This window comes from Amia ocellicauda, chromosome 17, assembly GCF_036373705.1.
Source record: "Amia ocellicauda isolate fAmiCal2 chromosome 17, fAmiCal2.hap1, whole genome shotgun sequence".
Classification (NCBI taxonomy): domain Eukaryota; kingdom Metazoa; phylum Chordata; class Actinopteri; order Amiiformes; family Amiidae; genus Amia; species Amia ocellicauda.
In genome coordinates, this window is record NC_089866.1 from 29132149 (window position 1) to 29254044 (window position 121896).

Genomic DNA, 121896 nt, shown 5'->3' on the forward strand with positions numbered 1-121896 from the left:
CAAGAAGTGCAAAACAAAAAGTGTCAACATTTTCAAATTGTGTGAAACGGGAGGCCAGGGAGGCTTAGACAAGAAGAGGGGGGAAAATAAAGCCTTTTAGACAGAAAGGGAATTCTGTGCACCTCTTGCACTTGGCTGCTTTGTGCAGCGGAGAATTCTGTGGCTTTCAAGAGTTAAAGTGGCGCTTGTGTGATGTGAAGTGTCTGTAAATGTGCCGCAGCCCATAATTCACCAATTTCATTGCTAATTACCAGACAAAGGGAGGACGCGGCGAGAGAGTGGTGCCTTTCCATGGGGGGTCTGCACCTCGGGCTCCCCTGGCTGGCACAGCTGAGAGAGACGTGGCACTACACCAGAGCAGGGAGGTGAGAGGAACACTGGTATTAAGGGGCTCTGGACTTGGCATGCGCCCAGGATGCATAGCTGGAGCTGCCCCCTTGTATCGATCTGAAGGATGGGCACAGCTGCGTGACGACAGGCCTTGGTAAATGGTTTTAGGCAGTGCGTGGGAAGCTGGGGAAGAGGGAGGTGTGTTGCCATTTATGTAGGCATCTGTGCCACCTATCACTGGAAAGGGGCAGGGACCCAGTTCTCAGTAAAACGGGAAAATGGCATAGTGCCCATGCAAGTGCTGGGCACTGTCCAAGAGCACGCTCAGCTACTGTTTTGTTTCTACCATTTTTTTGTTTGCAATTCAACTAAGAGGTTTGGAGGTAAGTATACAGACTACAACTATACAGCAAATACAGAACACTGAAGATCAAGATCGCAAAAAATACCATGTAGAAATGGAGTGATGAGGCTGGACTTTTGACTTTTGAAAATACAAAGAATAATAAGCCAGACGACACGACTGGCATTGACAAAAAAGCCTGCAAGAGAAATACAGCTCTACACTCCAGGCATTACTGGCTGTCACTGGTGCCTGTGATCAAGATTGACCAGGGTTGGATGGGCTAAAAATAATTTAGAGTCTTCTTGGCTTCACCCACAATATCTTATCAGGTGTTACCTAGCTGCGAGAGTAACATTAGTACTCCTTACAATGCTGTAGCTATGCTGTTTGTACTCTGGGCTTGCAGTGTGAAAACTAGCAGATGGCTTACTGCACACACTTGGTAGGGAGCTCCACCTAGACGTTGGTTGGTGGCTCCAAGCTGGTAAGGCATATAAAAGAGAAAAATAATAATGATCAATTTCAATATATAAAATAAATTGGAACAGTTTATTTCTTACATCTTACTAAGGACACACTTGATATAATACTGCCGCTTTGACTCTAATCCCATCAGTCTTCGAGTCTGACTCATCTGCATCGTCGAACAGTCTGTATTTGCTATTTGGACTAAAGATCCCTGGGGGCAACCAACTCAGTTCTTGGATTTTAATTCAAAACTTCCAGGTAATGCAGGTAAAATGCTAAGACATTTGGCACATACTGTGGATAAAGTCAGGTCACCATTCTTAATGTGCTGTGTTAAAATTAATACAAATTTTGTTAGATTCTTATATGGGTCCATTTATCAGAACCCTCTGTCTTCTGCTGTACTGGAACTCAGAATTCAACAAATCCTCAAACACTGTCCTTGCCATGTAATTTGAACATATCTCATAAATGTGGCAACAGTGACTGCTCATCAATTTTTAGACATTTTAGACATTTAGACTTAACACAATACTTTACCAATCTAATTTCCTCACAAGCCTTGAGGTATCTTTAGAGAAGCATTTTTGTTTCTATGGTATTGTCTTAATGTGGCAATAAAATTAATACAAACCTGCTGCAAAATGACAAGAGCGTCATTACGAGCATGCACAGCAGGATCTGAAACAGGTAACAAGTGAATGAAGATCGCAATGCAGATGACAGCACATCCTTATGAACCTTCCCGCAACAGAATTGCTTTCCACACAGAAGGGTCACCACAGCACCACACAAACACCAGTGGGTCACAAAGAGGTCAGCAGGAGGGGAAGAAATCATTATTATACAGTGCGTACTCCAGCACCTTCCCCGGCAGAGCAGTCCAGACACAGCTGAGTTTTCATAAGCTGTGGTAGGGGACTTGTCAATCTGTTCACTCTGTACCAGGTCGAGAGACTCTGCAAATTCAGCTTCCTCTACACACAAGCCTGTCTGCAGCTCTAGGCAGGCTCTCCTACAATAGCACAGCTCCATCACTAAAGTGGTCAGCTGCTTTTCATGTGCACCAAGCTTTAAGAACAAAAGAAAGACAGAAATAAATAAACAAACTCGGGGCAATGACGCAGAATGTTATCCTTGTACCTTTTTCATCAGATGCATGAAAAAATGTGTATTGCTCTGCTGTGTATGTAAGGACAAATGTGTAGGGGTTTTGATCACCATGTTACAAAAAGGATAGTGCTGTTCTGGAATCGGTCAAAAGAACAGCAACGAGGTCATTGTCAGACTAAAACAACTGCATCTCTTTAGTCTTGAGCAGAGGAGTCTATCAGGGGACTCCATACAAAGACAGTGGATGATGCTAATGATCAGCCACAGGGTTCCCTGCTGAGAGCTGCCAATGTGCAGAGTTATCTTTATGTGAAAAGCCAGTTTCAAGATGAAATGAGACAAGAGGACATCACTGAAAAATACGTGTGATGTTTTTGGTCATTTCAAAACACAAAATACAACAAATTGTTTAAAAGAACTACAAAAACATCAGAAAGCAACTGTACCCTACTCTGACATCATACTGTACTGCCAGAATCTAAAGATAAACATTACTTTTAATTATTTAGCACAGTCAGTTTTTTTGTCGTCACCAACAACTATCACTTTCAATATGAGAAGCTTCACACCTGTTTTAATAGCCATAATTCTCGCATATTGTTTCAAAGCCATGATATATAATCAGTGCTTTGCACAGGACATCAAGTGTTTGCAGTTATAATAATACAGGGATGAATTAAGTATGTTCTGATGTTATGATAACTAATACAGGGTGGTCTACAAGTGTGTGCCCTGGAGCATTACCTTTTATTCTGTACCCACAGAATCATTTGAAAAGGTTGTCAATTTAATTGGAAAAGTGCATTATCATTGAAGACAACGGGGAGGGATGGGTTCCCCCATAAGTGTTGATGAGAAGCAAAAGTCCATTGTGTTTAAAATATGAAAAGGTACCGACAAACTCAGAGATCTATTTCACGCTCAACAGTGAAACAGGGACACAAGGACTCTTAAGAGGGTCTGCTCTCAGGACTGAAAACACAATGGGCTGTGGGAAACAAGCTTCCCCGCCACGCTGTTGAAGCGGATGACTTTCAAACCACATCAAGATGAGACACTCAATTATGCACCTTGACGTGCCCCGCTATTGTGCCTTCTATGTTCTGTACTTCTCCTTGCACTCTAAATCCCTTACTGCAATTACATCTGTACTACTGGTAACTATAACGGCTCTGACATGTCATAGTAATGATGTAACCATTACCACGTTACCCCTTTTTAATCCCACCACTACCTCTTGTACTTGATTTTAGCCCAACAGGAATTGCACTTAACGTATTATATTTTGTGCAATGTGTATATTTTGTGATAACTGTTAATTCACCCTGAAGAAAATAAATACATACATACATACATACATACATACATACATACATACATACATACATACATACATACATACATAAAAAACAACCAGCATCCTTCTCTTATGTTCTTTACACACACAGAAGAACCAGCACATATTCTCCCAGTTAGCAGACTCCGGAGAACAGGACTGAGCTGAACCCAGAGACACAGATCAGGGACACGGCTTAATCACGCACTGTTGAGAACAAGTCAGCCTGCCTCCATTACAGCTGAAGTCTTAGATATTATCATTGTATTCACCTCATGTGGACTGTTTGCGCATTCAACTTGGAGTCTTCTACCTCATCTCCCGGGCAACAGAATTCTTGTTAGGCAGTAATAGAGAAGTGGGATGATTCTGGAGGTAGGGGTTGAGAGTAATCCACAGGTGCTCAACAGGGGTCATGTCCAGTCACTGACTAGGCCCGTTCTGATGATGCCCTATCTTGGAATTTACTAGTTTATTTCTGGTATTCCACAAGCTTTAACAGCAGCCTGTCTGGAATCCTTGGATGTAACTAAAAACTGCTGTTGTTGTTCCTGCAGCTCTCTGGATGGGATGTTTAAATTAACTTTATGTGAATGAAGCATCAGCAGATCTGGGGTGGGGATCTCACTCTTAATTTTTTCCCTCCCAATAGAGAAGAGCTAGGCTGGTCTTTTGTTACAACAGCAGGGTCACCAAGACACAGCAGGCAGACAGAAACTGGACTGACAGGAGGACACACAGACCGGTTAATAAAAATATAAATACAACATATGAAGAAAAAAAAGCGTTGTAAAAATTACGCTGTTCCTTTAAATGCACCCCCCACACCTCCCCTCACCACCACCTTCCCACCTCCTCTTTTTTATTCTTTAATACAACCTGAATTTAATAAATATATGCAAATGTGTGCAGCGGTACATGCCGGCTGTAAATCAGGCAGGAGATGAGCTTTGAGCGGTGTGCAGATTGAGGCGGAGAGCTGACCTGGGGTTAATCATTTTTTACTTCTCAATCACATTCAATACAGCTGCGTGTGTGCGCCGCGCTTAAACAGAATGAACTGCGTTGGAGTGTGGCTGCTCGCTCACAAGCCCACCACGCTCTCTCTCTCTTTTTCTCTCGCTCCTGATCTCTGTCACTCTCGTCTTCTCCTACCCCCCCTCCACACCACCTTCATTGCTACTTTTTTCTTCCCTGGCATATCACCCCCCCACCCCCCCCAACCCCCTACACCATCAACATTGTGTCAGGCTTTCTTATTTCTTTCCACCCGCCTCCTTCTGTACTGCACACTGTTCTCTTGACCCTTCTACCCCTCCCTAGTTCTGTAATTCCTTCTCCCTCAATTTCACTTGGCTTGATCTTCTAAAATTGAGAAACAAAACAGTAACGCTAAATACCCTAAGCATATAGCCAGATTTATTTTTGAAAAGAGTACAAAATGTATACTTTGGTAAATGTCTACCTGTGCCCCCCCTCCACCAAAGAAAAATAATGAGGACAAAAAGGAAGAAGGAAAAAATGGTATAAAGTGGATTGTTCCTGTTGGTTTGGTGGGTTGAACGTATTTTACTAGGTCATTGCTTAGCCAAGTCTCAAGAAACCATTATTACTGTATGTCTATGTGGGAAATTTCTAAATCGTAATCGTTTTTTTTGAGAGGCAAGACAAAGAGAGCATATCCCCACACCGACAGAATGCACCACACAGATAGGCCCTACCCTGTAAGAGCACACTTTTGCCTAAAACAGCCAGTATTTGAGAAAGAAAAAAGACATGTGCTTTCGGGAGGCACTGGATTCAGCCTCTGCGGTATGGGAAGGAGTGCTCAGTGACGGCACAGCAAATAAATAAATAAACCGGCGGCAAAGCCCCGGCGTTTAACTGGGAGTTTAGCCCCCTGCCAGAGTGACTGTGTCTGATTATGATCTAGCCTTTCCATTCCAGCAGATTGTGTTTACAGCCTGGCTCTGCCTGGGAGATGTGGTGTGACACTGCCTAATTCCAGGCAATCTCGCGCCCAGCAGTGTGTGAGAGAGGCACCGGCAGGAGGCAGGCAGGGAGAGGGGGAGAGTACTGAGACAAGAGAGAGAGAGACGAGGAGAGAGAGAGCAAGGGGAATAAAACTAAATGTAAAACAGGAGGCGACGAGCTGGGGTAGGGAAAAGGGGAATGAAAGGGAAGCAGAGAGAGATGGAAATAAGGACACAAGTGAGTGTGGAAAAGAGGTGGAGGAGAGAAAAGGGACAGGTGACCAAGTGGGGAGATCAGAGAAGAGGAGGGAGAGTGGGAGGATGAGGCTAGTAAGGGAGGGGTGGAGGAGAGGAGCAGGAGGGCATCCATGCAGGGCACTGGTTTAAGGGGATAGGGGAGGGGGTTGTCAGATTTTTACAAAGCATAATTTCCTACTGTTCTGCATTCATTCAACTTGAATTTACAATTGGACAGCCTCAATATCTGACAGACAACTTGATCAAGAGCTTGCCAGCATGAAATCCTACTTGTTAGAGCTGGTTAACCCCCACCCCTTCACCCTCCCCGAAGCATGCACAGACACACATGCACATGCACACACACACACACACACACACACACATGTACACGAACACACACACTCTGCTGTCCCACAAACACACATCTCAGAGAAGCAGACATTTCCCCCAAACTGTAGTGTTTGACGTCAATACATCCATATTCACAAAGACAAACAAAAAAGTCAGGGTCAAGGTTTTTGGATGGTTTAGTTTTTTTATGCTGGTCCTGTTGGCTGGCACCTCTTCCATTTTAGCAAGATTGCTTAAACAAGCTATAAGAGAGGAATTCCGTACAGGGCCTTTATGATAACAGCATAAACATGATAATGTGTGTGTGGCACTATTAAAACAATCTCAGTGAGAGCATAACACATAGCAATCACAGCATGGCCCATTAACCTAAAGATTAGGTAAAAAACAAAAGAGCCCAATATTACTACCCATGTAGCTTACAACAGCCAACATAAGTCACAACTGCATGGCAGAAAGAAGGTAAGAAGCAGGTACAGCACATGCCCTGGCAGGACTATCCATCCACCTTATTCACTAATAAGAACTACAGCACAGACACTGATAGATCATTCTATTTATTAGCCGATCAGGCAAAGGAAGGTCTGTGCATTTGCCAAAAGAATATCTCATGCGCAACCAAGGAGACTTTACATCTCTTTGCCTGTTCACAGAGCAGGGACAGCAAAAATCAATGGGGGTGCTTTCCAGCTATTTGTAGACTGAACGGTATTATGTAAACTTGACAGATAGCACCAAATCAGCAAACCTGCATATTTCTGATGCTGACTTTGCATTTTTCCCCCTCTTCAGCCCGGTAAAGCACTCTTGCCCTCGTAATTGAGTTTGACCATCGTAAATTCAAGTGCAATTCGTAGCAGGATGCGCAAGCCAAAAAAAAAAAAGGGTGAATTTATTTATGAACTGGTTCCATCAACGCAAACTAATTAAGTAAGCAGAGTAGTCTACATCATCCACATGGTTTTATTCCCTACATGAATAGTATATCATACGGTGTTCATATATTTTTTGCTGTCTTTCTCTGGCACGGTTTCTGCTTGAGATATAATTTGTTTTGCTTCCTAAGCATTCTAGTAAAACTAGCTTCTGAAACAAATAGAGAGAAAAAAAAATCATGTTGATTGCAGGAAGTGTACAGACATAGGTAAGCTCCATACAGCAGTAGGCCTATCTAAGCCAGCAGGCCATATTACAGTGGGATGAAATTTGATCCTTATATGGTTCACTAATGTACAAGTGCATAGATGTTGAAATACAGCAATATAAAAAACAGACATACATTTTAATTAAAAGTGAAATATGAATTAAATATCAATTAGTAAAGCAATACCTATTTCAACTCTTACAATAAAGTATTATAAAATTATACTTTAATTAACCCTTTGTTGGAAAAAATAAAATAAAATATAGCAAATGGGGAAATGTATTCAAAATAGAAATTACATACAAAATAACTAAAACCAACAATAGAAAATTATACTTAATAAAATAAAATTAATAAAATGAAGACTAATACCATCTACTCAACTTTAAACAGAAATACTAAAATAGCAATAACTTTATTTTCAATAATTGTTCAAACACTGTTGTACAAAATATCAGACTCTATTCATTCAATTATTTTAAATTTGTATTTATATATTCTGAATATTAACTAAGAGGTATGAATAATACATGAACAATATAGATATTAAGCACATGCTAGACACAAGCTTAAGTCAGGGAAATATTTTTTTCTTAATTCAACTTTTATTTTAAAAATATAGAACTATGTTTTGCACAAAAACTAGGTTGCTGCCATGGACTCATATAATAACAGAAAGATGCAGTTTAAAACTATCTTCCATCTGCAGCCCTTCTCAACATTGTCACTGAAAATATAAAATTAATGACACATATCACTTAATTAAATTACTTCTATGCATTTCTTGATCTGTAGATCACATAAATATGAGCCCTCTAGATGACACATACCATGCACAGCATAATTAGAAGTGATGCAAATAAGAGAGAAGTGCATTTACCTGTATATCAATGCTTTCTATTGCTCCTTTAGTAGGAGAAGCTGTGATTTTTCAAAATTAAATGAGGGTTTGTCCCATCCAGTGCTCATGTAGAGGAAACTCAACAATACAACATAATTCCTCCTGCTCATTTGGTTTTTAGAAAGCAATCAATAACATAATTGAATCCAACAATTTATTGAAGCAAACTCAGTCTTTATCTGCTGTAATGCTAATCAGACTTGTTTAAAGCTGTTTATCTGTATTTCTTATTTAATTTTCCTTGTATACTTTCATAAAAACTGTGAGATATATTGTCATATTAAGTTTTATAATGGAATACTTAAGACACTAAGGTTTACAAGGGTTCTTAGCTAGTTTATTTGTCAAGCCAGCACCTATGCTTATTTTGCAAATAAAATATTATCAAGGTTACTAAAATCCAGGAGATGTGTGAGATGCAGTGTAAACTGTAATATAGTATTATAATACATAGCCTGCATATTATAATACTATAACTACATAGTGTATAATTACAGTGTGGCCTGAATGGAAAATCTGGACTGTTCGTTATCCCTGAAGACTAGACCCCTGACTGAGAACGCTGATTTGTAATGCAGAAAGAAACATCAACAGAGATGCAGAGAGAACGTGTGCTGGCAGATCCTAATGTCAAGCATGCTACTATTGTTCTATAGTGCTGCCAATCACAATCGATTATTATACTGTGTAATACGTACAACACTACAAAAACATGTACATCTGGATGATAAACACCTTTGGGACTATATAAAATAGATTATTATTATTATTATTAGTAGTAGTAGTAGTAGTAGTAGTAGTATTACATAACAAAAAATACACCACTCCTATGAAGCACTTTTCCTAAACATGAATCTTTACTTATGTCACTTAAGTGTCACTGGCTTCAAATATTTTTACAATGCAAATATACTCATTATTGTGTTAATTGCACTGTAAGACTGTAAGGCTATACAAAATACAAATTATAGACCTTCACGGCTGGTTTAAATCAAAAATCAAAAAGATGTCATAGCACAACAAACACCGTAGTCACCATCATCCATCATTTAAATTTCATTTAAATAAACTTTAAAAGTATTATATACTTTCCACATATAATGGTTTTATAATGCAGGCCTTTAAATATGATCAATTTGGAATACATCTTCAAAAAAAAACCACAACAATATTACAAATCGAACAGTTTTGAAAGCATTTAAGCATTGTCTGCCAGCTCGGTGTTTTTCATTTAAGGCACAAATACAGAAGCTGCTGCACCATCTCACAGCTCCCCCTGTTGGCTGTGATAATTACCACATGGCCGCTGCGTCTATCTCGACCTCTGCATGCAGCCAGACTTTGGACTGTTTACTGCCTTTATACCTGTGAATTTACAGGCTCAATATAATCTGGAAGTTCATGCATTCCTATCAATGTACATTATACCTGTGAAACACCAATACTAATAAAAAAAGATCTGAAATTACAGTTTAACTGAATCTGTTGAACCCTTTCTTGCCAGTGTACTTCCATGCCATGTGACGTGAGCAGGGTGAGGCTAACAGAACTAATGTTGAAAAGAGTTCACCATCTGGGGGAGCCTGGCATTGTTGTTTTGTTGTAGTTGTTGTTGTTTTTTTTATCATTACTATTCTTATTTGAAATTCTATTTTCAGACTCACATCTTTCACAAAGTCAATTTACTTTCAACAAAGAACTGTACACCGTAACACAGTCAGATTTTATTTTATTGTATATATTGTAGAGTGATACAAAAGAAATGTGAATACAATAATGTAAAGCAGCATAAAAAATACTGCAGTACAGTAAAGAGGGGAAGGTCTATAATTTGCTTCAACAGTAAGTGTGTAGAACTAAGAATTATAAGGAGTTTGTGATCCGATGCTGTGTAGTGGGGAGCTTGAGGTAGTACTAAGCTGATGATAAGTTTATAGATCACAAAGAAAATAATTGGAGTAAACGGTTTTTCATGACTTCCATTTTGCATGATGGAATTACTGTCCAATTACACCTCTTATCACTTTAAAACCATCTAATGTCAGAGGATCTATTAAGTCCACAAAAATATAAAAAAAATAATCAAAAACATAAAATAACAGAGCTCATACAGTGTGTCCCTATTTTTTTCTATCCCTCCTTCTCTCTCTCTCTGCAGTCTTTCTTTCTCACAAACTTTCAATTTGTTCTGCTATATCAGCTATGTGGAGAAGGTAAGTCCCAGTAAGAGTTTTAATCATACGTGTGCAAAATGAGCCAGTCCCAGGGAGTGCGAGAGAATGAGGGAGATTTGCATAGAGAAAATTGGTTTCACACGAGGCCAGTGCTCCTCTCCACGCTCGACGGAGCACCGAGAATTAAAATGCAAAGCCTGCTCACTTAAGGAAATCTTCAGCAACAATTGCAGCTTTTTTGTTCTTTTTTTCCCAGTCTGGTCTTATTCCCTATCTATCACTGCTTTTACTGCTTCAACCATCCCAGAGAAGGAGATTAAAGCCCCACACCTCCACTTCAGAAATAAATAACCAATAGAAAGTTTGAGGGAATAGATTTGGTTCTCTTGGAAGACTCAGCATTTTTCCAATACATTTGAACTCCATTTAAAAATATTAATATATTGTAAGAAAGGTTAATATTATATTACCAAAAGTAATGTGACACGAGACCTTCCTGCACTAGTAATGGACTGTACCAGAGGTGCTATGGAGAGGTTTGTTCTAGTGAGGGGCACCATGACCACCAGCATGTATGATTAAGGCACACATTAATGGAATTGTACAGTTAACGCCCAACACAATAATGCACCATGTCACAAACCTGCTAGTGTAATGCACTGTTTCAAGGAGAACAGTTTTAAAAGCATATCAGTGCATGTTGAGAGTCCTGTCATCCATCCCACAGAAAACCACTTGGATGCACTGTAACAGCAAGCAAGGCAGAGACCACGGGGCCCCACTAAACTAGTGAAACTACTGGGATTGAATGAGTATCGCTTCATGTAGCCATCTTTAAGGCCAATCATGGGCCATATTGTCATTTTCATCAATATACTACATTTTTAGGGTAACTTGATTGCATCATATGTTTCGGTAGGAAGACTCAGGCTGAGATGGGGGTCTGGGAGATCTTATATCAGTTCCCCACATATAAACTGGGGGAATAACACACCTCTTACATTGTATTTAGGCGGGACAGCGAACTGGGAACGTGCAGTATTAGGTAAAAAAAAGCACGTCTGTACATTTAAAACAGACAGGACTTTGTTAGCTAAGCAGAAGACTAATCACTGTGTTACTAATTCAGCTGCTGGGGAGATCAGCGCAGAGAGGACTATGTCCCATGATTACACCCTGTTGCCACTTCCTCTCCTCCTCTCTTTACACAGTGATGGATGGGCATCCCAAAGAGCCCCAGTCTTGCAGACTTCACAGCCATCTTGAAACACTCAGGGACTAAAGAATGGTTCCGTCAATGGATTCTGAGACACCTATATACAAAAAGAATGAATAAGGATGCAGGTTGCAGAAAAATCCATCTCATTCAATGACCAGTTCAGGCTTCCGTTTAACCTTGCTGTTAGGAATAGGGTACCACAGGGTTACAAACCATAAACCTATGCTTCAGCCAATGTCTCATTAATGAATTAACAGTCATACTTTAGGGTTTATGATTAAAAGCTGTACAATACGAAAGATGTTCACAAGGGCCTTAAGATGTGACCACAAAAGCCCAAATGATGATGTTTTATTACACATGCCCTTTCTTGTAAATCAAATTCTCCACTTTGCAATTACTGTTTAACAGCAATGGCTAGGCAGAAATAAAGGCCGTTAACAGAGTTGTTTTTGGCTTCATCGCTGTAACGTCAAGCCCTCCCATTCAGATTGCGCCTCGGTAAACTGGCAATCCCTCAATCTCTCTTTAACAAATGTTCTCCGGCATGGAGAACCATCAAAAAGCACTGCACAACGTCAGCAGGAAAACAGAGTGAAATATAACCCACACGAAGCGTCTACCGGACAGGGAAATCGCTGTCGTAAACAAGCCAGCTAGGGAAGTGGAGCTATTAAATAAGACTGACAAACTGCCAAGGCTCTGTATTCTACTCCAAACTCTGGCAAACTGTATCCCAACACCTACAAAAATAAAAAGACACATATTGTACTTCAGACACAATAATCCAGCACTAATTCATTGTTTTTCTAATACAGATAAATAGCCAAATCAATCAAATTCTACCAGCACACTGTTGTTGTGTGTGCTTCCAAGCAACAGAAGTGCTCAGGGTAAAAAATAAACTATTCCTGACTCCTTACCATGTACCTTTTGCTCACAACTCCCAGGCCTTTTTTTCTGCCAAGACCTTCGAGTTGCATTTAGGCTACCTCTAAAAGACATACAGTCAGAGATTTTTTTAGAAGTTTATGAAAATCAAGACACGGGGGCTGTACAAAGCGTCTCCCTCTGGAAACATCACTCCCCCTGCATCCTTAAACCAAGAAACTGGGGGAGCAAGTGTGCCAAGCACCAGGCGAGCTGCATCTGCTGGGTCAAAGGTTAAGAATGCCCTGACGTCCCTGGTTGCTGTGCTGTTTTCTAACATGTTTCTGCAGCTGCAGTGCCATCTGTGGACCAGTGACAGAAGTGCCATCAATTGCCCAAGAAGTCTCAAGAATCTTCCTAACATTGTTCCCGACTCTCTTGGAAACACACCAGGTTACCAACACTGTGTGCTGACTTGCAGCACGAACCCCAAAGCCACATATTTTGTCATATACACCACTCCTCACAGAAAACCTTTCACTGCTACACGACAGGCCTGCAAGAAGCTTTCCCCTTACTATATCACTATAATACAGCAACTGAAAAAAGTTCAGAAGTGAAAGGGGTATAACAAGCCCATCTCACTCATCCCTGTTGCTAAGAGTATTAATCCAAGAATCTTATCGCACGGATTCCTGAAGGACCCCAAAGTTGTGCACCATTGCCCTGCTTCTCTCTTTTGCTATGTAAGTCTATTTTGCCCTTAAAGAAGAAGACAGCCCTTGTCCTGAATCAGCTCTGATATTAAGATATGCATTTAAAAGCTACAGGTTCCTTTTTTTCCATGAAAGTCATGAATTCAAACCTTTAGGCCATATGTAATTCATGCAAAGTTTAGGTTTTCATCACCGATACTTTGTCAAATGGCAGCAGCTACCTTTTCATTTTGACGAATCAGAAACATGGCTTTATTCTGAAACCACAGCACTGGTAAATTGTAAAATTGACGACAGTGAGTTGGAGCTGGTTGTGTTGGGATTCTATTGAACTGTTGGTTAGATATTGATCTGTTTTGAAGTCATTAATACAACATGTAGTAATTCAGCATGTGGTAATTCACCAACAGCTGAAGCTCCACATAGAAGATAACATAGCAGTCACCACACCAATGTCACTCACCTAGCTCGAGGATATGAATAGATTTTGAACCTAAGCTTCAATTTAAAAAAGGTGTAGCCTATATCATTTTAATTGAAGTCCATGACCAGGGTTGTCTTTTGCCAGTCTATGTCAGTCTATGGGTCTGAACAGAGAACTCAAACATTTCTACTACTAATACTGATCCTACCACTAATAAAAACAAGGTAACAGAAAAAGGCAATGAAGGCCATCAACCAGTTGGAAACTCTAGGGAAGTTTTCAAATTGAACAATGTTGTTTAATGATTCACACTCTCCATGAATCGAGTGTGAAGATGGGACTGATGGGTCTACAAAATTAGAATTTAAAAGCTTATTAGAAATGTAGAAACCTGGTGCCTCAGCAGTTCCCAAGCACTTAATGTATAAGATGTGTAAGTCCACTGGATCACTAACATGCTTCAGCTATATAAAGAAAATAATTGTTATTATTTTTAATATTAGATTGTAGGACCAAAGGTTGGACTTGGTCGGGTTCAGGTTAAAGGGGTGGTATAACATTCTTTCTGGTCCTTCAATGCTTGCATAAACAAATGACCAAAGTGGTCAGTATTGAAAACTTCTGTTCTTTACTGTCCCTTTACATTTTCCTTCTTCTGATACTGAAATACTCCCCCCACTCTCCCCCACACACACACCTTACTAATCCATTCCAGTCTCAACGCCAGTTCCCAGGTGACCAGCTCCCCCACCTCCTCCTTTCCCATCCCTCGCTGACAAAAGGCCTGCCTGTCCCCCGCCTAAATGATTTAAGTTCTAATCAAACATCATTTAGGCTCCATCTCAGAGCACTCTCCTGGGAGCCCCTCCTCCATGGCCCGTTTCCCCGGCAACCACTGTCTCATTTCAGAAGTGTCAGTTTGCATTAATGTCTTCACGCTTCTCTGTGATAACCCGGGCTTGTGCTACACCCCCTTAGAGAAACTAGCTCTATCAAACTACCACCACCGCCACCCCCGCCGCCCCCCCCGCCCCCCCCTGTACCCCAGCACAGCTTCACCACCTTTAACACACACACCTCAAACAACCCCCCCTTCCACACACACACACACAGTTTCTCTTAGGCTCTCCCTTTAGAGAAATTGGCTGTCATTTCATTTAAACTGATAGAGAAAATCACACACAGATGGCCTGAGATGTAAGCCTTACTTAGAGACTTGCCATTCTTTTTTCTTTTCTTATGTGTGTGGCTCTGATTTTTTTTTTTTTTTTGCTATCTTCTCAAAATGCTCCTGTGCTTTCTGCTAAGTTATGGGTATGATGTCCTGGAGGGAAAGTTAGGTAGTGGTTATAGCTGAGGGACTACAAGCATGAAAGAGAAAGAGAGGAAGAGAGGCAGTGTGAACTTGGGCTTGGAGCTGGGAGACTGGAAGAGAACTACAAAGAGAAGCAGAGTGAACTTGGGAATTATAAGAGAGGCAGTGAGGGACAGTGGTTAAGGCTCAGGGACTATCAAAAAGAGAGAGGGAGCCAGTGGGGGTTTGTGGTTACTGCTGGGGGACTGTGAGAGAGAGAGGCAGTGATGCTGAGTGGTTAGAACTAATACACTAGAAGAGTTACTGTGTTTGGCTATAGGGCATTTGAGATACCCTGGACCTAGGATTACAAGTAAGGGACTAGAGGATTAACCTGAGAGGCAATGTGTCATAGAGCACAAGGAACCAGAGGGAAAATGATGTATTTTTTAATGTTAAATGACTGGGACAATTAAAGTGTGAATCAGTGAGCGAAATACGGAGTTTGGACTGGCAGCAACCAGCAGAGGAATGGGTGGGACAGGCTAGGGTAGGATGAATGTAAATATACAGTCACCTCCAAAATTATTGACACCCTTGATAAAGATTAACAGAAAGGCAGTATAAAATAAACACAGGTAATGAGCTATATTATAATTTTCAAAATCAACCACTGGTGTATACAGCTCTGGAAAAAATTAAGAGATATAGATATAGATATTTAGATATGTGGAGAAAAAGTCCCATGAAACTCTGAGGAACTGACACGACAAAATGTGAAAAACGAGGGTGTAGACTTTCTATAGAAAGATCAGACTGTGTCAGCAAGAACAGTCCGTCGAGAACCACACAGAGAGGAATATTATAGTAGGGCTGCAGTGCATAAACCCCTCATTACAAAGACAAATGCATATTTGAGAGTTCAGTGGTGCAAAAACCATAGGCACTGGTCTACAGAGATGTGGAAGAGTGATATGGTCAGATGAGTCATTCTTCACCATACTCTCGACAACTGGGTGAGTGCATGTGTGGCGACAACAGAAGAACGGTACAGGCCTGACTGCTTGACCCCTACAGTGAGGGGGTCTGGAGGCTCTGTTATGCTGTGGGTGGGCATTTTCCTGACATGGTTTGGTCCACTTGTGCTCTTAGAGGGAAGGGTCACTGCAAATCATTACAAAGTTATTCTGAGTGATCACCTTTATCCTATAGTGAATCATTCTTATCCTGATGGGAGTGGTCTCTTCCAGGATGACAATGCCCCCATGCACAGGGCACGAGGGGTCACTGAATGGTTTGATGAGTATGAAAATGAAGTGAATCATATGCTATGGCCTTCGCAGTCACCAGATCTCAACCCAAATGAACACCTATGGGAGATTTTGGTGTTAGACAGCACTCTCCATCACCATCATCAAAACCCCAAATGAGGGAATATCTTTTGGAAGAATGGTGTTCCATTCCTCCAGTAGAGTTCCAGTATGCCAAGGCACATTGAAGGTGTTCTGGCGGCTTGTGGTACCCAGCACCTTACTGAGACACTTTATGTAGATTTTTCCTTTAATTTGTCACCCGTCTGTGTGTATATACACTCACCTAAAGGATTATTAGGAACACCTGTTCAATTTCTCATTAATGCAATTATCTAACCAACCAATCACATGGCAGTTGCTTCAATGCATTTAGGGGTGTGGTCCTGGTCAAGACAATCTCCTGAACTCCAAACTGAATGTCTGAATGGGAAAGAAAGGTGATTTAAGCAATTTTGAGCGTGGCATGGTTGTTGGTGCCAGACGGGCCGGTCTGAGTATTTCACAATCTGCTCAGTTACTGGGATTTTCACGCACAACCATTTCTAGGGTTTACAAAGAATGGTGTGAAAAGGGAAAAACATTCAGTATGTGGCAGTCCTGTGGGGGCGAAAATGCCTTGTTGATGCTAGAGGTCAGAGGAGAATGGGCCGACTGATTCAAGCTGATAGAAGAGCAACTTTGACTGAAATAACCACTCGTTACAACCGAGGTATGCAGCAAAGCATTTATATATATACACTCACCTAAAGGATTATTAGGAACACCATACTAATACTGTGTTTGACCCCCTTTCGCCTTCAGAACTGCCTTAATTCTACGTGGCATTGATTCAACAAGGTGCTGAAAGCATTCTTTAGAAATGTTGGCCCATATTGATAGGATAGCATCTTGCAGTTGATGGAGATTTGTGGGATGCACATCCAGGGTACGAAGCTCCCGTTCCACCACATCCCAAAGATGCTCTATTGGGTTGAGATCTGGTGACTGTGGGGGCCAGTTTAGTACAGTGAACTCATTGTCATGTTCAAGAAACCAATTTGAAATGATTCGACCTTTTGACATGGTGCATTATCCTGCTGGAAGTAGCCATCAGAGGATGGGTACATGGTGGTCATAAAGGGATGGACATGGTCAGAAACAATGCTCAGGTAGGCCGTGGCATTTAAACGATGCCCAGTTGGCACTAAGGGGCCTAAAGTGTGCCAAGAAAACATCCCCCACACCATTACACCACCACCACCAGCCTGCACAGTGGTAACAAGGCATGATGGATCCATGTCCTCATTCTGTTTACGCCAATTTCTGACTCTACCATCTGAATGTCTCAACAGAAATCGAGACTCATCAGACCAGGCAACATTTTTCCAGTCTTCAACTGTCCAATTTTGGTGAGCTTGTGCAAATTGTAGCCTCTTTTTCCTATTTGTAGTGGAGATGAGTGGTACCCGGTGGGGTCTTCTGCTGTTGTAGCCCATCCGCCTCAAGGTTGTACGTGTTGTGGCTTCACAAATGCTTTGCTGCATACCTCGGTTGTAACGAGTGGTTATTTCAGTCAAAGTTGCTCTTCTATCAGCTTGAATCAGTCGGCCCATTCTCCTCTGACCTCTAGCTTCAGAAGGCATTTTCGCCCACAGGACTGCCGCATACTGGATGTTTTTCCCTTTTCACACCATTCTTTGTAAACCCTAGAAATGGTTGTGCGTGAAAATCCCAGTAACTGAGCAGATTGTGAAATACTCAGACCGGCCCGTCTGGCACCAACAACCATGCCACGCTCAAAATTGCTTAAATCACCTTTCTTTCCCATTCAGACATTCAGTTTGGAGTTCAGGAGATTGTCTTGACCAGGACCACACCCCTAAATGCATTGAAGCAACTGCCATGCGATTGGTTGGTTAGATAATTGCATTAATGAGAAATTGAACAGGTGTTCCTAATAATCCTTTAGATGAGTGTATATATATATATATATATATATATATATATATATATATATATACGCAGACATATATGCCCAAATAAAATAAAGTGAACAACCAAAGAGTAACAGCCGCTACAAATTCTCACTTTGAAGGAAGTGTGTTCTCAGATGTGTGAAAGAAAACCGCTGTTGCCACATTTACACTAAAGTGAAATTTACCTCCTCATGAATTATGGCGAGGTTCGGTCTCATCCTGGTAACAGTGCATGTAATTTACAGGAAAGTGTACTTTTTTTTAGGCTTTTGTTGTTGTTGTCGAAACCTGGTCGAATTGAAACACATATGGCATTTACTGGACTACAGAACAGCTTTTACTTTCAACCTGGGGAAGCATTCCCCCTGAACACGACTAGACACAGCAGAGGTCACCGCTCTGTAGTTCCCCTCATCTCCTCTGAATTCAGCCAGGGAAGCTCTATATAAAAGAATGGATCATCTTGATATCGCTTATCTTGTCATTAACAGTAACCTTAAATACCCTGTAAATTAGATTTAAGCACTCTGCAGGGGGTGATTCTCTGAGATGTTTTGGATTTTAAAAGGAATCATTGCTGCCAATCCTTGCTCAAGATATTAGAAGATGTGCTCATTTGAAGCAATGGTATGTAATAACAGAAAAACTTAAAACACACATGCAATCTGAAATATCATTGTGTCCTTTATTTGTCCTTTGCTCTCTTTTAATCCAGTCCAGAAGTTGCATTACTGATCCTTTTGTACTGCAATGGGACTGGTTCAGCACTGTACTGAGGGGATCACACAAGGAGAATGGTGTTATGAACTGACATGGCCCAGTTGGAAATATCCAGGCATTTATAGATTAGGTAAGTGGGGGGGTGCCAGCATGTTGCCCGCTGCACATTAGGAGTGCCACATGTGAAGCCTCAGTCACGTGCAAGTAGGACCCCATGTGGTTTTGACAGAACGACTTGGCTAGAAATCAGAGATGTCATGAGGGGTTGGAGAAAACTCTCGATCCTGCTGCCCACTATGACGAGACCTCTGGCTCTTTCCTGAAGTCATCACCTCAAAATGATCACAGCAGGGCTGATCTAACCTACTGCCTGTTTAACCCCTTGCCCTCCAGTAATATTTTCCACCAAGCAGAACCGCTCCCATCGACATTTCTGTAGGAGATCTTCTGGAACAGAGGTGGGAGGCGCTCGGTACACTAATGAAATTCAGCTTCAATATTTCAATGAGCAGAATATTATGTTTAATCACGGTCACCTTACCATAAACTGCAGTCTGTAAACTGGAGGCAGACCTCCCTACCACACAGATGTATTACTCTAGGCATAAACTAGTGACCATTTGTGTTTGCTGATAGTGCTAGCATATTGTGCCTCTTAATTCCCTTTATTTCATTGACTCAATCCATTCAGATTCGTGTTTGACAATATGAGATGGTGCCTTTTAACATAAACCAAATAAACAACAATCAAATGTGCCAAACACATTCATATAGACATGTGTCCCATTACCAACACTTCTTCAAACCATGCTGCCAATTTGAACATGGCTATAAACCACATATCTACCTTCAATTCACCGCTGCGCGTACAATACTCATACAGTAGTATCTAAAGTGTTTTTTGCCAGTAAAATAAAATAAATGAACTACTTACGTTGGACTCTGTCCCTCAATTGACGATTAACTTTTTTTCCAGAAATATTCTCCTCTCTTCATGAAAAGTGGGCTATTCTAGAACCCATGATACCTTGCGCACCATCTTTGAAGTTTGACCAATAATTTGTGACTGTGATACTCAAAAACACACCGGGTCGGTAAACATGGCGGAGGTTGAAAATAATGTAGTTACAGCAATTAATATGACTGTTATTGATGAACGAACACATTGGTGATGTATATAATGCTGACTACTGTGACGCAAAAATATATCATGCAAAAATATATCTTCAGTATATACCTTCAGTAGCTTACACATTTATTAACCTTAACCTTTATATAGTTGAATATTTTATAGGAAACACAAAGTAAACTCAAATGCATTCTAATACAAAGGTATAAAAGAAATGTACATGTATACATGTAAATGTGCCAAACTAAATTGTCATTTTCTGTTTTCATATCATGATTACTCTGGGATGCTGAATGCTTTAGTTGTTAAAACACAGTTTGATATATATTTTAAAACCAATAATATGCTTCTTACTCCCAGTGTATTGGGCCATTGCCAGCATAGAATTTGTACAATGCCATGCTGTTGCAGCATAATCCTTACAGTGGAAATGTTATTTTAAAAAGACAATATATTTCCCCACCCCCCTAGCTGTCACCAGGTTGCCACAGCCTATCTACCCTACACTGACCTGTGAATCTGAAGATAAGGACAGGCCATCCTCTGTGGCACAGTGGTGGTCGACCGGGGCACTTCGCTCCACAGGACAACACTGGAACACAAACTGAAAAGGTCTGGTGCCACCCTGAGGAAGTCCTCTCTCTCTCACACACACACACACACACACACAATCCTTGCCCCCAGCCATCCTACCCCACACAACTCCATTGGTCTCTGGCATGCCGAGTGGACATAAAGCAAAAGCCTGGTTTTGAACCAGTGGGTCAGAGTGCTATATTATTTTCAGTTTCAAAAAATATGATGTGCTGTATTCAAACCAAAGGTCTATATATCTATCATCTTACAGGAGGACTTGTTGTTTGGAAAGTGCAGTGTGTTGTTGGACAGTTGGGATAACACTGACAGACTTGGTTAGTTGTTAGGACTCTGGACTCTGAAGCACAGGGTGGTGGATTTTGGGTTCAGTCCCTGGTGGGGGACACTGCTGTTGTACCCTTGAGCAAGGGCCTTACCTGAATGGGTAATTGTATGTACAAATAATATGATATATTGTAAGTTACCCTTGATAAGGGTGTCTGCTAAGATATACAATAATAATATCCAGCCTGGAGGAGCTGCTGTTTTTGGATGAAACAGTTAGACTGTGACATAGAATGGAAAGGTGTATACAGGAGAATGACAAAAGCGTAGAGCAATGGCAGTCATTGGCAAAGCATGGCAGGGGAGACAAGCGGAATTGTGGCACTTCAATAAAAAGAGAAACGGAAATAAATCTGCTCTGTGTCAGTTTAGAGCTACCTCCTCTTGGAAAATATGACCGCAGTGAACAGAGGGCTAATGGGGAACATCAAAATGCAACTCAGATTGGAAGTGTGTCACCTGCCTACTGAAATGGGCATCAGACCAGCCTTGTAGAGGCCCTGATAACAGAGTGGAGGAGCCCAGCAAACAGCCCACTCCCTACCCCTTCCTCCCTCGCAGCCGATCAATGAGGCTGTCCCCACTGCCGGGCTCTGATAAATTTAGCTGATATTAATGAACAGCCGCAAAACTCCCCCTGCACTCAATATAAACCTGCTGCAGCCCAGAAGGTTAATATTTGAAGGAAGGGGCCATAAATATGGAAAATGGGACTTTTAATTAAATAAGCAGCCTTTTAAAAGGGCTCCGGGGCCCTGGCGCTTTTGTTTAAAGATGATTGATTGAGTGCTATCTCTCGGCACAAGGCCATTTGTTTTCCTCTCCCTCTCCCTCGTCCCCATCTCTCTCCCACTCAGAGGAGCCCACAGCCCAGCCACTGTTTGTCAGTCTCTCTCTCTCTCTCTCTCTCTCTCTCTCTCTCTCTCTCTCTCCTCCTCTACCCACACCCCCCTTACCTCCATCCCCTCCCCACCCACAAGCTCACACCAAAACAGCCTCTCTTCAGGAGGAAATCACTCACACTCACCACTGTGCCACAGGGAAACAGATCAGTGTGCGGCACAGAAGAGCTTCCATTCCTGTGTCATTCGTATCTGTTTACATGATGCACATGTTCTGTAATACAGGACACCAGAGCATAAGTTTCAAGTTTCTTGTATCTATAGACACACATGCATGGCTAGATTTGAGTGTTTTCACAGATAAGGCTGTAAATATAGCATATGCTCGTGCTTAAATGTGACACCAATTTATTTTTAGGTAGAATATGTAGTGCCTTCACACATTCAGAAGGTGCAATGTCTGTACATATATAAATAACTACTGTAAACTATACATATGTGTATGTATATATATATATTACACACACACTAATATATCACAATGTTATACAATTTGTTAAGATCTGTTCTTAAAGATCTAAAATGAAGCAATGCAAGTTGAAAACAATATACGTGCATTATGTAGACAAGTCAACAGCAATCCAAAGTGAGGTTTATTTTTAATTCAAGCTGTCTACTCAGTGTATGCATATTGAAATATATCATAGGACATTGTTGAACACAGACCTGTACACCATCCAATGAGCATTCTGGTTTTCAAACATCCGAATCTCATGAAAGGTAATCACTTAGAACCTATCTTCTCATGTAAACTAAGCACTAGCAGAATACTTCTCTCCTGTAAACAATTCACATTGGGAAAATATCTTATGACAGCATGTGCCAATGCTCATACATTGCACGGTGCTATAAAGAGATATACTGCCACCTGCAGGACCAGTAGCCACTGGAGTCTGTGTGGGATCAGGGGCTTCGGCTGTGGCAATACACACTACCTATCCACAACATGATATATACAAGTCCTTCCCCATTTTGTCACATGGGTGAAAGCTCTAGTTCACACTTCAAGCGGTGTTGTGAAACTGTCATTGCGAAAAGTACATGTAAAACAAAATTAGACTAAACGCATCCACTTGGACACCAAGGAAAACTAAAGAAAAAGGTTAATTATGTTTTGGTGTCATTATGTTCTTATGCCATGCTTTCAAATATAATTATGGAAGAAGGCACTGTTCAAAGCATGGTAGGCTTCAATTTGCCTTATTCTGAGGCAAAAGGTAAAGGAAAAAGGTAAGGATTGTCTATGTCACATTGCTGTTGTAAATCAGCCTCATCCATTTCCATTTCACTGAAAGCCCAACATTTGCCACGACTGCTACCTGCATGAAAATGCAGCCAAAGAGAGCATTTATAAAGGGATTTTTTACCCAAAGTTTTAACTGAAGTTTGCTTGCAATGTTATTTACTGACTTGTGGAAAATTCAAATGCAACGGTATTTTGAGCAGCTGTCTGTAGTGGGCGGTAGTCACCTCCAATAATTAACAATTAACAGAGGCAAAATGCTCAAATATTGATATTTTCTGCTCTATGTAGAGTGGGCAACTATAGCTTGTGTCCTACAAAAGAATGCCCCTGCTAAATATTGTCCACTACTGAGCTACTTTGTGTAAGATGAATTAAAACAGCTGCAGGAGGGTTTAGAACCCACCTTCTCCTTCTAATCACTTCAGAATATCCACAGAATAAAAACTCTGTGTAGAGTAAAACTAACCCAATGTCCATAGCCTGGGGATAAAAGACAATGGCGATCATTGAGAGGAGACAGTGTGGACAGTCTGAGTGAGGCAGGGACAGGGAGAAGTCTGTGTGGACTGTGTGAGAGAGAGACAGAGAGAAGTGTGTGAACAGTGAGAGAGAGAGATGGAGGAGGAATCTGTGAAGACAGGAAGAGAGAGGCAGAGGAGAGGAAAGTGTGGAGACAGAGAGTTGAGTGTGTTAAGTGAGTGAGAGAGATACAAAGACAGGGAACAGTCCAGACTGTGAGAAAAAGAGAAGACAGGAGACATACTAATATGCATATTATGTAGGAAAAAAAACATTATAGTCTTAAATAAATGTCAATAAATACTGGAAAGGTCCTGTAGATGTATGTACATGTTAAACATTTGGATTAGCTTTATGCTATTGCCCACTGCACCATTGTACTGCTTCTGCACTGGTGGATTTGCAGGTGCTATATCCAGAAATATATTTATTGGTCCTGTAAGTCACGTGTACATTTTTTAGAGACACAATAAATACAAATAGCTACTATGTCATGAAAGCTACCGGTTTGTACAGAGGTGAATAGGGTACAGAGCATCCCTGACTTTAAAACAGGTGCCTTTAGCTTGAAATTGACAAGAGAAAGGAGTGCTGTTTAAAAGGGAGCTCCATTACTATGCAGGAGCAGTATCTGAAGTGCTGTGTGTGACAGCACCACCCCCTCCCAGAGCTTGCTGACAGGTGAGAACGGTCTCCCTGGTCCCCAACCCTCCCCTCATACAAACACACACACACACACGCACACACACACACACACAGCCGTCAATTCCTCGCCGTCAGCAAGACAAGCTCTGCCGATTTCTAGCTATGGAGTGAAGTTGATCAGCGCTCCAGCAGCCCCCGTCACAGCGCCACCTCGCTTGCCGCAGTCCCCAGCTGCTTCGCTTCCACAGCTGCTAGTCAGGGAATCCCAGCTGATGGCTTCAAAATGACTTTTATTTTTTCTTTCTAAATCTAATTCTTTCTTCTGTCTTTCATTGCAGGCACTGGGTCTCACTCTGTCTCTCCACCATGTGCAATGCCCATTCCAATCTGCCTCACAAGAACTGTCCCATACACTTACTCAATTGGGGCAGGGGTGGGGGGTGTACTTAGCTAAAACTGACTGTTACTCAAACACTACACTACAGGGGCTCTAATGGAGACCCTGTGAGACTCTAAACTCTCTTAAGCTGGGATCCACCATGAGCAAGGAGACCAGCCTCTGTAACGCTATAGGCCCTTCCTTTCACACAATAGCTATGGGGTTTGGGTGCCAGATTTACCGATTTACACTGCTATACATTGCAGACTACACAATCTACACTGCTATAAAATACTACCGAAATATATCACTCTGACAGAGTAAAAGACCCATATTCATAAAACTTAAGCATTATGTTTACATTTTCCATAATTTTACTAAAATACAGAAAGAAAGAAAAAAATGCCAATGATAGAAAATAAGTATTTTTTTATTGACTTCTGTTAATTTAAACTAGATTTCTAACATCTTTGTTATTTTTTTTGTCCTCAGTAGGAATAACAGGTGTTAATTTAACATCATGGGAAAAGTTTTATAAATGTAGTCCAAATCTCTCCCGATTCAGGCTATTTCAAACCCAAGAAGTAAGACTGGCTGAATCCAGGGAGTATTTCATCAGAATGGCTTGGATATTAAGGTGACCGAGACATCAACAGCAGCTAAAGTAGTCCCTCAGCAATGAATTCCAGATGTTTCATATTTCCGATTATGAAAGTCTTACAGCTGCTGCTGTTTGTGTGATGTTTGACTCCACATCAGGAAGCTTCTATGCTGTATACAACAGTTTGGCTTCAGCTAAAAGTGGCTCCCACTTACTGTCTGCACAGCTTATTGGAAACTCTGCAATACAGCAATTATCTCCATCGCTGACACACCAACAATACAAACTCAATAGAAACACAAAGTAACTCTCTTAATTTTTTTATTTTATTTTAATTTTTTTAAGTGGAGGTCAAGCGCTTGTTATTGCTATAGAATCTGCTTGTCTTTATTGTTTTTCTATGGGATTTGAGTCAGCACATTTTACTTTCAGTTATGAACGGTTAATGTTTACTTGTCTGCCTCATTGAAGAATATAGCCCCATTCACTCTGAAATGCCAGCAAAATGAAGACAACGTTTGCCCCATTCACACTGGCTTTGAAAGATGGAAAATTGCAGGCGTGTACCCTTTCACACATAAAACAGAATGCAGGCATTAGTGCTGTAGCCATGGCAACGAGACGCTCCAGAAGACTGTGGAGTCGGGAGAGCAGACACAGACCCATATTCTGGGCATGTTTGTACAAGTTCAATCATTTCCCCAATTTGCCAGTTTCCTTCCATTGTGTTTACTGGGCTATTGGTTCTAACCAGGGCACCGGTTCGGTTCGGACTAACTACCAAGAACAAATAGTCAGGATGGAAACACAAACGATACGTCAATATAGGGTGCGTTTTCATGCTATGCCCAGGTCATCAGGTTGTACGGTTGTGTGTTTTTGCGGTGTGGTCACTGGACCCAGCAATCACAGATTATTTGAACCAGTGAAGCCAGTACGAGACTCGGCTCTCAGGTCATGGTTGTGTAATTAGAGGCATTGTGTGGGGTCTTGACACACTGCAGCAAAGATAAATCAACTAAAATAAATGAGAAAAAAAGCATGACATTACATTGTGTGCATATCTATATCTCAGTCTGGGTGTGCAGTTTTTTAAGTTTGACTGCATTCAAATCAAATTAAATACCTTGAAACAAACTACCATCAGTGTCACTGTAATGCAGTCTAAAACATTTACCTAGTTATAGAGATATTATATTTTGTATGATTTATTGGTATATAACTTCTGACCTATGTGTAACAATACTTAGCCTTACATACGTTACCAACCTGTTGGTTCATCAATAACACTCAGAATTGCTGTGTCTACATTACTTTCAACCTCCACCATTTGTGCACCCCTATTCTGATTGGTTACGCACTGGTTATGTCGACATTGCAAGGATGTGATGCATCATACGCCGGCATTCGTTTTCCTGCTCCATTCACACAGACCTGTTGCCGTAAAAATGCTGGCATTGTCTGTCAGTGTCCCTCAGTATGGGGCTCCATGCAAGATCTCACCTCGTGGAGTTTCAATGATCATGAGAACCAAGAAAACAATTGGTAACAGACTATGCCGTGAAGGACTGAATTCCTGCAGCACCCGCAAGGTCCCCCTGCTCAAGAAAGCACATGCACAGGCCCGTCTGAAGTTTGCCAATGAACATCTGAATGATTCAGAGGAGAACTGGGTGAAAGTGTTGTGGTCAGATGAGACCAAAATAGAGCTCTTTGGCATCAACTCAACTCGCCGTGTTTGGAGGAGGAGGAATGCTGCTTATGACCCCAAGAACACCATCCCCACCGTCAAACATGGAGGTGGAAACATTATGCTTTGGGGGTGTTTTTCTGCTAAGGGGACAGGACAACTGCACTGCATCAAAGGGACGATGGACGGGGCCATGTACCGTCAAATCTTGGGTGAGAACCTCCTTCCCTCAGCCAGGGCATTGAAAATGGGTCGTGGATGGGTATTCCAGCATGACAATGACCCAAAACACACAGCCAAAGCAACAAAGGAGTGGCTCAAGAAGAAGCACATTAAGGTCCAGACCTTAATCTGTGGAGGGAGCTGAAGGTTCGAGTTGCCAAACGTCAGCCTCGAAACCTTAATGACTTGGAGAGGATCTGCAAAGAGGAGTGGGACAAAATCCCTCCTGAGATGTGTGCAAACCTGGTGGACAGCTACAAGAAACGTCTGACCTCTGTGATTGCCAACAAGGGTTTTGCCACCAAGTACTAAGTCGAAGGGGTCAAATACTTATTTCACTCATTAACATGCAAATCAATTTATAACTTTTTTGAAATGCGTTTTTCTGTATTTTGTTGTTGTTATTCTGTCTCTCACTGTTAAAATACACCTACCATTAAAATTATAGACTGATAATTTCTTTGTCAGTGGGCAAACGTACAAAATCAGCAGGGGATCAAATACTTTTTTCCCTCACTGTACATCCCCTGGGAGGTTTTAATATTTGCTTTGGATTTTGTTGCTTTACAAGTTGGTAGCACCTTTAAAATAAAATTAAATTAAAAAACTCAGCTGGAATTGCTTTTACATCATAATTAGTCATTTACAGAGACTGTCAGTAACTAGGGGGTGAACTTTGACATCACTAACTGTACTGCTGCTTCTAGTCACAGACCTTGTTTTAAATTTAATCTGAAATAGCAGTTACTCACTAAGGGGGACGCATAGTGAGTCGATGACAAAGCCAGGACATGAAGTGGGAACCCTTTGTTAATAAGCTCTTAACCTTAACCTCTGCATTTGGTCCTTTAAGGCCAAGTGAATTACAAAAACACCTTCATTTTGACACTGGCGAGAATTACACTTGATGATGTTTTTATTTCTCTGTTTCAGATATAAATAGAAGTACAATCTTAGTTTCTCTCTCCTCTTTTGTACTCAATTTGGAATGTCCAGATCCTGAACCTGGATCACCGCACATAACTATTCAGGAGAGAAGAGGTTGTGCTGCAGCTGAAACTCAAGAAGAATCTCAACCTGCAGGATCTCCAGAACTGCAGTGGAGAACTGAGGATTGCCCAGTGTACTTCTACCCCCTCCACCAGTTTTGGCCCAGACTGATTTTGCACTAGAAAAGGGAGTCATGGATAACAATAAAAAAACTTCCAAAGCATCACCTGTCAGATGGATTAGAGAGGGACATTGAAGTGGAGAATTGTGGTACAGTGCAGCGGTGTGTTTATTTGCCTGCCGACGTGGGCCGCTCAGCACAGAGGCAGCAAGAATCTCACCAGCGAGGTGCGACTGGCGTACACAAGTTTTCACACCAGACTAGCCACCTGCCGTGCCAAGCCCAGCCCCTCCAGCAGCAACATGCCGGCAAGACAACAGGGAAAACAAGGGGGGGGGTGGGGGGTGAACATGGTCTGGACTCATTACAATGCTGAGGTGTTCGGAGCTGAATACGCAAGAATTATGAGACAGTGAGAAAACGCAAGTACCCAGGCAACATGACAGACAGCGAGAGACGTCAACACAGAGCAGCAGGCCGAAAGAAACACACAGAGCCAGTGTACACACAAAAAAACACCACACACCCATGAACATAAACACATACACCAGATGCACATTAATACAAAAAACCTTCAACGCAGCCCACATGCACACAAACACATACAAACACAGAGAATGTGTGGATAAACCAGCAACACTGCGCACAAGGATACCTCGAGCGGCCCAGAGAAAAACAGATGAAGACACAGATGGAAAAACAGACAGACAGACAGACAGACACACAGACAGACACACAGACAGACAAGAGAGACACTAACGGCAGGGGAATAGAGGTCGGCCTCAGGAAGAAGGGGGAGGGTTCTAGTGAAGAAGAAATGAAAAAGGTTGAAAAAGACAGTAAAAAAAGAATAATGGAGATGAAGGTGCAGAGTGAGAGAATGAGAGACAGGAGAGGGAGGGAGGGAGGCAGCAGCTCTGGGTTTTTTTTCGGGCACATTATAAATTCAGCAGTGGGGAGCAGGCCAGGGATTTGCAGTAATTAGATGACAAAACGGCGCGGGCGCGGGGGCGCTGCAGAGACGAGAGAGGGGTCACACAGGCTGCCTTCACGGCTGGGTAATTTGTAAGTGTCAATCACAGCACTGCCAAGAGAGCGCCTGGGAGAGAGTGGGGGGGGTGGGGGGGGGCGCTGTTTGAGATGGAGATAGGGAGAGAGAGAGAGAGAGAGATGGAAGGAGGCAGAGAGAAAGAGCAAGGGAAGGCAAGTGGGGAAGGGGGGAGGTGGAAAGAGCTAGGGGAGGGAGGGAGATAGAGAGAGAGGGGAAGGGGAGGAGGGAAAAGAAGTTCAAGAGAGTGTGGTAGCAGGGAGGGAGAAGCAGGCTGAGGAAAGTGTCGAAGAGTGGCAGAGAGAGAGAGAGGAAAAGAAAGAGCACCGAGCAGGGAGGGTGGAAGGAAGGGAACTGAAGGAAAAGCAGAGGGAGAGAGAGAGAGTGAGAAGTGAGAACGAATACAATATACCCTCTGAACCATATGCAGGCTATGCATTAAATTCAGCAACAGACCTGGGGTAATCATTAACATGGGAGAAAAAAAAACACACAGAAATGAAGCTGCATTTATATTCCTGTACATAGTGCCATCTCTCACCAAGCATGCCATTCAGATTTCCCTGATGTCCTTCCACACACATTGCAGGTCATTCTCTCGTTTACTAACACTGCAGCTGGAGCATGTGACTGTTGGACTCGGCTGACCCAGTAAACACTGCCTTGACATCACTGGATTAGCATCCAACTGCTATCAGTCACGTCACTAAACTGATAACCATCGCCCATTACTGTCAATCGCTGTCCATCATGCCCAAGACAAAGGGAAGTATCTTAGTGGAGTATGGAGAGTAGAAAAGACTTAATTGACACTTTATAATTGAGCAGATTTTGTTTGTTTTTATAACTCCCAGCCTCAGAGTTACTGAAAGACAGTTCTGTACTTGTCCATGGCAAAGACTGGACTGGACTGGAGCTGGACTGGAGCTGCTTTGACCTCCCAAAAAGCAGTCCATTTCGTTGACCTCAAAGACAACATTACTCCCTCGAACTTCAAGTGTCTTACAGTCATTGCCTTTTCTGCTCCTCGCCGTACGATTGCTATTCTTGTCATGCATGAGTGAATTCTCCCTTACTGCTGTATCTCCTTATCTGGAAACCTAAAAAAAATCTTAACAAAAAAATACATTAAAAAAATCATTAAAAAAAATCTTATATACAGACGTGCTCAACTTTGTTGGTACCCTTACAGCTCATTGAAATAATGCTTCATTCCTCCTGAAAAGTGATTCAATTAAAAGCTATTGCATCATGTATACTTGCATGCCTTTGGTATGTCATAGAATAAAGCAAATAAGCTGTGAAAAGAGATTAATTATTGCATTTGTTTTATTATTTACAATATTATGTTGAAAAACTAAATCAAAAGCAAAGTCTGATTTCTATTAAATATGGAATAAACTATGGTGGATGCCAATTACTTTTGTCAGTTTCTAGTTATTTCAGAGGAAATTGTGTATTCTTCGTTTTTTGTGGAGGGGTACCAACACATTTGTGCACGTCTGTATACAGTTTCTGCAAACCTCTATACATTTGATATCCAAGATCTATCAGAATCCACGATTATTACCCAATCAGCATTGCATATAATTGATATTAGACACAACAATAGGCATACTCTCCACAACACTCAAGTTAAATTAAATCTAACACACATACTCTCTCTCTCTCTCTCTCTCTCTCTCTCTCTCTCTCTCTCTCTCTCTCTCTCTCTCTCTCTCTCTCTCTCTCTCTCTCTCTCTCTCTCTCTCTCTCTCTCTCTCTCTCTCTCTCTCTCTCTCTCTCTCTCTCTCTCTCCCTCCCTCCCTCCCTCCTCCAGGGTGAATAAAGCAGGAGTCCCTGATCCTCACAGCACTGGATTCCAGTCAGGAGAGTGGTTCCAAACCCTGGCCTGGAAGAGCAGCCCCACCTTAATGAATCCTGTCAGTTGCTTTCAGCTCTTAAACAGGTGGGGATCTTTCAGGTAAGTTGCTGGCTAATGGGCAAAATAAGTCAAAAACAGGTAGTCCCCCAGCAGCAGGGTTGGGATCAACTGTGTTAGGGGACAAAGCAAGTACTCTTGTGTAAGCAATCTGACTTCTGCTCATGTGTATGCAGCCCTCACTAGAGAATGCAGAATTCACAGCCCTGGTAAGAGTGCATCTGTTTCCCCCCATCCCCAAGCCCAATACCCACACACAAACATAAACACGGGCACAGCAAATGAAAAACAAGCCCCAATCATGTTGTGTAAACAGCCTTGCGCAGCTCTGCAGTGACACATACACCAGACACCCAGCCACGGCCCCCCCATCCCGTCTCACACCCTGCTGTCTGTTTGTCTCACAGCGACAGATCACCGCCCGAAATCTCAGATCAAGCAACAAGGTGCAAAAACACCCAATGCAGTGTTTTGCAATAGCAGACATCTTTGTAGAAACACTCATGGGTTTTCTCCTGCAATGGCCTACAAACTTGCTTCTATTACTTGTGTGGACAGAGGCTCATATGAGCACCCCCTCCACTCTGTTAGCAGGTTTCTTCTCCCGAATCTGATATGACTCTGCTCCTCTCTCCTCTCTTCCTCCGTTTTGTGGTGTTGACCTAGAGCTGGCACTCCAAAACCGGACAGTGACTGTGAAGCTGCTAAATGGTGCCCTCTATGAAAAGGAACACAACCAACAAAAGGAGGAAACGAGCTCATAAAAAAATTGCATATGCTACATTTTACATCTCTTTGTACTTAGTTTTTTTGTCTGCACTTTTGGTAATAAGGTCTAGTTGTTGTCCCCCATCAGAACCTGTTCAAACCACCTGCATGAAGGTGGAAATGAGGAATTGCAGTGTCTCTTAGCTGCTAATGAAACCAAACAAAACACACACCAAAAAGAAAGTAGTGTACTGTATACCCTTCATCTACTCTTAATGAAACCACACCAGAGAATACAATCCAACAGCTTTGAGTTTTTTTAAATACAGCCGAGCAGCAACAAATGTAGGGGCGAGCAGCCTCGGTCAGATCCATCTCCCCGGCGGATTAGCTAAGGCGATAGTAGCTTTTGTATTTTCCAGCAGCTGCACTATGAAACCTGCAGCCAGCCAGGTTCTGTTCTGGTCTAGTTCTTTTAGATATATGCATTTGTTCAGGAATAAAACACAAAAAAGCACATGAAGCCGGAATATCTCCACATAGCCCTGCGTTTCGTTTATTGTTTGTTTTTGAAAGCGTTGCATTCTTTCAATTCACAGCACAGCACCACCCACAGGCTCTCAGCTTCACTACTAAGTTAATGTAGCTCACGAGATCCCTTCTCAAGGCCGCCCACTTTGTTAGTCCTGCCTTTGTTAGGACATATTTCCTTAACCCCCCCCACGTCACACAAACAACAGGCGCATGTTTCATATACAAATACAGGATAGACATATAGAGATATGTGCATGGATATTAAAATTGAGACAAATAAAACATCAAAAGACATTTAAAGTCTGACTCAAGCTTTCAGAGATTTTGGGCAGGTGTGAACACAAATGCAGGCACTTTATTGTGCAGTGTTTCTGAATCATTTGTGTTCAGATTCAGTACTTATTCCTAGCACATGCTAAAGAGAAACTGGGCCCAAAATTGGGGAGGTAACAGATTCTATAGAGTTTTATGAATTACTGAAAGATAATTTTTTGACATTTTGACACTATTATGAGAATATGGTGTGGAAGTCACAGTAGCTCTAATAAACATACATACTGGTTTTACTCATTAGTAAATCCCTTACCAACATTGGAAAATCAGGCCCAGAGAGAAATTCTTGCTCTGTTGTAATCGCACAGCAAAAGGTTTTCCTTCGGAGGATAAAATAAGTATGAAAATGAACTCTGCTTTCACTTTCACTCTCTGTAGGTACCGAGTCATCTTGTGGTCATGTACCAGAACAGTGCTTCTAACTTAAAACAGAAATCAAATCAAATCAAATCAATAAATAAACTTGAAATCAGCATCTGTAAAGTGATGGGGGGGGGGGGGGGGGGGAAACACGGTGATTTTGGAGACGGTTCTTAAATATGTTTATTTTTTTATTCATAGACAAAAAAAAAAACAGATGGATTTACACTTAAAACTGCAGAGGGTCCAGTCCCAACGCAGTGTGGGTGGAGCATGGTGGATTATTGGGTTTATCAGCAGGTTGGATCAGAGGGGGTCTGTTTCTCCCCTCTCACTCTGCAGCCCATATGCTGCTCCCATGACTGCAGCATCTCCCTCCGCCCCCTGGCCAACCAGTCAGCAGCTCCTTGGTCCAGGGGCAGGCTCGTTACAGTCCGTGGAGGGGATATGGGGGGGCTGCAGCGGAGCTCTCCTGGATGGCTGTGTGTTGCTGTGGGGGGTTAATGGTTCTGCAGGATTCTCCAGCACAGTCTGGCCTGACCTGCCAAACACAATGAGAGGGGCTCAGTGAACACATGCACAGGTCTGCAGCTCCTCGTCCCCTGGCTGTGGTCTGAGGCCGCAGATTTCTACAGCTCAGATTGTTTGAAGGCCATTTCCCCCAGTGGCTGTAAACGCATGGTAAGAGGGAGCCACATACAGTTACAGTGGTGTGACTCATTTCAGAAAGGGGGGCATTCATTGCGAGTGGGATGGTAGTGGATGGCGGGGCTGCCGAGCTGTTCAGTGGATATTCTAACATCACTACACTGTCAGCCCAGTACGGCACACTCAGGAAGAGTCGAGGAGTGTTTGAATATTCAACCAGCATGTTTCTCGAAAACTCAATACATTTTTCATGAATAATGCCTGACATTACGGGAAATGTATTAACTGAATGTAATATTTGTTGCTTTGTTTGATAATGAATGTATGTGAATATATGTATTTATCACCATTAGAATATATTGATCTACTGCTGGCTGATGGCCTTCCCAAGATGTTTCCATATACATATAGCAAGGATGCATATGTATATGGATACACACAAACACATACATATAGCAATATATTTCAATATTGTTTAATCAGACAGACCTATTGACATGTTGGTGTGTGTATCAGTTTAACCTGTACTATCAGTCTCAATATCTGTTAGGTGTTCTGTATTCGTCTCTATTTGCCATTTTGCTATATTTTATCTTTATTTCTTTAGAACTTATTAAAGAGTGTTCTTTGGTATTCATTTCATGATCATGTGCACATCTAATTTCTAATACATTAAGCTCTACCAATGAAATTAACTTAAACCGTATTTTTTTTTAAAATCAACAAAACAAAGGCCAAATACTACAGACAGAAATTGTCAGGACTGGCTACCCTCCTCAATAAAATAGGCAGCGCTTGAGTTCTGGGGTGTGGAAAGGCATGATTTTGGACTTTGATTATATGCTACTTATTTTTGTGCTTGTGATTAATTATATGTTTAGGGAGGGATTTAGGTCGGCTCAACGATGTGTGTTTTTGTCTTTATTTTGAGCACAATGCACTGTGAATAACAATACATCACCACCGTGCACTAAAAATAACAGTCCTTTGTTTCCTGAGCCGTGCCATTCAGAGCCCAGTAGTGTGGGCACTACCCCCCACATACATTATATATAATCTCATCATAATACTGCCAAGAAGAACTCCATCAGATTTGTATTGACTGGCATTGTTTTACCTGTAGAGCACTCTGGTATACATCACAAGCAGAGCACAGTGAGCACAATGCAAATAACTGTCCGTGACAATAACAGCAATAAATAACAAACGAAAAAGAAAAAAATTGGCAAGGAGGGAACATTAGTGGGATGTGTTCGATGAAGCTCCACAATGACAATTAATTTAGGTGCAGACAAATTAAAGAGAAGGCAATACACTATATTTCACAACAATAATACAGTAGTAATATGTGTCAGGGACATCAATTCCTCTTTGTATTATTAATAAATCATTCAGAAGATGCCCTTTATGCAGAGCAACCTACATGTTTCATCAAATACTAAGATGCAATGTGCTACACATTCACAACATTACAAAAGATAATAGCACTATGAAAATAAGTCCACTAATTACATGAAACAACATAAAGGTTTGCAAAGATCAGGAGGGTTGACAACAACACCTGCCAGAATGATGGATGCATGAGAGGTGTCAATGGGTGGAAAAAAAGAACAATACAATAAGTGTTTAATAGGATGAAAGCAGACTAACAGTGGTGACCAAGACTTTGGTGTGAAGTATGTTAACACAGTGGCTCTGTTGCTCTTATTAACCTTGTTTGTTGTGGGAGCTTCTAGAAGTATCATTCTCATGTATGAAAAAAAAAGGATATCAGAGGTACATCTGTGCTCTCACTTGCCAGCAGTGTGAGAAATCTAGCCTTGAATTAAAGGAACCGTTCACACTGCACTCATTTGCACAAGCTGGAGGCTGTAAAGCTCAAGGGAAGCAATGTTGGAAAGCCATTTATTTGGAGAGGATTCATTCACACACAACACACACACACATGAAAAGAATCTCTTCAGAAGAACGCAACAAAATAGAATTAAAAGCCAGAGAGAAGAGAGGGTTCCACATTACACAACCCAATATTGCTCAAAATCTGCTCAAAAGCTTTCATGCAGTTATGTGAAGAACTATCTTTTAAAGTTTGTTTTTTCTCTCCATAATTAAATGCAATTAAGATTGCCCACACAATTCTCATGATTTTAGGCAGTAAAACGGATCAAAGCCAGCTTGTTTTAAATATATATTTTGTTTTGTTCCGCAGAGTCAATGATTTGTCTAAATTTCAAGTAAATTTTTAATAAACCTGCATTCTGAAGACCTTCAAATCTCACTCCATAATCAAAAAAGTATTGTAGTGCCTGCTATTAAAAATAACCTTAATTAGCAGCTCATCAAATGATGGGAGTGTGATGAATTCACTTAATTGTTTTATTTATTTATTTATTTTCGGAAACATGACTTTTAGTTGAATGAGTCTGAAACCAATGAAGTTCACTTGAAGCTTAGATTTTATTTATTTTATTTTTTATGAATATATAAATAAATAAAAATCCAGTTTGTGGAATTCACAATGGCCTTGATACTATAATTATTCACTGAAGGAATAATCAACAATCATTTGAACTATAATTATGCATCCTGATCCATCAAATTAAGTGTAAACGATGCAGTAATCGATGCACAGTGAAATTAATTAACAGAACTTTGAGGGAAGTGTTATTGACAAGTCTGCATATTCGTTTGACTGCAACCACACACAAGAGCTTCTGAGAAAACTCCATTTGTTGGAATCTCTCAACCAGCTTTCTCTGGAGCTTTCCATTCTCAGGCATTGGCTTGACCATCTCAAATCAGCGGCTGAATCTGCTTCTTCATTGACAAGATCGATTTCAGCTTTGCCTGTGAGGGCCTGTATGGACACAGATCAATGCACAGAGCAGGTACACAGTCACAAGATGGGAAACTACTCTTTCACAGTGGAAAGAAGGGATGGGTAGAGCAGTCACAGAGGGAGAGAGCGCTACCTGCTGAGCAGCTCTTCGCAGAGGCTTGGTCCTCTAGTCCTCTTGCCCTCCAGTCTCCATTTGCTCCACAATGCTCTCCATCACCTCTGACTGCTTCTTCTTCTTGGGGGTGTCTGCAAAGCACAGGGGAAAGCACACACACAGCAGGGCTGGGGTCAGCACTACATTCACCAGAGGAACACCCAACCATCTCCACATCTATGCTATTATTCTGAACTACCCCCAGTACAGAAAACTATACATCTGTGATTTAAATGACTCCAACTAGGAAAATCTATATACAATACATTAAATAATTAAGGCCCTGCATTTTACATGATCAAATTGTTTAGGCTGCACTTCCTTCTTCCTCTAGTCTGCTTAATTAAACTACTTTTGATTAAGACATTTTTATTAAGAAGTATTATTAGAATGTTTAAATACATCATTTAAATTGTTCAGTTTAATACTAGGAACACAACTGGTCAACAAAATACATTTTTTAAAGCACTGATACCCAGAACAGTTTATATAAAACACTGAAATCAACACATAAATGCTGTAACATATATATTACAAAGATAACATCATAAAAACACAAGGTTGTTCACAAGCAGCACATTAAGTGTCACTTACAGTTGCTTAATTGAAAATCTTCCATGCATTCAATTTTGCCATTAAATTTAAGCATCCTCAGTTGGTTAACCCTGCCTTCTTTCATAGATTGACACTGTTCTGCAAAAACTTGGCTATAAGAAGAATGTTTTTTCAACATCAAGACACTTGTTGTGGGTTGAATATGACATCAGCAAGTTATGAGCTGTTTGAATACAATGTGTTTTCTTTTTGCATTGATTTAATTGGTCTGTTTTTCAAAAACATCATGGAAGGTTTTTACACAGTTTATTCCTCTTGTGCAAATCAACAATTTGTCTTAGACATTCCCTGCATTTATTACATGTTTAGTACACATTTGTTCAGAAATGCACATTGTTTGGCATTATCAATTAGCACAAACAAATACCTATGTCTAATCAAAACCTACATTTCTTAGTTTTTTACTGGAAAATCTCATAGCTGTTCATCTTAGCCTTTCATTTTCTGATGATAAATAAATCAGTCTCTAAATCAGTTGACTTTTTGAGTGTGGTCCAAAGGTAAATTGCAAGTTGTGCAAAATGAATTCTACCCATTGGTGTACAGAACACCAGGTGGATACTTTTGCGTGCTCTAACTCAATATAATGATTTTTGAGGGCAATGTCTTTGACTCCATGTTTAGGTCTCTTGATGTTTCTATTAACGCATCAGTTTATTCAGTTACCATATATCCTCGTCATAATTTGTTTTTAGTTTTCTAATTAGTCAAAGTGTAATGTGTTGATTTCTTAATTGCAAATGTGATTACTATAATTGGAGTGGCTGCAGTGACAGGGCATAGCAGTTGCTGATGCAGGACCCTATATATAACATACAATGATTATATTTACAAAATGAAACTTTTTGTAGAACTGTGCTTCTGAAACAGTCAGAGTCCACAGTAACACTGACTGTGCCAACCTCCTTGCATTGCTTACCTATTAAATACCTAATTCTATCTATGAACTTTATCTTAACCTACAGTGCATGGCCTGAAATGAACTTGCACCTGCTTATTGAAGGCAATTACTGGTTGCATGCTCTCACTAATCTCTAAGGTTACTGATTCTGCAGTTATGTATTTACAGGATGGGTTATTTCCAAAAAAGCTAAAGAGAAAACAGGACGAAGGGCTGTCATCCCCTAAACTATGAAAGGAAATTCCAGAATCCAAGACTCTGAAAAACATTTTCTCTAGCAGGGCCCTTAAAGCTGGCACTGCAATTTAAGAACGTGTGCATTTTTACACATTTGCTTTACTATTTTTATTATAACTGTTTTTGCACAGTTAGAAAGTCACTGCTTACAAAATGCGTTATATATTTATTATGAATCGGACTGAGAATTCTAGTTATGGTTTGTGACCTGCGTGCATTTTAATGGTTTGATGGATTCAATATACAACAATATTTCTACTGTCTTACTATGTTATTATGAAAATTGACAAAGGTACAACGACGAAGGGGGCGATTTAACAGAATGTTGTGTGTTAATTTGTTCACACCTGTGGCCAGAACCATTTCTCGTCCATGCAGAGGAAATCAAGTTACACATCACAGTCCGCTGCACAGTTCCATTTCCAAGACTGAGGTGGTTTGTAAGATGCCACTTCTGTCCCCTCTTTGTTTTTGGATTCCATCAATTTACTGGCAGATTCCTCCAGCTGCCAAAGTCATTTCGAGGTTGTCAAGAGTAACGCGCAAGGTTTACCGTTTCATTGCATTTTGAACCAAATGACGCATTCCAAGTATCTGTGCTAAATAACCTTCAAGAAAATCACTGCAGCCTGGGAAAAACCACAACAACCACAACAACAGCAGCAGCAGCAAACAAAACAGGGGCAGCTATATTAACCACTGTCACAGCAATCTGCATCACCCACGCTGAATGACTGACTGACAAGACCTCGTTTTCACAACAGAGAAACAAAAAACTACTACTACTCTGCTACTAGATCCTGACAGCAACCACACTCCCTTTAGTTTTTGTAATTCCCAACAAAGCAATTATGAAATCTTCATGATCTTTATATATTAAGTGTATATATATATACACACACACACACACATATATATATATATATATATATGTTAAATTAAGTGATATGGAGTAATTGTGATGTGTTTCATGAATACGAAGGCAAAAAAGGCAACAATCTGGTAATTATTTATTTTGTACTTTATTTAGATATCAAGGAGTCTCCTTTTACCATTACATTTCCCTACGAAGTTTCCATATGTAAAGGGTTTATTTTTAGTCGAGTAATTGTTTCTCTAGCCTGAAAATGTGTTTCTTTTTTCTTTTAAATAATACTGTTCACCTATGAATGGTGTATGCCTAGCGGCAGGGATTAGTGGTAGCAGTCTATGGCAAAGCTATGGCTACAATAAGGAAGTTTGTGACTGTTTCTGAGCTGTCTAAAGCAATAATTACATTTTAACTTTTGCTGAAACTTCTCCGTAAAGGTTTTTAAACCAGGAGATTCAATTTGTTTCTTCTGTTCTTTCTTCTCCTATTCACTTTGGGAAATTTTGTTTGGATATTGAAACAGAATTACTAAATATCCCAACTTTGACTTTGTAGAAATGTATACAATATATATAATTTTATTTTCCACTACATTATTATTATTATTATTATTATGTTTGTTCTGATTGTTTGACCAACCTATATGGAGCTGTTCTCAATACAATAAGATGCAATTTCCACCCCCATCTTTCTGAACTGCCTTTATTCCAACCACCTTGACCACAGGTCACACGACCTAGTCTTGACAGTAATTACCTGACATTCACATAATTAGTATATATTTGGTGCACTGTGTGATGTGCCTCTTACACACTCATGAACACCCAGACTGCAACATGGAGGCAGGAGACAGAAAGATAGGGAAGTGCTTTTTCTGACACTTTGCTGCTGAAGTTTGCTGGTGTGAACGAGTTCTGCAGAGACTCTGATCAGACTGGGTTTAATCTAGACACATCTCATCTCAGTGCCGGAGTCCTCTATCGCTACTAGACATCACTCACTATGATGCACTGCCAGACTTAAGAGCGATTGGGATCTGTGTGGCGTAGGAGGACTCATGCACACACCCACACCAGGGAAACAGATCAGAGTACCCAGCTCTGAGCACTTTGACCCATTACAGATTATGTTCAGGTATGAAGGTGCGTAAGAAATGTCAAGCTGAAATCTTTTTTTCTTTATCACTCGAGCAGTTTGTAAAAATCCTTAAATGATCACACTGCTGTGAAATGGGAACCTGACTGTGCTTCCCTGCTAAGAAAACCAGACACTGACAGATTTAGAAACAGGAATCCAAACACAGCTGAAAATGTATAAATGGGGGGAGTTTAAGACATGCACTGAAAACAGTCAGACATGCTGCAGAGATACCTGGAAAAACAGACAGCCAATCACATATACCAACCACTGTATAGGGAATAACACACAATTTGTTCTTACAGCATGGACTCTTACTGCAATACAACACAAACGATGGAGAAAGAGACAAAAAAAGTGTATATTTGAAAGGTGAACAGGGTCAAAACAGAAATTAATAAAGGAGGGAGGTACAGGAAATCAATAAACAATAATTAGGTTTGATTTTTTTTTCCTTCATTGCATTCTCCCCCCCACAACACACACACCCCACCCCTACACCCCGATCTCATTTGCTGGGTGGGTAATGAATAGGCACACAGACAGCACAATAGGCCAGGGAAATTGGATTTGCACAGAGGTAATAGGCAAGCATCTCGAAATAGAGCGACAGGCAGCTAAGCATGAACCCTGAATCTCTGTCATCATTAAGAGCAACAATAGCAGGAGGGAGAGAGGGAGGGGGGGAGTACAGACAGAGAGAGAGAGAGACATACACACGTAAATGACGGTAATGGAAAAGAAATACAGATTTGCTAGGATTATTGAAGATGCCCGCCCGCCCCAACATTATCTTAATCGTCTATTTTGTAGGTCATTAATACTACCACATGGATCACGCTGATATAGTGTGTGATGAATTTAGCACTGTGCCCTGGAGGGCCCCAGTTCTACAGGTGTGGTAGGCATCCTCGGTTGATGGTTAATGGTCATGTTGATGCTCATTGTTTAAATCAATAATTGGTTAGATCGTGCACTTCAGAGCTTGCCTGGATTGAAAACCAGAAGTCCCTGCTGCTCTTCAGGACCAGGGATGGAGACCCAGGATTTAGAAGCTGCTGTTGAGCCAGATGTGATGGGGGCATGTTCAATGGCGTCATATGCCTAATATGCACTGCTGACCAGCTACACAATCTAAATTCTTTAAAACTTCTATATGCAAAGATTGGCAGTTGAATTTCTCCTCTTGTAATGTATAATGGAAAGACTGGTTACAAGATGTATCTGCATTATTTACAATAATGTGATTATATGGTAGTTTTAGAAATTACACTAAATTCAGAGAAACAAAAACTTGATTAATTGAAAGTACTGGTTTCAGGAGAACAATTTCCTTATTAAAAGTGAGTGTTTTATAGCACTAAAATGTCAGTAGGATAAATACAATTGGGGGCAGGGTGAAAGGGAGTGAAAAGGAATGGAAAAATAACAACACAAATAATGAAGCAACTAAAAGTGTAAAGTAAAAAACATCACTCCAATAGAGCTAAAAGCAACGAAACACACCAAGACAATTCTGAAGAAAACCCTGGTGTGTTTACAGGAAAACGAAGGTAAACAGCAAATATAAAAATGCTTGATACTTGATATCTTTAAACATTAAAAGTTCAAATCGTGCATTCCTTTTTTTTGGGGGGTCAAAAGCTCTTTGAATTCAGGACTGTGTCCTCAAGCTCTACATGTCCCTACAGTAACGAGTTATTGCTAACATTGAAGACAAAAATGGTCTGTCAGTGCCGTGTCAGTTCTACAAAAAACTAAGAGAGAGGTAAAAAAAGTAACAAATGGAGTGAATATGTTCTGAACTCTATTAAATAAGGAATATACATTTTAATGAAATTCTGTAGTGCGATTGAAACCAGCTTCCTTGCCAACTATCTGAACTACACTGCTCAAAAAAATTAATGGAACACTTAAATCACACATCGGATCTTGATGAACGAAATATATTAAAGATCAAAATCTTTACTGTACATTGTGTAATTCGTTGAGAGCAAAACAACGTATGGAACAAACGGTCAATGGAAACCAAAATCACCAACCGATTGAGAGCTGAATTCAAACTCACAACGAAAATTAAAGTAAACAATTGAAATCACAGGCTGTTGCAACTTGCATGAAATTCATCACGGCAACTCATAATGTAACTCAGTAGTGTGCACGGCCCCCACGTGCCTGTATGCACTCCCAACAACGTCTGGGCATGCTCCTGATGAGACGGCAGATGGTGTCCTGGGGTATCTTCTCCCAGACCTGGATCAGGGCATCAGTGAGCTCCTGGACAGTCTGTGGCGCTACTTGGTGGCGTCAGATGCACCGATACATAATGTCCCAAAGGTTCTCAATTGGATTCAGGTCTGGGGAACATGAGGGCCAGTCAATGGCATAAGTACCTTCGTCATCCAGGAACTGCCTACACACCACATGAGGCCGGGCATTGTCCTGCACCAGGAAAAACCCAGGGCCCACTGCACCAGCGTAAGGTCTGACAATGGGTCTGAGGATCCCGGTACCTAACAGTAGTCAGGGTACCGTTGGCTAGCATGTGGAGGTCTGTGCGACACTCCAAGGATATGCCTCCCCAGACCATCACTGAACCACCGCCAAACCGTTCATGCTGGATGACGTTTCAAGCAGCATAACGTTCACCACAGCATCTCCAGACTCTTTCACGTCTGTCACATGTGCTCAGTGTGAACCTGCTCTCATCTGTGAAGAGAACGGGGCGCCAATGGCGGACGGGCCAATTCTGGTGTTCTCTGGCGAATGCCAATCAAGCTGCACGGTACTGGGCTGTGAGCACAGGTCTCACTAGAGGACGTCGGGCCCTCATGCCACCCTCATGGAGTCGGTTTCTGACAGTTTGGTCAGAAACATGCACACCAGTAGCCCGCTGGAGGTCATTTTGTAGGGCTTTGGCAGTGCTCCTCCTGCTCCTCCTTGCACAAAGGACCAGATACCGGTCCTGCTGCTGGGTTGATGCCCTTCTACGGCCCTGTCCAGCTCTCCTCGTGTAATGGCCCGTCTCTTGGTATCTCGTCCATGCTCTTGAGACTGTACTGGGAGACACAGTAAACCTTCTTGTGAAAGCACGTATGGATGTGCCATCCTGGAGGAGCTGGACTACCTGTGCAACCTGAATGGGCTGCAGGTACCGCCTCATGCAACCAATACTGACTTACAAAAAGTGCACTAACAAAACGCAAAACTAGAGAAGAATCAGTAAGGAAAGATAAGGAGAGAGCAATTGTCTATGGCCAAAACCATTCCCTTTTTGGGGGTTGTCTTGCTGTTGCCTCTCCAGTGCACGTGTTGTCACTTTCATTTGCACCAAAACAGGTGACATTGATTCACAATCGCTTAGGCTTCCTAACTGGACAGATTGATATCCCTGAAGTTTGATGTGTTACAAAAAATGTTGCTCATATCTTTAAATATGTATCAAAAATGCATATTTGGTTTTCCAGTTCTTATTCAGGAAATAAACACTTGTACGACATGTTCTATCTTCAATTAACTTTTTATGAAAATTAACATTACTCAAAAGCTTCAGCAGGGATTAATGTAATGTCTATTTTCTGCAGGGCAGTACTGTTCTTCAGATTAGTTCTGTTATTCTTATTAACAAACAGAACATGTACCAGTTGGTATGTTTTTTTTTTTTTTTTAATTTAATTTGAATGATACCATTTTACTTGTCCTTTTAAGGGATATTCATGATTGAGAAGAGCTCCTAAAACAGGAACAGTAAATGGAACCATAAAAAAATAAATAAAAAAACATCCAACACAGAACCAAAATTCAAAAAGGAAATCACCACTCCGCACTCTAAACACAGATAAAACCCCTTGGCAGAATGCAAAGTTTCAGTTAATTTCTATAGGGAGTTATTGACCGACTGGGTCCAGTGGCCGGATTAATAAAAATCAGGTCTCCTACAGGGTACAGCTTATACTGGCACACACTGTGGCCTGGCAGAGAGGCAGAGTAATAACCCAAAGCATGCCTCCTGTTCCTGCAACCTACACTGCGCACCCGCCTTTTGACACACTGGCTCTTCTGCTGGGAGCGCTGGCATGACTCCAAACCAAAAGCAGCAAACAAAACGATTAGAACTGAGCCCACATATTAAAGAGGAGTGAAAGAAAGTGAAAACAAAATGACAAAAATGGACCAAAAGAATCTCCATTGATTAACTTTACAAAACAATGGCTACAGGCCTGCAAAGCAATCCTTTTATGAACCAAACACAGTTTCATTATTTATTTATCTATTTTTAAAACAGGGAATAGAAAAACAACGAGAGAGATCAATTAGAATATGCTAGATAAGTCCTAAAGCCTGAGTGTGAGATAAAGGCAGTCTGGGCTTCACCGCACTTTTAAGAGGGCTGCTGTGCCTTACTTGCCATATCTGGGTGCTTTGGGATTTTTTATATTATAAAGACATTTCAAACCAGCAATTACTTTTTTTTCTTTTCATATGCTTTCATTCAGCACTGCAGGCAGTTAATACCAGTTTGTCCTAAATGTGTGCAGCCAGGCCTTTTGCTGCTTTTCATACTGTGAGCTCCAAGTAAAAAACAGCAGCTGTAGCATTGCAGGCAGGAATGAGGCAGCTCTCCCTGATTACACTGGGGAGTTCACGTGAAGCTGCCAGTGGAGGAAACCCTGGCCGAAGGGGCCTACCCACACTTGACAAATGCTCGGCCAAATTGCGTGCCGCCCCTTGGGGAACACTGCGGACCCAGTCGGTCATGCCCAGATTTGGACGCAATTCTGTCTGGACCTCAGGGCTTAACCCATGTGTGGGAGCTTGAGCAGTAGAGACGGAGAGTACAGTCTTTCTCCACAATAGGCGCTTTCACACTTCTGATCTGGATAAAATGCATCGGTACATCTGATCAGGATCAGTGGTGTTGCGACAACACTGACATTTGATCAGGATCAAACTGTCAGCAGTCCCAGGGGGCTTCACATGCACACTAGCACGCAAGTCCAAACTTAATTGTATGCGTATATTAAATTAGTCCTATAGAACACAGTGCTATATGTCGTTTTATCACGAATTATTCTATCAAGTTAAACCAACGCACTTGCATAATTGTTTCGCAAATGTTTTTCAATGTTTGATTCAGATTAGAAATGCCAGTGCACCTAATGATTTTCAGGTAACCAGGGGGAAGCAGGAAACTGCAGCAGTTTTCCTGTGATCCTTCAATGATCTAGTAGCAACCATAAAGCAAGATGAGCTCTATAGACTCATCCGCAATCATTCATTTTTAGGAGAGGTACGAGCAAACATAAGCACACTTCGCTAAACAGTGGGTGAGTACGTGTAACATCAGCCACCATGGGTCTGCCACCTGGTGACTGCAGGGATGACTACAGATACGGCCATTCCAGTCTGGATGCTGTACGGATATGCCACAATGGTCAAAATAAAGACCCGATTCCACAGTTGGCCATGTGCTTGCATTTGGGATCAGGCCCAGTCACTACAGGCTGTGCCCTGACCCATTGATCTCCCTGCTCTAAGCTAAGGAAGTGCTGAAGAGGGAACACACAGATCAGGAGGGATTGATTGAGAAGTGCGTTCTACACCGCGTAATGATCTACAAAACAAACATGTACACAGCTGATCGATCGAGGTTTGTGCTGACAGACACCCCTCCCCCCCCCACCCCCAGCCATCCCATCATCCTCCTGACAATGACACAGCACAACCCCCAGCAGAGCTTACAACCTGGGCACCGCGCCCACGCTACATACTGCCCATACTGTGCCCACTGAGTACCTGGGACTGCTGGGCTGTAGGGGATGTTGAACAATACACTGTACTCAGGGGCGTCGCAAGGGGGTAGGCATCCCAGGCAATTGCCTGGGCCCCAGGGCTGGGGGTACCCCAAATTGGAAAAACTCTGCCGCACCGCCGCCGCCCCCCCCCCCCCTCTCACGGGAGAAAACTCTGCCGCACACCCCCCCCTGCTCTCACGGGAGAAAACTCTGCCGCACACCCCCCCCTGCTCTCACGGGAGAAAATACAGTTAGCGTCAGGAATTATTTCCCCCAGATACCCTAGAATCGCCTGTACTGTACTGGACCTACAGTGTCTTCATGTTTTCCTTCCACCCAAGCTCTTTTCTGCCTATTTTAAGTCATTAGAGGTTTATTTGGACTAATAAAATGCCTCTCCAGTTTTTAAGATGGCTTTGATTAAGATAAATCCTGCTGGACCAAGACCGGTATTTGTGCATCGCTGTAATAAAGGGTTTAACAAGAGTACACAAAAGGGATTCGGCCACTGGAGTCTGGGGCACAGTGCTTACTATTAAACACAAAAATAAAAAGCACACATCCACACAGACAAAACACTAAAGAGTTTAAACCATTTCACGGTGATTCAAAAAGAAGGTTTGGATGGATAATAAGAAGGATGGAGTTTTGCAATGCATTTTAATGAGGATAACGGTCCTTGAGTGAGGAGAAAGGCGGTGAGGACAGGGGAAGGAGAGGGGCCCACCGTGGAAGTGCTGGGCGGTCTTCCGGCGCAGGTCCTCCACAGTCTCCTCCGAGTCGGCCCACTCCAGCACCAGCCTGCGCCCATACAAGTGGGTACTGTGGCAGAGGGCATTGAAGGCATTCTGTGAGCATAGAATAAGGGACAGAGAGGGAGAGAATGAAGGGGTACAGGGGGATCATTACAATCTTAAAACTCAAAAGCAAACCTGTCCATAAATAGACGGTTGTAGTCGAAAGTATGCACACCCTGCAATGGAAATGGTGGTTTAATCAATATTGTTAATTCAACAATAATGATTCAAGAGTCTTTTCAGAGTTTGATGAGGATTGATTCGGCCTAGCCTAAACTCTGCTGGTTTTAGTGGATTGAACACCATTAAGACTGTGTGTAACCTATGGACTGTTACTCTATTCATTTCCATACAGGCAGGGAGGGACAGAACAAGAGATAAAGGAGTATAGGACAACTTCAGACAAAAAACAGATAAATATGTAAATATAAAAACCCATGAAATCAAAATTGTGCCACTTTTTTGGTTTGTTCTGAAGACACATTCCTTTCGTCTAAACTGTTAAGTACATTTAGCAGGAATGGACACCTCCAGTCTCTGAGGGCCAGATTTCTGCTGCATTTTTTTTTTTTTTTTTTTAAATGCGTCCCTTTCAATTACTAGCTAATTAAGACCTGGAAAGAAAAGGTGATTTGACTTCATATTCGGATTATTAGCACAATTAAGTGGTCAAGGGATGACAGATAATGGTACCGCGGAGGTTAACTGTCCTTCCAAGCTGGGAAACTATATATTTAGGTGTCCCCAGAGGAAGCGATGTGGAAAACAGAAGAGGGAGAGGAAGAGTGTGTGAAGAGCTACAGTCCCAGCTGGAGGGGAGGAAGGGGGCAAAGAGGCAGTACATGCCCATAAAGACCACCCGAGCAGAAGTGTAAAACAGGATCTGTTTGGTGATCAATAATCTGCACAATTATTTGTTATTATAGGGCTGGAATATTCTGCAATCCGCCCTAGTGCCCCACCACAGCACTGGCACAGCAGCACAGCAGAGCGGCCTTTTAAACAAGCAGTGCGACCAATTAGGAGCGGGCGCCTATTTAGTGAGCCTGGCAGAGGTGTCAGGTTATCAGAGAAAACAGCAATTACACATTTAAACTGCTGGCTGTTTATTTAACCTGACACTGCACCATGCTAATGGGGGTGGGCGGGGGGGGAGGGTGACAGGGGTGTGAATGTGGCGATCACAAGCAGCTGTCGCCAGCTTGTGCAGATTGAAAACTAAACAATAACGTAGTTAGTTGTTTATTCGGAAAAGCAGTGTGTTTATCTTCTGTGCTACTGTACATCGATGTGCCTTTGATCGATCGCAGCTTAGCGAGTGACGGGCCAGGACTGACAAAACTGACTGGCTTGTATGCAGAGTGGTTGCGGGAACCGCAAATACAGGAGAATGAGTGAAGGTTGAAGCAGTGCGTTCCGAATGCAAATGCATGGAGCTCCTTTGCCGGGGGGGATACCTGAAACCAAGGTTGATGTTTTTACTCAAGAAGGGCCAGTTGGCTGGGGGTGGCATTCCCACAATGCAACAATCATACATCAGGCAAACATACTGCCAACACCCAGCCCCCTTCTGGGATTAAAAACACAGTTGGAGAGCTCTGCCCGGAATGCAGGATTCATCCTAAAACCTGCTGGGTACAAACTGGTGTCCTATAATGGCTTTTCTTTGGTTAAGAGTCCCCAGGATAAGATTAATACTTGGCAGTCCTCAATTTACCACTTTAGTAGCCAGGGTTCTTATTCTTAGGGGCTTGCGGGTTCAGGTTGTACGCTTTCACAGCAGCATCAGATCCAGGGACTGGCATAACAGTGGCCTTCTGAGTTTCAACTGTGAAAACGAAAGGATGTCTTCAACAGTGTGCGTTGCATGCCTCAAGAAGAGTTGTAGTGCTGGGCTGGGTTGCGAAACTCATCAAGAACATCAAATAATAAACTGACCAACGGATTGATCAGAGGTTAAATCGCTAAAAAGACCAAATTGTGGATAAGGGAAGGAATTATAGCCAAATGCCTATTACTGAATAGTACCTCATACTGGTCAAATATAAATTGCTTACTTTCTGAAATGTCGCAGCCTGCAATAAAAGGTAATTTTCACAATGCTCAGACCAGCGTATGGTCACTTTCTTCAGGATTCGGAATCAAATTTAAGCTGGCGACATTATCTTTTCAGGAATTATAGTGCGGAACCGGGGGTTTAAGAATGAAGTCATTGGAGGTTTAAGGGACAAAATTGCGAGATAATGAGAGTCACACTTCCTGCAGGGCTCAGAGTGCCTTGGATTGTCTGGGTATAAAAAAAAAAAAAAAAGTATCAAAAAGGAAGACCGCAGATGAGTGCTACAGGCGGACAATATTGGATGCTGGAAAGTGTGATGCTTTAATGGGGAAGACTTAATGAGGGCTCTTATTGAGGAACATGAATGGAGAGCAGGAAGTCTTCACTACATTTTGTCACAATCAACCTGCCGAGGCCCAGAGAGCAGGCAGAGCCTGAGAGAAGGAAAAAGAGAAAGGAAGAGGGAAGAAGGGGTGGGCAAGACAGAGACCCAAATAGACCCAGGCTCAAAATGCACTGCACATATTAAAGCATGAGTGCCAGTTCTGCTAGACACTTCAGTATTTCCCCCTGAGGAAGTACAGATGCTATCTAAAACACAAGCACTTCAAAAATCTACCCAAATATTAAGAGCAGACTGTGTAGTATTCTGCAACAAAGACGAGCCGTCTCCCCAGAATGGTCCTGACCTTCCAGTCAGAATTGTGCAGCTCCTCAGGTTCTATCTCCATAAATCATGCTGCTAAAAGAGCGCATCTGGGGGGGGGGAATGGTAAGAAAATTGATTCAGTGTGGTGTAAGTCCATCTGGACCTATCCTTCCACATGGGGCTTCAGACCACTGTGTCACACTGACTGTCTCCGCCACCTCAACCCCCCAACCCCCTCCTTGCTCCCTTCTGAGATATCAATTCAGAAGCCAATTCTGCATTTTCAAACCCCTTGAGCAGTAAGGACATGCCAGTACATCCTGCAATTGAAAGTGATGATTCCACAGTAATTAAAACTCTGTATGAGTTCATTTCTAAAGCATTGGTTAATATAATCCCTTTTGATGGCTCTCTTACACGATATTCCAGATCTGGACCACAGTCAGTTATTTCTTAAGTGGGAAAAAATAGGGTTGTATATCAAAAATAAGTAGTTTACTGGCAACATGTTCCAAGTGATCAGAAATACACTCACCTAAAGGATTATTAGGAACACCTGTTCAATTTCTCATTAATGCAATTATCTAACCAACCAATCACATTGCTGTTGCTTCAATGCATTTAGGGGTGTGGTCCTGGTCAAGACAATCTCCTGAACTCCAAACTGAATGTCTGAATGGGAAAGAAAGGTGATTTAAGCAATTTTGAGCGTGGCATGGTTGTTGGTGCCAGACGGGCCGGTCTGAGTATTTCACAATCTGCTCAGTTACTGGGATTTTCACGCACAACCATTTCTAGGGTTTACAAAGAATGGTGTGAAAAGAGAAAAACATCCAGTATGCGGCGGTCCTGTGGGCGAAAATGCCTTGTTGATGCTAGAGGTCAGAGGAGAATGGGCCGACTGATTCAAGCTGATAGAAGAGCAACTTTGACTGAAATAACCACTCGTTACAACCGAGGTATGCAGCAAAGCATTTGTGAAGCCACAACACGTACAACCTTGAGGCGGATGGGCTACAACAGCAGAAGACCCCACCGGGTACCACTCATCTCCACTACAAATAGGAAAAAGAGGCTACAATTTGCACAAGCTCACCAAAATTGGACAGTTGAAGACTGGAAAAATGTTGCCTGGTCTGATGAGTCTCGATTTCTGTTGAGACATTCAGATGGTAGAGTCCGAATTTGGCGTAAACAGAATGAGAACATGGATCCATCATGCCTTGTTACCACTGTGCAGGCTGGTGGTGGTGGTGTAATGGTGTGGGGGATGTTTTCTTGGCACACTTTAGGCCCCTTAGTGCCAATTGGGCATCGTTTAAATGCCACAGCCTACCTGAGCATTGTTTCTGACCATGTCCATCCCTTTATGACCACCATGTACCCATCCTCTGATGGCTACTTCCAGCAGGATAATGCACCATGTCACAAAGTTCGAATCATTTCAAATTGGTTTCTTGAACATGACAATGAGTTCACTGTACTAAACTGGCCCCCACAGTCACCAGATCTCAACCCAATAGAGCATCTTTGGGATGTGGTGGAACGGGAGCTTCGTGCCCTGGATGTGCATCCCACAAATGTCCATCAACTGCAAGATGCTATCCTATCAATATGGGCCAACATTTCTAAAGAATGCTTTCAGCACCTTGTTGAATCAATGCCACGTAGAATTAAGGCAGTTCTGAAGGCGAAAGGGGGTCAAACACAGTATTAGTATGGTGTTCCTAATAATCCTTTAGGTGAGTGTATATTGCTCAGTTCATTGTTTGGTATAAACACTTACGTCTAGTTTTGAATCTATTTCAACCCAAAAGAAGTGTATGTCAGTGAATGTGTTAGTGAAGACATACATTAAGATTTCCTTTCAACAACTGAAGCGTGTCCAGCAAAGTGAGACTCAGGGAGTAGAGAGACTAGGATTAGCCTGATGGGACCCCGAAGCACAGTGACTTCACTGTGAAATACCACACTAAATAAAAGATACGTGAACATTATTATACTATGTCTTTGTGTACATAAGTCATGTGTCCGCTTCCAAGAAACTAGTAAACTTCGTGTGGTATATACGATAAATTTTGTGCTGCCAATAGAACACTTTATTTTCATTTGAATGTTAGAGAGGCAGATGGACGGATGAACAGGTGGGCAGGCAGCTGCCTCTCACCTTGGCATCCTGTTTAGTGAGGAAGTCCACAAAGCCAAAGCCTCTGTGTGCCCCTGTGCCGCTCACTTTCTTGGGAAGGCGCACTGTCTTCAACTCCCCAAACGTGCTGAGAGAGAGAGGGTAGAGAGAAAGAGGTTTAGTTCAATCAAATTAAAGTGTGAAATTCAGTTATTAAAAAACAAAAAACAGCAGCAGCAGCAGCAGTATTTCATTTCCCAAAGTGTTAGAATGACTACAGGACTGCAGTAGAAAAGATGCTGAAAGCTCATTGACAACAACTTTTACAAAGTTTTAAAAACTTCTGCAAAAATAAATCTGATACTGTATAGCCAAAATACGTTGGATTCAATTGCACATGATGGTAAAAATATCGTACATATTAAAAAGGACGTAGGAGAGAAAGAGATGAGGTAAGAGGGAGGTTTAGGGAGAAAGGGAGATAAGGACCCACAGACATTTCAGTAGGCTGTGTTCTTAGCCTCAGTACTTAATGATAACATATCATAGTACTGACTGCACTGACAGCTTAACCATCTCTGTCACACAAAAACACACATGACCTTTCATTACTGGAGATATCAAGTTCCTAGGGGTGGGAATTTCTAATAATTCAATGCCTCACTATTTTGAATATTCAAGGCTCAGTGACGAATAAGGAGTTTAAAATGGTTAAAAAAAAATACAAATTAAAGCTCTTTCTACCTTCATTAGAATGTTATGCTTATATTTCAAAAAGTTTTATTTCTGAAAATAATAATTTATACTTTTTTATTATAAATCATGATTTCTAGTATTAAAATGTCATACCAGATAACAATGATAGATTTGCAAATTATTAGACTTTAGTTTTTTGCAGCATAGAGTGGTTAATAAACGTCCTCTCAATTTCAACTGCTTTTATTTTCAGCAAACTTAACATGCGTAAATATTTGTATGAAGATAAAAATTTCAACAACTAAGACATGTGACTAACAGAAATGGAATAATGTGTCCCTGAACAAAGGGGGGGTCAAAATCAAAAGTAACAGTCAGTATCTAGTGTGACCACCAGCTGCATTAAGTACTGCAGTGCATCTCCTCCTCATGTACTGCACCAGATTTGACAGTTCTTGCTGTGAGATGTTACCCCACTCTTCCACCAAGGCACTTGCAAGTTCCCGGACATTTCTGTGGGGAATGGCCCTAGCCCTCACCCTCCGATCCAACAGGTCCCAGACGTGCTCAATAGCATTGAGATCGGGGCTCTTCGCTGGCCATGGCAGAACACTGACATTCCTGTCTCGCAGGAAATCACGTCCAGCGAAGGTGGGTTTGTGCCCATAGACAACGTTGTTGCCAGTGATGTCTGGTAAAGACCTGCCTTACAACAGGCCTACAAGCCCTCAGTCCAGCCTCTCTCAGAGTATTGCGGCCAGTCTGAGCACTGATGGAGGGATTGTGTGATTGTGTTTCTCGGGCAGTTGTTATTGCCATCCTGTACCTGTCCCGCCACTGCGAGGACGATCAGCTGTTCTTCCCGTCTCCCTGTAGCGCTGTCTTAGGCGTCTCATAGTACAGACATTGCAATTTAGTGCCCTGGCCACATCTGCAGTCCTCATGCCTCCCTGCAGCATGCCTAAGGCACATTCATGCAGATGAGCAGGGACCCTGGGCATCTTTTTTTGGTGTTTTCTTCTTTTGGTGAGTCAGTAGACAGGTCTCTTTAGTGTCCTAAGTTTTAATAACTGTGACCTTAACTGCCTACCGTCTGTAATCTGTTAGTTTCTTAAAGACCATTCCACAGGTGCATGTTCATTAATTGTTTATGGTAAAACATTGTTTAACCCCTTTACAATAAATAACTGTAAAGTTATTTGGATTTTTACAAAATTATCTTTAAAATAGAATAGAAATTCCAAATGGCTTCATGGCATAAACATACATAAAAATAAAACAATAATGACCATGTTGCCATCCCGTTTGTTATTTAAGGACATCCACAGAGATACAACTTGCAATAAAACTATATAAATAATGTTATGTTATTGTATTATTAAAACAATATGAATATGTCAATGTGATTCCTACACACTTAAAAATACTCCTAAAAACAATAAAAGTATAAGCAAGTCACTCCAGATAACGAGTGAAATTGTTGGATAACAGAAAGTTATTGTTTTCCGGTATGACAAAATACAAATTTTAACTTATGAATCAGGCAATTACTTAACCATTTAGAAAAATGTATTAATTTGACCTACAACTATTCAATGTCATCTTTTACAAAACAATATTATAAATGCTTTTTAAGTGTTGTCCAGTTTGACCAGTTTGAATTATGAATCCTAGTGCACCAGTGATCGAAAAGGTAAAATTATCAACATTTTAGGAGAGACTTACTAAACTTTCTGCACAGACTGGGGGTCCTTCATAATCTTCTGAATGATGTAATGTCCTGTCACATGGCTAGCAAAATGCATTCTGATGTAAAAATGCTCCTGAATGTCTGTTGTCCGGAATGACATTGGAAGAAATCCCAATATGGGGACAAAAGTTTTTTTCATGTAAAAATAAAATGAAATTAAGAGTCTTTGCAATATTTTTATACATTAATGCAAACACTCACAAAAGTATGCCCAACTGTGAGATCTAAGGTTTTATAGTTTTTGTAACATTTTTGAATTTTCATTTTAGGTGTGGACAGTTATCCGGTATGACATTTTGGATGATTGGAGATTAATAGCTCCTAAAATTGTAAATACTCATGAAAAATACTCCTATCAGTGAATAAAGAGAGGAGTGTTGAGACATATTATACAGTTTTAATAACAAATACATGTAATATTTGTAATATGCTTGGGACACCAAAATGCATGCATCACGTCATTGACCCTCAAATACATTCACATTGAATAACAAGGTGAATTCCACAAAACACTATAATTCAGGCAGAAAGCCAAACTCATACCAGGACTTGAAAAACACCTTTAAAACTGAACAGCATATGGAAGTGTGTGCATCAAAAAACAGTAAAAGACTAATTATCTTCCCTTTTCACAACATTATCACCTTTCAACATTAGCAGATTAAGTTTTATACTACTACACAAAGTTGTGGAATTGCAATATGCAGGCCTTAAGCTGGAGAGTTTGCATTGTACAGAGCTTTTTATTATTTGTATAACATTTCCTGGCAATCTTTTCTGTGAGGATTTCAGCATTCACGTAATGATTGACACCTTTGTAGACTTACAATAATTATAATATATTTACATCTCACAAGTGCAGTTATATTACAAGCACCAGTAGGGTACGGCAAATGAAGCTCCCTAAAAAATAAAAAAAACTGATAGACCCTATACAGTCAGAGAGGTACTCCATCAGCCAATAGCTATCAATCATCTGTGTGATGGCATTGGTAGATACAATGGATGTTGAATTGAATTTCCTTCTCTGTTAAAAAAATCCACACAATCTTTTCTAGATTTTGTTTTTGAAATTAGCGAATATTTTAATGGTAATCCAGACATTCGATCAGTTATTTTATTCATAATTAAATACTCATATTTGATCGGACCACTACATGGTCCCTAGAACTAATAAATGAAGAAGAAAAGAAAAAAAGTCATTCACAGGTAGGTTAATTCTTGAATTGGTCTAGGCAATATTGTGAAAAGAAGTAGATGGTCTGATTTTGCATTTTTAGAAGACCTGTGGGTGTTGTCTCGGCTCCCTGCTCACACAAGCCAGTAGAGAGGGGAGATGTTCAACAACCACCAAAAAAAAAATTGAAAAGCTCAATTTGAAAAGGAAGATTTGGGTATGATCATGCCTCTTCTAAGACCAGATCCTGATTGAAAAGCAGGAAAGAAAAGGTTTCTAAGGCACTAACTCTATAGACCTTCCTCTATTAAATAAAAAAAATATGTTGTACGAACTTTTGCAATAGTCTTTATTTTTGTATGCATTTCTTATAAGGCATATGTGGGGGGAGGGATGACAGCCCTATTAATTTGAAGAACTTCTTAATAGCAGAGTGGACAAATTAATGCAATATATATATATATATATAAAATATTTTAAAAAGCCCTATATGAAACCAACAGCCTTTTTCCTCACTGATATTCTGCACCTTTTTAGAAAGTTTACTGAACAAGTTGAGCGCAAAGGTCTCTGGGCCTTCCGAGTTCTTCTAAAACTAAAAAGGTGTGGGGGTGATGGAAATCTTCAAAGAGCTGAGTGATCTTTTCTTCCTCATTTAGGAGCTCCCATAATGTGCTATAATACAAATTGATAGTTATATGACTTCCTTTTCATAAGAAGCAAGACTGGAAATCTGCCAAAGGTTTATAGAAAGATCCCCTGAGAGAACGGCAGTACAGGTGGGGGGGAACAGGATTCAATAGCATTTTCATTTAATCTCTCTCCTTTGTTTTTGAGAGGAACATCAAAGAGAAGCCAAACTGCCCGCAGTCGCAGGGAGATGTGGTGTGAAGTGTGAGGTGGAATAACTTCCCTGGCCTTTACACTGTCTTACCTTCATAAAGCATTCTATCCCTCCCAAACCAAGGCGATGACAGCACAAAAAGAACCCCAGCTGACCCAGTCACCGGCCACACGTTGAGTACAATTGTGTGATACCACAGAGAGGTCCAAAAACAGATTCTCCAAGTGAAGGCTTTTAGGCTGGCCAGACTGGTCCTGTACATACTGCAAGTATGTTTAATCACTGGAATTTCAATCTAAAGATCGAGGCGATCTGCACTATTAAAGCAATGAGTGAGGTAATGGAGAACTGGAATAAAACCAACCACCATGTAGCTCTCCAAAACCTGGCCATGAAACCCAATGAGTCACACAATAGTAGAGTAGACCTGTCTTCTGCCCTGCCATCCCACATACCTTCATTGCTCTCCTTCTCGGTCTGCAGTTCACCAGGTACCTTACTCTACACAGTGATCCTCAATGTAAATATCGCCAGCTTTTGCCTTGATTGAAGACACTGAATTACACCAAAGGAAGTGGGTGTCCAGAAGCAAACTCACCCAGTAACAATGTTGAAGCTGATTCCTTGGGATCCTACAGGAAGGAGCTTATGGACATCCATGATCGAAACAAGCAAGGTGGGTGTAAGGGGCTCCTCTATTTTGCAAACCCTTTTTATTTTCTTCTGCGCTGTTAAAACAACCAATCAGGTTGTTTGAGAACTAACCCAGATTAACTGCCCTTGGGACATTTATTCCATAGAAACTGCTGGCTCCCAGAAAAATCAGGACCACCTCCAGCTGTGGGCCCCCATCCCCATCCTCCCCTTCTGAGTGGGCATGGGTCAGGATTTGGGGAATTTCATTAGCCCACAGCAGAGAGCGCTTGGCCTTTCATAAAGCCAGATAATCCGCATCTGGAAAATGGAAAGACAATGAACGAAGCAACGGAAAGCCCCAATGACCAGAGGTAGTGGGAACATGGAGACGATGTAATACCATTTAAATGAATGGGGAGCTTCCCGGAGAAGGCCGACTGTGTTCTGACTGAGTGGCGAGAAGCCTAATCCTATTAGCGCAGCAATAACATGACAAACAGGCGCCTAATGAAAGCGCTGCAAGAATGCCACTGGACCCAGCATCAGCAACTGTCTCCTTCCTCTGACTCTGGGAATTATAGGGTGGAGGGAAATACAGACATATAAAAAGGGGGGGGGAGGGAAATAAAATTGGGAGTTTACTTTCTTTTTAGGAGGAGGCTGGGGTGGGGGGAATAACCCACCAGCCACCTCCCTTCTCCTCCACACACTCACTCACACACACAAACACACTCACACAGTCCTGCTCCTATCCCAATCCCGTTAACAGGATTTCAGGGTGGAAAGAATTCCTCACAGTTTAAGCCCTGGCAGGAACATCGGACAATCTGGCTGGTTAGGTGAGGGGTAGAGGTAGAGGGTTGGGCTCCCAGAATGATCCAAGAATCCCTAAGTGGTGCTGATATGAGCACCAGAAAAGCTTTGTATCACCACAACTTCTACGATTAAGAATCGGTTCCCATGGGAACTTTATGGATAATGCACGCCAGTCACTGTAATATAGAAAAAGTCAAATCAAGTCTGATTTTTCTTTTAAAATTTCTTTAAATTGCCTATTGAGAAGCGAGAAGGAGGACTTAAAGAAATCAGGGCAGCTTTTAAGACACTGGCGATTTCATTGAACTCTCCGTGTTGGTCTAATCCAGGGGAAATGTCAGCCAAGCCACCGCTGCGTGAGAGATGGGTCAGTCAGGGTGAAAGTCAGAGACTTTCCAGGGTCTGAGTTCCAAGAGGGGAACACCCAGCCAAGTACAGTCAGGGACAGACCACCGCAGCCCGGCAGGCTCCCCCCTTCTCCTCTGAATGCTTTCATTCCCATTGTTGTGATCAACACCAAATCCAGTACATAAACATTCTTCTTCCAAAATCTGAATTACAAATGCCCAGTTTCCACTGAAGAACACGTCTAGCACCAGACATTTAAACTGGTGTTTCCACTGGCTTAAGCCGCCTGGGCGGTTTTGTGGACGGTTATCTATCAGCTGCCAGACATGGCCGTAAGCATCCGTCATGCCCACTAAGGAAATACTTTGGTTTCAGAAGCGGAGATGTGTGCTTGACTAGACAGACAGGGAAGAGATCAGCTACATTATGTCGGAAGATATAATCTAAAGTGCCGTGTGGAATCACAAAGAAATTACAGTTTTATTAGCAGCATGGAGCAAAATCCATGTACAGAAACAATAACTGCTTACAGTTAATATTTGAGTGTATTAAAGACTTGCAGAACATGGATTTCACCGTGGTGCAGTGCCGTGACTAGTTAAAAATAAACTGAAGGATAATAATCAGATTGGTAGCAATCGATTTTATGAACAACTGGACAGTGTGGTGTGCAGGTCTGTTGTATAACAGCCCCGCAGAGACAATCAGTATGAAGGTGAACACAATTTAGTTAACGTGTGCCCAGTTACAAATGCAGCAGATCTGGGTTTCCCTCTAAAACATTAAGGACTGGTTTAATAAATGTGTCCATAAGTCCATAAACGCCATGACTGAAAGAGCACAGTTTAGTTAAATTCAACTGTAACTTGCCCTGGTTAAGGACGTCTTCTAAGTAAATTAAAATAATATGGCAAAAAGTGTCATCTGCAGTTACAAATCTGTAGTAAGAGTAATACGTTAAGAGAGTCAAGTTGTGCCATTTAAAGTACATATCTACTAGCACATATCTTGATGATGATTACAATCAATATTTATTTTTATTGTTGCTCATGGAAACGTTTTCTTACAGTACATTTAGCTATTCCTAATATCTCTTAAAAGAAATGTGTATTTATTATGCTGTCTCCAATCACGTAAAGAATAAAGAATAAAATAGACACAGAAGTCCTTTCCACATCAGGTTCTATCGCTTGTAGTGTTGTTTTCTGTCTTTCTTATTAAAAAAAAACACAAACCAAACACACAACTGCTCTGCTCCTCCCGCAACAGGGACTTGCTACAATGGCCTGGTTTTACAAAAAGCGCACGGCACGGCATGGCACAGACTCTTGGAACCGAGGCAAAAGAGAGCACATAAAAATGACAAATGTATACAATACAGTCTGCAGTAGGAATTATGATTATTATGATTTATTTATCTAAAGTCTCTCTCTCCATCTCCAATTTCATATTCAGGTATGCTACACAAGCTTAGGTTAAAAGGTATGCTTAGGTTAATTAGGTCTTAGGTTGAATATTACAACCCTACCCACACAGTGTAAGGAGCAATATACACTGCCATTTCTGATCCGGATCAAATGCATCAGTACATTTAATTAGGATGAGGATCAACTGTCAGCAGCCCCAAGGGACTTCGCATGTGCACTAGCACGCATGTCCAAACATAATTATGAGTATATATTAAATTAGTAATTTAAAACTGAAAACTGACGTTTTATCTCATTACGAATTATCCTAACAAGTTAAACCAACGCACTTGCATATTTTTTCAGAACTGTAGCACTTTAAATCGTAATTGTTTGCTAATGTAAAATAAGCCATTTAGTGTTCATTTTAACAATATTTAATGTATAATAAGGAAAGTTGAGGAGTGTTTCCTTATCTGCTCCACTGATGTGAATGGTGTTTGTCTGCCATCTGCCTTCCATGCTGGAACTTGAGCTGGTCGAGCGTCCGCACTGCCAGGATCAAATGCTACCAATGCATTTGATCCGGATCTGTACCATCTCAGTGAGAGGTACTTTTGATACAATCGCTGAGTGTTTACACTGCCATTGCTGAACAAGACAGGTATCAACATAGGGAAGAAAGACACCAGAGTTCCAATAGAGAGCTTTTGGAAACACTGAGGTTTTGTAAGCACCTCAATGGTACTGATGAATGAGTCAACAAATTAAATTGCTTTGTGTGACCCACCCCCCACCATCTCTGCAAAGAACTTTCAGAACAACTCTGTGAAGTCTGCTCTAAAGATCTGGTGCAGGCAGTGAAATAGGAATTCAGAATCAAGTATGAGATGGAAAGAGGTATGCAAAGTACTGAGCCTTGCATTACAAATCACAGGCCTCTTTCAAACCATGCATACTTTTGTTTTGGAAATCTGGAAACTAATATATATTTTTTATGGCTTAATACGTCTTTGTTTCCCGCTGCGCCTGCTGTGCAAGGTTTCTGTGAGGAGGAATGCGGGTTTAAAGGTGCTGGCATGCATCACTAACACTGCCTTCACAATGAAAAATGATGCCGTACTAATACTCTTCCTGAACTCGGAGCCACATGTTCACCTGCATGTATACATCACTGCAGGCAGTTGAACAAAAAAAAAAAAACTGGTATTTTAATACATTTTCCACCTGACACTATTTTATTGTTATTATGAAATGGAAACATTACAACCGTATCTACAAAACTAGACGAGAAGTGCAAAATTGAAATCCCCCTGCAGGTCCCTCTCTCAACCCCAAACAAGTCGTTTTTCTGAACTATAAAAGACAAGCATACTATTAATAATGCATTTAAAATAAATACATACACAAATAAATAACAATAAAGCACAGAAAAGGAGCAGTATTCCAACAAACAACAATACACATTTAAAAATGTGAAATGATAGCCTGTGTACAGAGAGAAAACGATAGGAGAGGAAGGACAAAAATATGAGACAAATCAAATAAATACAAACCGGGCAAGTCAGAACAGGACCAGAGAATACAGTTCACAACGAGGCATCCGCTTTCTGTGCAAGTCCAATCTGGGCTGTCAATAAGAGGCAGCAAATAAAACTAGTAAATAGACACAGCACTATCGCCTTGTCATCCTTTAATCATGATGCTAGTGTTCATTATAAATGTAAATGTTTCGCAATAACCGGCTGAGGATTTTGTTTGTTTGTAAGCTGCACCTTCTCATGCGGTATAGCTAAGGAATTGTCTGTTTGTTGTAAATTTCTGATTTTATAATTGTTAAGTATTTTCAAGGGCAAGTCTTGCAAGTGGTGGCTGTGCTCTGGTTAGTCCTTTGCCGACCACAAATAAAGTTGTGCCCAGGAATAAGATTGTCAAAGGGCAGAAGGAGCTAGGCCAGTTTGTGGAAAGCCAGGCCTGTGCCATTTCTGCAAGCTCTCGTGCTCCACAAAAACTCTTAAACCCTAACTCTGCAGGCCATCCTGCTGCCAATGCCCACCTCACCTGCACTCACAGCCTGGCACCGAGCAGGTTAAAGCAGCATATTCGCCAAAAAGAGAGAAGCAAGAAGCCAATTAGCACTGGATTGTACAGAACAGCTGCCCCATCAACCCCCACTCCCTTGGCCCCAGCCCCCCCATCACCATCCCGCTCTCCCCTTGCTCAAGTTCTTTTCACTGTGGTTCACACCCCTGCCCTCCTTTGAAACCTAAATCCTAGCAGTGAATGGCAAGCAAATTAAAAGGATCCGATGAGAGAGACAAAAAAAGACAGGAAGCTACTTTTCACATTCACAACAGAAAGAGAGCCACAGTGCAGTGTAATTTTCACAAGCACTGGGTCCTTTTTTACTCTCTCTCTCGCTCTCTGTCTCACTTGTTTGGAAAAGCGCCACACAATTAATAAAGCTTGCAAGGGCACCTCTGTATGAAGTAGTCTGCCGACAGTGTGCCCCGGCTGGCCCATTAACCCTTCCCTGGCCGGAATAGGCTCCCACAATGCTCTGCCTCCTTGGCTCACTCAGCACGTTTGCATCAGATGTGTTGTTTTTTTAAGTTTGAAAATGCATCACAAAACTGCTCATCTGAAAATGCCCTTTATTCTCCATTTCCATAATAAACCAGTTCATGGTCTAATGGAATCCCACATAATATGTTTACATTTTTATTTATTTTTATAAATGTTTTAGGTTAAATGTAAGGCAGTGTGGCAAACAGTCAAAATGAAGGTCATTGCAGCAGAATATCAGATTACGCCATTGTATAAATTTGCTTACGCGGTAGTGTTGTCTTTGCTTTACATTACTTGTGTGACAGTTAAGCACACAGAATGCACATCTTTCAAAAATCATTATCATACAGCAGGTCTGTCGAAAAGTAACAATTAGCGTTAGAATAAAACCATTTTATTTTTATTGGGATCGATGCAAAAGCGCTGACAACAGTTAACAGTGAAAACCCAAATCCTCTCCGGCAAGCTGAATTCCCTCAATTCAATACACAGTCATTTTAAATTTAATTCCTGCCGAAATCCTATTTTACTTCATGTGTATACTGTACGCATGCAGAGACGGACAATAAAACACCTACAGTACATCTGTATCAACAAGATCGTTATTGATCAAGAGGATGCTAGATACACATACACAATAGATATCTGAAACAAAGACCCTGGAACAATGCATAGGGCAAGGTTTGCTGTTGGCTTTGAGTGACAATTCAGCATGATGCATTATTCTCCTTCTTAACACACACCTCTTTGTAAAATCTTTCAAGATCATTGTCAATTACAGTGAGACCAAATCAGGGCCCTGGGAATTCTCCACTGATTGTTTCGGTTTCTCTCTCCCTCTCCCTCTCCGAGTGAGCGACGCCTGCCCCCACTGCGGGGAGAGACACTTTTTCACTGTTTCTGCCACTGCCCTAGATTAGAGCCACTGTTCAAGCAGCTGGGCCTCCTTTTCTCTCACACTGTGTTTATTTTGGGAGTGCAGTACAAGCAGTGCCACAGACATGTTTGTCAGTTAGCAAACTTTCTAGTGGGGCAGGCTAAGCTAGCTATCCTGAGCAGTAGGAGAAGTCAGACTTAGCGCGTGCAGCAACAGTGTGCACTCTCCCTTTTCAGGTCTCTCGTACGCTCCAGAGGGCGACTGGATTACAATTTCTACAGCCTGACGGGAGACCTGGAAGCTTTTCTGCACATGTGGGGGGTCAGGGCGGCCCTCTGTGCCATTGACTTCGGACATTTAAACCAACTGGTTTTATTCATTTGAATCTTTTATTTGTAGCATGTGTGTAGTGGTTTTTATTGAGGGTTTTTATGTCGGGAGTTTTTTCATGTTTTTATGTGTTTCTAGTTTGTTTTTAATGTATTGTTAGTTTTTCTTTTGTAAAATAAAGGTGTTAAAAATCAAAAATCTCTCTCTCTCTCTCTCTCTCTATGTGCAGGACTTGAGTGGGGCTGAGATTTCTTACAGACCTTCAATTTCGTCAAATTACTCCCATTCTTATGCAATTTCCACTTTTGAAGCATTGAATTAACAAGCACAGTGTTCTTAATTGATGGTAATTCTTTCAAAATGCGATGCATGGAATTTTAGCTTCCAAAAATGGCTAAAATTGAAGTATGCATGTCTCATTTGTCTCAGATTGGATTTTCTACCTTGCTTATCATCTCGTTACCTTTATTGCGGTTCCCCATGCCAGGGAGGGCTTGGCGAGTTTAGTCAGATTCATAGGGTTTCTTCTCGGGTCCACCCTGGTATTAACCAACGTTTCCATTTGACAGACGCTGTAACAATTGTGTTCTATGTGCGATTGCCAAGGCAGGTATGCTTTCATTGGTTTCTGGAATGGAGTCATTTGTATAATAAAACACTATTGAGATTGCAGTGTATACCTCCACAGCTGTTGCAGAAAGACACTGGGTGTAAGCTGTAAAATAGGCAGCTTCTGTTGAGAAAAATTCTGAATTCAAAAGGGGGATCTACATGGATTCTCAATGCAATAGTCTAGTGCATTAATCTCAAAGCTTGGTCTTTTATAAACCCTTTGGAGCAATTATTATAGATTTCTTAGCAGCCTTACAATTGATAGAATACATCACATTACTTTTACATACAATTACGTATTTATGGGTTTGGTATACACAAACACTGCCTAGCCCTGTCTGTACTATATGGCTCAAGCGGAGTAGACAGCTTTGCATTAGACATGCTAAATAGTTTAGTCTGCACCTTTTATATACACAATTTTTTTTAGATCGATAAGTTGGGAAAATACTCCAAAACATTGTAAATAAATGAGGAGCAGGGAAGAGGTGTATCAAAGAATTTCAGTGTATCAAATGTCCCACTGGCTTTGCAACAGCACTGTCTTCTCTCTTAAAAAATAAAAAATAAAATGTAAAAAGTAAAATGTTGACCGAAAGGAGATAAATAGTAACGTCTCGTAATGCAGGCCAGTTTGTTCAGCTGCAAATTAGCGAGCAGACCTCAGAGTGGGTCTAGTGTGTTCTGGATTCTGTTGTGAAGAATGCATATTGGACAGAGGTAGAGCAAGAGAGAGAGCAGGACCGTGTGAGCAGTGTGAAGTGACAAGGTAGTTAATATAAGCTTTGGAGATAGGGCCTCGCAGACAAACATTGACAAAAATCAGCCATTTCACAAGCAAACCCGGAGCCGTCACTCACTCTGAGAGACAGCCCAACAATCGACACCCGCATCCTGATAAGAGAGGCCACTGGGCACATGCTGGAACACAGCCAATTTACAAGCACCTTCCTGCAACAGAACAACATTCCAAAGGGGAGGGAGAGGGAGAGAGAGGGGTACTGGGGGAGACAGAGTGGAAGAGAAATAGAGGGGAAAAGGAGAGAACAGGAAGGGGGGGTTCAACGTAATGATCTCCTATACTTTATACAAGCCTGCTGGTTCAATTTTAGTCTGTGTTAGAAAGAATACAAGATGCAATATAGACATAAAATAAAACTGACCATACATTTTGCAGTTGATTGTTTAGGATATAGGTGCTCGCATTAACATACACAATTACAATGCTTACATTGAAGTTTAACTCCTGATCCAGGAACTTAAGCCCTGATCTCAGCTGTGATTGAACACTGGCGAGTTTTTTTTTTTTTTTTTCTTGTCACAGAAGCGAATGTGCATTCCGACTGTAGTGGAGATCAGACTCACTTCAGTAGCAAGACAGGGCATGTGAAGTCCGGTATTACTAATCAGATTCCACTGCCAGGGGCCTGTATCCCTCTAGGGAGAAGAGGGCTGAGATTTGCAGCTGGGCTCTCTACACTACAGCAGTGAACGGCCAGTGAATGTCCTGCTCACTCTACTAGTCTGAAGAGGTCTGCTTTGCTGTGAATGCCCTGCTGTGTGTACATGAGAAATCGTTCGGCTTATAGAAGTGATTAAATAAAGCACAAGGCTGAGCGATTGAACAGTCGATTGATCCGCACCGCCTTTTGAGTCACCTATAAAGTCACGGAACAGGTTTTTATGCACAACTAAACAATGTGCAGCTCTGACAATTGCCAAACAGGGGTCTGATCTTACGTTTTTGTGCTTGGTGTTTCTCTTCAGCTCACAGATGAAATTACTGCAAGGCCCCTTCTTCGGTAAGAAACATTACATAAGTCTGCATACTCCGAGCCCACAAATGCTTTTGTCCTTAGACACATTTAGCCTCAACGCAGATTACCCAGGAACATGTGTAAAAAGTTGAATGAGGGAAGCAGATCTGTATTATAATTGCTTACCCAAAAAAGGGGCACAGAAAATGGGTCAATATTGCAGATACCGTGGCGAGAGGTGAACCGGGGTGACATTTTCAGTCGTGATAGAGGAGGGCCATGATGGAGAGGGGGGTTCTGGGATTGCTGCACACCCAGCTCCATTTTCCACTTGAGAGACACTCCAGCGGAGCAGGCAGTAAACATACTGGGTCTCTGTCTCCATCTCCCTCTCAACCTCTCTCCCTTTATATCTACCACTGTCTGCCTCTCTACCTCTCTCTCCTCTCCAGTGTCTGAGAGCCCTGGCTCAGGCTGATTGATTAGCAGTGCTGTGTGTCAGCAAAGCAGGAATGGAAATACACTGCCCATTGCACAGTCATTTGATCCATGTATGGATTTGACAAACTGCAAGCTTCTGCATGTAATCCAAAAACAAGGAGGTAGAAATGTTTGCTGCCTTCTTTTTAGTAGACAGATATAAAGGTAGCATAAACAAGAGAGATACTTCGGAATTTAAAATGTTAAATCTATTTAAGGTTTCACAAGCTGCAAGATGTTGTCCAAGTTGTACTGATCATATAGATAAAAATATTTCCAATATGTTAATGTCATGTACGACCCCACATTAAAAAATGAATATATAGAAACATCAAGTGCCTAGTGTCTGATGGTCTACAAGAGTTCTAAAAACTAAAACGGCTTAAGCTGTGTAATCGGAGTCTGATTTTCGTACATTGCTCATACATGTGAGCGTACTGAAGCACTTGGGTTAGAGTCAGGAAAGTGGAGAAAAGCAGAGAGAAAAGAGAAATAAAACAGGCAACAATTACAACCTGTGGCCAAGGCCCTTCTGACTGTGCAGCACTGACTGTGTCCTGATCATTAACCCAGTTCAGAACCAACCAGTATTGTGTTCACATCAATTTTTTCAGCTTTAGTATTGACGCGCCTTTTGCACTAATGACCACAGGCAAGACAGCTGTGACACAATGGGGGGGGAGAGGGGGGGAATCTAACAGATTTCAACTGGACACTCATCTCACAGCTGCAATGGGCACATCTGCACAGCACAGCTCCTCCAGAGGCTTCAAATAGGAGTGCTGTAAATACCACCAACTCCCGACTGACAGATGCACTGACCGACTGTTACACTGAAACACCAATATACTGATCAACTGACGCACCGATACATTTAGCCTGCCTAATGCAATTCATCACTGCCTGACGCTGCCCAATGATTGAGAGCAGACTTTGCTAAAATTAGAACTGTGCTGCTCATGTTTTTGGCTGAATCAAAGACGCACAGGGCGTTTTTTATGATTTATTTTTACAGACAAGACAAAAACAGCAAATATGAATGAGAAAGCAGCTCATTTAATCCAGTCCTCCCCCCCAGGGCATTTATGAGGAGCTCTGTGATAAAAGCAGCTGTTTACTATTTACAGAAAAACAAACACTTATTTATTTGCTTTCGAGAGGAAGTCTCGGGATTTACAATGTTTGTGTGTGTGTGTGTGTGTGTGTGTGTGTGTGTGTGTGTGTGTGTGCGCGCGGGTGAGTGCGTGTGTGTGTGTGTGTGTGTGCGCGGGTGAGTGCGTGCGTGCGTGCGTGCGTGCATGTGGGGGGGGAGTAGGGGGAAGAATTGTATCAATCGCACAGTCCCTGGCTCTGCAGGAAAGAAAGAATAGAAAGACAGAGGAGGGTAACGATGGAAAAGAGAACAGCTGCCCTGGAGGGCTGGAAAGAAAAAGAAAAAGAAATCTAGCTAAACGAAAGCAAAGTTAAAAGGAAGGCTGGTGAAACGAGCATTGCTCTGGCAGTTTAATTCTTGTAAACTGCCGCTGCGTAACAGTCATGGGATCCTGACGCACTCAGCCACAGTACGTTTTCACACTGTTTCAATGAATCGTACAGGCCTCCCTCTCACCTCCAGGGTCTCTCTACGTTCGGTTGCTCTTCCCTGATTAGTTTCCAACGGATGTAGCATTATTTTGTCTTCCAAGGTGAGCGCTCTAGAGGAGTCTCCCGTTTCAGTTTTAGATCTATCCAGGTCAGAAATTGCACAGACCTTTTTTTTCCCCCACTGGCTAGGGTTTTTGACATCAAAGAAAGGGATATTCAAAAGCATGCTTTTGGGTTTGTATGTTTTTTTAAATAGAGCTTCCAAATAAGAATACTGAATACACTGCTGTGTAAGACATGCATATGATCAAACCAGGAGGCATGGGCATTTCAGAGTACATAATCCAGCTGTACACACCAGCCCCTGGGCCTACACTTGGGTTTCACAAGAACAAGTACCCCAGCATTGAGACACCGGGACTGACAGTACATCCCTGCTACTGAATTTCACTGCCTCAAAGCTGCATAAATCACATCCTGATCCATTTTATATCCATCCTTTGATAACAGCAGTGCCTATATATATATGGTGTGTAGTACTAAACTTTGAAATGCTTACGGTTGGTATTTTTTTCTTGTTCAAAAACACAGGATAGCAACATACATTTTTTTTCAGCCATGCAATCAAACTAATACACTGCACCGCACTGTAAAACAAATATGAAAATACATTCAGAAAATTACACATTTTTGACATCATGCAGTTATGCATGCTAGCAATGAGAGACAGATACACACACACACACACACACATTTGTGTTGGGAATTTTGAAAGACCGTTGCTTTGAAAGCACACACACTCACTCTCTCTCTTGTACACACACACACACATACAATCTTACATAGTTACAGATCCACATATAACAGACACATATAAAAACATACAGACACAAAGACAAAAAGACACAAAATATAACAGACATACACACACACAAATCAAATACACCCAGAGACACATGCACACACAAACAGTGTAACAGACAGCAGAGCAGGAGATGCAGTGGGGCAGGGAGTGTGTATAAATACAGCATGGCTGCTGTTTAATCTCCACTTCCCAACGGCAGGGCGCACAGCCGCTCCAATCTAGTATTACAGTCACGCTCTGGGCTGCTGAACCAAAGCATTTCCATTCTGTCCTCTAACACACAGACAATCAAACACACACACACACACATTCTAGCATATGTACGCACTCTCAAATCAACTCACTCTCTCCAACACACACACTCACTCTCTCTCCCAGACAAGCATTCTCTCACATACACACACACACACACACACACACTCTCTCTCACACTCACCATAAATACTTTCTCTCATGCATTCACTCACTGCACACACATACACACGGGCACACACTTTTGGCAGCGGAGTCACAGCAGCTATGGAGCCACAATGCCCCCTGCTGCACCACAAAGGCACAATTTGCACCTTTGTCCAAGCAGTTGGTTTTCTTCAAAAGCTTAATCTCCCAGCACATCCCTGCCGTTGTCTCTTGGTATTCTCAGTGGCACACTGCTATTCTTTTTATAAATACATATACAATGCTGTTTTAAGGAATGATTAAACCTATAGCAACAGGACCAACCCTATGGTATCCATATGCTCAGATTCCTTGAAACTGAAATGCATCTTCTATAGAAAAAATGAAAGGTTCTGGGTTCTGTTTTGTCCTGTTCTGGGAAGCTCTGCAGGGCTGGGGTTAGTTCTCGTTTTCCTATTCCAATTCCATTTGGAATTATTTTTTGGAAAGCGTTCTACTGGAACGGAGTTTAAAAAAATGAAGTGGAATTGGAATTTGGAATTTGGAATGGGGCTGAACCAAGGAATTGGAATTGAAATAGTAGTAGAATTGTCCCTGACCCTCTGTGAATGCAAGCAGCTAGAAAAGCATTATTTTATTGCATATAAAACCACTTTAATCAGAAGACTGAGTGGAAAAGTGTATTATGAGAAAGTGTGGGATTCAAACATATGGATTAACATGCCACACAATCCCCAGGTGTATAGAGTTCTGTTATTGTAATAACATGGGGAGGGTAGGGGGCAACAATTATCACATGCTATACTAAACTAATCCACAATACCACATTTTCAAAAAATACATATCTGATTTGAGCGAGTTATTTGTTGTAGCTCTAATAAGCCCTACAAAGTCACTGAGGTCTGGTTCAGCCGAATTACCCACAGGCCGGGCTTTAACCTTGTTAAAGGCTTCCAGCAGGAGAGTGGTAATCTGTTCATGAAGGTTTCCTTGGCCTGTTCTTTTGTTGCTACTGGCCAGACAGGGGACAGAGCTGACATTATCATTCCTGCGGAGGACTTCCACTGGGGAGAGACAAGGCCTGCTTGACTAGTGTACACTGGGGCTAGGATCACTGACCACATGAAATCTGTAGCAGTGTCACCCCAGGAGGTATTACGCATTCACAGATATACACCGATCAGCCATAACATTATGACCACTGACAGGTGAAGTGAATAACACTGATATTCTCGTTATCATGGCACCTGTCCATGGGTGGGATATATTAGGCAGCAAGTGAACATTTTGTCCTCAAATTGATGTGTTAGAAGCAGGAAAAATGGGCAAGCGCAAGGATCTGAGCGACTTTGACAAGGGCCAAATTGTGATGGCTAGACAACTGGGTCAGAGCATCTCCAAAACTGCAGCTCTTGTGGGGTGTTCCCGGTCTGTAGTGGTCAGTACCTATCAAAAGTGGTCCAAGGAAGGAAAAGCAGTGAATCGGCGTCAGGGTCATGAGCAGCCAAGGCTCATTGGATGCATGTGGGGAGCGAAGGCTGGCCCATGTGGTCCGATCCAACAGACGAGCTACTGTAGCTCAAATTGCTGAAAAAGTTAATGCTGGTTGTAGAAAGGTGTCAGAACACACAGTGCATCGCAGTTTGTTGCGTATGGCGCTGCATAGCTGCAGACCAGTCAGGGTGCCCATGCTGACCCCTGTCCACTGCCGAAAGCGCCTACATTGGGCACGTGAGCATCAGAACTGGACCACAGAGCAATGCAAGAAGGTGGCCTGGTCTGATGAATCACGAGCCTCCAAACTCCCTAGATCTCAATCCAATTGAGCATCTGTGGGATGGATGTGCTGGACAAACAAGTCCGATCCATGGAGGCCCTACCTCGCAACTTACAGGACTTAAAAGATCTGCTATCTTGGTGCCAGATACCACAGCACACCTTCAGAGGTCTAGTGGAGTCCATGCCTTGACGGGACAGGGCTGTATTGGCGGCAAAAGGGGAACCTACACAATATTAGGCAGGTGGTCATAATGTTATGGCTGATCTGTGTATATTCAAGTATATTAAAACTGTATGCTGCCTGGGTCTCAACTTCAGCAGTGAATCAGGTTAGGCATTAGAATAAAGTCAACACTTTTCTTCAAATCTGGTCCTCAAATGACCATGCACTGGATAGCATTCTGCCTGAGCTCTTGATTGATTAATTAAACGAGTTATTCTCTTAAATGAGCCAGATGAACCCCCTTCTTAAATCAATGCAGATGATGATTGACAGAGACCTATAAAACTAGCAAGATGTGGAAGTGAAGACACATGACCTACGATACAAGAGGCATTTCTTAAAGCGGTACTCCACCCATGACTCTCTCGACTGTTTCATCAGAGCATGGCGGGTGCTGGTCTTGCAGAGAGGCCAACGCTGGCTCGGGGCAGAGGAGAGGGTTAAGCAGGCCACACTGCTGCCCTGCTCTCCACTGTGCTGCGGCCCATTAACCCCGCTATCTCGTAAGGCTGCAGCCCCATCAATTACACCATCAGGCATGTCGATATGGGTGCCGAGGACCGAGGCTGGCTCGCATAAATATGACAAACTACCACATAAAACTGCAGGGCTTCACTGGGCCGAGGTGGTTGCGCTCTCTCTCTCTCGCTCCCCCTCCCTCCCTCCCTCCCTCACTGACGGGTCCATAAACATCAACCTCCCCCACCATGCGCACACATACACACACAACACAAAGTTTAAGACAAGGCCTGCTTATGGTGTAAAACATCAATGGAAACAGGGGTAAACAATAACAATAATAATAACAATAATAATAACAATAATAAAAACAATAAAAAATAAGCGTAAACTGCCCACGTGCTGTGCCTCCGGTGATTTTCAAGAATGGATTTCAGCATCCATGTTTAATGGTATGAGTTCTGGACCCCTGAGAAAGTGGAAAACCACTTCCTAAATGCAACAGCTCTGAATGAAGGAGTTCTGATTGCATTTACTTTGTGGTGAAGGCACAACTTTCTTCTCCACAGTGGTTAATCACCCACACACAGGAGCATCCCCAGTTTCGAATAAATAAACAGAACGATCAAAAACACTAGCCGCTTCCCATTCTTTTTTCATAGACTATCATTCTATTTGTTTGTTGTTTTTCCTACAGACTCATTCATCCATTCAACACACTTGCATCTTACATAGACTCCACCCATCCTGTGTTTGCTTCCCTCTACAAACCTGAAGTCACGCCATTTAAACAGGTGCTCAATGACAGCCCTACCAATCATACACACCCATAAATGAATACTAATTACAAACTAATTTTCCTTTCCAAATATTAGCATACACTTAATCGACAATAATACATGGCATGTATTCTCCAGATCAATGAAAGTCTTAGAACAGGTCTAGATAGAGGCCAAGGGTCACAGACCGAATACGCCTTAATCACACTTGCCCAGAAATAGCATTTTAGACAATACCAAGATCAAGTCGGTATCTGCAACTATGGATCAGAGACTGGCCCTTCTCCTTTACATCCCAAGTTTTGACCCTACATCGCATTCAGAGTTACAATCCCCTCCTCTTTTTTCAGGGATGGAACTCTGGCGACTGGAAAGTTTAAAGCTTATTTACTATTAAAGTCCTCAAAAGAACAAAGTGCCCCCAAAAGGCTGATGTGAAAAAAAACAAGGAATCCCTATCTCTAATAACATAAAATAAAACCTCTCCTATAAGGATTTAGAAGATCAATGAAGATATATTGCTGTTATTCTTCCCCTTGCCTTTGACAAGGATCGGAAAGGGGGACTTGGTCGATGAGTGGCGTGGCTTTGGTACAAACTGGAGACTGGATCGACTAAGTGACCTCATTACTGACTGGGGAGCTTCTGACCCCCGAGGGAATAAGCCCCACTTAAAGGTCCAGCAGAGAATCCTGCCCCTCAGAGGTCGCCTGGTCTTAGCCCTGGCGGCTTTCCGCTTTTATTTGATTCTTAGATTTGAGCAAATTAAGTGGCCCAGTGAAGCTGTAAATAATTAATGGTTCCCTTCACATTTCACACACAGACTGAATTACAGGGTACAGACACTTCATTGCAGCTCGCTCTGCTGCAAACCCAGTCAATCTGCCACTGTCTCTCACGAGATAGCACAGTAACCCACACCACACACTCAGAGGATCACCAGCACCATCCAAGTCGTCAGTGCAGGGAGACGGAGATTAGGAGTGGACCGCTTAGGCACTGGCGGACATTTTTGTTGGTTTGCCAGCCCTATGTGATCTGATGCACACCCTTTTATATACAGTGACATAATTGAAGTGGCGAACAAGGTGGGATAATGTAGTGAACAATAGTGTAGGAGCAGGAGGAATGGGATAGCATGGCATGGTCTCTGGATTTCATCAGTCTCTCCTGCTTTGTCTGACACTGGACACAACTTCACCCCAGAACTGCCCTGACCCTGAACAGGCATTGTTATGGAACCATCTTGTGGCTGACTGAGGAACTACAGATACAACTTGGCCTTGCTATTTCAGAGAGCAAAACAAATCTTACCTACAATACAATATTATCCAATATCACTAAAACCTAAACAAAAGCTCTGTATATATATATGCATTACAAACTCAAGTGTGTCTAGATCTTGATAGTAGTTCTATACACTAGTTAGTAGTGTATTTTACCATTTTGGCAGCAGCTGGAAGACTGTGGGATTTAAGAAGCAGCTTCCTACGGACTCAAAACTTGCAAATGTGCAGGAAAATGTAAAATCAAGATTTTATACTGCCACTCAGAGGAGTATAGATCTTTGAAAAATATTTTAAAATATATAAATGTATTATGTGAGGCATATGGCATAGATGCAGCTGATAATCAGTATAGAGTAAAGCAAACAGAGTCTATTGTTCAACATAGCCAAAGAGGGGAATACTGCAGTCATAGGTGCCAAGTTTTGAAATCCCCGGGGAGTTACTAAGCCGAAACCCCTACAACCAGTGTCAGATAAAATAAATAGCAAGAGCAGTGGGGCTGACGGTGTCTTCTCCGGTATGAGCAGGGGGTCGGGGGGGGTGTGGGGTGGCAGCCTAACGCTGTTTTCTCTAGTAAGAACGGGTGGGGGGGGGTGGTGGTGTTTTCTCCGGTAACAGCAGGGAGGGGGCTGACATTGTGTTCTCCCGTAAAAGGGGGGGGTGACGGTGTTTTCTCTGGCATACGTAAACTTTATGTTCGGGGGGGGATTAGCCCCCAAGCCCCCGCTTGGTTGGCATCTATGACTGCAGTGCTAAAGTGTACCCGGACACAAAGTATATCTAGCTGCATCATGCTGAGATTCAAGCTGCTATTGGCCTTAAAGCACTGAGCCAGTTCACACTGATGTGATCACACAGCGTTCCTATACACGATCATTTACTGTAATCCCTCTCCGTTTATAATGCAATGGTCATGTTGATTGACAGATAGATAGAGATGGAGAGGGGGGCACAGGCAGTACCTGAAAAGCTCCCGCAGTTCCCTGTTTGTGGCCTGGAAGGGGATGTTGCGCACCAGGATCTTGGAGCTGGTCTGCTTCTTGGTGGTCTGCTTCTTGCGTGAGCTCACCACACTGGGCCTGAGGAGACACATGGGACAGGGAGTTTGAACACAGGCCCCCTCAGACCATCCTCGACACTAAACTTTACAAATCATCAAAATCAATAGACTTGCAGACAAAAGCTTACCGTCAACTTTGTTAACTAAGTTCAATCTTCTGGAATCTTACTAACATTTCTTCCAAGCTGAATCGGTGTTCAACTAATAAGATGAATTAACTATATTATAATAAACACCATTGTCACTGCAAATGGAGGCTGTGAATATTTCCACTACAACTGGATGCGTTTGTTATTGCAATTTCAAAAAAACTCAAGGGGATTGCTTCACCGAGGCATAAGACCTGCAGAAAATACAGGCACCAAAAGAGTGGAGCAGAGAATCAATAGGTCCATCTCACTTACTTGGTTGCTCGCTCTGAAATCTTCAGCTGTAATTGGTGATCATCCACAGTGCAGTTCTGACGGGAAGAAAGACAGACATTACTGGCCGTGCGCAGGCAGGAGATACTGTGCCCAAGCACTCGGCCACACTCATCTTTTCCACTGTTTTAGAGAAGCCGTTGTATTATAACAGGCTGCCTCTTAAGGCACTACAACGCAGACCAGAGGATTGACTGCACAAACAGTCCTCACCAAGCCCAGCATGCACCACCCCCACAAGGACACTTCTCCGCTCACACCCCATTTCTTATTTGCAGTTAGAATATGTGGAAGTGTTGTTACTGGTAACCCAGTGAGCCCTGTTCCATTACTGCTTTTGGGGGTTTAAACAAGCACCTCATTACTGAATCGCAGTTTTATTCAGATTTGTTTCGTTGGGGTTCAACGAGCACCTCATTAATAAGCTCGGTTTTATTTTGTGCTTTTGTTTTGCTTTTTGCAAGTGCTGAATTACACTTCACCTCCATATTTTTGTCTCTCTCAGTGGGAGTTTTTCTCCTAGTGTGTTTTTACTGTGTGGGTTTGAGAAGAAGAAAAAAAAAGAAGTTTATTCAAATCGATTATGGTAAATTTAATTGTAATCAATACATATTTATTTGGTCTATTTCATTTACAGTGATTATTTAAATACACAAGCACATTGATTACTATATTGCACACTTACATGCTTGTAGATACGCTTCACACTAGAGAATGTCTGCAATATTAATTATAATACGTGTGAAAAGCGTCTCACAGACACTGGGCAGCATTTAGAACTCATGATCCAAAAGGTTAATCCAGACTGCTAATCCCAGGCTCCAGGATTGGGCACAGGTCCTCCCCAGAAGAGCCACAAAGTGTCAGGATATGAATAAAGTCCACAATTACTACATATGCATTATGCATGTACTATTTACCAACCCAGCGTACTGTTGCTAATGTGCTAGTTCTCTCATGTTGGACGCCATTGGTAATGGGGTGGAATGGGGCTCTTACCTGCAGTTGTTTGAGAGCCTTCTGTGCTGACTGGGGGGTCCTGAACTCCACAAAGCCATATCCCATAGACAGCAGAGTACCTGAGAGGGAGAGAGTGGGAGAAAGAGAGAGAAGGAAAGTGAAAATTAATAGCAGATGCATTAATGGCTCAAAACAGGAGATTTGTAAGGAACAGCCCAGCCATGCTGTTGAGCACATATGCAAATATGAGGAGTACACACCCTGGGACTCCATCTGGAGTCCTGAAAGATCAGAGAGAGTGTGGGAGTGGAGTATGGATTTTGATTTATTGGCTTTCGACCTTCACAATGACTGACAACCTGCTTTGGATACAGGCCATGGATTGTACGAGGTCCATTCACGACACTGCTCAGGACCACAAACTCACACAACGGACTGACCCCCGAGAGCTCGTTTTCCATCGGGAACACGATTAGAGCCTTAAGCTGGCTAGGGAATTCTGTTCTAAGTATAGTCAGCGTGCTACACCAGGATGACATTTTTTGTTTCTTATTCTTCAGCCTTTATGGAGGTTATTTAGATTTTCCCCATATTCCCAAAACCAACCCTGATGCCCACAGACACAGTCTCCAGCCCTGCTGTGACACAAGGTCTTAAAACAGGTTATATTACCTACCACTTGTGGCATGTGGAGAAAATGAAAATGTGAAGTGAACAGCAACAATTTTACTGCAACCTTGAGCAATTCAAAACAATGTGTGAATAGATGTAGAAAGCAGAAGCACATCTAAATAAATGCAGGTGTACAAGTGGCTTGAAAAGTCTGTGGGCCTATACTCACCATTTGAAACAGGATGCACATCCTATGTGAAACCAATTTAATTGTTCAATTATGCAGTTTACATAAAAAGGTTTAATTAAAAAGAAAAAAAGTAAATAGGCCAACAGACTTTAGAAGCGTCCTGTATCTTGGGAGAGGGCCCTGGCTCATACCTGTTCTATCCTTCTTCTTGGAGATGGTGCAGCTCTTCACTGCGCCACACTTTGAGAAGACCTGTGGAGAGACACGCACACAGTGAGGGACTAAATACAAACTTCCTCCAAGCAGGAATGTGCAGAACTCATCCCTGTTTGGGAGAAAGAAACTGGCTTCAATTGAAACACATAAAACAATCCAGCAGTTTCTACATGTCATGCACTCTATGCTAAACCTAATTCCCAGTCATTGTTTGTATCTTAATTCATGATGCTTCAGACAACATTATTACTGTTGCACAGGGGGGACCAGTAATGGCTAATGTGATCAAAATTGGGAATCTGGATAGGCCTACTCAATAGGCTTCACTCTCTCTCTCTTCCTCAGGAAAACAGTTCTGGGATGTCATTTGTGAAGAGAACATTAAATAATGCTGATAATGTGAGATAAAGGCCAGAGTGAGTATGTGTTTGAGTGAGGGTTGTCTTCCCTACATCTTGCAGCATCTCCTCAGTGGTGCTGAAGTTGAGATTCTTGATGAAGAGTGTGGTGCCCGGAATGCTCTCCTCTTCGTTGTCCTCACTGCTCTCGTCCTCAGGTGCTGGCTTGGTCTCCGTCTCTGTAACTGGACGGGGAGGGAAAAGACAATTGATCTTCGGCTATATCAAAAAGACCTACAGTGGCGACATCATGAGATGGCCAAAGGGAGGGGAGCTGGAATGGGCCTGTGAAGAGGGGAGTGCCCCTGTGAAGGAGAACTGAGCAATGCAGACCCTGGTAACAGTTACAATGTGATTTTAGGGCATAACAATTGAGCTTTTGGATGTCTTAAACAAATTGACTGATTGATTGAATATGCAAAGGCTGTAAAAAAACTGCAGGATTCATCACTCCCCTTGCTTTATGGAGGGGACTCTTTTTTAAGGCTGGGGAACTCTGTACAGACTGAGACAGAGACAGAGTTACCTGATCCAGGCTTTTGCAGCGGCTCCTCTTTCTTGGCGGGCAGAGGTGCTGTGAATATGCCCATGGGAGCCCACTCCAAGTAGAGGGGCACGTGCTGAAACTGAGAAAGAGACACTTGGGTTAAGGCAGCAAGAAAAGATGTGTGGCACACAGCTCCCAGACTCACACACAGGCTTACACACGGAGAACAAGCTGCAAGAGAGGAAGGGTGAGTCTCTACAGAAGCAGGGAAATGGACTGAAATTTTCCATCACTTTGCAATGAACGCCCATCAAAAAAATTCAGAAACGGTCGTTATACAATCAGAGTTGAGAAATAGCCCCTACATAATGCCCTTTCACACTAGCATCCTCTAACCAAGATGACCCTGCCCCGGATGCCACACAGTGTCCAACGTGTTGGGGATGAGGGCACTTTTCAATCTTCGATTTCAATAAGCTGTCAGATCCTTGACGCAGTATACAGTGCAGTCGTGGGACTGTGCTTGAGTAAGTTGTGTTGTACTCATACAGTACCCTGCTGCCCTTCCTTACAGGTGTCAAGAAGTCCTTTGAGGCAAACCAGTAAGCATTTTCAAGATGAATGACCATATTATGGTAGGCTGTGATCATGCACAACAATGGAGCCATCATTATCTTGGCGTGTCTGCGTCTCAGGGGGCACTGTCCTCACCTTGGTGTATGCCAGTCTGGTGAACGCCCGCTTGGCCTCGGTGGGCTCCAGGAACTCCACGATGGCGGTGAGGCCGGAGGGGGGCAGCAGGACCCTCCCCAGGGAGCCGTGGGGGGAGAAGACAGCCTCCAGCTCTGTGGCCTGCACCCCCGCTGGCAGGTTCTTCACCAGCAGTACGGAGCCACTACGGGGTGCCGAGGCCTGGGGAGAGAGGGTACACAGTGGGGGACCGGGGGTAACACAAGGGAGGGGGTCACTTACTATTAACAGTGATCTTTTCTTGTCCTACAGGCAGTGCCGTTCAAGAGCTTGCACTTAAACCAGTGCCAGTTGACGCCAACCTGCCATACACCATATTGGTTTGCCTCGGCACCACTTCACTGTGCTGGTTTCAGTTTGAAATCTCTGTAGCCCCCTAACCCTGTGTCTGAAGTGCAGAAATCCACTCCAGCCCACCATCTGGGTGAGGATCGTTGACAAGAGCCCTCTCTAATGTCCTTATCTAGTCACCACACTGATATGTTGCCAGTGAACCGAAGCACAGCCAGGATTGGAGGTCAAAACATAGGGGATTAGGTAACAGCCACTCTGATGTAATTAGTACTTGCAAATAAGCAAATTTCAGGCGTCAAAAGCTTGACAGTCGGCAGGAGAATAAATTATGGAAATTGGAGGCTTACTTTTTTTTATAATCTACAAATAAAGTACAACCTTCTGTGTTAGACTATTATGAATGCAATATCCTAAAGCTAATCTTGAATCATCCTACCATGGAAAGGGACACTGCATGGCAATTGAAAGTTTAAAAGTGCTTTGTCAGGGCTGTGCAGACATTTAAACTGCCATTGAATGAAAACATGATTTGGGTTTGCTTTATTATACTTGGGAGTACAAAAGGTCTGGCAGGCAAGCATTGCTGTATTGAGTTATTTTGGAAAGGCTTTGTCCTTGATGAGGGCCTAAAATCAAAAACCTGTGAGGCTGTGTGTGTAGGATTCCCCCGACCCCAATGTCTTTAACTTGAAGTGAATACAAATTCATGCGGCTGCTGTCTTCACCAGTGTGGTGCTATGTGTGTGTTTTTGTACCTGGCTGAAGGAGTCCAGGCTAACTCCATTGTCCAGCAGGAACTGTCGAGTCTCCTGGACTATCTGCGTCTCTCCCAGGGCCACACGCACAGCAACACTGCCCCGAGACTCCTGAGGACAGACACACACACATACAGAGAAAGAGACGGAGTGTGACCAGAGAGAGAGAGAGAGAGAGAGGAAAGAAGATATGGGAAAGAAAATGAGGGCTATGTACATTAAATATTAACATTAAAGGCAGCTAGAAAACCTGGTGACTGACAGAATATCCAGAAAACGTTTCAGTTCTAGCATTGGTTGACACTCCTTTACTACACCTTTCTGATCCCATAGTTAAACATCCTCTAGGTTTAACACACAAAGAGATCATCAGATTTAGTGTAGAATATATACTGTCTATCTTTCCAGTTTCTGAATTGATAAGAACAGTGTAATATTTATGGAACTGAATGAAATCACTGAATAACATGTTTTTCAGTTGAAGGGCCTATGTAATAGACAGTCTCATCAGGCTGGGTGCAGGACAGTGATGCTCACATGGTCCAGGACTTTGCTCTTAGTTGTGTTGTATTTTTCAGCGATGGAGTCAACCACAGCACTGGTCCCCAGAAACAGGCTGTTCCAGTTATTGGAGCTGGAGAGACAGGACTCGTGTTACAGAGACAGAGGGCCCCAGTAAGCAGCACATTTACAGTGTAAGCAAGGCAGGAGCAGAGGCTGGCTGACCTGGTACTGCTCGCCTTGTCCTTGGCGTCTTTCTGCTTCTTGTAAGTGGAGGCACCCGGAGCGTTGGGTCCTTCCTCGGGTTTCTCTTTCTTTATTGTGGATGGCAGGATGTGCAGCATGCGGCCCTGCAGAGGGAGAGAGAGACAGTGAAAAAGAGAGACAAGACTTAAATATATAATGACCATTGCCTGTTCCTAAACACAGTGCCTGTCTGTCAGTGCTTTGGCAGCACTGATGTCATGAGTACAGAGTGGCAGGATGTCATACCTGGAACACATGCCCATCCAAGTCTGCCAGAGCCTTCACAGCGTGCACGGGCATCATGTAGGTAACGAAGGCAAATCCCTTGGGCTTCTTGGTCAGGTTGTCAATGGGGAAGTGAACCTCTGACACTGGGCCTAAGACGGCAGCAGAGTAAAGGGGTGTAAATATTTTTCCAGAGCACACTTTGCATCAGGCCAAGTACGCAGGCACTGTTGTGTTTGTGTCTGCTCACACTTTGTGCTTGGTATTATTTCCCACATTCTCACCTCTCAATTAAGTGAAAACCAGTATGAGGGCCTGGAAGCATGCCGTGTGACCTACCGTGCTTTGCAAAGAGATCAGACAGGTCCTGCTCAGTGCAGGTATAGGGCAGATTCCTGACGAACAGCCTGCCCGACTCCGACACCTCCTCTTCTTCCTCATCCTCCTTCAGCTCCCTGCGCCAGTTCCGCTCCTCAGCTTTCCTCCTCTGCGACAGGCCTGTCCGGGGGGGAGAGGCACGGAACACCTCAATGTAGCGCCCACCTGAAAAAACACAACCACCACATGTAAGGCAGTGCCTTCCCTGCCACAACACCAAACGAAGTTTTGTCTAGCCTCAGGAAACTTGAGAGAGAGGGTGCGTTTTCAATCGCAGACTCAAGACTTTTAAAATGTGCACTGATTGCTTGTTAAACAGTCTGATCTAGGAGTATAAATCTCCAATTCTGTACACTTTTGGCTGTGATTTCCAAATGAAACAAACAAATAAATAGACTGCACTAGGCATAACAAGAAAGCTACATGCCTTTGATTATATGAAAATCCTGAACTTCAAAAAAAGAGGGGGGTTTGGGGGATTTGTCTTCTTTTGTCCAAGATGAATAACCGGGACTTGTCTTATAAAAGCCATTCGGCAGAGGTGGAAAGATTGATAATTCTCTATTGGTGGGCAAGAGACCTAGCAAGATTCAAAAGCAAAGCACAGGTATGCATGTTCCCTGAGGAGCATCAAAAGACTGCCGTCCTTTCAGTAGAAATTATGCAGATGTCCTTGACCCACCCCCCCACCCCCATTACAGGGCTCTTGTGAATAAAACCATTGAAAAGATGGTGGGTTCTCTGTGCATCTGACGCTTCCTTAACAAGGATAGATTCTGGGTTGTTTTTATTTTATATAACCTTCCGGTGTGAAAAGATTTGTATTTTGTATTTATTTCAGTCCAGTGTGTAACAGCAGGGACTAGACTGGTCTTTGCCTTGCATGATTTTTGTTGTTGCTGAAGGCCACTGGCCTGTGTACTGGAGGACCCCCAGCTGCCTGATTCACCCCTTCTTGTGTTCAGTACAGTGGATCGGGCTTGCAGAGACTTTTTATTATATTATATTTTTTCAGGAATGGAAAATGGAATTCAGTAAATAAAATAAATATTTAAAACCTCAAGAAACAAAGCTACACAAACAGTAAAGAACACAAATAAGAGAAGCACATGATTGCTATGACAGCTGTTAATATTACACCTACAGAGCCTTCTCATAGCTCATTTAATGTACACTTTAAATGTACAGCTTTTCCTGTAGTGCTGTTATTACCCTTGTAAAGTTGTGTATATGTTGGAAACTGTTGGAGAGCATTTGTAAAACCTTTAGACTCACCTTGTATGGTAAACAACTGAAGAAATAGAGAATAGTATAAGTATTAGTAAAGCATTAGCTGGCGTCGCTGTGCCTAACACTACATCAGTGTAACTGCATTGCCTTTTTTGGTCTATGGATTTTGTTAACTCACACTACACTATATTAGCCCTGCATAACATTGACAGCTACTTGCACATTCATAATTCACTTGTGTTTTTGTGGGTGAGTGTCCTTGGATAAAGGCATCAAACAAATAAATATAAATTCGATGAAGTCAGGAATTTGACAACTGGATGACTTTTCCAATTTCAGGCCCCCGGCAGTACAGAAATATTCTGATACTTATTTCACATGGATGCTGTTGATCTGTGCAGAAGCATTCATAAGGCCCCTGACATTCTAAATGTATTTTTTTAGGACAACAAAAGCATTCCAAAAGTAGCCAATATGTTTGACTACACCACCACCCTACAAAAGGCAGTATATCTCAGAAAATATTCAACTCCAATGATTTGGCCAGGCTTGTACTGCCCAGCTTTCACTGGAATTCTTCTGTCAAGGTGAGAAGTGATTAAGGCTGTACGCTTATGCCTGCAACACAAAACAAAGTGTAACACGGGGCACAGCGGAGTTAATTGAAACTGGATGGATGTGATCTGTAATTGCCTCAGTACAAGATATTCACTTAGCAATTACAGGGACGCAGGGAACATACACACAGAGAGGGGCTGTCGCCCAGCTTGACCTTTCACTCAACCATTCAGAAGGCAGGCAAGATGCCAACATGCACCCCCTGTCATCCCACACAAGACACTTCTATATTCTTTTCCACTGCTTCTCTACCACCAGTCAAGGGCAAAGAGAAGCCAATTAAAATTCCTTACCTTTCATCTGCAGGTCTGCCACTTTACCTCAACGCTGGGAAATTACTTTTAACAACTCCACAAAGAAGCCTTTCGCTCCACTCTGGCCTCTTTGTCACTGCTAACTCCCCCACCCCCCTTCAAGAATTCAAGTCTGACAAAGGACACATTTACTGCCAGACCGACCAATGACAGCCTCAGCCTGGGACTCCTACGTCATATCACGTGAGCGGGCTTTTTGAATGCTTACCAATGTAATCTTTGTTCCTGTGCAAAGCCTTCTGCACCTCCTCCTCGGACTTGAAATCCACAAACACGTACCCTTTCAAGAGAGACAGGAGTACAGGTCAGAACGGTTTATGAAAACTGAACCCCCCCCCACCACCACCACCACATGCTCCACCGACCCTAACCTCTCTCCTCCGTGCAAATATTTCCTGTTTGAGTCTGTGCTTTGTTAGAAAACGCTGCTCTCACTCAGAGAGGGGGGGGTCAGGCTAAAAAAAAAAATCACCGCTTCCAGATGAGTTTCACAGGGTTGCTTGGAAGCTCTGGTTTCAGTGGGATTTCATTTTGGTTGCTTTCTTTCAGCCCAGGGGAAGCATGGACACAGACATGAGCAGTTTGAAGGAGGCAGAGCAGTGCAGGGCCTCAGTGGATAAGATGCTGTTTTACAATGGGAGTGATCAGGGAGGCTCACCTGTGTTGTTGCCGTAGTTGTTTTTCACAATGCGGATGGCCACTGGCTTCAGAGGAACCAGGAACTCGCGTACTTGTTGCTGTGGGGAGGGGAGACAAACACAGAAACAATACTGAAAGTGCATGCTGCTTCCTGTGCCACGGCAGCCACCAATCACAATGCTCACTCCCAGGCACTGCGGCCTCAGCTTTGGTCAGGCAGCTAGAAGACAGATAATGGTTTTGTATTTCGAAAAAAAGCAGCTCAGCTGGAACACACTAAGACAGGTAGATACTCTGTCACAATAAAGTGGGACCTCACATTATATGCACCGAAGACCCTCAGTAGTCTGGGGACTACAGGACAGCTCCTTAAAGCAGTGTCAAGTAGAGTTCAAATGTCTTTTTTTATTTTTACTTCATGCAACATAGCCATCTCTCTCTCTCTCTCTCTCTCTCTCTCTCTCTCTCTCTCTCTCTCTCTCTCTCTCTCTCCCTCCCTCCCTCCCTCCCTCTCACCTCCTTCACATCAAATGGGGCTCCTCGCAGCTTCACAGTGAACTCTGTAGTGGGTACCGTCTGCAAGAGAATGGTTAAGAACAGAATACAGGTTACAACAGGACACTGCTCCATACAGAAGCAAAGCTGGTCCGCACACAGAGAGCCCGTGTCTGCCAAATACAGACTACATCCAATCACAGCTGTTTGTACTGCCATTCCACTTGAACACGCTGGCCTGTCAATTACTTCATGACCATACCAGCTAAGGGAAAGAACACAAAATCAGCCTGTTAAAAGTGTGTAGAGACTGACCTCTTGCACTTTGGGGGCATTGCCATGTTTCTCCTTGCTCTTGGGCTCCGTGTCTTTGTCTCCGCTCTCGTAGGCGCTGTCGCTGTGTGGGCCATGTGTAGGGCCCTTCTCTGTCTTGTGCTCCTTTTCATTTTTTTCTTCCTCCTCCTCCTGTGTCTCCGCCTGCTCCAGCACCACTTTGGAACGCAGGTAGTCCATATCTGATAGGCCACTCTTTAGTGCTTCCCTTTCAGGGCCTGTGGGAAGAAACGCAGGCCTTTAAACTGGCACCCCACATTTTAACAACAGTGATATTTATTTTCCTTCATTTTAGTGAAATCATATTTCAGTATTTCCAATGCAGTAACTCAATAATCAGTATTTTCAAGATGTATACTATATACTAGATTTTGCCCCAGGTCTAGCTCTAAGACAATGCCGCTGTCCTCACTACACTACTGCATTCAAAATCTATAAGCACAGTGGATTTGAGTTTAAGCTACTGCAATTGCCAGCCTGGCACTGAAGAGGACACTGAAGAGAACTGGAGAGGACAAAAGAAGACCTTGTTGTGGAATGTAGAAACCTGAATCACTGCTGGAAACATGACAATAACCTTGCAGGGGGTTACGAATATCAGAAAGCATGAAAGATTCTGTGGATGGAATTGGGAGAGTTCATCTTCTGAATCTAAAACACGTCCTAATGAACCCATTCTTGTTTTTGCAATATTTTACCATACGTTGCTCAACTTTAAAGCTTGCATTTGCACGTACTCTGGCCCTGCTCATTCTCTCCTTCCTCCTCCTCCTCCTCCTCCTCCTGACTCTCTGACTCATCCGAATCAAAGTTGAGGTAGTCGTCAGTGGCCAACTTCTTCTTCGTCCCCTGTTCTTTCTTTTTTTCCTTGTCTGTACCACGCAGGTCCGCGGGCTCTGCCAGGGTGTCGTTGGCCCAGGTGGGGACCTGGGCGCGGTTCTGATGGACAGCCAGAAACTCTTGGAAGTCCTGGTCCTCCTCCAGCTGGGGGGCAAGTGGGGGGGGGGGTTAACAACTCAGAGTATGAACAACCTTGGGACTGACAGCACTAGTGCTGGGAAATCAACTTAGGCAAAGTCAGTACACAAATGCAGAGGAGCACTGTACTGCATTTGTCCCACACAATAAAACTAGGAAAATTTGGTGATAACCTGTCAGACAAGTGAAACACTCTCTCCCTCCATTAGATGAAAGTTTTTACTGTTAACTACAGAGGAAGAAACTTAAAACACCTTCCAGTATGTGGGGGAGTTGTGTCTGGCAGAAGAAAGGGTCAGGATCAGCTGCTGAACTTTACTTTGTCTCATTACTCTTCCTTTCTTAGCTGGCATTTGTCAGAAAGGCTGTGTTTTGAACAGAAAGTCAGGCTTTCACATCAGTTCAAACTCCAACAGCAAAGCTATGAAGCATAAGTTCAAGCAACAGACATTTTTCACTGTAACAAACAATGACTAGACCCTGACTGGTTGTCTACAAGTGACTGCAAATTCTTCCAATTGTGCGTCAGCCATTGTGGAAATGTTTCATCCCATCACACTGCAAAGAACTGCGGTCAGTGCTATAGACGTGGGTGTAACAGTGCAATTAAATATTATCAATATATAGGGGACTGAAAAAAAATACTTTTTGATGGAACAAAAGCTGAATCAAGTCAGATTAAGTAACGCTGAAAACCTGATTTTAATGTGGGGAACAAAATCCAAATTCGGGTGTTTCTAGATGTGAGGAAGATCACAAGTACCTTGCCAAGGGTTGTGGGCTCCACCTTCTTATTCTTCTTCTGAGAAAAAAACAATAAGAAAGAAAACTCAGGAGAATCTGTACAGAAAATAGCAGTGATGCAGGACACTGTCCCGTGTAGATGCTAAATATATTCTATTTGTACTATTGTTGCAGCAAGACTGTGTAAAACATGTATGAATTTCAGCTCTGGGCAGGCCAGGTTCAGTAGTGTCTGTGAAGCTGATTCCAGAAAAATAAATTTCATCCAAGGCCATATAGGGGGGGAAAAAAAAGGGCTGTGATTTCTTTATGTCTCTAGTACTGCAACTGCAGTGAGTGGCCCCATGTGAGATCACTCTACCTTCTTTGATTCATTGGGGTCGGACGCAGGCGTCAGTGCCTCTGGCTCCTGCTTGTCCGTGGCTGCAGAGTTGCGGGTGTGCTTGCTCCAGGATCTGGCCTTGCTCGGGTCTCCGAACGACTTACACCACTCGACCTAAACAGCACAGGTAGAACTGTCGGTCTATGCAGGTGAAGTCAAAGCAAGGAAGCAAGCAGAAGATTGGCAGGCTAAAGCTTGTTAAGGTGGGAATGGCTCAAACAACAACATGACTGGATTCTCTCTCTATCCATGTCCCAGCCAGCCCACTCACTGTGATTCTGGAGGTGTCCAGGAAGCTCTTGTCAAAGTGTTTCAGCGCCCTGTCCGCCTCCTCTTCCATCTTGAAGCCCACAAAGCCAAACTTGCGGAACTTGCCCTCCTTGGTGAACTTGAGGCCACAGTCCGTCAGCGTGCCGAAGTCGGCAAACAGGCTGCGGAACCGGTCCTCCTTCATCTGGGGTGGGGGAGAAAAGAGGTGCACCACTTTTGTTTTAGTTTCTTCCCTCCATTTAATTAAAATAAATATTATATGCTGGCTCCTGTTTGATCCATAGTTTTACATGTTGGCTATGTAAGCGGAAAATATTACAGCATCTCACTTGCTATATTAGCAGTATATTGTACTGTACTTTGTTCCACTGTTGATCTTTTTCACATTGAGATTTTGTGATCTATTATAAAAATTCCTTGTTGCCTTGAAAGCAATAACCAAATACACTCACCTAAAGGATTATTAGGAACACCATACTAATACTGTGTTTGACCCCCTTTCGCCTTCAGAACTGCCTTAATTCTACGTGGCATTGATTCAACAAGGTGCTGAAAGCATTCTTTAGAAATGTTGGCCCATATTGATAGGATAGCATCTTGCAGTTGATGGAGATTTGTGGGATGCACATCCAGGGCACGAAGCTCCCGTTCCACCACATCCCAAAGATGCTCTATTGGGTTGAGATCTGGTGACTGTGGGGGCCAGTTTAGTACAGTGAACTCATTGTCATGTTCAAGAAACCAATTTGAAATGATTCGACCTTTTGACATGGTGCATTATCCTGCTGGAAGTAGCCATCAGAGGATGGGTACATGGTGGTCATAAAGGGATGGACATGGTCAGAAACAATGCTCAGGTAGGCCGTGGCATTTAAACGATGCCCAATTGGCACTAAGGGGCCTAAAGTGTGCCAAGAAAACATCCCCCACACCATTACACCACCACCACCAGCCTGCACAGTGGTAACAAGGCATGATGGATCCATGTTCTCATTCTGTTTACGCCAAATTCTGACTCTACCATCTGAATGGCTCAACAGAAATCGAGACTCATCAGACCAGGCAACATTGTTCCAGTCTTCAACTGTCCAATTTTGGTGAGCTTGTGCAAATTGTAGCCTCTTTTTCCTATTTGTAGTGGAGATGAGTGGTACCCGGTGGGGTCTTCTGCTGTTGTAGCCCATCCGCCTCAAGGTTGTACGTGTTGTGGCTTCACAAATGCTATGCTGCATACCTCGGTTGTAACGAGTGGTTATTTCAGTCAAAGTTGCTCTTCTATCAGCTTGAATCAGTCGGCCCATTCTCCTCTGACCTCTAGCATCAACAAGGCATTTTCGCCCACAGGACTGCCGCATACTGGATGTTTTTCCCTTTTCACACCATTCTTTGTAAACCCTAGAAATGGTTATGCATGAAAATCCCAGTAACTGATCAGATTGTGAGATACTCAGACCGGCCCGTCTGGCACCAACAACCATGCCACGCTCAAAATTGCTTAAATCACCTTTCTTTCCCATTCAAACATTCAGTTTGGAGTTCAGGAGATTGTCTTGACCAGGACCACACCCCTAAATGCATTGAAGCAACTGCCATGTGATTGGTTGGTTAGATAATTGCATTAATGAGAAATTGAACAGGTGTTCCTAATAATCCTTTAGGTGAGTGTATAATGACAACATGCACAGATATTCAGAGGAAACAAGCAATTTGGGCAGTTTCTCATAGTAGTTTTTCCATACGCGGTACACTAGAGGGCGCTGCAACACAGAAAATGGGTTTACTTTAAACATTGAGAACAGCACACGAACCCGTTTTGCAGTGCACTCAGTGAATGCTCTTAAATACGAAATATAAGGAGATATTTGCTGTGAAATCTAGTGACGTTTCCCATGTGTCATGGTTATAATGAAAAACATTAATAATTAGTATGGCAATCCTTAAGGTTTAGTGTGTGAATCTTAGGATTTATTAATCAGACACCACAGAGCAAGTGTTCCCGCTGCTTCGATGTATTTAAACTACCATATACAGAAATATGTTCACGGGTAAGACACTTGAACAGGCTTATTGAAAACACACGCATTTGTTGCCTATGTACAGCAGTTCACTTTGCTCTGCTCTTCACGTTGATACTCGGGTCCTTTAGCTTCTGTTCTGCTACATCAACTTGAATGTATATTAATTTAAACCCAAAACTTGTATCTGCAGTGTTTGGACAGACCACTTACCCCATTCGGGAGATTCTTCACGATGAGCCTCGACATGGTTACTGTCGTTGTACGTGTGAAAAAAAAATAATGTACAACTTGTAAACAATTCAGCGTGCGACTCTCACAGCGCCGCCATCTTTCCCCAGGACCATAGGGATCACGTGTTAATTGACCTTTAACACACGCTGTTGACGATTTGGTCAGTAGTGTATGTCAACAGCGCCACCTACTGAGGAAGAGGACTTACGACAATAACCCACATGCTAAGCGTATAGTTTGGTATTCCTTATGTATACCTGCATCCACATAATTTCTTACAGATACCTGATATTTTTCAGGTGCTTAAGAATTAAAATAAATAAATCTCAGATTGAGAACAAATATTTTAATCTAGGGCTCAAATAAGTAACAATATTTGCTAAACATTTGTACTCCAATTCCCAAAATATATTTTTTTTAAAGGATCGCACAGAAACAGCCCAAATCATAAACCACAGAGTTTATTCATAATAGGATATGTTGGAAATACATATTTGTAGATAAAGCACACTAATAAAACTGTTCCAAACTACATTTCTTTACAAAAATATATATAAAAAAATAAACCATACAAAAAGAAGACAAAGAAACCTCCACCTGGTGCAAAGTCAAATGCCACACAATCTGCGGCTCGGACTTCGCTCTAAACCGGCATAATAATAGTTAGCGGCTTCTGATTGGGAATCAAGCATTCCTTTTCACAAGTTTGCACGAGGAAAAAGTAAAGATTAAAAACAGATTTCTTAAGAGCCCTTTTCCCCCATTCGGGAGAGTAACTGAAGAAAAAAAGGAGAACTGGCAGAGAAAATTGAGAAATAAACTGAGGAAAGCTATTACACTGAAACAATTCACATTACCACCCCCTCTTTTTCCATTTTGAAGCAATCTCAAACCAGTCTTCCTCTTCACCTCCAGGCCCATCCTTTGTGCTCTTTTAGCTGTTCCTCTTAAGTGGAGATGCTGGGTAGAGGAGGCAAACCTGCTGGTGCAGGCAGGAGGCGCAGCAAATTAAAAACGCTTCTTTCACTGATGTAGATATGTTGTAATCACACAGCATGCGAGAATGTCCAAGTTGCAACTGATTTATGAGTAAATTGTGTGGGGGGGGAAAAGCCCTTAAGGGGATATTGATTAAGAGGAAAAGTGTTATAGGAGAGCACTATACAATCCTGTACCGCGCTGCATGGATACAGGTTGGTAGAAGGGTCTCAGTCAGTCCACCGGGTAGCTGAGCCTCAGTTGGAAGCCAGCTGGGAGGAGGAGGAACTACTGCCTGAGCTCTTGCCAGACTTCTGTGTCCGGGAGGCGCTGGGCTGGCGGGGCACACGCTGGCTGGACCCATCCCGTCCACCCCTTTCCCCGTGGGCCACCCCAGAGCCAGCCTTGGTGCGCACTAGGACACACAACACACAAGACAGTACAGACAAGCATTGAGTATGTTTCTTTTATCCCGCCTTCTTTAAAACAGCACTACACAATTCCAGCTCCTGCAGGGCTGTGGCTTTTATGGCCTGAATGTTCTACACGTTTATCTGGGACACATGATTCAATTGGTCCAATAATTACTTAAAACCTTCCTTCACTGTGGCCCTCCAGGACTGCAGTTGGGCAGCCTCATGCTCAGGCTGACATTTGGTCATAAGATCTTTTTTTTGGTGTAAGTCATGTGGGTCAGGGGTCCCTGGAACCCTGAAGCACTATAAAAGTGAAAGTTATTTAAAGGACTTAGTAGCTTTGGGGCCGGATTAAATCAAAACAATAACCCATCCGCTAATAGAAAACTACACAACTGTACTCAGTTGCGGATTCATTTTTAGTAAGATGCCACTTTCTTCTAATCATAAATGTAACTGCTATGATGTACAGGTTTGTAGTTTGCTATTAGCTAATGGGTCAAAGTTTTGATTTGATCCAGCCCTTGGTTCAGAGGAGTGGAAATTGGGATAATTATTTGTATGTATTCTACTTATTGAGAAAATGTGATGCATTATAATTGGTTCCAGCAATTGCACAATGTTACTTCCTGGACACATCCTTCGAATGGTGTATTCAATATATTGTTTTAAGATTTGCTTTAAATAATCAATTAATACATTGTTCTCCATTGTATGCACTAGAGGGTCAAGAGAGCCTTTTTATTTGTTTTGCTGTACGGAGTGGAACAGCTGAGCTGAGGCACCAAACTGCAGGAGAGAGATGGACTAGACAATGTTGATCTGCGGGCACTCACATCTCTGAGCTGGACCATATACGCAAACTGTGAGTGAAACATCACTAAAACTCCACTGATGCACAGTACCCTGCCACGCCCAAATTAGCAGCCTTTGATGGAGAAACAACACCAAGCACAAAACAGAGCAGGCACAAACACCTCCATATCTGGCAGCACGGCCATGTGCATCATGCTGGGTTTGGTGCAGACGGTCATACAGAAAGCTGATATTTATATTATGGTTGTGGGTGGGGGAGGGGTTACAATTTTAAGATGTTTGGGAAGGGCCAATTTAAAAAGAGTGTGGGCTCCATAATAATATTTCCACACTGAATTGTATTAAGATGTACTGCAAAAAACGTTTAGAAAACACTGCTGCTGCAATTCTACCCAGTAGTAGCCTTTAAAAGGCAGCTGTAAGACACTGCCATCCTAACAATGGAGAAAGCAGCCATGGGGGTAGACCAGGCTGAAACTGAATAGTCTCCAAGTAACAGGGCTTGACACATACTGTGAACAAAATCTTGAATCAGGATAGCAATACAGGATCCCTACAGAGTTAACAATCATATCTCCCATTAAATACCTTTCATTCTGCTTTATATCTCCAGATCTTAAATTTTAATTGCACAGGGAACGTCTTCACACATTGTCACTAGTAATAGCAGACTACATGTGCAAGTTCACAGACCGTTAAACACCGGCTGGAGGGATTTTACTATGTTGATTATCACAGCGGGATAATTCAGGCTCATCAAGATAGAATTCCAATCTCTAGTGTCCTTCAGAGACAGAGAGCTTGGCAACATCAGTACTGCATGGGGATAAGGAAGCAATAACAACATGCTTTGCGCTCATTGCCTTGCCTGTGATATCAACCTTGCCATGCATACCGTGGTACATTGGGAGCTCGGAGAGAAGCTGAATGTGGGGTTGATCATGGGAAAACACAGTATGGTGACTGAGTTGTTATGATCCAGCACCAGGTCCACTGGGCATGAACAGGCCTTGCAAGAGTACCCAGGAAAATAACCAAACCCCATCATTTCAAACTACAGAAGGAAGAAACACAAATCCAACCTAGACCTGTATCTGATTTAAAACCCCCAAACTCCACTTACCCCTTTGAATTGGCTTTTTTCATTTGGTGCTCTGGGAGTCTGCTTTTCTTGTTTTAGAGATGCTCGTGGAAATCTGTACTGGTCCCCTGAAAAGTGACCATATTCAGTCGAGCCGTGCGAGAAACGGGAATTTTAAGTCGTGGTCTATCTTCTCTTTATTGTAGTTGTTTATACTATACCCTTTTTCATGCTTTTTTCAATAACGTGTTTAATATTCTTTTGTTTGTCTTCTTTGGGCTTCTTTCCTCTATTTGTAGTTTGTTTGCTTTACATGCACTGGCCCAAACAAAAAGTAGCTATTAGACACAAGGCCTAAAAAGCTCACAAGTGTCTGAACTGGTAAAAGTCACCCCTCAGGGGTTTAGCTTCATAGTCCAGCAAGCATTGGGTCCAGTCTAGACTGGCTCAATGTGACTGGGATTTCTTGTGGGACGGCTCACAATGTCCCAAACTCCATCTCAGCAGGCCTTGGATCAAATGCAGCTTAGCAGCCATATGCCAGCTGTGTGGTGTTGTCAGTCAGAGCTGAATCAGTCATTCCCAAGATGCTAGAACTCTGCTGTTTGCCAGGTGGACTGGCAATGTGAAAAAGTCCAATGGCGCATGTCTTGGGGAACTCGCGTCCATCTTGGTCATCCCCATGGGAGCGCGAGGGATGCAGCAGTGAGCCGAGATGGTTAGAACTGCCCATCGCAAACTGGGGGGGTGTAGAAGGAAAGGGAATGTGATCAACTGTTTAACCACATGGATCACAGTACACACGTAGCCAGTTGTTGGGTCCAGACTCTGTAAGATAACTAGCTACTGGTCATACCAAGGAACACTGCTGTGCTGTCCAGTTTGTGATTGTGCCCTCCACTTCCACTCACACAATGTACAATAGCTGTTCAGTGAGATTCTCTCCATTTGGACAGGGTGTATCCAGAAATAACTGTAAAACACACAGCTGTGTCAGCCAGACCCCTCCACCAAATGGAAAGGTTCTACAAGCTGCTGAAAGTCTCTCAGTGAAATGAAGTATAAGGTGTGATAATTAGACATTCTTCTGTGCCTGCTGTCCTTAATAAGCTTGAATTTGTATCAAACTGTGAAATGTAAAAGGATTTCACTGGGGAGGTTTCATTAAAAAGAAACGTAAAAACCCAATCGGCAAACGTCTCGCTATAAACCAGCAGGTGAGAATGAAAATATCTGTGGCCTCCTGTGGCGAGATACGCTTAAGTAATTTCTCAAAGATCTATGATATGTGATGCTGAGGACTGTCAAACCTAGATCCACAGACTTTAGGAGGATAGTGGCCAATGTCAAGGGCAGGCTTGTCAGCAACAGGGACATCACCACAACCATCGGAAATCTTCCAATTTACAACCAAAGACTCAAAGTGATGCCATGGGGATGGGTCATCTGGAAGGGCCACTCTGACCTCCATGTCTTCAACAGCAGCATCCAGTATACAGGTTGGACATTACCCAACAACAGGTCTTTTGCTTCAGCTGTGCATCTCAATTTCCTTATAATGGTTGATAGGACTTAGTACTTTCTGTGCCCTTGGGGGACATGTCTGGTCCTTTTTGGGCCTCATACTATATTAAGGATCTTGTGGTTCTGGTAGCAATGGTATTCTCAAGTCGCCATCTTGTGTCGTGTATACAAACTTGCTCCTCACAAAAGAACAGAGCTCAGACATATTAAACAATAACCCTGCTAATGTATTGAAATTGTCTGGCTGGCTGTCCCCATCAGTGGTATAAATATCAGCCTGCTGCTTCAATCCCTATTTTTTTAATGTGGCAGGGCTCTGTGACAAATCATACAAGTTGACATCTGCTCCTTCTGTTCACAATGTCATAAGATGAATAAAAATAGAAAAAAATGGCTTACTACCATAATATCACTCTAAAGAGCAGTTTTGTTTGTTTGTGTTTATAGTGCACCGACTTTTGAGTGTCTACAAGTCTGCATGGGCATCGTCAGGAATTCTTGCAGTGTGCGGGATTGAGGGCGAATGGGATATTGAACTTTTCAAGACACACAGCAGATTAAAAGCAAAGCAGTAGAGCCTGGTTAATAAGGTTCCACAACACAACAGATTTGCCAGCTACTGGGAACTACGACACATACCACAGGATCACAGCAGACACAGGCACAATGAGACTGTACTACTCACACCTACAACACACAGTTCAGAAGGAAAAGACAGGAGTTTATTAGTTTATCACTGATGTATGCAGATCTGAGGGTTGGAATAAATGCACATAAAGAGGGTGATGTTTATTCGTCGAACAATTTCAGTTATTCCTAAAATAAAAACAAACCGTTAACACCAGATTATTTACTTACTAGAAGTAGCAGTACACATGGGTACACATGGGAAATACAGGCCTTGATGCCGAGTGTGTTTGATACATCCTGCTCTTTGTGAAATTACATGTCCAAGTTCCACTGTACAGCTGGCTCTATGGTCTCTTTCAACTCACCATTTGTTGAAGTGTTGAACACTTTAGATACTCCTAATAGGTCTCTAAAATGTCTGTTCCAAGACTCCAGATAAAATATAAGCAACTGAAATGATATGCCGAATAGATACATCACCCTATGAATTCTTCAGGCCCACACAATAATGCAGATGGGTTTTAATGATCCGGGTGGAACGATTCAAGCACAGTCTGCGTGCTGACAGAAAATGTTCGGCGGCATCTCTTACTGACCTAGGTGTGCCCGACCAGCCTTTGTGTGGGCATATGCTCAATTTCAACTGACCTGCAGTAACAGTGCCTGACACCTCTAGGCTATATGCAGTCTGGTTCAAGGCATTTGTGCTCTTTCACAAGGTTTGCATTCTGAACTGTGACTTGACAGCATCCCATCCCTAGCAGTCCGATCACACCAGGAGCCAGGAACCAAGGGGGAAGCAGGCTGCCAGCAACCAACTAAAAGCAAGGGCTTAAAAGTCACAGGTAGCGCAAGCAGCATTGGTCTCTGCTTAAAAATGACAGGAATGACCTCCAAGAGTGTAATGGATTTTATCAATGCAACATCTGGTCAAAATGACAGTGTGTACTGTCAATGCAAAATACACTCAACCTGGCCTAAGGCTACAGCAAATGTGTAAGGGTTCCTGTTTCATCCTGCAGATAGAACACGGTAAAGGCTCACTATATTGGTTGAAATCACCATTCTGGTTCCTATATTCAGAAAGATATCAACTGGAGTGGCTCAATTCACAAGGTCATGGAGAGATATTGCGCCAGCCTTTTTCTTTTAATGTGTGCCAGGTAAATTTGGATGCTTTTGTTTCAGTTTGGTTTGGCTGTTTCTGTTACATCACCTGGCAGGGAGACTAAAATTTGGCCTAGGCCTTAAGCTGTGGAACCCCCACCCTGAGGTGTATTTTCTCATATAACAGTCTGTCATCCTACAGGGCTTTTCATTTATTTTCTCTCCTCCATGTCTAATGGTTTACCTTAACATTTTGTATTACATTACAATCTGGTACTGTTGTTTTCATCTGTGAAGCACTCAGTCAACTTTACAAAGGGCGTTTTACCAAAATACAACTGGTTAATTGATTGACTGATTGATTGATTGATTGAATCAATAGCACAAATAGCTGAGGTCACTAATCAGTCTTTGAAACCAGCAGAGAAGTGATGGCGTTTCTTGCCCAGTGACTGGAATTTCCCATGGCCTGTTATCTGTGCCAGGGATGCCTGTGGGCTCCCTTTGCCCTGGTTCCTAGTGCGATGGCAGACCAGACCAACCCCAGTAGATAAACTAATAAACGCAACCTGCAAAGGGAGAGAACAGGCAGCAAGTAAACTGGAAGGAACCGGGGGGACCTTGAGAAAGAGGTGAGCAAGCGTCGGCAGGGCTGTAGACCACAATCTTAGTGTTAACTCTCGTAGGCCGCAGGGCGGAGGACAAGGAGAGAGGTGCAGGGATTTTACTGCTCTTGCCAGACACAAGCGAGTCTTCTACTTCAGGAAAGGAAAAGAAACACACACATGGACACGCACACACACACGCAAGGAACAGCACAGAACACACCAAAAGGAAAAAAACAGTAGAAACATTAACACGCACTCTTACGGAGCAGAGAAAGTTACCAATCAGAAAAGCAGTTAAAACAGTCAGGCAAATACACTACAAGTGTGGGTGTGCACTGTAATTAAGGCCATTTCATTCAAGACACAGTTGCTATCAGTTGCTATACCTCTTTCTTTTATTTCAGCAGTCGTGCTTTTAAATATTCTAGGATGACTCATTATAAAAGCTGGTTCATCAATTCTATGAGTCCGGGTGACTCCAACTATTATGAATCAAAACTAATCTCTAATAATGAAAGTGTTTTTTATCTGCATTTACTAAATATTTACGTAATAGCTTAGTGACTTGCATGCATCGGGAAGCATAATTAATGATTGATTTACTGATAACACCCCCATCTTAATGGAACTATTCTACAAACATGCTTTTCTTTTTAATTAGCAGTTAGCTCTTTTTGTTAGTGCTGCACAAAAATATCAATCCAATATTCCGTTTTAATGGGGTGAAGAATCTGTATCGATTCAATAGTATGTTAAGAAATTGGGGAATCTGGTACTAAATCACATTTTGTTTTACTAATTTTACTAATTCAAATTCGTCTCGCCTCTATCTCCATGTGAATCACTCCCCCCATAATATATATATTGATTATATATTATATACACTCACCTAAAGGATTATTAGGAACACCTGTTCAATTTCTCATTAATGCAATTATCTAACCAACCAATCACATGGCAGTTGCTTCAATGCATTTAGGGGTGTGGTCCTGGTCAAGACAATCTCCTGAACTCCAAAACTGAATGTCTGAATGGGAAAGAAAGGTGATTTAAGCAATTTTGAGCGTGGCATGGTTGTTGGTGCCAGACGGGCCGGTCTGAGTATTTCACAATCTGCTCAGTTACTGGGATTTTCACGCACAACCATTTCTAGGGTTTACAAAGAATGGTGTGAAAAGGGAAAAACATCCAGTATGCGGCAGTCCTGTGGGCGAAAATGCCTTGTTGATGCTAGAGGTCAGAGGAGAATGGGCCGACTGATTCAAGCTGATAGAAGAGCAACTTTGACTGAAATAACCACTCGTTACATCCGAGGTATGCAGCATAGCATTTGTGAAGCCACAACACGTACAACCTTGAGGTGGATGGGCTACAACAGCAGAAGACCCCACCGGGTACCACTCATCTCCACTACAAATAGGAAAAAGAGGCTACAATTTGCACAAGCTCACCAAAATTGGACAGTTGAAGACTGGAAAAATGTTGCCTGGTCTGATGAGTCTCGATTTCTGTTGAGACATTCAGATGGTAGAGTCAGAATTTGGCGTAAACAGAATGAGAACATGGATCCATCATGCCTTGTTACCACTGTGCAGGCTGGTGGTGGTGGTGTAATGGTGTGGGGGATGTTTTCTTGGCACACTTTAGGCCCCTTAGTGCCAATTGGGTATCGTTTAAATGCCACGGCCTACCTGAGCATTGTTTCTGACCATGTCCATCCCTTTATGACCACCATGTACCCATCCTCTGATGGCTACTTCCAGCAGGATAATGCACCATGTCACAAAGGTCGAATCATTTCAAATTGGTTTCTTGAACATGACAATGAGTTCACTGTACTAAACTGGCCCCCACAGTCACCAGATCTCAACCCAATAGAGCATCTTTGGGATGTGGTGGAACGGGAGCTTCGTGCCCTGGATGTGCATCCCACAAATCTCCATCAACTGCAAGATGCTATCCTATCAATATGGGCCAACATTTCTAAAGAATGCTTTCAGCACCTTGTTGAATCAATGCCACGTAGAATTAAGGCAGTTCTGAAGGCGAAAGGGGGTCAAACACAGTATTAGTATGGTGTTCCTAATAATCCTTTAGGTGAGTGTATAATCAATATAAACAGTTACACTTGAACATCTTCAATGTTAATTGATAATCACCTAAGTCAGTGTCATTCTATGTATTTCCCAGAAAAACACCACCTGAATAGTTAAATGTCTGTTTTGTGTTGCGTTATTTTATATGAATTGATATTCCAATCAGTTTGCTCTGATTACTATTTAGGTACCCTTGCATTAGCTGGTGACTGGCAGACACTTCACCATTCTTATTAATTGAAGTATAAATAAATAATGTTAAAAGATTGTCATACTATTGCTTAAAAGCTGCGAGTCAATGTTAGGTCTGCATAAGCCAGGTTTTAAACACTAGCAGCAAATTCTGACTAATTCATTATGAAACTGCAACCCCACAACAGCAGTATGCATCCCCACTCAAGCACGGAACGGCACAGATAGAAACTGTGTCAAAATCTTGAAAACTAGAAAAGCAGCCTGAAATGTGAAATGGGATTGCTCTCCCTGCTTGCAAAACAGGCCCGAAGCAACACTCTGGAAGCTGAGATTTAACAGCTACTATATATTTCCATTGCCAGTACAGCATAATAAAAGCAGATAAAAGCAATATAGATATGAGAGCTCTAAGGGTCTGTGGAGGGTAGCCAGTAGCAGCAGCCATGGGTGTTTTGGTGGAGAAGGGCTCACCAATCATGAGGAAAGCACAGAAAGGGAAACTTGGGGAGGCTATGTCCATTATCTCACAACAAGGAAGTAGGGCAGTAGAAGCTGTGTCTGTGCACTGAGCAGTAAAGTTGAAGAGGATTGTTATGGAGTAAAATAGCAGTCAAAAATGTGTGAAAGATATCTGTATGCGTCAGAAGAACATAAAATCCAGTGTATTTGTGTGCATTGTAAGGGTACGACCACATAACGTACTTTCAAACATATTCATACACTCGACAAAATCACGAGTTCATAAACCCCAGTTGAAAAGCAGCTTGTTTCCACTGCACAGATCCTGTGAAATGGATTTATCACAACTATGACTTGCAAAGACTGTGAATCTACTGTCAAAAACACATCACTAAGGTCACAGGCATTAGCTGCCGAATGAGGGGAAATCAATCTGGACATTTACGTCCATATGTTAATCAAGATACCATTGATGGAAGTGGAAATTAAAGTTTAACAAGAAAATACAGGTGTAGAGTCAGAGGCTACTGTACACAATGTTCATTATATTGTATTGTAAGATGTGGTAGCCCATGTGGTAGCCATTGAATTCTGAGACACTTTCACATATACACCATGGTGTGGAAGACATGTAATTCAAAGTTTGATCAAAATAACTTTGCAAGAGCAGTACTGTTTTTTATAAGCCATTAAAAAAAATAGTTTTCCAAACACTTTTCCAGTTGGCTTTCCTTGATTTCCAATGTTAGCTAATATGTTTTCACAATGTGGTGCTGTTCATAGGACCTGTGCACTTGTGTGGATGCGAGGTGCTTTGCAAGTGGGTTTAATGAATGCGTGTTGTCGTACAAGTATATGAACATGTTTGAAAGCACATCTTTTGGTAATTTGTATGCTTACAATGCATACAAATGCACAGAATCCTTTTGTAGTCGCAGTCTTATGATGCGTGCAGATATCTTTTACAAGCATTTGAATATATTTAACAGTGATTTCACGCCATAGATGATGTCTATCGGGGTGGTCAAAGCACAACATCCTCAGCTCCGTCTACCCAGTGGAGACACTAGGCCAGGCAATGAGCACTACCGCTATCCACAGTACGTACATAAAGAGGCAATGGGAGCTCTGCCGGTCTGTTTGCAGGACACTTTTTTACTTATTTTGGGAACATCTTATATTGTTAGTCACAGTTACATACTAACTAGTCTGGGACAAGGACAAAAATCACCTTCTTTGCCAGAGCAGTTTTCCTCTCTGTCACACTAAGGCTCCTCCCTCTCTCCATTCTCATACTGCCAATGTGCTTTACTACACTAGACTCTGTCAATACCATTTAAGGCTGGTATTACACAGTATTACACAGTCAAGCTTAAGAGGCCCCCCATAGCATTACCAACAAAAGTTGAATTATTATAACAGAAATAACTAAGGTTAATAACTAGATCAAGACTTTTTAAAACCCAGATAGGACTGTAAAATGTGACTTTGTTTTTAAGCCAACATCATTCTATTTGATCTGGATTACTCATTCACGAATATTTAGGATTTGAGGCTTATCAGAAGGAAAATGTATTTTCTCCTTTATTTTTCAACCTTTAGTAAAATGTAAAACTTGACATTTGGTAACATTTTTCGTAAAGAGGCCTTAGAGGTTAGAGGTCCCTACTTAGTCTAATCCTCTCAATGACAAGGCACAAGCACTGACACCTGAGGCCTGGAATCAAAGAACAGTGACTAAAGTGCTGGAACACTGGGAGATTGCCATGCAAACAGACCACAGCAGAGATTCAGTAGTGGAAAAAGCATCACGGGTTGAGCTATGAGCCTGATCCCCCCACAATGCAGTGTGACTAACCTCTGGGCTCAGGGGCCACACTGTGCTGGGGCAGAGAGGAGTTCTCCCCACTCAAAGTATCAGCGATCCTCTGCCCAGCACACATGGCCTTTAGCATCTGGAAGACAGCCAGCGGAGCCACGTTCATCTTCAACAGGTCCACAATGATCCTGGGGCAGGGAGAAACAGAGAGAAAGATAAAAATATGCTTCTGCAAACATTATTGTCGACGACAGTGGGATTCAAAGTTAAAGATGAGACCAACAACTCAATAGCTAGTCTGTGTCACTCCCTGACTCACTTGAAGACCTCCTGGTCCACCGCGATGCCGGCAGCCTGGGTCAGCTCAAAGAGGTCCGTCTCCTCGGGGTTGAGCACTTTCTTTTTCTTCATGGCATATTTCTGCACATTGCCGCTCACCGTGGCGACTAGTGGGGTGGTCTCCAGGCTTGTCGCCAGCGTTGTGGGCTGCTGGTGGAGCGCCATGGCGGTGCGGGAGGGGAGAGGCTCGGTGGCACTATTACAGTTGCTAGGGGTTACTTGTTAGAAAGAAAGAGATGTATTCTATAAACAGTCTCCTTTGCATCCATAAAAAGTACTGTAAAACAAAACTCCTTAAGAAAGATTGCCCAATTGCCTAGAAATGACAAAGTGTACCTTACATATACAATATAATTAATCAAAACAACGAAATAATAATTTAAAAAAATGAATGTTGTTTAACCGCTGATCGAATATTTTTAATTAATCTGTCATTAGTTTAACATCTAGTTTAACTGTGCTGTTCCCATCACACGTATTACTGCTCTTGTTTGGAGTGGGAAGCCATGCTCAATAAACGGAAGAAATTACACACACTGTAGGTACCATGCTGTCACACACCTCATTCATTGTTCTTGTGTTTTAAAATGTATCAATATTTATTAGAATCTGCAACTGTTCCCCTGTTCACGGAGTAATAATACATTCATTATCTTGTGCAGTTCAACTGGTGTGTGTCAACTAAAAAAACTGCAATAAGGGAACAATGTAAGACTGTTATGACAAACTACCCAAACGAGCTCAATTTGACAGCTTCGAAATTTCCTTTTATTTAGTTACCAAAAGACGACTCATTACAATAAAATACAGTATTAATGATTCACGGAAAACAGCTAAATAAATATTATGCTTCTGTCATTTGCGTAAGAAAAATGCTTTCATGGTTACCCGTGAAGCAAAACACAGCCCTCAGCAGTAGCCAAACGACGCAGTTCCTTCAGGAAAATATCTCGGGTGGAAACAAACCTCGCTCTGCGCGACCAAGAGGCGGGTATCAACAAGAACAGCGACTATGTGGTTCCGGTTCCGCAATACTGTGTGTTACACTAGTCAACCATAGGGGTGCAGAGTACGAATGAATATCCTTTTTTTCTGGTGGCTAGGAGAGACCAGGAAGAGTATGAGTAGCATTTGTTTCTCTAATTAGGCTGATGAATAACTATACAGAGAAAATTAAAATATATGCTAGAAAACAACTCTACATAGAGGAAATTGCTACATATCCGTGTTAATCTTTCTGCTTTATTTTGAGAATTAAGTAAACATGCAAACTTGTGGCACTTTCCCTTCTGTGGTGTATACGTTTCTCACAATGCCTGGCGTAGGGGCATATAATGAAGTTATAAAAGGTTGACAAACACTATACAACTGATTGGTGTACTTTATTCAATTTACAAATTATGTCAGTAAGGCCATACAACGCATAAGCCTAATAATATTTAAAAAAAAATATTAACGTTATTATTACAACTCTACAGCATAACAGTTAAGCCTGTTTTCAACAACCCAAATTGTATTTATATCTTGTGATATGATAATCGTTGCTGTTGGATTTATTCAATAGTGTATATCATTATTAAAAGCAATTATAAATATATAAACACACACATATATATTACACATATATTACTAATGTAAGTATTCCTTTATAATAATACAAAAATACATAAGTTATAAAATATTTTCAATTGTACTTCTTGGTATACAGTTACTTTGTGTCCAAAAGGAGACACCCTATTACACTTCATTGTATACATATCTCTTCACATTCAAGTTTGTCCCAGAGGGTTGAATTTGTTCTTTAAAATATTTAGTAATAAAGAACATTGTTGTTTTTGTCAGTCTTACAAAACCAGTGTGATTTCAGTATTCATTTTGCTTAACAGTATTTACACTGTTTATTGCAAAGAGTAGTAGGAATGAAAAGACTGGAGCAAATCAAGATTATTTTATTTTCCTGTCAATATCCATTACTGTGAAATGCCCCTGGGAAGAAAAGTTACAGTCTCTCATTCTTAAACGCATTGAGCTAAATAATTAAACTCGAATGATGTCTGACTTGTTCCTTACTGAGCAATGAGGTGTTCGATATGGCAGACCTGACTGGGTATGCTAGTTATGGCTGAATGGGCTGTGCATTCAGTGCTGTGTGATCACTTGCACAGTCATGATTTTATCCACGTTCAGGAGACCTGTCCACAAAGAATGGGTGGATAATTGGACACTTTGGATTCACCGCTTTTTTGACCATGAGGAATACGTGCTGACATATTGACTAACAGAAAATAGTATTAAAATAGTAGAGCAGCTGGCTGAGGTAGAAGATGACTAAGACGTGATACAGATTATTGCATCTGTTTTGTTTTTAAATCTTTATTGCGTTGTTTGAGTTGACATTTGTTGTGGTTTGTGGTTTTGACACAGATGTGTTAAGGCTGGCTTTATTGTGAATCTGGTACATCTCCAAATACAACAATCTTTCATTGTGATGGTGGATAGAAAACAATTGCAATAACGTAAATATTTTTTTTGAAGGCTTGGAAACCGAGTTTGTTTCAATGCTCCTTATTTAGCACCACCAGACGTGTGTCTGTCCCCTGGTTTGTTCTAAATTCTGTTCAAACCAGGCAGAGTGTTTCTCCACATACACTGTAATCCAAGTTACACCGTGTTCCAACATTAACCCACACATCTTCCATTTTCGTAATTAAACCTCGAAAACTATATTTTTGTCTTCATAGTTTTGGGGTGAGACAGTGGCTTTTCCTACAGTTGAGATCTAAAATTATCCCCCTTACTCAAGTCTCTATCTTTTCAAGTGTTTCCTACTGGAATTCCACACTGTGATTTTGTTTCTGCTTTACATGTTATTTGCCGCAAGGCAGTGTCAGATATAAATTATCTTAGGGTAGAATTTGATTGATTTACATCCCTGACTTCACAGTCGCTACTCAGCTATTAACTTTCAAGTTCTAATAGATGCAGGATACTATTGTGAAAGTTTGAGCTTTGATATCGATATCGTGTATATTTATTATCTTCATGATAAAAACAGGTAACTTAGTACCTTTTCTATTGCACATATCCCCCTGATCTTTAAAGACATTGAGAAGCTGTATATTTCCAAGCAATCACATTTGAGAATCTTTTAAAAACAATTTGTTTTGTAGGGAAAAAATGTTAAGGAATAAATAAATTCCATGTCCAATAAGAAGCTGGTACCAACACAACAGGTTGAGGAGGAAAAAGCAGGAAAATTACATCCCCTTTAAGCTTTGTCATTCTGTGAAAATGGGGCAATATCAGCACACTTTTGAAGGAGGGGGGATAAGAGTGGTTTAATGGTGCAGCCAGACAGCATATATTATTTTGCAGTTTCACCTGCTCCTTCAGATAACATCTTTCATGTAGAGTTTTAAGTGATTTACACTCCGCCGAGCTGCCCAAGAATATAAGAAAATACAGGCATCTTAGCAATCAGGAATGCATTTTCACTGCCCAATAGGACTGTGCCTATTTCATGTGTGTTCCATGTAAAATATAGGTTAAAACTTCAGTAATACCTTCTCGTAGATTATTCAGGAATCTGATATGGATTAGAAAAAGTATGTATGCATTTAGTCAAAATATGTAATCCAGATCGGCTGCATCATTTTACTTTATTGCGTGGATTCTACTTGTTAATAGTTCATTTACAGTGAAAAGCTTAGTTGCAGGTGAAACACCAACTTAATAATGCATTTTGTTAAAAAAAAAGAGGATCAATACTAAAAATAAAATATAGTACACTAAAATAAATAAGATCAGTTCTGGTCCAGATATTGTCTTTAATCCTGTGTTAACCACAACTTCTGGCAGTTCAGGCTAGTGTCCAGTTATGATCTTAGTATAACATAAAAGCTTCAGTCCTTGCTGCTCAGTGCTGAAGCAGCTGCGGCCGACAGGAAGTTGGGTTCTAGGAACACTCAGAGGTGGGAATTCGTAAGTGTAGTTCAGGTCCCGCTTCATACTTTAATTCAGTCTCGGTTGCTTGAGGTGCTTGTGAGTGTCTTGCCTCTGGGTATCCTAAGGAAGGCAGGCCTGCAAGCCCAGGGACCCATGTCTCCCTGGACATAAACGGGCTGTTTAGGCCCCAGAGTGAGAGACTTAGAGGTTTCTGAGAGCAGCTGGAGGTGGTGGGTTTGTCTCAGGTGGTCCGCTGAAGTTTAGTTTTGCCCCTTCCCTCTGGCTGCTCTTCGGGGGGCCGCTTCCCTGGCGACAGCTCGCCCGGCAGCTCCTGTAGCACCTCCACGGGGTACAGCGAGGATGCCGCCGGAGGGGGGCTGTCCATCTTGTCCAGTTGGGGCTCGGGCTCGGGCTCCAGCTGCACCTCCACGATCTCCAACCCTGCCAGCGCCCCGTCCTCGCCCCCCTGCCCGCTGCCCTGGGGCGAGCCCAGGAAGGAGATGACCCCTGACCCGGCCCCCTCACCCTCACCCTCACCATCCTGGGGGAGGCTGAGCTGGAGGTTGCCCTCTTCACCATTCACAGGCAAGGCAGGCGCCCCCCGCAGAATCTCCTTCCTCAGGGTGGCGAGCTGGGTCTGCAGCAGCTCCCGGTGCTGGGCCTCCAGCGTCTCCATCTGACAACAACAGCCGCCCGTCACTGCAAGGCCTTGCCACACCAAACCACCCACACGACAAAACACACAGCACTGCTACACCATTGGGGTTAATATCGACCTTCTGCAACACTGTCTGCACCAGGTTCTCCAGAAAGCCACAAGGTCAGCCTACCAGATACAGGAGCGTTTGTCGGCCCAGTTTTATTGCTTGGGGTTTTGTCAGTTGTATTCAGTCAATGCTGTTCATTACAATACTGTACCATATCGTCTAGATTTCAATAAGCGGCTTTTCTTAGAGTTGTGCTGTTGAATTTAAAACCCCACTCAAAGTTTTAAAACATGGTAAATTGCTTTGGTCCCATTTTAAGTGAAGATGAATGGTATAAACATTGAATAAGGGAAACAATATGCCCACATCTGGACTATGTCTTGAATATATGCATACAATATGTAAATTCAGTTTCGCTTCATGTCAAATGTAATTGGAATGACGGGTAAATAATTAAAAAGTGTTGCCATTCATTTAATATCTAAACGACTATGGTTGTTAATTGCATACACAAGGAGCTTGGAAATTGAGACACAGCAAGAATTTAACTGGAGAAAACAACATTTGCTGAAATATTACCTAGCCTAACATGGGTAAACAAATTCTCATAAACAGAGCTTTGACCAAATGTTTTGTCTCACCCTAGCAGTACCTTCAATGTTCAGATGATGGAAAATCGGTGGCCTATTATTTCATGAGTATTATTAAGTTGCACTTTTACTGTTTTTTGTGTCACATAGTCATTCATATTAATTAGAAACTAGCACTATCTGATTTATTCAAAAGCACATGGAAATACACATTCCTTCTTCCCAACCAAACATATTTTGGGATAGAAATAAAACAAATCAGTGTCCCTGCACAAGTGTGTGAGCACTGCCATCAGACATATGCCTCCTGCCTCACCCAGAGGTGACATTGTCCAGATGGAGAATAAAATATACCAGATTATACTGTGAATCTAAATCCTGCTCCGGGATTGTTTTCCGCATATAAGCATGTTTGCTTCCATTTGTTACAGAGTCCCTATGCAGCAACTTCAAGGTGACTGATATGTTCATCTGTAATGTGTTGCAGCTGAAAACAGCTGGTAATGCGAGATGACATCTAAGAATAGTTTAAGAGTAAAGTGACATTTTTTATTTATAGAATCCTATTATGCACATGTATGCTTCAATAAAAAATTGAAACGTTTATGTTCTCCTCTGCAATATAAACCTATATATATAAACAAATATATATTATATATATTGTATTCATTCTAATAGACGCGCAATGGGCAAAGACAAGACCCTTTTCATGTACATCTATTAAGTACGAAATCCCCAAATTTGCATTTTTCCCCACAACTTCATGATTTTGGCACATTTATGTAGCCTATATTTCGTTGTTTGAACATTATGACAATATTCGTCTGTTTTACTGATCACAAAAAGATGACGTGCATTCATCCTTGAACTTGTCACATACCGGAATATCTATCAGTGGCAACCACATTTGAGTTTATTTCTTGCCTACGAGGATGTCACGTTTACAAAACAGTCTGGGGACCAGTAATCGGCAAACAGGTGCTATTTTATGTTAAATATGTTAGTGTTAGTCAGAGTGCTTTTTTTCTAGTCCATTTAATGTGCTGATATACAGCTCTGGGAAAAAATTAAGAGATTAAGTGGTCTCTTAATTATTTCCAGAGCTGTATGTAGTTCATGCATGGATAGTCCTGATACAGTGGGTGACAGTGGGTGATTAAGAACATTAAATAAACAGGAGTAATTACTTTAAATATAGTTTAAGTGAAACAAATTTTAGCAAATACATTGTGTCCATTCATTCATTGAATCTCTTCACATTAAATGAACAACAATAACCTCGGGTCATGCATCCAAAAAGTAGACAATCACAAAGAAAAATGTAAATAAAATTGGATAGAGCAGGGGGGGAATCTGAAATGGGGTGTGCTCTTCTATTAGGACGAATACAGTATATATGTATTATAATATATAACATTCACAGAAGCTTGCATGTCCCCATAGTTCTATATACACAAGCACATAGTGCATGGCTACTGTTATGAGCTGTTCTGCATCAATCTACACCAGGCTTTTGATTACACTGGACATGAATGATGAAGATGGAGCAAATTGAAATTACCCCGATCTGAAGCAGTGCTTGGTGCCTATTTTCCATTTCAACAATCACAGTCTCTCTCTCTCTCTCTCTCTCTCTCTGTCTCTCTCTCTCTGTCTCTCTCTCTCTCTCTCTCCCAGCCCACACAGACGTACACTCACTAGCTTATTGATCTTCTGTTCTGTATCGTCGGCTGCACGATACACCTGCAGCTCCTCAAACATCTTGACGTTGGCCTGCACCAGACCGGCCATCTGCAGGTGGGAGAGGAGGGGTGACAGATTGTGAAAGAGAAAGAGACATGGGGACCGGCTTTATTAGGGACAATCAAATAAATCTTGTTTGCAACTGTTCATCAACTTAGACGTATTTCTTAAGGAATAAATATTTTTTTACAGTAGAATGAGCTCCATGTAATTAATCAATATAATCTGTATCATTCACATTGCGGAAAGACAGATCTTGCTTACAACCTTTTTCAAGGAAAATAACCCATCTGTGTGGGACTGCCCACTTCATGAGAATCCCGAGTCACTGCACCACAGCGAATTTAACTTGACAATAGGACAGCTTTGATTTGTGTATAGTATAGGATTCCAAGCCTATCTGCTGCCCCCTTCTCTCTCTCCTCGACAACTTACTTTCTCTCCCCTACCCCCACACCGCCTCCCTCTCCTTCTCCTTAATGGTGCATACATGATCTTTGAGCTGCTGGATCTCTGCCCGCAGTTTCTTCTCCATCTCATCCTTCTCCTGCCTCAGTGCCAGGTTCTGCTGGTGGAACTCCATGAGCTGCTTCTCCAGCAGGAGGCCCTGGTCCAGACTCTCCCCACCCTGTGACACACAGCAGAGGGACAGGTGGGGTAGGTCAGGTAGACAACCATGGCTCTGGAGACATGAGCAGCAGGTGCATCTGAAGTAAATTCAGTCAATTTAAATACAAGGGAATACAAGTTACTAGTTTGATGCCAAAATGTAAGATTTGAAAAGACATAAAATGAGCTCTGATGGGGAACTATGCTGAATTCAATTCATCAGTAATGTTCTCCAGTAAGAAAAAACAAAATAACACTTACTTTTGCACTTAAACATTTTGCACTAAACATAAGCTTGCTGGGAATAAAATAGATTTCAGATCTGTATGTAAAATTCACAGCCCTGTTTCATATTCCACATAGGCTTGCAAAAAATAAATAATCCTTTTACAAAACAATTCTTGATGGTTATTGGAATTAAGAGAAGGAAGACCTCCTTGAATGAATAAGCCAAACAATCTTTAAGCAGTATTGCATCTAATACACCAGATGAATAGGAGATCCTTTACATTAAGGGGAACCAAAAGTAAACTTACTACATGCTACATAAACCAACAATCTATTTACTTGAGACATATTAAACATCTTTCAAATGAATAATGGCATATTAGGAAACTTGCAAACATTTTGTAGTGTTAAAAGTGTAACAGGAATATTATAGCTATAGTGAGCCATTTTCAGAAAAACAACTTCAGTGAAATGGGGCCAAAGGAGGATAGAAGTTCGATGTGTTCGATGCAGCCCTTTTTCTGATAATCCGATTGTAGTTGCTCTTCAACCGCCTGCCTGCCCCATGGCCACTCCCCCATTCCTCACACCCTGGCCAAAACTAGGAAATACAATACAGCTCTTAATTACAATGCTGCTGACTCACCCCTCCTCCCAGCCAGCCTAGCTATGTTAGCCCAAGGTGACTGGTATCACCTCACTCTCCCTTTCAAACAACGATCGGGAGTTATATATATATATCATAGTGGCCCTGACAAGCAAGCATTCGCCGTCTTGACACTGCCTCTGGGCTCCAGGGACGCAGGACATCGATCGCAGCCTACTCTCTGTAAATACTTTTTTTGTGCCTCGGTAATAAAGAAGCAATTGCGGCAGCTTGCAGACAAGACTGTCTGTACACAAGGACCCTACACTATCGAGAGCAGGAAACCAGACACTACCCAACCACTTCAAGGCATCTTCCTCTTTTTATCACCTTCCTCAAACAGAGAATAAAGTTAAAACTCTGATTTGTTACTGCAGTTGTCTAGTCTACTTCATTCAATGTATGTGAAACAAAAATAGAAGGTTATAAATATATAAAATTAATATAAAAATATACAAATGTGTCTGTTGCTTCAGGGACTTAGACTTCATTATCTCTCAAAATCTTTGGCAGGATATCGGAGACTAACTTGCAGATGGCCTATCAGATATTTCACTCATTTACTGTAACATACATTCCCACCTTGAGTATCTTGCTCTTTTTAACATTATATTTAACATGAAACACTTTGGCTTCTGTGAGGCTAAACTAACTTAAAGCTTATCAGGGTCCATTTACCCTCAGTTTCACACACCTGCAACAAAATAACATGTAACTTCAGCTTGCCTCATTTAGATGGGAGGGTTTTAGGTTTAACTAAACATTTTCAGACATCAAAGATTAAGTGAGGAGGACAAAGGTTAAAAAGCAAAAGGGAATTGAGACCAAAACATGCTATCTTGTGAAATCTATTAAAACCTGCTAATATTATGAAATTAAGGTTTAAAATTTCACAAAAGCTAAAACTTTAAAGGCGCAAGACAGCGAGTCAGTGATATAGACGGAGGTTAATTAGAGAAGAAACTCTGGAAAATGTATGGCAACAGTTCAGCAATACAATACCCAAGGTACACAACAAAAACATCCCACAAGTAAACTAATACAGTAAAAACAATATAAAAAGGGGTAGCAAAAAGTAGTATAAAAGGCTTAAAAGGACAGACCACAAAAAATATAATGAGAAAGCAAGTATTTTATAGGAGAGACTAGGGTCAAATAAACCACAGGAGTACAGTGAGGTGTAAATACAGGTGCACTCCAATTATAACAGATCCTGTTGCAACATATCTCGGTTTACAACATACTGAAAAGGCAGGTCCTGACTAACTCACCTGGGTTTCAGTGGGGGAATCACTCTGGTTAAAACCGAGTCATTTATAGTATTGTCACGGTTTCCCCTGCTTCCACCTTAGTTCACCACCAGAGGTCTCTCTCTCCTGAATACTAGTCTAGTGTTTCTCCTTTCCTTTGTCCAGTCAAACCAGGCTTTCCACATTTTTCCCTACCAGGTGTACCTGTTCTGTCCTCCTCTCCTATCATTGGTCAATCTTTCATTCACCTCGTTCAATCCCTCTCTCCTTCACAGTACTTAAACCCCTCCGTTTCCTAGATTCATCGCGAAGTCTTGCATTCTCTCCCGGATCAATTCTAAGCCTTGTTTCTTGATTGCCTTCCCGTGTATTTTTGACCTCTTGCTTCCCTCTCTCGTTTACCCCTTTCGGATCTCCCCACTAGCCTGTTCGCTTGATCGATTGACCTGGACTGTCCCTGTTTACGCTCTCTCGTTCGGATTATCTGCTTCAACTCTAAAGCCTGCACTTGGATGCTTTCCTTTGGTCCTTGAGGACGTCACAAATATTTTGTAAGTCGCCCTGGACAAAGGGCGTCTGCTAAGAAATAAATAATAATAGTATATTCCTTCTAAAATGTACAGATTTCATATTCCAGATTGTGTTCAAATTTTGTGGATAAAACACATCCGGGACAGTCAAATGATTTGGAAACTAAAATACTGAAGGAAATCTTGAAAGCAAAATGTCAGAAGAAAAAAGTTATTATTTAGTCTAAAATATCAATTATATAGTTTCTTAGAGGGGCTGCACAATGTTTATAACTTTCTTGTGCAATTTTAAACATTGATTTCTTAAAAAGTTAGATCACAGCAAAACAACTAATTGGCATTGAAGTTCTCTGTTAAAAATGTAATAAATTATGCTTTCATATGCAGATTACAGATTATAATATAATACAAATATATTTATATAAATATATAGCCTTTATAATATTATATCTACCTGTATACCTTTACTCTGTTGTTCATGGCATAAAACTAATACTGTTCCTAATATATATTTTGGGAAAATAACAGCATGTTCATTATTATAATGGTTACAACATACTTCATTTACAATGTACTGTTTTCTTGTACTATGTACTGTACATGATCTCTTGGGGTATGTTATAAGTGAAGTTCACCTGTACAAGTTAAAAAAATAAGATTGAAAAGTTAATTGAAATTGAAAGAAAATGCAATTAAGGTAAAACCAAATACATCATAGTAACAGAAAAAATATATATCTAAGCCACATTAATGGACTGTAAAAGATGGAGAGTAAATGTACCATATTTAAATTTTAAACAGATGTTCACCAGGGAGGAAAATCATAACATCTCCCAGATTTTGAGTTGTGTTGCTTTTGTTTTTAACAAACTGTGGTTCAGATAAATGAAAAAAGGATCCTTACCTGAGGAATATTGAATGCATTTGTGTTGAAAAATGTATGATGATTCATTCTTCAAAACATCAGGTAACAGAATATGAAAATCCAAACTTTTGTTGAGACTTTCAAAGGGAGCGATTGCAAATGACCAGGACATTGTGTGCAACAACAGAGTGGTATATGAATGCAGTAGGCTGTAGGTCAGTACCTGCTCTGTGACAATGCTGGTTGTCTCTTCATATACCAGGTTGCCCGTCTCCCCATCCGGATCCATGAGCACCAGCGTCTGTCTGCCCGAGGCCTGGGGGGAGGACCCCACCGTCTCCTCAGCCCCCACTGCGATTCCATTGCCCACACCGCTGTCCTTTAACAAGGCACAAATGAGTATATGATCACCAAATCAGGAGGCCAAATCTCATTACAAGTACTAGGCAGGTGGAAAACAGTATTTCCGGTCATAAAGCGAATACAATAAGGACAAGTGGATGATTGATCTCAAACTTGCGAAACTCTTAGCAGTAAAAAAATAAAAAAATATAAAGATCATCACATGCATATCCATGGAATCTATAAATAGAAAGATCCACACCAAAACATTCAGTCTTAAAATTCTGTCTCAAGCATAGGTTTAGCCAACTTTCACAAACCATACACAGCTCTGATGGCTCAACGCCTGTCATCAAGAGACCAAGCTTTCATTAACTAATGGTGGATCAAACCAAAAAGGACTCCATCTGAAGAAATAAATAATATATACGTGTGCCACAAAACACCTCTCAGCTGCCTCCCTACAACCTTTATGAATGACTGGAATGGATATGGAGGACAATGTCCAGATGACAGAGCCTAATCCTAATAGTGCAGAGATCCTAAACTCTGCCAGAGTCCTGGTGTACCTTGGGCACCTCAGTGAGGAGGGTTTCTGTGCCTGTGGCTGTGGCGATGACAGTGTGGGCCAGGACAGAGCCAATGGTGCTGTAGTCCCCATTGGAGCCGGCCGTGATGGTCAGCCCACCGTAGGCTTTAGGATGAGCCTCCGCACTCTGCTCGTAGTACTGCCGGCTGTTAACTTCCTGAGAGAGGAGGGATGAGAAAGACTGTATGTGTGTGCGTTACAGATTACCCCCCAGTGCTCAGCCAGTCAGATCCACAATGGAAGTGTGGTTTACACAAACTGACAGCTAACATGTAATGTGCTAGGGACTGTGTCTGTAATCAAAAGCTAACCATCAGCATGCATGTGCATTAGCAGCTGTTCCAGCCAGGTCCAGGTTAATCTGCATCATGCATTATGAATAAAGCAAGAGAGGGAACTGCAATATTAATTTTATGTTTGGGAATTAGCCAGTCTCTGTCCTTAGCAAGCACTGCAAAATATGCACAGCTCCAAATTAAGGAACATAAGAACATAACCTGGTAATATTTCAGTTCTTAGATTACATTTTGAAATTCCCTCAACAAGGCAGGGTTAAGATTGCCAACTCTAATGGAAAGCAGTTATTCTTCCACATAGATTAGCCATCATTTAAATCACCCTTAACACTTAATTTAGGCAAGGTTTTGGCAAGCACTAATTAATACCTCAAGCCAAAAAAAGCCAAAAAAAGAAAAACAACACTCATTTAAAGGCAATTAGTTAAACAAGCAATTGCACTTTTTAATACAACAAATATCTACAGAGAGGAGAGGTGAAGTAAGGATTCCATTCCAAGCTATAGAAGAGAAGGAAAGATATATGAAAAGTGATGCTGATAAGTCATGCCCTTTTAACTGTAAGCTCACAAAGGCATGGAACTTCCCTTGCCTTTTTTCTAAAAAAGAGCATCATCTCCACCTATACTCCCAGCACCCCCTTTAAAATGGAAATCCGAACCCACCCCACCATCATCATCATCTTTCCAGGGCAATAGAGGAGAACCACAGCAGCATACCTGCGTGATCTGGATCTGGAAGGTGGTGTGTGGGTTGCGAAAGTGGGTCTTGTAATGCTTGACCGCCTCGTCGCGCCGGTTGAAGCCATTCCGGCAGCGGTAGCAGTGCCAGTGAGCCCCTTTGAATTTCTTCTCGCCCTTGATCGTGCCCACGATCTCACAGTGATTGCAGCACCGCAGCACCTTTAAGCCTGAGAAGCAGATGATCATGGGGCATTAAAACCCAGCTGTGACTACACCACCTTATACTAGCAACATGTATACAGGCGCCTGGTGTACATTAAAACATAAATGTTTTTAAGGGTCTCGAAGTAAGGTATATTAATTTCAGTGGGGTTCTGTTGTAGTAAAGCCCATACATTAGCCCATACAAAGCCTATACAGGTTCTCAGTTACATTAAATTACACATAAAAAAGAAAAGCAACAGTGTTGAATCATCCTGTGAAAGCATCAGCTTGATAAAGCCAATAAAGGGTGCAGTCCCTGATTTTTTAGTATTTTTATTAATTTATCTCCGAAAAAATAAAGGAATATTAAATTTGCTAAATTTGCTTAATACGAATTTCTGGCACAGAATTTGAAAGTCCTGTGTACAGTTATTCCTTCTACATTCTAATGATAATGCAAAGAAAATATTTTCAGAACAAACACCATAGGGAATATTCCTCTACGCTACTGTGCCAACCGACTAGTTCAGCCTGCTTAACATAGTCCAGCAAGGTCCTTACAACCACTTCTCCCGAGTGAGGTGTATACATTTATCAGTAAATGGATGTCACCGGCTTCTTTTGGGCTTCATTGATTCAAGTTGGACCATTCTGACGATCCAGTAAGAAAACCTCCTGCAGAATGTTATAGTCATATTAAACTATTTTCACACACATCAACATCTTTAGTTCCATACAACTAAAACACATGCAACCAGGTAGAGCATCAATGAAGGGCAGCAAACAAGTGGCCTTCTACTGAATGGCGAGTCTATGGTTTAATTTTTTTAAGTGGTGCTTAACTGCACCCTCTCCCTCCCTTGTCTGATATACTCTCGTCTGCTTGCTGCGTGATTCTTTGATTCAATTTCTCTTGAATTTGTCATTACTTGCCCTTCAAAATAACAAACCCAGCAAACGCTGCTGCTGAAAAGCTTCACGGAGGTGGAACGTGAGGAGATGATAATGGCAAACACAGCCCAGCTGGCCAGGCTCCAGGTTGTTGGGTCTTCAATGAACGGACACTACAATGTTATTTTTCAACTCAAACAGCCTTTCTTAGAAATAGCCTCGATGACTAAGGAAATGGTTAAAATATAAATGGGTGGAAATAAAAAGTAGAATGTGAAATAAAAAGCAGAAGCCCGCAAGGCAGAAATTACTGAACAGGAAAATGCCAGTTAGATTTGACTAATGGTGGTGTGCACAGTGCCCAGTTCACTCGCCCTCCTTGGTTGTCATTGCGGTCTCCCTGCTCCAGAACGGTATAGCGTGAGGCTGCAGGGGCAGAACTGATCAATATCTGGGCTCAGTCACTTCTGCAAGATATAAGGTGATTGATCAATAGGCACACTGAGAAACTTGCTGCCAGATCAGCACACAGACACTGTCTGACCATTTTAAAATGCAATCAAAATGAAAAAAAAAGTTGGCATTCAATCTGTCCATACAGGTTCTCAAGCGGAAAAACAGTAGTAAAGAGAGTCTTTGCTAAGGCAGGTGGAACGATTCAGTGGGTTTAAATGTTTTGTTGATGCAGATTTCACAGTTTAGCCACACAGCGTGAAATTGTTCATTCCACTGCAGGAAAATGGTGCCCCAGGGCTGGAAATTTACATAGATGCAAACACAAACCCTTAATCGTTTCCACTGGGCCTACATTACCTCAAAACCAGTGCTCTTTAGGTCTGACATTGGCTGTGCATAATTCATCAATTCATCTACATATTTCAGATATTCACATGCAGACAATCTTACTTTGCAGAAATGTCTGCAGAGGATTGGATTTCATACATCTGACCTTGGACAGGCAACATTGAACCGTCACACACATCCCCTCAAGCCCACCCAGAAGCATTATTCCTACTACCTTATATAACCTCCCTTCGCCACTGCTTAGTTTTCATTGACAAGAGGAAATTATTCAACCAAAAAAGAATACCAGGAAATACACGTATTCAACCTGTAACACTGAGAACTGCACACCGAAATCAAAGTGAATGGTTTTCTCTTGAATTCCCCCAAGCTAGTTAATTATTCAATTGGCATTTAAACAGGAAGCATATTGATGGCAAAGAGGGTTAAGTGTACCTGAAACCTGGACAGTTGAAATACTAATCTCTAAGGAAGTATCTGTCCAGTCAAAATTCAAACAATGCAAATCCAACAGAGGAAAACTAAATGGACATTAACTCCAGCTGTATCCTTTTTTAAATTTCTCTGTGTTAGAATGAACTTCATACTGGCTGGATTTCAATCACAGTTGGAAGAAGTTTATACTACACCACATTCAATCTAGACTCGGGTCTATGGTGTTTACATGAGGAATAAAACTCATTACTGCACCACAATGCTCAGAGAGCCTTTTCTTCCCTTTTTCTTTGCACAAGCTGGAAACACTATGGAGGGCCAATCAACATTCACAGTGTATTCAGATCACCCCCAGTTGGACATGTCTGGCCTCACTGAGCATCTGTCAAGACTGGACATTGGGAAATGATGAAGAGGTGAAAATGATACAGCAGCAATCCACCAGAACCTGTTTGCACAGCAGTGTGGTGCATTTCAGCTTTAACAAGCAATATCCACTTACTTTAGCCGATTCATACAAGAACGTCCAGTTTGGGAAAAAAAAAAAACTGAACTGAAATGGATCCAGCTACTTTGCAATGGGAGTTTTAAAAGTTTCTCTATACTAGCAATGCTGCACTCCTCCTGTGCCCCTCCGCCCCCCCACCCACCCTCCACCAAGGCAAGAGGCACCACCTTGCAGGATGCAGGGCTCACAGTATCTATGGCTGGAGTCCTGCAAACTGGGGCCTGCGCTGTTACGGTGTCCTAACAAAAGGGAGGAGGGGGTGGAGTGGAGGGGCGGAGCACCTGCAAAGTCGATGCCCTTGTCCACGTGTTTTACTCTGTAGTGCGCCCGCAGGATGACGGGGTCCTGATAGGCCTCGGCGATGCTGCAGAAGGGGCAGTGCATGTGGCTGCCCTTGGCCCGGGCCGCGCACTTCTCCTCCTGGCACAGGACCGGGTTGTAGCTGTGCTCTGTGCCCTTGATCCTCACCGAGGGGTGTGCCTAGGGTGTGGAATACAGCAGAGTTACAGTTACTCTCGCTTCTCTAGCCTTTGATACCCAGGGATCACATAGTTTCTCCCCTTCTCCTTTCCTTTTCAGATCAATATTTTGAAAATCTCTCTGTATTGTAATACATGTAAATATAGGCTATATTCAGGTTCGACCTGCTTCCAAACAATAACGAACATAACTCTTGGTAATTAGTACCAGCATTCATTCCACTCAGAACATCACAGCGCGGGGGGGGGGGGTTGTAGTGGTGGATGGGGGCTGCTGAAAAAATGTGAGACCGGGGTGGGGGGGTGGAATGGGTAACAGTGAGAGCTGCGGGGGGGGGGGGGGGTGATGGTGAAAAACTAAGAGAGCGGGGGGGAACCGTGTGAGGCGGGGGCTCAGCGGAGAGTCAGACTGCATTTTACATTAAGATATATAAATATTTCGACCACCCCAACCATTTCTTTTTGCATCTTTCGGGGGGGGTCCAAGTCTTAATTAGGGGGGATTAAACCCCCGCAATCCCCCCGTAATTCGAACACTACCAACATTTGTAATCTCCATGTATGTTTGTGTTCTACTGCAGTCCCAGTGCTCAAGAATAAGAAATTAAATAATGCGTTTATAACGTTCGTGACTTTTAAGACGGCGAAAGTATATTCTGTGCTTCAGCTGTAAACAAAGGTGACAAACCTTAAAGGGCTGCAGGAGAGTAAATAATAAAAGATTAAAGAAAAGCTGTAAAAGTTGCTTGGAGGAAGAAAAAGAAAACATCTGGGCAACAATGGATTTACAATCAGTCTGGAATAGCCCACAGCCAGCCCCATGCTTAGAAGCATGCGGCAGAAGAGAGAGATGCATGGGCCGTGGCGGGGCAAGGGTGCCAGGAGCACTGCAGCAAAGTCAATGTGGATTGTGAGTAACAGGAAGCGACAGGCTGTTGAACTCCTGGGAAAACAACACTCAGAGTAAAGTGCAGTGTCTTCTCACCGCACAAACCAAAAACTGCATGAATTTATTTTAATTTAAAAAGGTTGCAAGTACATTTCCACTGCAAGAGATCACTCAAGCCCCCCCCCCACACACACACAATTTAGTGTGTGGGTGACAAGAGCCCACTGGAGTTCTAGGTTCAGATCTAAAAATTGGATACACCCTTCTGAAACAGCTGACTCATGCAAGCTCAAAGAAGTCATTGGAAAGATCTGGTATATTGCAAAGCCACAGACTGGGAAAGGAATTCAATGTTTTGTTATTACCCAGTAAATGAAGAGGTAAACAAATACTTCAAATAGCATATCATGTATTTGTTTGTTTGTTAGTATTATTCCTATAACCTCCACCCAGTAACTTACAAATGAAATTAAAAATAAATTATAGGTGAAAACAGTACAATTTTTATAAATGGGCTAAATGAAGACAAGGTGATTTTCACCAAAATATACAGTTCAGCCCAGTTCTGATCAAATGCACCCATAGGAGAAACTCCAGAAGATGTGCTTGCCTTTTCAAGTGTGAAGATTAAGAACAGGCTGCTTTTGCTTTCCTGCCAGTTGTCAGTCTCAAGAGGCTACTCTCTCTGGCTGCCAACAATCAGGACTGCAGTATCCTTTTCATGCATCAGCAGAACAGCAGACACACACACACACACACACACACTCTCTCCCTTTCTCATACATACAGAGGGGGCATAAAGACTTAGGGTTGATCTACGAAAAAGTACTGTTTAACCACAGACAATGACAAACTTTGTAATTCCTTGGTAAGTTGAGAAAAAAACTGCACACAAGTAGTCCAAAAATCAAACAAAATAGCATCTGTATTACTAGTTTTAAGCTGTTTTTTTCTGAGACCTCATCTGACACATCTAAAAAGAGATCTAATTACTAATGATGAGTCCACTCTAAATGCAGTGCTGTAGAAGAATTCCTGGCAAAACTGATTAGGAAACTAAATTATACTATTCAAACACCTCCCAATTCCTCCCACCTCCACACCTGCCATAATTCTAGTAATTTACTAATAAGCCTTGGGTCTTTAAAAACAAACAAACAGCCTTACATAACATCACAGTGTATTTACTTTATACACAAATGTTAGGACAGGTTCCCAAATCTGGCAAAGCATTCCTTATTAAGTTTGAAAAGTAGTCTGCCTTTTCCAACAGGCTGTATCTTATCTTATTGCTTATCATGCTACATGGGATTTCACATATGCTATTGCTAAGTAATACAGCAATTAAGAAGAAACTATCAAAATATCAAAGTGCATCAGATTCAATTATAATGAAAATTAAGAGGGTGGGAGGGGGCATGCAGCACTGAAAATACTCGGGTGCATCGCAGTGTCTCCATTGTATTAGATCTGTCTAGACAGACTATGGCTCAAGGAGAGCACTGCTCCCCACTCACAAATGTGCAGCTAGAGCAGAAAATACACGCATTCCGACATCCACGGATGTACAGTAAACTTAGTAGACAATTTATTCAACCTCATTATCTACAAAGTTTTGTAGTAAAATGATATGTGCACATTTTTCTAATAATACCACCACTGACTTTGGTCATGAGTAATTGGACATCTTTGATATTGGTTCATATATAATATATGCATTAGTATATTTTCTTTCAGAATGCATTTACATAAAAACGATATATGTTCCATATGCTTCGTCCTTCTGTTTTCCCAAGTGCAAAATTAACATTTTGGTGGAAAGAATAAAACTTTCAAGACGTAGTGCTTGTAGTTGAGCAGCCCTCTAGCGGTCAATGAGAACATTGCGCATGCGTCCATCTGACTACTGTGCAGCCCTGGTGTCTCATAGTTACTTGCAGGGTCCATCCATCTTTAAGTTTCAACAAATTCCGCCAATCAACCTTTTTCCGTTTTTCTTAGACTTTCGAACTAGATTCGTCATTCTGTATTTAATCATGTGATCGCTTTCCTACTTTAAAATGTTACTAAATTATTTTAAAAATACAGTTTACACCTCTTCACGTTTAAGCGATAAACGTAAACACAAGAGGCCTTGCCTGGCCACAGGGGTAAACATTAAATACAAATCGGGCTTTAGAAACCTAGCCTCAGACATGTTATGTTGCTGGATGGCATACTTACGATAAACGCTGCCATTTTCCCGAAGGAGTGTTGCAACCGAGTCCCAATGCTGGGTTCTAGCGGCTTTTTCTTGGTTTAAACCACCGGAACATAGCGCCTGCAGGGACTGGGCTCTGCGGTGTTCGTCATCGGTAGCTGTACACATTCGCTAACGCTTCTTGCGGCGACCACCACGTAACTTACGACGGTAGCGTACTGTGTTCTGGGAACACTAGCAGTGGCGTGTTAGGCGTACGTTACAGATAATGAAGAATTGTACGTGTACGCCCGGTTTCCTAAGTTAACAGCGTAGATTACGTTAAATATATATAAGCCGCATCGTTACTGTTCGATATTGATTTCGGTTCGACTCGGCGATGCTGTGAACTGTGATTATGCATTTTTAAACTCGGGAGACACATGTTGTTATAACTGTTATAAAACAAAATTAAGTCGCTGTATGATGACAATGTATTCAAACGTAGTGAGACCAAACAGTAATATTGTAGTCTACACATACACACACACACACACATATATATATATATATGATTTTGTAGTTTTGTTTTTTCGGCTCAATTGAAGAATTATAAAATCAACTAGGACTGACAACATTGATGGTAATGTTCTGAAATATTAATATTTCCTTAAACAATGCTTGGTATAATTTACTCTGACACCTGTGTATAACATTTCCTACCTGATTTAATGTCTTGGAAAGGCACAAATAAAACCACATACAACCCATAAATACAACAAGCACAGTATAGGTTCACCGTGTTCATTGATAATGTAATTTCCCAACCAACCCTACCCTGCAAGACATTTCAGAGAGGAAAATGTGTCCAATCTCATTAGTCTAACATCCAAAAGACAGCCAGTTCTGACTCAATGTCAGCTGTCTTTGAGGTGAACACTCCTGTCCATAGCAGACAGCAATGTAACTTTCAAAATCATTTCACCTAATTAACACATAGACATGAAAGGATG

At 42.0% G+C, this 121896-nt stretch overlaps 3 protein-coding genes across 4 annotated transcripts; all 3 read right to left on the reverse strand.

Moving 5' to 3' along the window:
• Positions 1-33321: 33321 nt before the first annotated feature.
• rbm19 (RNA binding motif protein 19) lies at positions 33322-89524 on the reverse strand. The gene is made up of 25 exons (XM_066689982.1): positions 89383-89524; positions 87156-87338; positions 86864-86998; positions 86522-86560; positions 85518-85764; positions 84763-84998; positions 84469-84528; positions 83972-84050; positions 83522-83593; positions 81113-81316; positions 80795-80925; positions 80528-80652; positions 80339-80435; positions 79802-79912; positions 78714-78914; positions 78042-78141; positions 77570-77700; positions 77093-77153; positions 76139-76218; positions 75122-75177; positions 74620-74736; positions 52026-52131; positions 47081-47201; positions 36777-36889; positions 33322-33697 (listed from the first exon to the last, which is right to left on the reverse strand). Exons 1-24 carry the CDS (start codon positions 89416-89418, stop codon positions 36810-36812), a joined length of 2808 nt encoding a protein of 935 aa, XP_066546079.1. The 5' UTR covers positions 89419-89524; the 3' UTR covers positions 33322-33697; positions 36777-36809.
• A 324-nt stretch (positions 89525-89848) lies between these two features.
• mzt2b (mitotic spindle organizing protein 2B) lies at positions 89849-102466 on the reverse strand. Of its 2 annotated transcripts, none has more exons than XM_066689126.1 (4): positions 102360-102465; positions 101452-101689; positions 101172-101320; positions 89849-90796 (listed from the first exon to the last, which is right to left on the reverse strand). In XM_066689126.1, exons 2-4 carry the CDS (start codon positions 101634-101636, stop codon positions 90639-90641), a joined length of 492 nt encoding a protein of 163 aa, XP_066545223.1. In that variant the 5' UTR covers positions 101637-101689; positions 102360-102465; the 3' UTR covers positions 89849-90638. The 2 variants fall into 2 exon arrangements, with proteins under 2 accessions (XP_066545223.1, XP_066545222.1); XM_066689125.1 differs by lacking the exon at positions 89849-90796 and adding an exon at positions 90803-96710 and having other exon boundaries at positions 102360-102466.
• Positions 102467-105111: 2645 nt separating this feature from the next.
• Positions 105112-121084, reverse strand: LOC136713076 (uncharacterized). Its single transcript, XM_066689983.1, has 8 exons — positions 120928-121084; positions 117618-117816; positions 114531-114721; positions 113496-113672; positions 112808-112963; positions 108947-109084; positions 108412-108504; positions 105112-106092 (listed from the first exon to the last, which is right to left on the reverse strand). Exons 1-8 carry the CDS (start codon positions 120940-120942, stop codon positions 105658-105660), a joined length of 1404 nt encoding a protein of 467 aa, XP_066546080.1. The 5' UTR covers positions 120943-121084; the 3' UTR covers positions 105112-105657.
• Positions 121085-121896: the final 812 nt, after the last annotated feature.

Excerpts from the sequence above, each read along its gene's own strand:
- mzt2b (XM_066689125.1), bottom strand. The coding sequence starts at position 101,636 with ATGGCGCTCCACCAGCAGCCCACAACGCTGGCGACAAGCCTGGAGACC. Across the intron at positions 101,321-101,451 it reads GTGGACCAGGAGGTCTTCAA|GATCATTGTGGACCTGTTGA; the intron begins GTGAGTCAGGGA and ends TCCCTGCCCCAG. Across the intron at positions 96,711-101,171 it reads TGTGGCCCCTGAGCCCAGAG|AAGACTCGCTTGTGTCTGGC; the intron begins GTTAGTCACACT and ends TTCCTGAAGTAG.
- rbm19 (XM_066689982.1), bottom strand. The coding sequence starts at position 89,418 with ATGTCGAGGCTCATCGTGAAGAATCTCCCGAATGGG. Across the intron at positions 84,051-84,468 it reads CCCCATTTGATGTGAAGGAG|CAACAAGTACGCGAGTTCCT; the intron begins GTGAGAGGGAGG and ends CCCTCCCCACAG. Across the intron at positions 77,154-77,569 it reads CTGAGGAGATGCTGCAAGAT|GTCTTCTCAAAGTGTGGCGC; the intron begins GTAGGGAAGACA and ends GTCTCTCCACAG.
- LOC136713076 (XM_066689983.1), bottom strand. Across the intron at positions 114,722-117,617 it reads CAAGGGCATCGACTTTGCAG|GCTTAAAGGTGCTGCGGTGC; the intron begins GTGCTCCGCCCC and ends TCTGCTTCTCAG. Across the intron at positions 106,093-108,411 it reads AACAGAAGATCAATAAGCTA|ATGGAGACGCTGGAGGCCCA; the intron begins GTGAGTGTACGT and ends TGTTGTTGTCAG.